Genomic DNA, 142,714 nt, shown 5'->3' with positions numbered 1-142,714 from the left:
TTGCAAATTCCAAATAGAACATTTATTGTGCATTTGCTATCAACTATGCATTATTCCACTAATTTTCATTGAAAAAAATTATCCTGTGAAGGAGCTGCTATTATCTTCACTTTGCAGATGAGATGACTAAGGGACACAAGGCAAATATAATTTGTTCAAGGTCAATCAGTTAAATAGTTGCTAAAATGGAATTCAACTGATATTTATCTGACTGTCGTTTTTGTTCTCAATCACTTTAACAAAGAATTTACTTAAAAATGAACTAAAATAATTTTAAATGAAGAATTCTCTGCTGACATTGTAAAGGCCTTGCCTGAATATGTATTCTACTTGAAGGGAAGAGAAATCAATATTAAGAACTCAAGAGTAAGGAAAATACGATAAGAAAAATATAATAAAATAGAGATGTCTAAATTATTATTGCAAATCTGGGAAATATTGAATTTAAATGTCATAAATTTTCTATTAAAAATGATAACCTAATAAATATAATTTGATGACAAAATGCCAATTATTTTTAATAAAATTGAAGAGAAAGAAAGAAGGGAAAGTAATAAAAACTTTTGAGAATTTATGTAAAAAAGGGGATAAAACCATTTTCACTTGATTGAACATTTTAAAAGAATAATTATAGAGGACTTCTGGAAAGATGGCAATGAAGTTGGTGTGCAGGGCTTAACTCGCAAAAACAATGGAGGAAGAGCAAAAGGCTATGGAGGGAGCTACTTTGGGGATCTGCAGATCAGGAGAGGGCTATGCATTATGTAGGAGGGAGAGGGACAGAGGGCCAAAGAGGCTGTAGTAGTTTGATATTACTGATGAATTTAAAAAAATATATATATATATATATATAGGATTATGTTTGTAAACTGATATTTTCCTCTGGGCATATTAGATTATATTGGATTCATAGGTTCACTTGCTTAAGTAATTATGTAAACCTCTAGTGCCAGTAGGACGCTGAGTCCCCACCCACCAAAGGGATAAAAGGCATGGCAAAGGACAGAGTTAAGGGTTTTTGATGTTGGGGTTTGATGCTGAAGCTTCTTAAGCTGGAGTCCTGGGAAGTAAGCTCACAGAGGAAAGAGAAGCAAGACCCTGGAAGGGAGGAACCTAGGAAGCCTGTACCCTACCAGACATTAGCAGACATCTTGCTCCAACACATGAAAATAGACTTTGGTGAGGGAAGTAACTTACGCTCTATGACCTGGTAACTGTAAGCTCCTACCCCAAATAAATACTCTTTATATAAACCAACCAGTTTCTGGTATTTTACATCAGCACCCCTTTGGCCTGCTAATACAGAGGCCAAACAAAAGCCATGAGTTACACTCCTGTGGCTGCAAATGGCATATATACCCCACCCTCAAAGTGAATAGCCTCAGTAAAACCCCAGCTCTCCGCAACCAACTGAGTGAATAACCTCAGTAAAACCCCAGCTCTCTGCAACCAACTGAGTGGGGAAAGACGATCCTACTTCCTTGGAGGAAGAAGGGTCTGGTGGAAGGCAGAGAGTGGTTTCTCCTTAGTGAGTTTGGCTGGCTGAGACCCTTTTGAGTATTAAAAAAAGATCCCAGTCAGAACTGAAGTGAAGCAAGGAGAGGGTAGAGAGGATCCAATCAGCAGGCTGCCATACCAAATGGCCCTGGGAGAGAGAGGAACTAGGTCAATGAGAATGAGGGGGTAGGCAGAGACAGGTGCCTAACCAGTGTGGGAGAGAAGCCCAACTCGCCTGAGGAAAAAGAGGGAAGCAAGAGCCAGATAAGTTTTAAGAAGTCTTCCTAACCTGTGGAGTGGGTGTAACTCAGTGGAGGAATGTCTGCCATATTCTAGGTCCTGACCCTCCTAAGAGAAGGGATCTAGAGAGTGATCCACTGGGTTGTCAAGCACCCAGCTGGCACCTTATGGCAGAAAAATTATAGAATTTTTTTGTTTTAGAATTTTTAATCTATTTTTTATTATTATTATTTATTTTATTTTATTAATGCTGGGTACTTTACCTGGAGGGCAGGCTGCTGGGTGATTGATGAGCACTGGCAACCTGAGACCATGCCTAGAGTCCTAAGAGGGAGCCTGTTTTTCCTGGGTGGTTTTTTGGTTTTTTTGGCTGTTATTTTTCTCTTTCTTTGTTTCAGTTTTTCTTTTCCCTATTTTTTCCCCTTGGTTTCTTTATTTCTTTTCTCTCTTTCATTTTCCATCCTCCATTGCTTTTCTTTCATTCCACCTTTTCTTGTTTAGTCTTCATTTTTTTATTTCCTTTTTCTTCTTCTCATCTTTCCAATCTTTTATTTGATTGTATTTTTTGCTCATTTCATTTTTTGTTCTTATTCCTTTGTATTTTTTATGGTTTTTCACTATTATTACTTCTTTATCTTTCTGGCCCTTTCTACTCTTTCTACTCTTTCTACTCTTTCTACTCTTTTTCTACCTACTTTATTGTTACTGTTATTCTTTTTCTCTTCTTCCCTATTTCCTTTTCTGTGGTCTTAATATTTTTTCAAGGGAACACAGACAGCTACAAGAATATAGAATAAGTGGAACAAAATGTCAAAAAGGAACGTTAACATGCAAAAAACAAAATGAAACCTTGGAGTAGAAAGAAAAGATAACCATCTGAATAAGTCCATCAAGATAAACAGATGCCCAGACACCAGCAAAAAAATTACAAGCCATGCTAAGAAGCAGGAAGACATGGCCCAATTTAATGAACAAACTGAAAAGCAAGAGGAGATGCAAAACATCAAACAACTATTTAAGGATCTCCAAACAAATGTCATGAATCAACTTAGTGAAGGGAAGGAAGAGATAAAGGATATTAAGAAGCACTGGGGGAACATACTGAAGAAATCACAAACATACATAGAAAGATAATGGATATAATGATGAATGGCACAATGCAAGAAATAAAAAAATACACTGGAAGAACATAACAGCAGATTTGTATAGGCAGAGGAAATAATTAGTGATGTAAAAGATAGTTCATCTAATATCAGACAGATCGTAGAACAGATAGATAAAAAGATAGAAAAAATTCAGCAGGGACTCAACGAATTGAATGACAACATGAAACACACAGATTATAGGCATCCCAAAGGGAAAAGAAAAGGGAAAGGGGGCAGAAGGAGTGTTTGAGGAAATAATGGCTGAAAATTTTTCAACTCTTTTGAGGGACATGGACATACATGTCCAGGAAGCACAGCACACTCCAAACACTATAAATCATAACATGCATACCATGAGACTTACACTTATCAAATTACCAAACAGTGAAGACAAAGAGAGAACACAGAAAGCAGCAGGAGAAAAGAGATCCATCATATCAGGGGAAGCTCAATAAGATTAAGTGTTGTTTTCTCATCTGAAACCATGGAGGTGAGAAGGCAGTGGTATGGACATAGTTAAGGTGCTAAAAGAAAAAACAAAGCAAAACAACAGTCAGTCAAGAATTCTGTATCCAGCAAAGCTGGCATTCAAAAATGAAGGAGAATTCAAAATATTCACAGATAAACCAAAATTAAGAGAGTTTGTCAACAAGAAAAGTGCCCTTCAAGAAATAATAAAGGGAGTTCTGCAGGTTTAAAGGAAAAAACAAGAGAAAGAGGGTTTGAGGAGATGTAGAAAGTAAGATTATTAGTAAGAATAACTAAAAAGAAAAAAGAGAAACAAAATATGACATTGTAAACCTAAAGAAAAAATGGTTAATGTAAGTAATGCCTTGACATTAATAACATTGAATATTAATAAATTAAACTGTCCAACCAAAAATCAGAGAATCGAAGAATGGATAAGGAAATATGACCCATCTGCATGCTGTCTACAAGAAACTCACCTTAGACTCAGGAACACAAGAAGGTTGCAAATGAATTGTTGGAACTTGATTTTACATGCAAACAATTACCCTAAAAGGGCAGGAGAAGCTATACAAATATCAGCCAAAATAGACTTTAAGTCCAAAACTATTATAAGAGACAAAGAAGAGGACACTATATCTTAATAAAAGAGGTTATCTAGGAAGAAGAAAGAACAATCATAAACATTTATGCACCTAACCAGGGTGTCCCAAAATACACGAAGCAAACTTTGGAAAAACTAAATGGAGAGATAGATGCCTCTACAATTATAATGGGGGACTTTAATACACCATTATCACCATTAGACAGAACATCTCAACTGAGGATCAAGTTCTGCATGAACTTGCAATGATGGATACAGGTTATTTTAAATTTTGTCAAAATCTATAAAAGTGAATGGTGCAAAATGTACACCATAATGTAAACCATTGCCCTTGGTTAATAGCACTGCTTCAGTATTTGTATATCAATGATAACAAATGTACTATGCTCACATAAATTGTTTTTAATAGGGAAGAATTCCAGGAGAGGGGAAGGGGGTGGGATATATGGGAATCCCCTATATTTTCTATATGACTTTTCTGTACCTAAAGCTTCTTTGAAGATAAAGTGAAAAAATAAGACACTGGGGAAACATATGGAAGAAATTTTCACTGTACATAAAAGATAAAAAATCCTACAGTGATGAAAGACACAACGAAAAATTTTTTTTATTTTTTCATTTTATTTGATGTTTTTATTATTATTTAATTTTCTTATTATTTTTCTTTCTTTTTTTTTTGGCTTTGTTTTGGCTGAGGTTTTGAATTACAGAAGGATCACAACTGTGGCAGGGGTGGATCACGTGTGTGAGGTGTCAGTGATGGAGAGATACGTGGGAAGGGGTTCACCTGGGGCAAGTCCCTATGGAATATGAATGTGTTCAAGTGGTCATGAGGCATTGTCTTGATGGGTGGAGACCCACACAGTAACTGAATTAACATTGAATTCCCATCCTTGGAAGTCCTGCTACATTCTCTAATAGAGTGGCAAGAGTCCCCGAGTACATGAGCAGTATCTAGTGAAGACAGACCATTAGGCCAGGGCCTGATATTGATGGTTGTACTTATGAACCTTGTTGTGAAATTGTAACTTAGCCTAGTATTATACATTGCCTAAGAATTGCCTCCTGAAAGCCTCCTTGTTGCTCAAATGTGGCCTCTATCTAAGCCAAACTGAGCATATACCCACATACCTTCCCCCAGGCATGGGATATGACTCCTGGTGATGAGCTTCCCTCGCACCAAGAAATTACTACCAAGCACCAAGTAGCAATGCAACTGGACAAAGACCTTCACCAAAAGAGGAAAAAGGTAAAGACAAGTGAGTTTATATGGCTAAGAGACTTCAAAGTGAGTTGGGAGGTCATTCCAGAGGTTATATTTATGCATGTCTCAGCAGGATCTCATTGACTGCCAAATAAATATTGCCCCAAGTAGCAGGCTTTCTGAGGGCTCTGGAGATATCCAGACACTATAGGTAGGGCAGACAGCTCAGGTGTTTGGCGCCCTGCCAAAGGGCACTACATGGGAATTTATGCTTCCCAGTGAGACATAGTTGGATTCATTTGTGGGTTCCCACACCTGGTTCTTCTATCCCTTGTATTTGAGCCTTTAGTTAGTACTAGAATTCATAGGAGCATATCCAAGAGATTTAAAACTTTGGGCTGTACATGTGCCAGCTGGGCCCTGAATCTCAACAGAGTTGCAACACCTACTCTCCAGTTCATTGGATTCACCCAGGACAACTAAAAAGGAGATGATGATGGAAAATGACCATACCAAAGAACAGAGAGTCTGCAACTGCAAGCAAGATAATTCCATCCATGTGTCCCATGGGCTCTAAGCCCCCTCTCAATTAGAGGTGGAGTGGGCATCACCATCCCAGGATCCTCAGGAATGGGGAATGAACGATGGACTAAAATGGATTTACTGGTATTCTACTATAACTTATTGTGATTCCTGCAATGGAAGAACGTTTATCATTGATGAGGAGATAGTGGCCACTGGAGGTTCTGAGGGCAAAGAGGGAAAAACAGGTAATAGGGAGGCATTTTCAGGACTTGGGAATAGTCTTGAATGACACTGAAATGACAGATACAGGCCATTATATATCTTGTCATAACTTAGAAAATTTTGCAGGAGAGAGTGTAAACTACAATGTAAACTGTAATCCACGCTTAGTGGCAATGCTCCAAAATGTGTTCATCAATTGTAACAAATGTGCCACACTAATGAAGGATGTTGTTAACGTGGGAGGGTTAGGGACAGGGGCATATGGGAATCCCCTTTATTTTAATGTAACATTTATGCAATCTATCTTATTTTTTAAAAAATTAAAAAGTTTATTTTTAAAATGGGGTAATATTAAAGACAAATGAGTTTTTATGGCTAAGAGATTTCAAAGTGAGTTAGGAGGTCATTCCAGAGGTTATGCTTATGCACATCTCAGCAGGATCTCATTGACTGCCACAGTAAACAGTGTCCCAAACAACGGGGTTCTTGAGGACTCTAGAGACATCTAGACATTATAAGCAGGGCAGACAATCTCAGGAATTCAGCACCCGGTCAGTGGGCCTTACTTTGGAATATATGCTCCCCAGTGCAACAGCATTAGACTCATTTATAATTTCCCTACCCATAGCTCTCCTGCCTCTCTTATTTGAGCCTATAATTAGCAATATACTCATTAAATATATGCCTCAGAGACATCAATCTTCAGTCTGTACATCTGCTAGTGGAGCCCTGAATCTCAGCAGAGTTGCAAAACCTACTCTCCAGGTCATTGGACTTGCTCAGGACAACTACCAAAAAATGACAATGGACAATGCCTAATCCAAAATTGGAGAGTATCTACAATACCAAGCAACACAGTTCCATCCATCTTTTCCATGGAATCTAAGCCCCCTCTCAATCAGAAACTGAGTAGCATCACCAACCCAAAATCCTCAACATCGAGGAATGAACAAACATAAGGGGGTAATGCAACTATGGACTAACATAGACATTATAATTCTAGCAATGGAAGAACTTACATTTATATAAAGGTAGTAACCACTGCAGGTTCTGAGTAGAGGGAGAGGAAAGAATAAGTATAATATGGGGGCATTTTTGGGACGTTGGAATGTCCTGCATGGCATTGCAATGACAGTTACAGGACATTATACATTTTGTCAAAACCTATAATTGTGAAGTGCGAAGTATAAACTATAATGTAAACTACTGACCATGGTTAGTAGCAAAGCTTCAATATGTGTTCATCAATTGTAGCACATGTATACCACACTAATGAAAGATGTTGTTAATGGGGGAAAGTGTGGGAGGAGGAAGTGGTGTGGTATATGGGAATCCCCTATATTTTTGATGTTAACGTATATGTAACCTAAAGCTTCTTTAAAAATTAAAATTAAAAAGAATACATTGTAAATTCATATTGAAAATCTTGAACTTTGCCATTTTATTTAAAAATAAAACAAATACCTTGTGAACTGCCTTAAAATGTAATTGCAGAATTATTATTCATAAGTTAAGAGAAAGCAAAGGAAAGAAAATGAATAAATGATAAAACAGAAAGCAATATTACAAAAAGAATATATATCAATTATTGCAAGAAGGTAGATGATATAAAATCATTGAATAAAAGATTTGATATTTGGTTCAAAAAATAACTATATGCTGATTAGCTCAAACTGTTCACCTATAGGATTTTACTAAAGAAGTAATATAAAAAGGTATGAATAAATTGTCAAAGGTAAACAAAAGAATCCTGGAGTTGCAATATTCCCTCCAGAATTAAAGGAAAAGGGAAAGGGATGTGTCTCAAGCAATTGGGTGCCTGCCTACCACACAGGAGGTCCCGGGTTCAGTTCCCAGTGCTTCTTAAAGAGGATGAGCAAGACAGCAAGCTGGCATGATGCGCTGATGAAAGAAGATGATGCAATAAGATGATACGAGTAGATACAACAAGGAACACGATGAAAGACACAAGAAGCAAGGAGTGGAGGTGGCTCAAACGATTGTGCACATCCCTCCCACATGGGAGGTCCCAAGCTCCATTCCTGGTTCCTTCAAAAAGAAGATGAATAGATACAGAGAGCACACAACAATCACACAGAGAGCAGACAGCGAACACAAACAATGGGGGGGGGGGAATAAATAAATAGATAGATAGATAGATAAAATGCATTAATGGAGACAAAGTCATTTTCTAATGACAAAGAAAGTGGTTTAAAATAAAAATATGAATGTTACAATTTTAAGAACAAAGGGTACTATTTAAAATATGTTCAAGCCGCTAGATATACAGAAGTAAATTTACAGCAAAACAATAATAGAAGACATATTATTTTTAGGCTCTAATTTTTCCATTAAGCATAAAAATACATATGGACAAATCTGAGAATCAGATAAGCTCTATGGATCCTTTACCTAGGTATGTGTACACATATAAATATAAATCTTGATTTAATTCCAACAGATTCATAGACCTCCTCAATTGCATACATGCATCCTGTGTTAAAGTGAATTCCCAATGTGCAATGCATTTGAATAATCTAACTCAATATTTCTAAAACTAATATTCAATGGAACACATTTCTCCCTATGGGCTATGATCAAAATATCCAAGATCAAATAAGTTTGGGAGATGCTTGGTTAAACAATATTGAACAGATTCCATTACTGCATTGCTTCTCAGAGGCATTTTAATACAATGTGTTATTAACTAGCTATTGGGGAAAAAATGCTTTCTTTCTGCCAGGCAGTTTTCTAAGAGTTGAAAACATAGGGAAGCGGACTTGGCCCAGTGGTTAGGGCATCCGCCTACCACATGGGAGGTCCGCGGTTCAAACCCAGGGCCTCCTTGACCCGTGTGGAGCTGGCCCATGCACAGTGCTGATGCGCGCAAGGAGTGCCCTGCCACGCAGGGGTGTCCCCCGTGTAGGGGAGCCCCACGTGCAAGGAGTGCACCCCATAAGGAGAGCCGCCTAGCGCGAAAGAAAGTTCAGTCTGCCCAGGAGCAGAGAGCTGACGCAGCAAGATGACACAACAAGAATAGACATAGATTCCTGGTGCCGCTGACAACAATACAACAATAGAAGCGGACATAGAAGAACACACAGCGATTGGACACAGAAAACAGACAACTGGGGCAGGGTGGGGGGAAAAGGGAGAGAAAGAAATTTTTAAAAAATTTTAAAAATCTATATATTTTTTCACTCTTATCAATCTCATAAAATTCTTTTGAGGTAGGTACTATTATTTCTTCTATTTTTCTGACATGCAAACTAAGGAAAAGCAAATTTAAATAATTTGCCCAAGTTCACACAGCTTATGAATGAGGGAACCATTTAGTTTATCAGAGTCTGTTATTAAACACTACAATAAAAACAGGGAACAGAGCATACAAGGATCATTAAAATTTTTATTTTGAGGTGAGCCTATTAATATTCCATGGAAGTGGTGTTTTATATAGCATAATTTGGAAATCGTCAATATGGTTAATTAGGTCGATAGAATAATATATAAATATATACAAAACTTATACATGCACACATCCACAATTATATAGCTTTGAATACTAACAAAGAATATAGCAAATCTTTACATAAATTGATTATTTACTAGACAACTAAAATATTTCAACATATTTTAGGCAGAAATTTTAATTTTATATTCTTTGATAGTGATGCAGTAAAACTAAGAGTTATTAATTGCATTAATTATGATATAATTACAGCTGCTGATACGGAGATTCAAGCTGACAATCATTCAACAAGATAGAAGTTTATTTCTCTCCCACAAACATTCTTTCATAAAACATCAGGGTAGAGATCGAGCTTCTTGATGGCAAAAACCCAGCATCCTTCTTTTTGCTTATTCCACACACCTTAATCTGTTGCTTCCACCCTGTTGTGCAAGATAGCTGCTCCAGCTCCTCTCTCCATGTCTGCATTTCACGCTTTGAGAAGGGAAAGGCACACTCTTTGCCTTTAAGAGTAAGAACTCGCAGCAATTCATTATTCCTTCAGCTTCATTCACATCTCTTCAGGAAACTTAGTTGGCAACATTGATCTACAAAGGAGGCTGGGAAGTATATGTCTTTTGGTTGGTGATTTTGTGCTCAGCAGAAAAATGTTTACCATATAGGAGGTGCCGGGGCAATCAATAGTTTCTACCATTCTAAGAAGGAAAATTCCCTCAATTCAGATAAAAGATGAACTCAAAACTATAATTACAGAAGGTTTAAAACTGGTGGAATGCTGCCAAATTTATACCCAAAAGAAAATGTAATGCTCAAATTATTTTATATTAAACAAGAAAGAATGATAATTTATCATTCAAGACAGGAAACGGGAAAATAATTCTTTAAAATGAGTATAAGAAAGCAGGGAAAAATTAATAAAGATAAAATTGTAGATTAATAATTTATAAATGAGAAAGGAACAATTGAATGATAAATAAATTTGAGTTCTGGTTCTTTGAAAAGACCATTAAAAGAGATAAACTGCATATAATATAAGTTAATAAAAAAAGATGATAAAAGTGTTTGACAGTATGTATGAATTACACAGTATAGCCACAGATAAAAAGGAAGAATAAACAATTATAAGTATATATCAGCACTCAGTACTGTGCCTGGAACACAATCTGGCATAAGTACAAGATATTTAATTATTAGTAATTAATTAGTTAGTAGGCCCTGGCACTCTGAAGACCATAAATATATAAATCTGTTGTAATAATTAATATATAAATCTGTTAAAATCATCTTAAGAAGATAAAAAATGTGAATCACTAAAACCAGATCCTTCACATACTTTATCAAATTTATTTATGCTTCCTGACACTATAAGGAATGATTGTGACATTTCAAAATGGAAGAAACTGAAATTCAAAGAAGTTCGTAGTTTGCTCAGACTCACACAGTAAATCCTTCAACTGGTGTCTGGACCATTTTTCTAAACTGAAATCTTTCTTTCCACTGCTTTGTACCTTTTTGTTCTATGATTGCTCTTTGCCAAGAAAAACCATACCAGTTTCTTATATCCCAGGAGATCCACTTAATCTAATTTGCTACTAAAAATAGGTAAGATTTCTTTTGAAAAAGGAATTTGCTGCTTTAAAAAAATTGTTGAAAACTATAGCATCTAACTGGGAGGGAATTTACCTATTACAGAAATTTCTCTAAGGTCTCTGGAAAAGTTATATTGCTCCTTATCAAGTCACTTGTTTTTTTATCTTAGAGACATTTGAGAGTGTTATAATCAACCATACTTCTTTTTCCTTTTTGATTGGTAGGAAGCTCAAAAGCAGAGGCAAGTTTATCTTCTAAATTCTAGGGCAATATTTCGTGTATTTTTTTGCATATGTATTAACCTTATTTATTTTCCCTACTCTTTTTTCTTTGGTTTTATTTATGTATCTTATCCCTTGGTGTTATAAATATTTTGTTAGTTATTTAAAATATTTTGTGTACTAAGGTGGTATGTGAATAAAAATGAGTAAACTGATAATATCCTTAACCTCTTAATTTTGAAGATTTAGCTCCTTTTAGTGTATTTCTCTGCTTTCGTAACATAGATTCTAGATTGCTATGATACTAAAAAAATTTGAAATTTCCATCTTTACCACTACCATATTAACAATGGAATTATCATAACTCGTGTGTTTTCAAGTGTTAGGAATGACAGGACTTCCGCATAGGGAGGAAAGACAGTCAAGAATGGGGACAGGAAGCATAAGGGGAATTAATTTAAGTATAAAGTGGAAAACAACAAGGTTGATAAGCTAACCAAATCACAGTTAAAGGAGATATGGCAGATATGATTTGGTCTGACAATAGCAAAATATGAGCTGGTGGATTGGAGCAGAGCAGCATGAATCTCAAGATGAAGGCACAAATTATGGTAAGGCAGTTGGTAGCACCAGCATATACAGGCAAAGCTTTCAGTTTAAAGGAAAAATCCAGCTATTAGCTGACATTAGGGATCAAGGCCCAGTCTCTAGGAAATAATATCTGACAGTTGTCAGATTTGATTTAATGGGCAAAAATACTTAGTTGTTTTCATTTGCATTTTTGATAAATTGGTTCATTTAGCAAATTATTAAGTCATTATTAAATATACCTTATTATTAAACTTTTTATAAACTTTATGCACCTAGTTTTTGAGGTATTAATGTTTTAATTATTAAATTCTATACACTCTTTGTATAACATAGATATCAATACATTTAGTATTTGCTGAACATATTTCCCCACTTTTTTTCAAAAATGTTTGAGTATATTATTTTACAACTTGGTACTTACAACTTGAAGTTCCTATATGTGGTACTTACACATATAATTACTAATATGTAAGGGCACATATAAGTACTTACAACTTAGAGTACTCGTATGTGGATATTAAGTTTTTAAAGTAAGTCTGTTTCTTTTTAATGTACTGATCACTTAATTAGTATATTTTAATGTTCTGATCTAAAAAATATGTAGAGGTACTTCCAATTCTTGGTATGGAGTAACTTACAGTAGACCAACATTCCTATTGAGGACAGTAAAAGAGTATGCTTTTAAAGGCATTGGAGAATTGCAAAAGCAAGCAGAACTACAGGGACACAAGACTTGGGGGGAAGGGAAAATTTAAAGTAATGATCTCATAGACTAATGATGGTTTCTTCATGGGCACATGATAAGAGTCTGAGGAGTCAGACTTTCCTTGTACAAAAGGCCACTACTTAGGTTAGAGAAAAAACAGTAGAGATTTTGGTGGAATCTGCAGATCAGAGCTGAATTTTAAGACCTGTAGAGCTAATAGCCTAGTGAAAAGAGAGGGGTAGAAAACTGACCCTGACACATGAAAAGTTTTCCTTACAAGAATTCCTGAATTCTGAAGTTGTATGAAGGAGAGCTACAAGGCTAAGCAAAAAGATGGAAAAACAGTGGAGTATTTGGCACTCTTGTCAAGTTGAGTAGATAAATATTACATTTCAGAAGAGGGACCCAAGTGAACAAAGCTCTATTTAGGATGTAGTAGAAAGTATACACTGGAACTGAAGCAAACCAGAAATAGACAAAATCATCCCCAAACTGCAATTGATCTTGACTTAGCTCAGCCCCAATTAAATAAAGCTTCCATGCTGTATGACTGGCAGAAGAAAAATGAACTTTCTCTGAAGGAAGATCATATGATGCTTCTACCATATCAAAAATTCATGAATGGCATTTAACTATAAATTACTACCTTGCAAAAAGATAAGATTTCATGAACGTGGGAAAAAAACTGAAAATGGAAACAGAAAAACTAAAAACAGTAAAGGAACCACAGATGATGACTATATTGCTAATTAGTAAATGTGATTTACTGAAAATAAATAGAGGAAAAGATAGACAGAAGGGATGAAAATATTGAGACATTTCCCAGTATATCAGAATAGGTAAAAAGAAATAAATGGAAATTTGAGAACTGAAAAACAAAATAACTGAAATTAGGAACTTAAATAGGAGTCTAATCGCAGGTAGGACACAGAATAGAAGATTAATAAAATACATATGAATTACTAAAAATATGCAAATTGAAGTACACAGAAAAAAGTAAAAGTGCATAAAAGAGCATAAGAGAAATTGAGGGCATAGTAATAAGACCTAATGTGTATGTAATTGGGCTCCAGAGAAAGAACACAGAGAGGAGTGGGAAGCAGCAGTATTTGAATATATAACAGCCAAATTTTCAAAAAATGATGGAAGATATCAACCACAGAGTCCAGAAGTTCTAATAACCCTGGGAAGGACATACAAAATCAAAATCATACCTTGGCACACCATAGTAAATCTGCTTAAATCCAAAGAAAATATAAATTAAAATACATCAAGATATTAGACATATTGTCTTTAAAAAAGCAATAATAAAGTTGACAGCAAATTCTTAAAAGAAACAATGAAACCAGCATATAATATTGCCGAAAGAGAATAATATTCCCAGAGAAAATGTCTTCTAAAAATTAAAATGAAATAAACTTTTTCAGGAAATAAACAGCCTGAGGATTTGCTGCTAGCAGAATTACATTAAAAACAAAAACGTACTACAGAGATGACTCCAGGCAGAAGTAAATGATCTCCAAGTTAAAAAATGAAAAAATTAACACTGCTGGAAAGAATACATTGGGGGGTAAATATAAATTTATCGATGTAAATAGCAATAATACCAATGTTTTCTGGGCTTCACTAACAAAATTTGAAATTTCCATCTTTACCACTACCATATTAACAATGGAATTATCATGACTCATGTGTTTTCAAGTGTTAGGAATGACAGGACTTCCGCATAGGGAGGGAAAAAAGTCAAGACCAGGGATGAGAAGCACAAGGGGAATTAATTTAAGTATGAAGTGGAAAACAACAAGGTTGATAAGCTAACCAAATCACAGTTGAAGGGGCTATGGAAGATTTGAGTTGGTCTGACAATATCAAAATATGAGCTGGTGGATTGGAGCAGAGCAGCACGAATCTCAATGAAGGCACAAATTATGGTAAGGCAGTTGGTAACACCAGCATATAAAGGCAAAGCTTTCCGTTTAAAGGAAAAATCCAGCTATTAACTGACATTAAGGATCAAGGCCCAGTCTCTAGGAAATAATATCTAACAGTTGTCAGAACTGAATTTAATATGCAAAAGTGCCATTTAGATTAAGTGCCGATTTCACCTCAGAAACCATGGAAGCAAGAAAGCAGTCAGTTGAAATACTTAAAATGCTGAAAGAAAACAATTGCCAAACAAGAATTTTATTTCCAGGAAGACTTTGCCTCAAAAATGAGGGAGAGATTAAGAAATTTATGAGATAAACAGAAACTGAGGGAATTCATCGCCACTAGATCTACCCTACAAACAATGCTAAAGGGAGTTCTTCATGCTATAAGTATAGGACACTAGAGAGTGCTTTAGAGTGGCATAAAGAAATAAAGATCTCTGGTTAAGGTTACCATACGGATAATTATAAAAACTGGCAGTATTTTTTTTTCTCGTATGTAACTCCACTTCTTACAGGTGTTAAATGTAAAATGCTTAAAAAGTAATGATAAATAGGAAAGCAGATGTGGTTCAAGCAGTTGGGCAACTGCCTACCACAAAGGAGGTCTCAGGTTTGGTTCTTGATGCCTCCTAAAGAAGAGAAGTAAGACACTGAGCTGATGCAACAAGATGACACAACAAGGAGACACAACAAGGAAATACAATGAGAGATACAACAAGCAGGGAGCAGATGTGGCTCAAATGATTGGATGCCTCCCTCCCACATAGGAGGTCCTGGGTTCATTTCCTGGTGCCCCCTAAAAAGAAGAGAAGCAGACACAGAGAGGCAGACAGCAAGCACAAACAATGAGGGAAAGGGGAGAAACAAAGTCTTTTTTAAGAAGTAATGATAAATATATGGTTTTAGACATGCAATGTGCTTGATATAAATTGTAACAAATACAAATAAGTACAGAGGTATAAGAATAGTCTGTGTGTATGCTACTGAAGCCAAGCTGGTATCAAACAAATAGGATTGTTATATATGTAGGATATTAAATTTTAACCCCATGGTTAACAGCAAAGAAAGTATATGAAAAATATACCCAGAGAGAAAAGAGAAGGGGTTCAATGTGCCACAATTAAAAGCTTCAAATAAATATTAAAGTAAGCACTAATAGAAGAATTGAGTAACAAAAAATGCATCAGATTTACAAAGACTAATACAAAATGATAGAAAAAAGTCAGCATTATCAATAGTGACTTTAAATGTAAGTGGATTAATTTCCCCAGTCAAAAGGCAGAGAATGGCAGAAGGAATTTAAAAAGCATGACCTAATTATATGCTGTATGCAAGAGATTCACCTTATATTATCAGATAAAAAAGACTTTTACTTACTTTTCGGTAAAAATTAGTTTTAAGGGGAAACGATGGTCAGTATATATTGACAAAGAGGTCAATTCAACAAGAAGAGCTAACAGCTCTAAATATATATTCACCCAACAGCAGAGCACCAAAATATAGGAACAAATACTGAGATATGTGAAGAGAGAAATAGATAGTTCTATGTTAATAGTAGGAGACTTTAATATACAACACTCAATATGGACAGAGTATTTAACAGATAAAAATATTAACAGATCCATAAGAAAATATAAGACTTCAATGAAACTCTAAACCAACTAGACCTAACTAACAGATATATAAAACACTTTACCCAATAACAACAGATTACCCACTGTTCCCAAGTCCTCAAATGTGATGGTTTGAAACTGTATATACCCCAAAAAGTATGTTTTTTAAGTTCATCTATTAAATGTGGACTTAATGTAAGGAGGATCTTTTGGTGAGTAGGATCTTAATTTAAGATGTGATCCACCTCATTCAGGGTGGGTCTTAATCCATGCCAAATCATATGGGATATAGCAAAGGCAGTGCTGAGAGGGAAATTTATAGCTCTGAATGCTTACATTAAAAAGAAGAAAAATTTTGAACCAGAAACCTAACTTCAAAACTGGAAGAACTAGAAAAAGAAGAGCAAAACAATCCAAAGGGAGCAGAGGGAAGGAAATAACAAAGATTAGAAAGAATAACAATAAAAATAATCATCAAAACCAAAAGTTGGTTCTTTGAAAAATCAAGAAAATTGACAAGCCTGTAGCTAGAATGACAGAGAGAGAGAGAGATGACTGAGAGAGAGAGAGAGAGAGGAGAGGGAGAGAGAGAGATGACCAAAATAACTAAATCAGAAATGAAAAGCAGGACATGATTACTAAATCCATAGTACTGTAAGAGGACTAAGAAGAACTATATACTGACAATTTAGATAACCTAGATGAAATGGACAAATTCCTAGAAACACATAACAAGGCACACTGACACAAGAAGAAATGGAATATCTCAACAAACCAATGACCAGTAAAGAGATTGAATCAAAATAATAAAATCTTTCAACAAAGAAAAGAACAGGACCAAATAGTACACAAAGGAATTTTACTAAATAGTGTAGAAAGAATTGACACCAATCCTACTCGAACTCTTCTCAAATCTGAAAAGGGAATACTCCCAAATTTGTTCTACAATGCCAACAGCACCCTCATACAAAAGCTATAAAGATAACATAAGAAAAGAAAATCACAGACCAATATCTCTTGTGAATAAAGATACACAATTCTCAATAAATACTAGCAAACCAAATCCAACAGCCCATTAAAAGAATTATATTCCATAATTTAGTAGAATTTATCCAGGGATGAAAGTGTGCTTCTGCTCCTTTTATTTGAACCTATAATCAGCACTATACTCATTAAATATATGTCTCAGAGACTTCAGTCTTCAGTCTGTTCATATGCCAGTTGAGACCTGAATCTCAGCAGAGTTGCAACACCTACTCTCCAGTTCACTGGACTCATCCAGGACAACTAACAAAAGGATGATGATGGATAATGCCCATCCTAAAATACAGATTTTGTACAACTGCAAGTGAAACAGTTCCATCCTCTGCCCCAAGGAATTTAAGCCCCTTTTAGTCAGAAACAGAATGGGCATCATCAACCCAAAAATCTCAAGACTGAGGAATAAACAAACATAAGGAAGGAATGCATCTATGGACTAAAGTAGACTTATTATTATTCTAGCAATGGAAGAACTTGTAACATTAATATAAAGTCAGTGGCTACCAGAGGGAAGAATAGGCGTAAATGGGGAATTTTGGGGACATTGGAATTGTCCTGCATGACATTTACAATGATGGATACAGGCCATTATACGTTTTGTCAAAACCTATAATTGTGCATTGCAAAGTATAAATCATAATGTAAACCATAGACCACGGTTAGTAGCAAAGATTCATTATGTGTTCATCAATTGTAACAAATGTACCACACTAATGAAAGATGTTGATAATGGAATAAAACGTGGGAGGTGAAGAGGGTGAGGTATATGGGAATCCATATATTTTTGATGTATCATTTATGTAATATGTGATCCAAAACTTCTTTCAAAAAAGAAATTAAACACTTAGGAAACAAGGAATTGAAGAAAATCCTCTTAACGTGGTTAAGGGCATATATGAAAAACCCACAGCTAACATCATACTAACTGGCAAAACTCTGAAAGCTTTCCCTCTAAGATCAGAAACAAGACAAGGATGCCCACTGCTACCACTGTTATTCAGTATTGTACTAAAAGCTCCAGCCAGAACAATTAGCAAAGAAAAAGAAAAAAAAAATGCATCTGAATTGGAAAGGAAGAAGTAAAACTTTCCTGAACTTGAAATGACATGTTCCTATATATGGAAAATCCTGGAAAAACCTATAGCAAAGCTCTGAGAGCTAATAAATCATTTCAGCAAAGTGTCAAAAGATGAAGAACACCCAAAATTCAGTGGTATTTCTATATACTAGTAAGTAACAATTGGAAACAAATTTTTTGAAAAAATTCATTTATGGTAACAATTAAGAGAATAAAACATCTAAGAATAAATCTGACCAAAGATGTACAGAATTTGTTGATAGAAAACTAAAAAAAAACATTGCTAATATAAATCATAGAATACTTAAATAAATGGAGTGGAATTCTGTGTTCATGGTTTGGAAGACTAAATATTAAGAAGTCAATTCTAATCAAAGTGATTTACAGATTCAATGCAATCCCAATCGATATTCCAACAACTTTCTTTGCAGAAATGGAAAATCAAACATCAAATTTATATGGGAGGTTAAATTTCCCCAAATAGCTAAAGCCATTATTGAAAAAATAATGAAGTTGGAGGATCACTTCTGGGTCTTAAAATTTATTACAAAAATACTGTAATCAAAACAGCATGGTACTGGCATAAGAACAGACATGTAGACCAATGGAATTGAACTTAGAGTTCAGAAATCAACCCTTACATTTATGGCTAACAGCTTTTTGTCAATGGGACAAAGACCACTCAATGGGAAAGAATTGTATTTTCAATAAATGGTGCTGGGAAAACTGGATCTCCATTAGCAAAAGAAAGAAGATGGGTTCCTACTTCACAACAAATACAGAAATCAACTCAAAATGTATCAAAGACATAAATATAAGACCCAGAACTATCAGACTCCTAGAAGAAAATGTAAGGAAACATCTTCAGAACTCGTGTGGTAGGCAGTGGTTTCTTAGACTTTTTGCCCAAAGCACAATCAACAAAAGAAAAAAATTGATAAATGGGATGTAATGAAAATTTAAAACTTTTGTGCATGAAAGGACTTTATAATAAAGTTAAATGGAAAGCTATACAACGGGAGAAAATATTTGGAAACCACAAATCCATTAAAGTTTAATATCCAGAATATATAAAGAAATCCTTTAACTCCACAACAAAAAGACAATACAATGAAAACATAGGTAAAAGATTTGAATAGACATTTCTCTAAAGAAGATTTCCAATGGTCAATAAGCACATGAAAAACACTCAACATTATTAGGCATAGAGAAATGCAAATCAAAGTCACAATGAGATACCATTCCATACCCTCTAGAATGGCTACTATTAAAAAAGTGGAAAATTACAAGTGTTAGATAGGGAATGGAAAAATAAGAACACTCATTCATTGTTGATGAGAATATAAAATAGTGCAGCTGCTGTGGAATACAGTTTGGTAGTTACTCTAAAAGTTAACTATCATATTACTGTATGACCCATCACTCTCACTTCTCTGTCTATACCCCCCAAAAACTGAAAGCAGGTTTTTGACCAGATATTTGCACACTGGTATTCATAGCAACATTATTCACAATTGTCAAAAGATGAAGGCAACTCAAGTGTCCATCAATTGATGAATGGATAAACAAAACATATTATATAGGCATACATTATTACATTGTGCTTTGCTTTATTGCACTTCTCAGATAGCGCATTTTTTACAGATTTAAAGTTTGTAGCATCCCTGTGTCAAGCAAATCTCTCAGCATCATTTTTCCAACAACATGTGCTCACTTAATGTCTCTATGTCACATTTTAATTTAAGGTACATACTTTTTAAAAAAAGACATAATACTATGGCACACTTAACAGACTACAGTATAGTGTACACACAACTTTTTTGTGCACTGGGAAACCAAAAACTTCATGTGATTTGCTTTATTGCAACCGTTGCTTAATTGTGATGGTCTAGAACTGAACCGAACTATCTCTGAGGTATGCCTGTATACACACAATGGAATATTATTCAGCCTTAAAATGGAAGCAAGTTCTCATATATGTGACAACATGGATGAACCTTCAAGATATCATTTTAAATGAAATAAGCCAGTCATAAAAGGTCAAATATTGTATTGTATCACTGTTATGAAATAACTAAAATAAAGAAACTTCTAGAATCAGAATCTAGATGATAGCTTAAGAGAGGACAAAATGGGAGCAGGGAATATGGCATTAAGACTTAAAATGTACCAAATTTCTATTTGGGAAGATGGAAAAGTTTTGTTCATGAATTATGGTGATGGCATCATAACATTGTGAACATTATTAACAGCACTGAATTATATATTTGAATCTGGTTAAAGGAGAAATTTTTGCTGGTATGTATGTTACTAGAAAAAAATTTTAAAAACCATCCATGGAACTGCACTGAACCTTAAGTTAAGACATGGCCTGAAGTCAATAGTACAATTAAGAAAATATGCTTTCATCAGTTGTAACAATTGGGCCACACCAATCCAAGGTATTAATAATAGAGTGGATGTGGAAACCCTGAATTTTATGCATGTTTTTCTGTAAACCCACAACTTATCTAATAAAAAAGTAATTAATTTATCCTAAAGAAGGTAAGAAAGCAAGTAAAAATATAAAACAGGTAGGCGATATAGTGAGATCATGTCTATTACCCCTACACAATTATTAATTACGTTAAGTTAATATAGTCAGTATTTATATTAAATATAAAGGAACTAAATATTCCAGTAATAGATTAAAAGATACAACTTAACTATGCTGCTTATTAGAGGCACACTTGAACTACAAGAACACAGAAAGAGTGACTGTAAAATATAGGAAAAGACATACCAGGCAAACACTATTCAAAAGGAAGCTGGATATTATGTTAAGATAAGAAAAACTAGATTTTAAGGCTAGAAGAATTTCTAGAGAAAAAGAGAAATATTTCATGCCAATTAAAAGACCAATCAAGAGCATATACAATTATAAATTTGTATACAACTAGTAGCATAAACATGGTATGTGTATATATTTAAAATATATAATATACAATATACACATGTTAATATATATAAACACACACACACAGAGAAAGAGGTGCAAAAGTTGACAGCAATAAAAAGAGAAATAAATAAATCCAAACCATATGAGAGTTTATGTCAAGACCATTCATAGTTGATAGAACAGGCAGACAAAAAAAAAAATTGTAAGATTATAGGAGATCTGAATAACAGAATTAACAGACTTGACTTATTAGCATAATTCCAACAATGAATTCTAATATGACAGAATATATATTCACTTTAAATCATACTAAATATTTAACACAAGCCAATCTTAACAAAATCTCTTGAGCATAGCTTAATTAAACTATAAAATAATTGCAGGGATTGCTAGACAATCTCCAACTTTTGGAAATTAAGCAATAACTTTTCAATAATTCATGAGTAAAAAAAGAAATCATCAAGGAAATTAGAAATTGTTGTGAAACAAATTATTTAAAAAATACAATATATCAAAACTTTAGAAAGCAGTTAAAATAGTGTTTCTTAAAGATATATGTATAGCCTTAAATTCTTATATCAGAAAAAAAAGACTGATAATTAATATCTAAGATTCTACCTCAAGAAACTAAAAAAAGGAACAGCATATTAAACATGCAGAAAAATAAAATAATGAAATACAAATAAGGGCAGAAATCAATAAAACAGAAAGGAAGCACACAATAGAGAAATTCAAAGTGCAAAGTGCTATTTTTTTATAATAAAATTACAAAACATCAATGGGCACATCAAGTGAGAAGAGAAAACCAACTTACCAACATCAGAAATGAAAAGGGAAAGATCATTATAGGTCCTGCTGGTATTTAAAGAAAAAATACTAATAGTTTATTTTGAGTGACTTTACACAAATATGTTTGACCATTTAGTTGAAATGGAGAAATCCCTTAAAAATCACAATTTACCAAAATTTTAGGAGAATAATTGGAAAATTGAATAATTCTATAGTTAATACTTGAACCCATGATTCGAGTTTTTTTTCCACGAAAAGACAGCATGGCCAAGTCGACTTCACCAATACATTCCTCCAACTGTTTAGGAAGAAATAGCACAAATCATCCATAAAATCTTCCAGAGGGTTAAAAAAAATAAAGAAGAGAAGAAACACATCTCATTCATTTTATGATGCCAACATTACCTTGAAAGCAAATCCTGACAATAATATCACAAGAAATTAAAATTACAGACAATATATTTCACAAACATAAGTGAAAACAGTCCTAAACAAAATATAAGCAAATCAAATATAGCAATACATTAAAATGACTGGGTTTTATGTTATAAATTGTAATGTAACAGTGTCTTAATTAAAAGTAGCAATATAATCAATATTTACAGAAAAAAACAATGTATTATATTCCTATTAATAGATAAGGAAAAGGCATTGAAAAAAATCTTATTTCATTAAAGAAACTTTTAGTCAGCTATGAACATATTGTGTCTTCATTAATTTTTAAAAATTAATTTGATAAAGAATATCTACAACCACATAGTTAATGTTAAATTATTGAAATCTTTCCTCAGAGACTGGGAATGAAACAAAGCTTTCTGCTATTACCACTCTATTCAATATTGTATCTAAGGTCCCAGCCAGTTCAAAATTTCAGATAAAAGAAATAAAAGGTTTAAGACTATTACAGGAAGACATATAACTCTCATTATTTATGATCTCTACTGGTATATATGCAAAAAGTCCAAAAGAAAATATAGAAAAGTAATAATATTCATAAAGGAATTTAGTAAGATAACTGAATACAAGGTCAATATGCAAAAATCATTTGTGCATCTATATGCCAGAAACATAAGGTATAAATATAAATTTAAAAGATAACTCACAGTTATATAAAACATAAAATATCTCAAAATAAATTTGACAAATGATCTACTTATCAAAAACTAAAAATTGCTGTTGATTAAGGGCGATCTAAATAAATGGAAGAATATAACATGTTCACGAATTGGAAGAAATAATAATGTATAAAATGTCTATCCTACCCAAATTTCTGTGGAGAGTCAGTGCATTCCCAACCAACTCAGGAAGTTTTCTTTTTAATCTGACAAGCTGATTTTAAAATTTATATACAAATGCTGAGGGAGGTCTAGGTAAAACAAAGGCAATCTAGTAAAAGAATAACACCAAAGGCTTACATTACTATGCCCTGTTGTCATGATGCAGTAATTTAAAAAGTATGATTTTGGCACAAGAATAGGCAAATAGTCCAAAGGAACAGACATGAATCTGGAAACAGGCCCACCCTCGTGTGGTCCCTCTGTGTGGCAAAGATGACAGAACAGGGCAGTGGAGGGTAAATAGTACTGGTTCCATTGACTATCCATATGGAAAATTAATAATTTTGACAACTATATCATACCATGCCCCAAAATAAGTTTCAGAAGAATTATAGATTAAAAAATGAAAGTTAAAATAATAAAGATTAATAAGAAAATATAATGGACTTTGTCATTGGAAGAGACAAAGGTTTATTAATCAGGACACAGAAACATAAACTTTGTATCAGGGGAAAGATGATAAATAGGGCAGCATTACTACATTTAAATTAAGGATGTCTGCTGAGCAAAAACACCATTAATAGAGTCAAAACCAAGACATAATGGTATATATACAAAATACTTTTATCTATATAAGATATTTATAATATCTTCAAATCAGTAAGGAAACGCAAGCAGCCTAAGTAGAAAAGTAAGCAAAGAACTTGAATAAACAATTTACAAAAGAGAATATCTATTTGACCAATGATCATGATAAAAGTGCTCAATGTCATTGATCACCAGCATAATGCAAACTGGAACCAGATAGAGTTACCATTCTTCACTCACTAAAATGGATAAAATAGAGATAACGCTAGTGTTGGCGAGAACATGATGCAACTGAGACCTCATATAGCGCTGGTGAGAAGGTAAACTGGACAGCCATTGCACAGTAACTATAAAACTGAATATGTTCATGGCTCAAACCCAGGAATAACACTCCTAAGCATACACCCAATGGAACTGACTACATATATTCACCAAAAAACCAACAAGCAAGCAAACAAATCCTCTGATGATCACAGCTTTTTGCCAAAGCTGGAAACCACCCAAATATTCATGCCCTGTGGTGTCAGTAAACCAGTTGTGGTATGTATATTCATACAATTTAATATTATAAAGTGATAAGAATAAACCAACTATTGATACATGCCACAACATGGATAATACCGCATAATGTTGAGTAAAAGAAGCCAGACATAAAGTAGCACATACTACATGATTATATTATATAAAGTTCAGACACAGACAAAACTTATCTATGTTTTCAGAAGCTGGGATAGTACTCTTGTGGGTTTTAATTACTTGGAGAGAACAAGAACAGAATTTCTACTCATTCTTGAACTGAATTTTGGTTATATGGGCATATTTATTTCATGAAAATTCATCAAGCTGTGTATTTTTTATTTTGTGCTCTTTTGAAAGTTTTATATCAATCAATGATTACTTAAAAATTAAAACAAGTGTTCCTCAGAAAGTTATTCCAACAAAGATTTGATAACATTGTTTTTCATAAATGTTAAGTATTTAACTATATAAATCATACAGAATTTACTTTGTGTATCATGTAAATTTAAACTGGTATATAATTGCCAAGTAGCTATCTTTATTGCACTTACCCATAAATCTTTTTCTTTGTTGTTTGAGCATACACTTTTATATATGAGAGGGTCTGTGGTGGTTTAGAATGGTATGTGTCCAAGAAAAGCATGTTCTTAAAGTTAGTCCAGCCCTGTGGGTGTGGACCTATTGTAAGTGGGATCTTTTGATGAGGATACTTCAGTGAAGGTGTAACCCACCTCATTCAGCATGGGTCTTAATCCTCTTACTCAAGTCCTTTATAAACAGATAAATATAGAGAAAGAGAGAAAGCCAGGAAAGCAAAAAGCTGAAAGCAAGAAAACCTGAAAGAGAAGGGAGAGAACAGCAGATGCTGCCATGTGCCTTGCTATGTGGCAGAGAACCCAAGGATCTCCAGCAGCAGGTCTTCCAGAAGAAAGCATCGACTTGATGATGCCTTGATTTGGACATTTTTCTCAGCCTTGACACTCTAAGTTAATAAATTCACATTGTTAGAAGCCAACCCATTTTATGGTATCTTCTTTCAGCAGCCTAGGAAACTAAAATAGAGTATTTCTATTATTTTCTATAGTTGCATATTTTCAACGTGTCAATATGCCATTGTTTATTTGCTATTTGATTTAAAATATATTTAACATTTTCAGGCTACACCTCCATTGTTCTTCTTTTCAAAAGATTCAATTATATTTTAGCATGTTTAGTTTTTCTGTGAATTTTACCCCACCATTTAAATGATTCTTGACCCTCAGTTATCCAATCTAAAGAAAATGGTATATCATCAAAATTTTTCATGCAGGATTTGATCCAATAATATTTGTATCTTAGAAATAGAGTGTTGATATGGATAGTGAACTGGAGGGTAGAAAGGCAAAGTATGGGGATAAGTCTTAATATTAGAGGCAAGAAAATGTCTAAGACGTGAAGAAAAGCCCAAGAACAGCAGGAATGTAGAAATGGTGAAAGACCTGACAGGTGTGCACAATGCAGTTGGTGAGCAACTAAATGTGGGAAGCAGAAAACAGAGGGAGGAGTCAAGAAAGTTTCTATCTCGAAATACATGGTAGGTGATGATATCAAAAACTCTAGAGTACAACTAGAAGAAAAGACAGAGGTTTGGGCTATAAGATAATGACCCATGCTTTGGAGAATTTGACTCTAAACTACTTGTGAGATACCTAACTGGAAATATGACCTAGAGTTCAGATCAAGCTGTGGATAAAGATTAAGAATCATCAGCATGCATGAATAGGAAAGGTCATTGGAATGGGTTTATTGCAATAAGAGAGAGGACAAGAATAAAATCCTAAAAATAACAACAGAAATCCCAAATCCAATTTAAGAGTTGGTAGTGTCTGAATCAGCGGGTACCTTTAGTATGAAGATAAGCCCCGCATGGCAATGACCAGGTTCCCCAAATTTAGCACTTCAGCCCATTTTCCTAAGATGGGTGATTTTATAGATTGTTTGGCTTGATTCCAGCCTTGTCCTTAGATCCTGACTTTCTTATATTTCTCTATTCTATATTCTACAGTCTGTGAACAAGTTTCACCCTACTGTAACTGGAGCATCTCCCAGCACTTCAGTCGAGGAATTTCCTTCACAGCTTCTCCTTAGGTCCTTAGTAGGGGACCGACTCTCTAAAGAATGGGTAAGGCAGGCAGAAAAGAAGCAAATGGAGATGAGAAGATCTCAGCTATTGATTTTACGAACACGGTTTTTCATATCACCAATAATTTGTCCCATATTGATGAAAATTGATTCTAGGTATAGTAATTCTTATTGCTTGTGTGGTATCCTTCTAGGCATTTATCTATTATCAATATAATTGCCATGTTTCCGGATGCTCTATTTTGGGAGAAAGCTCAGGGAGTTGAAGTCTTCAATTCTATGTCTTGCCTTCGTGTTATTTTTGTAATGTTTATCTAAATTTTTAAAAAGTCTTGTAATGGCTTTACTTCTTTTGTCTCCTTCCTTGGTTTCCCTATTACAACTCTTTCTTCCTGAAATGTGAGAATTTCTGCATATGTGTATGTGTATTCTTGATAAACAATGGAATTTCCATCCCCTCTCTACTAAGCCGGTTTTAAAATATATTTATGCTTTTTTCTTTCTTCCAATATTGTGTTACATTCCATGAAGTTGTATACAGGAAGCTTTTTTGGTTAACATTTCTAAGTAGTTTTTATATTAACTATATACATTGGATCTAAAATTATCAGCTTTCTTTTTCTTTTTCCTTTTCTTTTTTTCACATATTTTACACTCTTAATCCTCAGTCCTCTCATAACTTCAAGTAGAATCATGATAAGTGTCATTAACTATTTGGCATTTTCATGCATGATGTACCACCCATAAATAGAAACAACTTTAGAAATCACACAACAAATACATTTTTGCTGCATTTAGAGAGGTTAAGAATAGATTTGGAACACTAAAATTATTCGTGAAGGGGTAAATGTTAAAAAGATCAATTCCATAATAAGTGAAAAATGTTTGACATCTGGTTAGTGGGAAAAGGAATGAAAAGAAGTAAAAGCTAGAGATATAATTTCTGAATCCTTACACGTTTTAAATATTTTAAACCTAGCATAACACCATCTTCTCGTCTCTCTGAATTTATAATACTCTCTCTCTTCTCTCTATGCCCAGTTTATTCCTTAATCCTTTAATTATAGCCCTAGGCCAGATGCAGCAGTGAGGACTATAAACATGATTTTATAACACTCTCTACGTTTTTTAATTTCCTGCAACTGGCTACCTCCTAAAAAGACTGGACTTGAATCACAGCTCCCACAGAATAAGTAAAAGACTTATATGAGATTGAATGCAAGTATATCTAAATGATGCCAGGAATGGGCTATACTGGATTCAGTTATCACATCACCTGAGTCCTGCTTGAAACCACCTACATGTCCAGGTCTTGACTACTTGCTTCGCTGCCCAACAGGGTAAAGAAAGATTGCCTCTAGAAAAGACACATCTTCCACAATCGTGTAGCCCTAGCCACTGCCACTGCTACTGCTGCCTCCATCACCACAAACCTAGGAGCCACCACACACTGCCTTGACTGACGTGACGAGAATACCGCATCTGTCCATTCACTGCACTGGACACCTGGAGGCTCTGGCTTCTCCAGCTAACACAACCCCAGAGGCCAGCTAACACAGGTCAGAATTTCAGAGTTAATACTCCATGGGGCTTTAACCAATAAAAGATAGGAAATGGGGAAGAACCACCAAATAAATCATTTGCCTTTCCTTCCCCCAATGGACTGTTCCGAGTTGCAGTCGTTTCATATAGCCTCTCTAGAGACTTCCTGCAAGAATCAGTAATCAACTGCCATGCAAAACTGTGGCCAGCTCAGTATCATACCCCTCTGAGACATACTTTTTCCTTTACCCCTGCTTTTCTGGGATTGCACCCATCCCAGTAAAAGTTTTAGCACCTCAACTTTTGCCTTAAGCTCTTTTTTTGGGAACCTTGTGTGAGACTTGGACTTGATGCCAGCTAAGACATTTCTTCACTGGCTGTTCCGAATGGCCACAACTAAAATCTAAGGACATGCAAAAGTTGAAAGAAGTATGGAAAATATATAGCAGGCAAATAGTGCTTTTAAAAAGATTGTGTAGTTCTGTAAACTATAGATAAATAGATTTTAATGCATAAAAAAGCATTATGAGGAATAAAGTGCGAAATACATAATTATTTTAAAAATAAATTCACAAGGAAAATGTAATAATTCCTTAGGTTTGTGCACCTAATAACATATCTTCATAAAAAAGAGCAAAAACAGCTGGAATAAAAAAGACGAAGTGACAAATCCATAATCATAGTGAGACTTCTATATACTGTTTTCATATATTGATAGATTAAACAACAATTTGAAAAGATATAGGTAATTTGAACACCTAATTAACATATTTGTAATGACAGTTAAAAACAAAACAAGGAAAGAACCAAAATATCCTTCAACAGTTTAATGAATTTGAAAAATTGCTATATAGTCACCCAGTGGAATACCATGCTGCAGTGAAAATGAACAAATTATAGCTACATGCCACAACATGGATGAATCTAAGAAACACAGCATTGAGTAAGAAAACAGGTTGCAGAAGACCACATCTACTATGATACTATTTTTATGAAGCTCATAATTTGGAGAGAAAAGTGCTCTTGGAATAAAGTATTTTAAAAAGCAAAAGGAACAGTAAATCTAACATTCGTGGTAATAGTTACCCTTGGGGGTTTGGCAGGGCAATAGGGTTTAGAGGAAGGCATAGATATATCCTCAGTGATATTTGTATAGTCTTCTTGAGCTGGCTAGTGGGTTCATGACTTTTATTTTCATGCTTTTTGACTTTTACGTAAGTTGTATATTTTATTTTGTATGTAATATTATCCAGTAAAATAATATGTAAAATAAATCAAATTGCTTTATATGTCAATTTAACAGAACACAGGTATTAAGTAAAACAAGTTATACCATCAGTTGCTGATAACATTATTTAGGAAAATGAGCTTTAAAAACTTCGTCACCAAGTTTTACTCATTGTAAAACCTGAATTTGGTCTAGAGATTGAACTTTACTATTTGGAGTCTCTTAGATTCTCAAAGTCAAGGAAACAATGATTTTAAAAATGATAAGGTCTGGTTGTACTTGATGGCCTGCTTTCCAATTCACTTTACTATTTTTTCAATATGGAAATGTTGTATAATATATCCAGCAAAATTCAGCATACGTTATCTTTTGTGCTCAGGAATGTAATTATGACTTTGGAACTACCAGTGAACCTATGGGAACAATTTTTCAGTGTAGGGTAAAACCAGTATGACTAGATGCCATTAAATAATTTTTCCTTAAATTACTGTATGTATGAAGGTGTATGTATATATATTTATATACGTATATATACACACACATGCCCCCGCTCCTATACCTGCAAACCTTTAGTGTAGTCCGTGCACAGAGATAGCATATAAATGACAAGATTAGAGAGCAGCAGAACATGCTAGGCTGTTCATTTTATGTTACATGCAGCCAAAGGTCCATATAGAGCCTGTATCTCAAACACATTCACACTTTAAGAGATAGCCTAATGATTAATAATTACTTAAAACAGATCTTGATTTTATTCACTTACTAACTGTGAGACCTCGCAGGTTATGTATTATCTTGCTGCCACGTTTTTCCTTTCCCATTCAAATAGAAAATATTACTCCCAAATTTAGAGCTTTACTGCGAAGATTATATAAAATAATACATGTAAAGTGCTTAGCATTATGTCCTCTTCATTGTAAGCACTCAATAATTGTAAACTGTTATCATTATCATTATGTGGTTGGAATAGTGCTGAGATCTAGTGATTCTATCTCAAAGGAAATGTGTTAGTGTATTAAATGACTCTTATCCAAAACTTTGGACTAGGCAGACTCTGTAAGAAGATTGTGTTTATATCTGTGGAGACTGGAAATAGAAGAATGATGAGTGCATCAGTTTTAGCTGTAAGTAACAGAATATCCAAGTAAAAGTAGCTTCAACAATAAGGAAAAATTATGCCACATATCAAGATTTCCTTTCCAGAGTTAGGGTGATACAAGGTTGGATAATTCAGAAGTTCATGAATTTCAACAAAAACCCAGTTTCTTTCAATCTCTCTTTTCTGCCATTCTCAACATGTCTGCTACTCTCCCCATCCTTGCAAGATGGCTATAGCAGTTTCAAGTAGCTTCACACAAGACTGTTCAAAAGTTGGGAAGAAAAGGCATCTCTTATGTTCCCTCTTGAAAAGTATGGAAAATTCTTCCTGGAAGATATTCTCCCATGCCTCATTAGCACTGTATCACATGCCCATTCCCAGAAGAAGTCGGGGTGAAAAGGTTGTTCTCCTAGGTAACTGACGGAATCTGCCACTTTGAGAATGGGAAGAAGGTGCTGGAAGCAGCATTGAAAAGGTTAATCAATCAATGAATATTTGCTGTACAATGAGTGCTATTCTATGAATATTTGGGGAAATTACAAAAGAAAAAAGATGGTGAAATGTCATTAAGAAGAAAATTAATGATCCTTTTTTTATTAAAAAAGCAAAAATACTAGCAGGGACATAGAATTAAATAAAAAAAGAAAAATGCGCAGGATTATAAAACAGTATTATTACATTATTTATGTATAAACAAATGTCATCGTTCTATATATATCTCCTCCTTATCTTTAATTACATTTCCCTCTAGGGAAATAACACTCATTTTATTTTCAGTGTTAGCACACCACATGATTTGGAGAAGTTTCTTTTTTTGGTTGTTACCTGGACACTAACATTTTAAAAATAAACAGTGGAACCTTAAAAAAGTTAAATTATCTACATTACACAATTTGCAATTCAAGAGGAAAATTATAATGATAAATTAAGCACTTAGCATGCACATAATATTGTACTGAGATTCTTAGGCGTACGGACAAATGATAAGCATTAAAACACACAAACAAGAAGTTATCACACTTTAATTCAAAGCCATCACAGAAGCTATAAAATTCCTTCCTTTGCATTTTTGAATTTTGAAAATAGTGATGATTTATATATACTATGCATTGAATCAAAATGGTCATCAGGAGAGTAACCAATAAATATTTAATGGGTTTCTGAACATTAGACCTATTATTTTTAACTTGTTTCCATTATAGGTAAAAGGAATATTGAAAAAATATTCACAGTGGAGTTTTCTGCTGAAGACAACATGTTTTTAAAAGCTCTGAACTCATAAAAATTCTGTAGCTAATAGCAACCTTATAAATTATTTCATCCTGCTTTCTAATTTCACTAATGAGATCCAGGAGAGAGAGAGGTTAAGTGACTTTTTTCAGTTCAAGAGGCTTCTCTATCTGCTTGCTAGGACTGACTCTCGATGATGTGAATTGCATTTGTACCTGTTTCATAAGTTTGTTCTGTTTTCGCCTCTAATGTATTATTGTCTTTTATTCTTTTTCTTTCACTCTTAGAATGCATGGAACTCCCCAACCCCCATTTTAAAGCAAGTAGATATTATATTTTACCAAAATTTGGAATGACTTCTGTCAGACATGTAATCCTAGAGAGCTGGATTATATTTGAGGTCAGTTGCACTTTTATTTGTTCAAGTTTTGAACCTAATATCGAGGATGATCACTTCTCTGATGGTCAGGGAATCTGAATGCCACCTCTGCCTGTAACAAGCACACAGTTCTCAATGTTACCCAAAAGAATACTTAATAACACAGAAGAGCAACAACAGTCATTTTCTGTTACAGAACAGTCATTATACTACAGAACAGAAAATTCAAAATGGTTCAAAGTCCCATAGAATTCCCACCCCAAAGCTATGCATAGTCCTTGTAGGGAGATTGATCTAAATAAGGGTTTTATCTTTAATTCTTGGACCCACACTAAAATCTACCATTCCCCCTTCCTTCCTCCAAATTAGAAAACTCTCCAGGGCTATGATTCAACAATATTTTCTGAATACACCTCTGTGGAGTCTACATTGCTTAAGTCATTATCTGCTTAATATAAGCACATCCTTTAGGCAGTTTCTACCTTGTATTATTACTGTTCAAGGCCATTTCCTATGTTGGTAAAATCAACCAACTATTTTCCATTCAGGGATTCATTCCTAGAACACGTGTTTCTTTAGCACCTGCTATGTTCTTGTTATCCTAATATGCTCTGGGGATATTTTGAGGGGAAAGAAAGATGAAATTTTTCTCCTTATGCTGTATAAAGTCCAGCAGGGAAGACATATAATTGGCTAACTAAAATTTATGTGCTACATGCTCTGAGCCACAAATTACAGCATATGATGAAAGCACATGACAGGGGCATCTAATCTAGTCTTCCAAAGGAAGTTACTTTTAAATTGGACATTGAAGACTGAATAGGAAATTCCCAAGTAAAATGGCCCAATTTCATTTTTACATTAGTGTTTACGATTTTCTCTTTATTAGGTTTTCAACAAAGTCTTTCTTAAGGAATATTTTGAAATCTAGGAACTTTAGATTTGAAAACTTTGTTTTGGTCCTTTTGTCTCAATATTTATTGACCACACTTAGATTTCTGTGCTACTTGGAATTTAGTCTTAATTTCTGAACATTATTCTGGAATTTAATTTCTGCTGTGGGTATTTCTCAAAGAAGGGCCACTGACCCCCTATCTCAGAATTACTTAAGGTAGTATTTAAATATGAGATTATAGATATCCAACCTAATCCTGGTTAAACATAATCTCTGAGAGATGGGGCAGAAGTCATTTAAGTATGCTTCGCAAATTCCCTTATGCACACTAAAGTCCAATTCTTATTAGCTGCCATCAGAAAGTGTATATTCCAAACATAACTGAAATATTTTCCCAAATATTTTGCTAATTGCTTCAAAATGAAGTATGCGTGCCTTTTCAAGAAGGCTGTTACCTAGCTGTTCAAGTATCAAAAACTCACCTTGATTATTTTTCCATGACATTACCTAAGATTCTACCTATGTTGGTATGTAAGCATTTCTCAGGACGAAAATGAACATGCCTAGGGCAAGCACAAGTTATTGTGTCCAACTTACTTTGTAGAAGTAGGAATTAGAGAGATCATTGCTCAAAACTTCTGCTTCAGGATCTCACTAATGGCTAAAGTGATACTACTCCAAATAGCGGGGCTCCTGAGGGCTTTGGAGACATCCAGACACTATAGTAAAGGCAGATAGCTCAGGAGTTTGGTGCTTTTACAGTGGGCCCTACTTTATAATTTACACTCCCCGGGATGACAGAGTTGGACTCCATTGTCGCTTCCCTACAAATGGCTCTTCTGTTTCTATATTTGAACCTATAATCAGTACTAGAGTTGGTAGGTGTATGTCCAAAAGACTTAAATCTTTGGGTTGTCCATGTGTCAGCTGAGCCCCAAATCTCAACAGAGCTGCAACACCTACTCTCCTGTTCATTGGTGTCACCCAGGACACCTAACAAGGAGGTGATGATGGACAACCACCATACCAAGGAACCAAGAGAGGCAACAACTTCCTAAGTGTCCCATCCATTGACCCTAATGGATCACAGCCCCCTCCCAATTAGAGGTGGGGTGGACATCACCATCCCAGAATCCTCAGGATTGAGGAATGAACTGTGGACTAAAGTAGACTTATTGGTATTCTACTATGGACTTACTGTGATTCTAGCAATGAAAGAAATTATATCATTGATGTGGGAGCAATGGCCACTGGAGGTTCTGAGGGAAGGAAGAGGGAAAAGCAGTGTAATATGGGGGCATTTTTGAAATTTCGGAATTGTTCTGAATGACATTGTAATGACAGATACAGGCCATTATATATCTTGTGGGATATATAATGTGTGGGAGAGAGTGTAAACTATAATGTAAACTATAATCCACACTTAGTGGCAATGCTCCAAAATGTGTTCATCAATTGTAACAGATGTACCACACTAATGAAGGATGTTGTTAATGTGGGAAAGTGTGGGAGAGGTAGGGAGTGGGACATATGGGAATCCTCTATATTTTTTATGTAACATTTATGTAATCTAAGTATCTTTTAAAAATAAATTAAAAAATAAAAACAGCAACAATAACAACAACAAAAACCCTGCTGCTTCCCCTGCCTGGAATTGTATATTTTTATCAAGGAAACAAAATCACACTTACAATAAGTCACTAGCCTCTGGCCTACTCAGAAAATTGGAGTAAAATTTTTCAAAGAACTCCAGAGTTTTTGACCCAAGATCCAATATTTTGCCAACAATATCATTTTGGTGCCTAAGTATATTGTGTAAAACCATTACACCAATTACAGTAAGTCTAGCCTGCTGAAAAAAATTTACCCAAAAATTTACCCAGTGGCTCACAGAAGATACAAATTTTGTTTATTTCTCTATCATGTTAATGTTACCAGTCTAAAGTGAATGTTCAAACCTGGGGGGCAGCTCTGCCCCACATGATTTTTCAGTGGTCAAGTTTCCTTTCATTGTGTACTCTTCTACTCTCTAGAGCATTCTTGTTGACTTCATAGTAAGTCAGATTGTCGTAAGTTCCAGTTAGTGGGAAGGGGAACAAGAGCATGGTAAAGTCCAAGAGATCCATGCACCATTTTCATTCACATTCAATAGTAGAAACTTAGGCTCATGGCAAAATATAACTGAGATTGGGGCTCAAAAATGTAATCCCTGATTGGAAAACCATATACTTAGCTCGAGTTTTACTACTATGGGAAAAGGGGAGAACAAATATTGGTGTACAATTAGCAATTTCCACAACAACTACAATTTAAAAATATAAACTAATTGTTTTGGCCATAGAAAAGATTTCTGACCCTGAAAAAAAGTGCAAATATATATATATTTTTTTTCATGAGCAGAGGAATTTAGTAGTTTCATAAGAAATGAGATATGTCCCCTGTTTGATAATGTCTGTAAAATTTATCTATTGCTGTGTAACAAACCACCCTATAACAGACTTTAAAACAGGGGTCTGCAAACTTTTTCTGTAAATGAGCAGGTAGGGAATATTTTAGGCTTTGTGAGCCATATGATCTCTGTTGCAACTATTCAACTCCATTGAGTTGAGTACTGGAAAAGCAACCATAGATGATAATTAATTAAACAAAGGACTGTAGCTGTGTTTCAACTTGACTTTCCAAAACACAGGGTGGTCTGGATTTGGTCCATGGCCTATAGATTGCCACTCTCTGGCTTAAAACAGAAGTTATGTGATATTTGCTGGTGAGTCTGTGGGTCAACAAGTTGGCTAGTTGGCTCTGCAGGTTGCTAACGAGCCAACTGAGGCTGAATGGTCTATAGTCGCCTCATTCATGTGTCAGGTATATGGCAGGCTAGTTGGGATGGCTTAACTCTTCCCCATCATCGAGCAGGCTAGTCTGAGCTTCTTCCCATGGTGGTCTCAGGGCATCAAAGAAAGCAAACACTTAGGTGCAAGTGCTGTCAAACCTCTGCCTTCATCTTGTTTACTAATGTCCTACAGACCAAAGCAAAGTCCTTGGTGAAGGGGTGGAGAAATGAACTGTCTTGATGAGAGGAACAGCAAAATATCAATGCAAAAGGGCATGCAAACATAAGTAGGAGACATCTTATTCATCTTTGCAAACAATCAATCACAAAGACTTGAAAGTGATAAAGGACACTAAAGATGAATTTCAGTAGTTTATTTTGCTATTACAAAATTACTTAAATGGATTTTAAGAATATTTTTGGCAATAAAATGATTTCATGCTTTGCAGACTACAGCAGAAAGTGTATATGTAGAGCTTATTTTAAAATATTATAAACAATTATATTCCAATGCCAGAGACATAAAACAAGGATCTTGAAAATAAATAATCCATATTAAGAAGTACCTGGATGAGAGAATTATTATATAGGCAACTAAGCAGGGTTATCTATAGACTGTTTAATCTTTTAATAACCCATAGTCCCTGCAGTTCCTATCTTTAAAGTTTCCAGATATATACTGCCTTTCTTCTTGAGAGACATAACGGCCTCTGGCTCACAATTTTCTATTCAAGCTTTTTGAACAGTTGTGTGTATGCCCAGGGTTGGTCCTCATATTAACTTACCAAGAATTTTTAAAGAAACGAAGACACGAATTTAATCTAATTTGGCGGGGGTGGGGGGGGTAGGATAAAAACCCAAGAGATACCCTTGAGCTTCTATTTATGTGAGTCACTGTAGGAAACAGAGAAGTTATTCTAAGCTTATCATGAAGGAAAGTTTACTGTACAAGTATGAGTAATTGCTTTTCTTCTTCACAAAAGTCTGATCATGTATAGGAGAAACCATTATATCTGTAAAGTTAGTAAAATAATTTTTTAAAATTCTCCTCTCCTGGAATTTTCATAAACTAATGGAAATGATATCTAGGGTGTTAGAAGAGCAAAATTGGTTGATGTTCTATATAATAGACTGCAGTAAATTGCTAGAGTGCTACTGCTATTGATGTTTACTAGGTACCAGGCATCAAGTGAAATATATTGTTCATTGAAAGCTCTGCAGAATCCTATGGGAGCTATCATGTCTATTTTCTCTTTTCAGATGAGAAACCTAAAACTCAGAAAGGCTAGGGATTGTCCAAGGTCCAGTAGTGTATTGGTAAGTTGGATTTTGGGGAGTAAGCCCTAATATATAGTGTTTGCCAGTTTCTGGAATGTAAATTTCATTTTGGCTGATTTCAAACTACCAGTGTGATGGCATTGAACATGGAGTTGGGAAGACTCGCACATAATTAGCAACATGAGCTACTTGATAACCACTGCCATGGTGTAAAGCAGGAGAGCTAAGGATTTGAGTTCCGTGTTGTCTATAAAGTCCATCCTCTCAACAATCATCCAATAACGTCCTCTTAACATAATTTGTCACCTGAAAAATTATTAAAATTATGAATCTCAGCAACATCTTTTAATCCCAGATTCATAGTCTTTTTATTCTATTTTGGAAATCAATACAGGAAATGTTCTCTCAGAGTGATGTATAAAGACATTAGAGGCAGAGAAAAACTTTCATGCTTCTTCATTCACATTTCTTTTCTTCTTCCCTTTCCATTTTTATCTTAGGCTAAGACAGTTTTTGTTAGTTTTGCTTTTTATTAATCTTCCTTTGCCTTTTCATTTTCCAATCCTTCTTGCCCCCCAACAAATCCTTTTGCTGTTTCAGACTATTTGCTGCATTTTTTTGGACATTTTCTTTTTTTCCCCCAACCTTTTGGCACAGCTTTCACACCTTAATTTTAGTTCTTTATCATTCCTGATTTGAACAAGTAGATAGATAGAAGTCCAATTATTAAAATAAGTTGGGTTCAATTTTTAAGAATTAACTTAACTGCTCTGTACTAAAGCTTCCCCATAAAGTAAATGGGGAAAATAATAATACTTACCTCATGGTGTATGAATGTTTGATCAATTAAAAAAAAAAAGGCCCAGAAAAGAAACAAATATTAAGAGTCTGAAGTAAGAGTAGAGATAATGCCTTTAGAATGTATGAGACTCAAAATCATTTGATGCTGATGAAAGCCATCATCTGATGTGTGATGGGAGCACATTTTAAGGATTTGTAAATAACAGAACTTTTGAAAGTGATAGCATTTTTTTTCAAAACATGAAATAAAATTGTTTGGGTATTTTCTTCACTTAGATGTTATACAGTCAATTTTCAACCTTTGTTAAAACAATTAAGGTACTCGTGAACATCATTTATGTATTTTCATTGATTGAAAAAAAGACAAATGAGAAAACCTTTTTTTCTCCAGTATATATCCCAAATAATATGTGTTCTGTTTAAGAAAATAAAGAAAATGATTTTGCAATTTGTTCGAAATTAGACCAGATTGATTTAGGGGAAATTTGTGAAAGCATACCTGTGATGAACGATCAATGCATGTTTGCACAATGCCAGAGCAAATGAGAATTTTGAAACTCATCAGAATTTTCATAATTTCTTCAAATGGCTGAATTGAGTTGAGTGGACACTCAGCAAAATTTTTCTCATGTATTTCTGTAGAAAAATAAAAGTAGAAATTAAGTTGCCTCTTCTTTTTATTGTATATTTTCTGCCCATATAAAGATAGAATACATGCTATGAAATAGTGACTTTATAATGCATGATTCTCATTGCCAAGTAAGAAAAAATATTCTTACCTTTCATTTGGTGTATAATGTTGGTGGATTCCATGGCAACATTTAGTGACATCTTGACTTCCTGTTGAAATTATTATTTTTGTTATGTAGCAAAACAACAGTTTTGAAGAGCTACACAGAATGGCAAATAAGGAATAATTTTTTTTGCCTGATATATTTTCAAGTACAACCAGGCAAAAGAAAATAAATAGATAGGAAACAGAGCTAATTTAGAAGATTGAGGTTCAAATGAAATAAAACTGACAACAGGAACAACATAGAACTCTAAATCAGGAAATGAAGCCATGGGTGAATACAATTTTAAGCAGTGGTTAATTATAATTAAACTTCAAACGTAATTTGTAAATCATGCAACAGACCACTAAATGGAACATACAGCAAAGCTTGTGTTTTCTGTGTGTGGTGTATGTGCGTGTTTATTTTCCTTCTCAGCTCCCACCCTGACTTTGCTCTTGTACTATAGAAAGCCAGGACCAATAAAAAATAGCTTATGACTATAATAAAGTTAGGGACTAAAAAGGGAAAATTCATTAACTCAAAGTTTAACCAGTATCTTTTTAATAGATGGAAAATGGAGATACCATGAATGCTGTCTCAACATAAAGAAAATAAATCTTTTGAACATAATACCTGTGTTCTTTCCAAAGTCAAATGATTCTTTTTACCATTTAAGGGTTTTGCTCGTTAAATTTCATCAGTTAGCAGGCAGAAAGTGTAACTTGACAATAATATGGTCATAGTGGCTTTTGTAAAGCTACAATTAAAGAACTTGAATTTTCCCTCAGATAGCATAATATGCCAAAGACTTAACAACGTATTTCTCTTCATATTGTTTAATACCATAAGGTATGAATTTTGCTTATTAAAACATGATAATTGAGAGCTTTTACCTTCATTTTAATTAGGGGGGAATATTTGGGAGGATCTGTTGTTGCATAAAACTTTAGACTGTAATAAATTAATTTCTCTCATAATTTGGGAATAGATTTGTACTGACTGCTAAAATAACACGACATTTTAAAAGTTTATGGTAATTGATTTTATCTGTAAAAATGTATCTATGATGGATATTAAAGCTATTTTAAGCAGATTGTAAAGCAGAAGTAGTGAGAAAGCTAAATAAATAATAAATTAATTAAAGATGAGTCAAAATTAGTCACAGAGTGAAAATGAAAGCTCTAATAATGACAAGGTTGTGAACAAAACATTTAAAGAAAATGCAAAACACATAGCTTGGTTTTCGGAATTTCTATTATTTCACAATTTGGGGGGCTTCATTTTATAGTTATTAAGTTAACATAATGAATATAAAGCATGCTGTAGAACAATATTATCTTGCAATATAAATATCAATTTTGTGGGTCCTAAATATTATCTCTATATTGTCAAGATATTGTATTTGATACTTTAAATCCTCCAAAGTAGACTCCTAGGACTCCCCAAACCTAATTTTATAAATTTATATAAACACCCATTTCATTATCAGACCTTACTCTTTTATCTTGAATATTTTATTTTTATATTAACTCTAATTTCTAGAGAACAGTTGAAAATGTTTAAATTGGCAATTTTTATGGACTACACGGTTTGTCATAAGCAATATCAATAAATACATTAATTGCCTTATCATACTTTTATTTGACAGATGGATCCCCAGGCACGGAGCCTAACCTTTTATTTTGACACCTGCTACATTTTGCCAGTCCTAACCCTTTTTCTTTGCCAGAAGTGTTGCTGTGCTATTCACCGTGGTCGCACTAATCTCCAGCTTTTAAAAAGCATAATATGGGAACCCTTCTGAGAATCACTGCCATCAATCAGCTGATACCAAAACATAAAATATTTCAGATTCTACTTCCAACATCCTTTCTCTCCTGTGATCCAAACCCATTTTCTCTTATTTCTATGACCTATCCACTCAGTAAGATTATATGGAGCTTTTTAAAGCTGACCCAATATTGATAACTTCTGCATAAACCATTTAACTTAACAGTGATTTTTAAAATGTGGGATTTACAGAAGAGGAAAAAGGAAGTTATGTTTCTATTTTTATACTAAAGGGTATTTCTTTAATAGAAAGTGATTATTTTATTTTAGTATTCCTAAGGAGTTAAAAAAAATCCAAGCATTTTTCATTTTAAAACCTCACGAAGGCAGTAAAACATGTTTTTCCTAAAAACATGTTTTGAGAATCATTTGTAATCAGTCTCATACCTGGCACCCTTGATTTCTAAACCTCTAATACATATGTGTTTGAAGAAATACAAACCGAAAAAGCCCTGCAAACTGGGGAACATAGAAAGTGCAGGTTAGTTGTGGAAGTACATCCATTTTAGAGATATTGGAATAAATTTTAGGGATTTCCCTCCTTCATCAAAATCAGACCATACTTACTAGGGAAACAGTTGTAATCAATTTTGGGAGAAGTAAGTTGGAAGCAGAGAAATAGAATACATGTAAGTAGATAGGACTTTGGTAACAAACAGTTCCACCAGTCCAGTCCAGCTTTATTTACAAACTCATTGTAGACTGAGAGTCGATAAGAGCTGTGGAGGCCAACAACTTGTCATTCAAATGTGGTATCTACTATTTCTGAAATAAACTTATTTGTTTTGATGGGAAAAGCCTGGAACTATGCCTTGGTTAAAGTAAATTTCCTGAATAATTCAGAGACTCATTTGTGCTAACTGGATATAGGTGTACAATGTAAGAAGAATGGGATTTATACCTCAAGAAGTCAAGGAGAATGCTGTTTCATGCCTGGAGCTAAGGGACATTGGATTTGGAAGGTAATTCTAGAGTTATGGTTTCTCTATTTATCACAGCATCAGCAGTTCTTGAATCCTTAGTGTCCCACTGTTAACCTGGCTCAGCTATATAGCACATCTTCCTCTTTCTGCCCTGCCCCCATCAATTTTCACAGATTACTCAGACTTTCTCCTACCATATAATTTAAGCATGCACAAAACCTTGGATGTCACAAAGAAATCTTTCTGCATTTATTAGTTCTAAATCTAGGGACAAAGAACTGATAGGTTCAGCTCACCTTTTCAGTACTGGTCATACAGTTCATAGATTTAATGGCCAACTATCCTTTGGCCCTAGTCCTATTAGCTGTTGGGTAGAGGGTACAGGTCATATGTGAGTAAGCATGATCACAGACAGTAGACGTTCTGGATGAGGCTGATTATCCTAAAAGGACTATGCCATGATTGACAAAAAAATACTATCAGAACTGGTCCATGTTCTACTTGTTACTCTTATGAAATGATAAGCACATTGAGGATAAGCATTTAGGAACTCATGTTGGTATTTGAGTTCAAACTATTTGGTAAAGTAATTTGAGACTGTTGAATCTAATAACAAATTTGGGTTTGTGTTTTGTATACCAAATATTTTTGGTTCATTTATCTAAGAATTTACTTATATTGTTTTATTTTTTAAGTGATGGTTGCTAGCAGATTTCAGGGGATAAAACTGTCCCTTCACTACAGATAAATTGGAAGAATCCTAGATTCTAATTGTGGGAACCACCCCAACCAAGTAATAATGATCAAATCTTTATGGTCAAATTATAATTTTTGAACACCAGTTCCCTACTAAACAGTCAAGAATTATAATGGTAGCTGCTCACCTTCCCAGGTTACTATCATTCATGAGAAGATATAGAGGAATGAACTTTGAAAAGTTGTAGCCGGTCAGTTGGAAATAAGTTATAGTGTTATTAAGGTCTCATACACACAGAGATATGTATATGTATGCATATATATGTCACATGGGAAAATTAGGGATATATCCCCAACATTTTCATTAAAATATATATTTAAGTCTTAATGCTTTCCAACATAAATTGTGGGATACAGTAAAGTCGATATTACTATCTCGTTTTTGCTAGTTTTTGCAAAAGGCATTTAGAGCTCAAATTGATAAAAATTGACTCAACACTTTGTAAGTAACAGTCCAGGTTTTATATCTAGCTATAGGCAAATAAAGGAGAAGAAGGCAAGCACCCTGTTCACAATAGGTTTACACTTCAATTGACCATATATACAATATATTGTATATATTTAAATACTGTAGCATTCTGAGAACTATCAGAATGGAGTACATATTCAAAACACTACTGACAGAAATAATAAAGGTCAAAGATATTCAAAGAAGGACAATATCAGGTTATGGTGGTAAAAGAAGATTTATTGAACAGGCAAGATTTTTACAGTATCTTAAAGAATGGATGAAATTTGGTGGGAAGGATGAACTAGCTTATTCCAGGCAGAATGACACTTTTAGGCAAAAGAGTCGTGTCAGCACATTTAGGTATATGTATGTGTGAATGTGTGTGTTTATGTATAGGTGGCTGTGTGTGTATGAGAGATCAGAAAATAAATAAAATTAGAAATGAAAAATAATTTAAAACTGGAAATTAAATTGCAATATACAATCTTAATATCTTATGTCGTTTTCCCCACCTAAATCATGATATGCAATTATAAAACTGGAACTCTTGAAATAGAAATGATAAACATATATTATGGCATATTGTCATATATATCAAATGCAAACATTAAAATAAAAAATAATTTAACAAATAATTTTCTTCAAATAAAACAAATACAATATATTAAATGATAAGTTTGAATCTCAGAATCAATTCAAAGAATAAAGTAGAATTTTAAAATATTTCTGTACTTTCCAACAATCATCTGGCTTCTCAGTTAATGCAAAAAAACAAAAACTAAATGTCAGGTGAACCGTTTCTCTTAAAAAGTAATTTTATAACCCTAACCATTCTTTTTTATTTCACAAGGGGATCATAATAATTAAATTATAGAATACTACAGAGCACTATGTAATTTGGACCACTGTACAGATGGTGCCTTACATAGACAAGTGCACATATTAAGAATAGCATTTTAAGACATAAGTACTATGATATTGCTAATATTACAAGATAGTCATTTCAACACTGGTTTTTGATATTTCAGTTTTCATCTCTATCGTACCAATGTTAAGTTCTATATTACTAGAGATTCGTTTGTATAATATTGTTATTTCAGTATTTTTTTCAGAAATTTACATCACAAGATCAAAATCAATGTAATTTTTCAATTTACACAATAAGATAAACTAACAGATGGTCTACAATTCTAAAATAGGTCATTTGCCTGACATAATAAGTAAGTTGGTGCTTCAGACTTCTATTTCAAGAATAATTTTTACTCTACCAGATTATGAATATGACAGTATTTATATTGAGAGGGAGAATTCTGCATGGGTATCTCCAAGTATGCAAAATCTAATTAAAGAAGATAAAGACAAACTGGGAATGTTTAAACAAAGTAGAAATAGAAGCTTAAAGAAAAAAAGACTGCAGTTCCTCAAAATAAAAAGGTAATATAATAAAAATATCTCAAAATTATCAAACAAGAAGTAGAATTACTTGACGATGAAGAAATCAGGAAAATATTTAGAAGTAGCTTACAGCTTCCTTTGCATCATTTTCCTGACCAATGTCAAGGTAGAAAAAGCTTGTTGCTCGTTAGAAAAATTGTAACAAAATAAGGAAACATTGCTTATTAAGGTTACAAATTTTATAAAACCAACAAACATTATTTCACTTTCAATTTGTCTTAACAAATTAAATTTTCTGCATTTTAATAACATTTTGCTTGTTAATTTATTAATACTTCTTTTTATTTATTAAATCTATGAATATATATATTAGTCTGATAATGATAATTATTGTATTCTTATAAATTTATATTTTGCTTTCTGCTTTGTTTGTATTTGCACTGTAAGGAATATTTAATTTTGCTTTTACTCATTACTTCTTCATATTCAAATAAAATACCAGAATAAATTCCTCTAACAAGTCCTATTTCATTTTCCTGTGGATTTCCTGTCCAGCTGGAGTTCGGTATTAACCAATCAATACAAGTTGGTGACGCCTGAAGACTTTTAGGGAAAAAGGGTGGTGAAAAGACCACAGTCCTCAAATGATGTCTCAGTCAGCTAGCTGGCTTCTCCTCCTACCTGGTTTTCCTCTCCTCTTAGACCTACCTTTCCTCAAGCTCCTCTTCCAGGAAGCAATTCAAGTTTTTCCTACCATAAACACACACACTTTAGTCCTACTGCTCTATCACTTTTAAGTCATCATTTTCTAAGGATTATGTTTCTTCATAGAATAATCAATATTCACGCCTCAAACACTTTCAGTTTGACTCACTGTATCCAAACTTTTCTGTTAAAAGTGAACAAGACTTTTTATGAAACCCATGGCCTTTTCTCCATTGATCACCTTCACCTTAAAATTCATTGCCCTTCTCCTAACTCACAATATGTATGATTTCTTCTCTCCTTTTTGTCCCTAAGTGCCAGCATTTCCTAAAGATCAATTTTCTTTCTTTCCTTTCCTTTTCTAACTCTCCACTGCAGCTACTGTCTGTCCCTATTTTAATCCCTGTATTTCCCCCAAATCTGTATCTTTCACTCGAAGCTGCCAGCTGAGCCTCAATCTGATACCCTACCAGTACCTCAAGCCCAACAAGCCATAAGCCTACCTCTCCTCTCTCCACACACTTTCCTCTTCCTTGGAGAGCAGGACCATGATCCTTGAACACCAGGCAGGACCTCTCAGAATCCTGTTGGGACCTCCACCCCTTCACATGTCTTGAGGATTCAGTGGTTCTGTTCAACCAATATTCTGAACAGCTGTTTCCTCCTGTGATTTTCTCTGTCTCTGACTCTCTCTCTCTCTTTGCCCAGTTTCTCATTTAATTTAATCTAAAATATCAAAATAATTATATAATTAGCATGTAAAGTTCTTGAGAAAAAGGGCTCTGGGTTATTTGTCTTTGTGTTCCTTAGTCTTTCACACAATTCAAATGTTTTGGAGCTCAATATACATGTATTTATATGTATGTGAATAAATAAATAAATGGTGAAATGACCTTTACCCCACATCTCTTCATCCTGAAATTCTGAAACTCCTGGTTAGGAAAAGAATTTTCCTAAGAATAAAACTAATAAAAGACTAGATTTGTGATTCCCAGACAGGGTGTGCATTGGAATTACTGGGAAGATTCTGAAGACACTAATGCTCCACCTACAGAGATTCTGTTTAATTTTCCTAGGTGGGGTACAGTACATGGTATTTTTAAATGTTCCCAAGAACATCCAAGGTTAAACAACTTTTGCACTAGAAGGAAAATATGGTCTGGGGAAATGTGAATTTTGTATTTAGTGTACCATCAATTTTCACATACTATATTTACCCCAACAATCAAATCCATCGAAATGTATCCTTCCACTATCTCTTTGCATCAGAATTTGATACTTAATAGATCCACAACTAAAGGGAAATGTATACAGAAAAAGTAATTTCAATAGAAAATTAGACTTTTAAAATCTGTCATTCTCTAAAATTAGATTATTAAAAAAGAGAAAGTAATAAGACTAGAAAATAAACCATCCTAATTAATGCCTGGATATTTTATTCTATTAATATCCATTAGGTTTTGGTTCTTTATAATTACAAATTTAATCCATACAGACATCATTCTAAATTAGACTATTTTAAATTCTAGAGTTTATGGATGTTTTATTCATTTTACTTGATCATTAACAATATTGATTATCTCTGGAATCACCAGGACTGGTTAAGACCTTCAAGCTCATGATGGACTTGAAATCCTCTAGCTGAGCTTGAAAGAGCATTACGATGCACTTATTGAGAGAGAGCGCCTGAATGACTTAATCACTTTTGAGTGTTTGATGTTTCCATTATTTTGCCTTGCTCTCACATGAAATACAGATGTAACCTATTTTGAAATGCTTTTCACAATTTGTAACTGACCAAACAGCCGATTAGGATAGCTTTAACTAACCTCCTGTTTTAGATGGCAATTGAATAGTTTTAGTACCACCATTACTGACTCAGTGAGCCATTAAGAAGTTTTGAAATATTAACCTCGTATTTTCTGTATAAGTTGCTCCTTTACTACCTTTCTATTTCCTTTACCCTAACTCTATTCCCAAACTGTCAATATTTCAGGATAACATAGAGGTGAAAGCAGAATATATTTAGGACTTTTTTTTTTTTTTTGCATCTTTTTCTGAAACTTCTTACAAAACAACCTGAAGATCTGAGAGAAATGATGAGGACTCCAAGGATTGATAAATATTTGAGAGGGAATCTCCTTAAAAATTAAAAATTGTGCTATACCCTCCCCATCTCTGCACCAGCGTTGATGGGTGTGAAGGAGACAGGAGGAAATTGATAAAAGGATGTTATCCCTCTTCAGAAACACAGAAGGGCAGTGGTAGAGTGAGCCACCAGACCAGAAAGAGCAAAGCAGATAGGAACAGGACTGCGTAAAAACTACTTACCAGCATGGATGCTGAGCCAGACTGCCTGGGTTCACATTCCAGCTCTAAGGTCATTAGCTACATAACCCTTGGCAAGTTCCTCTTGTTGCCTAATTTTCCCAAACTATAAAGCATGAGAATAAACAGAACGCCTACTTCCTAGGACCGTTGCCGGGATTAACTGAGTGGGGATATTGGAGAGAATAGGATCTCAGCCAGTCCTCCCAGGCTTTTTGCTTTGGCTTCTTCCCTCCCATTTCACCCTCTCAGCACCAAGTAGGGCTTTCTGTTGCAGAACTCACTCCCTGAACTGGAACAGGCCCCCCAGATTCAGCATCACGCAGGTCTCAGCCTCGCTTTTCTCCTTGGGATGACCACACTGTGTCTATTGTCATCTCCTCTCTATCGAACTGTCCCCAAAGGGATTCTTTTGTTGTCTTATTCACCCTGCAAATCATAGGGATGATTTCAACATTCATTAATTGGCTAAGAAAAAACAACAACATATGACTATATGCCAAGCTGGATTTTTTTGTTTTGCTTTGTTTTGTTTTCCAGGAGGTAATGGAGGTTGAACCCGGACCTCGTACATGCGGAGCAGGCACTCAGCCACTGAGCTACACCTGCTCTGCCCAAGGGCTATTTTGAAGTAGTAGTATTATCATACACTTATTTTGCGGATGAAAGGTATGTAACGTAACCAAAGTCACAGTCTGGGTCCTTATACTGGGTTTACATTGAATGAGTATTTTAGAAGCAGACTGCCTGAGTTTGACAGGCTTGGCTTTGCCACTTTGTAGTTGTGTGAGCTGAGGTAAACTATTGCATAGATCTGTGCTGCAGTCTCTAGTTTATAAAATGGGAGTAATTATACCTGCCTCCCAGGGTTTTATGTGAATTACGTGGGTTTAAAAATGTAACATACTAGAAAATGCTTTAACAATTAGTTATTATGGTTATTGTTAATTTATTGTTATTGCTGTATATTGCCCCTCGCAATGGCCAAATCTCTATTTATTTCCTGATTTATCAAGTTCCAGACCTATATATCCAGCGCTACTAAAACACCTGGATATTCCACAGATGTCTCAACTCATTATCATTGCTCCCACTTATTATAGTGGTATAACATACTTTAGTGATTGTTATCATCACATCAAAATTGGAAGTCATATTGGGCTCCTTTCTAATCAATTAACCCAAACAATCAACTTCCCCCTATCTTCCCAGGCTTATAACTTTTCTCTACCCTCTTTTTTCACTCTTACCCAGAGTAGACTCATGTCTGTTAGTTCATTAGAAAAGAAGAAAAGAAAAAAGGAGAAGGGAGCGGAGGGGAGGGGAGGGCAGGGGAGGGGAGGGGAGGGGAGGAGAGGAGAGGAGAGAATCCTACTTGGCTGAAGGCAAGATACAAAGATACTGACAATCCAAAAATGAATAGGACCTAATCCTTGACCTCAAAATCCTCACAGTCTAATTAGGAAGACAAACACATTAACAGATGATTCAGTACAATGTGGTGAATACTTTACTAGAAAATAAACCAGGATGTTATGAGAATGGAGTAGGGAATTCTGAGTGGCACGTTAAAGGACCAATATCTGAGCTCAGTCTAGTTGAACAAATATTAACGGTCCCCCGGCTCTGGGCTAGGTACTGGGGGCATTGCTTCTGAACCTGAAGAAGTAATAGTCTGTGCGGAAAGCAAACATAAAAATATATTTCCATGTAAAATAGTGAATGCTAAAATAGAGTTAGTCACAGTGTGTTCTGAGAGTACAATCAAAGTGTTCATAGTTTAAGAATAAGACATTTTAGGAATAAAGCAGAATGTTCAATGATTATTCATCTCACTTCCTCGACTTGATCTGACTTCTCTCATCTTGTCTGATTGGGAAAAAAAACAGTTTTAAAGACTCCTTTCAGATGTCATGTCTGTCAGCTAGAAACTGATCCTCCTTCCAGGTGGCCTTGAACCACAGTTTCCCCTCCCCCTCCACTGGGCTGCCATATAACTTGGAACACTCCTCTGTGAGAACAAATGGGGTTTCTTTTTCAGCTTGATTATTTACATTTTCATCTCTCTCTATCAATCTATTATTAACTGAGAGGCCTGCCTATGTTGGGAGTTTGCCACCATAAAAGCGTCCATTTCCTTAGAGTAAACCAAAGGATTAACAAATATTCTACACCGTTAACAGCAAACTCGGTGACTTCAGAAATTTACTGAGTGAAAAATTAGAGTTAAAGATGAAATTTACATTTAACCAAGATGTTAATTAATGCAAACAGGACAGATGGGTTTAAAATATCTTCAGACTATTAAATTTGCTTTACTATTAAAGCCGTCAGGGTACAGTAGCTAGGGCTCTTGTTTCCATTCAGTAGACTTATTTAGTTATATAAATATTAAAGAGTCACAAAGAATTAGCCACATACTACCTATAACACTCTACTTAAGAGTTCAGTAAAGTCTAGTTATTATTGTTAAAGCATGTGCTGCTCAAATGACCTTTGAACACATGAACAGATCTGTGGTGTTTCCTTTGTGCCAGGCAATGCGCAGTCAGACCTACCAGGACCTCCAGTCACTAGCTGCTATGACATCTTTGTGCAATTTGAAAAAGGTGCCCTTCCTCAAGGCACTTTATGTCCGTCTGCAGGCAGTTTGTCATAGTAAACTAATTTTATTAGAACAAGGCTCTTTACTGCCATCTGCCAGAAAATTGTTGTAATAAATACTTAAATCTGCAAAGTTTACCACATGAATAAATCCTCCATAGTTGTACAGTGAGCAACATGCACAACCACTCACTACAGTGCAGCCTGATTGAATATTCTGAGACAATAGTATCTGAAATACATTAAATCAGAAACTGAAGTTTTATACTAATAAACAACTTACCATGAAGCTATCACACAAAAAGGCCACTTTAATGTATGGTTTCAATTGAACAAAATGTTATTTTGTGGCATTATGAAATAGGGCTCTAAGCAGTGATGAATTGTTGCTGAGTTTGACTAAAGACTATTTAGAAAACCTGTTTTTTTAATAAAAGCCACTGAAAACTTGTGGATACAGAATTATAAGGTTGAAATTGACCTAAATATGTCCACATGTTCAAAATCCTGTTTCCAGAAGTGATCATCCTTAAATCACTAAAAATAAATGTCTATTGTTTCTTAAATTAGGTTTAATGACTCATATTACAAGAAATTCTTTCTTATAGTAATTTAAGTCCATAGTGCTTAAATTTTAAACTTTCTCTTGTTCTTCCCATGCAAGAATAAACATTTCAACAAATTAAAGTGCCTAAGATGTGATAGACATTCTATAAGTGGTCAAAATTTTTAGTTCGTGCAGAATCCGTCTTATGAATGCATTTAGAATATTCCCCAGTCTTTCTGTAATTTGGCTAATTACCCTAAAAATTTCCTGTAAGCAAATATGGTTGCATAACCAAATAATTTTAATAGTATATTAAATTTTCTTTTTAAATTATAAATATGGCATACCATGATCTTAGGTTCATAATTACAGCATTTACTGCATAAGTGCAAGATTTAATGATGAAGTAACATTGTAACTGACATTTTCAAATCTGAAGAAATGATCCTTTTATGGTTTATAAAAATAATTAATTTTTAAAAATTGTTATTGCTCAGGTTAAATGAATTGGGACAATGCAAAAAATAAAACAAAGACACATAACTGGACAGTGCCTTTTTAAAATCACCATCAACTCCCTTTACCTGTTCTTTTTTCTTAACTATTTCATGTCCTCTAACTTCCCCCACATTTCGCAATAATTGTTTTCTGTTTAGCTTCTTACTTCCTCATAACCTTTACCATAGATTATCTTAGAAATAAGAGTATGTGTAATGTGTTTAGGTTGCTGCTAGAAAGATGTAATATAGCCCAAATATTTATAACATATATATATATGTTTCCTTCAGTTTTATCTAAGTCTATTAAAAACTGATATTTATTTTTTTGTTTTGGACATTTTGTGTGTGGTATGTTTTAGCCTTTTTATTATGGTCTTTCTTTTTCATTTTGTTGGCTCTTTTAGTATATTTCTAGTTTATTTCTAATTGTACAGAAAACATGCCTCAAACACTGCAATATGAGATGTAAAAGGATACTCTTATTTTTCTGCTTCATAATTACAACTTGCAGTCGGGAATAGAAATCATGGTGAAATAACCAGAGAGTAGCTTATTAGGCAAGATTAGATAATCGGAGAGAACTCACCTATGAGTTGTGGAGAAAGAAATAGGGAGTTCATTTTCTTTGTTTCATGGAAATAGAGTAGGAAAAATTTAGAAAAAATACTAAAAATTGTATTTCTGTAGCAATTAGCAGAAAAAGGAGACCACTTTAATCAGTAGTTTGTTTGCACACACACACCCAGAAGATTAAAACAGCATTATCTACACCAGAATGGTTTGATGAATTATTTTTTCAGTGAATTGAAGAACGCTTTTTTTTAAATTTAGCGAGCAGACCAGTTGTTTGATAACTTTCAACTGGACATTGGCAATGTATTGACATCCTAACACCAAAACAATTTTTGATTAAACGCTGAACTGAGATTATTATAGATTCAGCCTTTGGATTTCTCATTAAATATGAAAGGTCATATTTATGCCATTGTTGCATACTTCTGAAGATACTCTTTGCAAACAAGGCCAAACTTCTCTTGAAGGATTTAAAACCTTATTACCAGCCGGCGGACTTGGCCCAGTGGTTAGGGAGTCTGTCTACCACATGGGAGGTCCGAGGTTCAAACCCCGGGCCTCCTTGACCCGTGTGCAGCTGGCCCACATGCAGTGCTGATGCGCACAAGGAGTGCCCTGCCACACAGGGGTGTCCCCGCGTAGGGGAGCCCCACGCGCAAGGAGTGCGCAGCGTAAGGAGAGCTGCCCAGCGCAAAAGAAAGTGCAGCCTGCCCAGGAATGGTGCCACCTACACGGAGAGCTGACACAACAAGATGACACAACAAAAAGAAACACAGATTCCTGTGCCACTGACAACAACAGAAGCGGACAAAGAAGACGCAGAAATAGACACAGAGAACAGACAACCGGGGGGGAGGGGAGAGAAATAAATAAATAAATAAATCTTTAAAAACAAAAAAAACCTTATTACCTCCTTACTTTCCCAAGCACTCTATTTACTCAATCTTTTTCTTCAGTGGAAAGCTCAATACTACTAAACAGTAAAAAAAAAAGTGGAAAGAATGTATGACATTTTAAAATATAGCTATAAGCAAAATGGGACATATTGACCTGCAGCACACCTATCCTACTTCACAGAATAATTCCTAAATATACAATAAATGAGTTGAGTTTTTCCGTCACATTTGGTTGCTTCTTATCAATTCTACCATAATAGCTGCTGATTTCTAGACCTTGAAAAATCAGGCTTTCTCTGATAACTAAAATATATTTTAATACAGTGATCTTCATTCTTTGTGAAGAGCTAATCTTTCAACAATTACAAATTTCCCGTGATTTACATGTTCTAAACCAGATAGCAAAATGGAATGTTGCTTAAAACAAAACAAAACAATCCTTTCATGGGAAGTTGTTAAAAAGAAAACACATTTTCATAGCAATAAAGTTGAAGTTGTTATTAAATAGATGACATAGAAGGGGAATAAACTGTTTGGATTACACAATGTTAATTCAAATATCTCTTGTTATCCACCCAAATGAATTAAGTCTATAAAATTGCCTGCTGACTATATTTCTATAAATTTCTTGATAAGAAATAATTTATTGTTATTGTTATTTACACAACAAAATATAGCATTTATAACATTATCATTTATATCCAAAGCTTATTTAGATTTAACAATGTAGTTTACTGATGTTTCTCACTTGCTGTTTCTTCCTGCATCTCAGTTCTTCTTTCTGGATTTATTTATTCATTTTTTTTCTTAGTGAAATATATTATTTAGTGTTACTTTCAAGTGAGGGTAGTATTTCTTTAAACCTCTTTATTTTACTCTCTCTCTCTGAATGTTTTAACTTAACTGCTTTGAAATTTATTTTCCTCTGCACTTGGACACTTGGAAATTATTACTCCACACTGTTCTGGTCTCTCCTGATATTGAGGATTCTGCCATCAGTCTGACTGTTCCTTTTTAAATAACCTGTCATTTACCTCTGTTTGATTGCGAGATTTTCTCTTTGTCCTAATGTTCTATAATTCCATTACAAAGTGACAAAGTATGGCTTTTATTTTATCTAACTTTCTAATATGAGGACTGATCACTTCATTAAATGAAGTTTTTCAGTCATCATTTCAAGTAATTCAAGTATTTCATTTTCCCTACAAACATTATTATTGTTTCCTGGAATTCTTATTAGATGTATCACAGGGCATCTCATTTTTTCTCTCCATTAATCTTTACCTCCTTTTGTATTTTCCTTTTTGTTCTCTCTCTGTGCTGCACTTTGCATGCCTTAATCTTCCTAGTCACTAATTTTCTTTTCATCTATGTCTAGTCTACTTTGTAAGCATTCTATTAGTTTCTTATTCAGTTACTGTATTATTTTATTTGACAGAAATTATCTGGTTTACACTCATGGAAGCAGGGAATTCAGGATTTGACACTAAGTTTTGCAGAGATATTGCTATAATATTGAGATATTGATTGCAGAGAAGAGACTTCTATGTTTAGACTGTAGAAACATGAGAAAAAGGGCAGCCTATTGCCTTAGTAGCCCTAGTGAGTACCAAAGAGCCTGGAAAATCATAAATTCTCCCTAAATATTTTCAGTAATGGGTTATACATAAATTAACCAAGGGTTAAACTTAACAATGATATATCTTACTGTTAATAGGTTGTCTTCACCAATTTGTCAGTAAAGTCCAATGATTTTCAAATCAGATTAAGAAATGCCTTGAAAGAATATTAAAACGTAGATTCCTAGACCCCATTCCAGAAGTTCTGATTTAAGGGGTCTGGGAAGATCTAAATTCTGCATTTTCACAACACCATGTATGGTTTTGATGTTGGGATCCCAAGAAACACCTTTGAGAGAAACACTGTGCAAATGTAATGAAACTAAGAAATGACAGGGGACAGGTAAATCAAAGATTTCTCTACATGATTTAGTCAGCACAGGGGACAGTGGAGCAAGTGGGAAAGATCTTTGAAATGAAAAAACAAACACCTATTAAGTTAAAAAAGACTTTTCCTGGCCTGTCCAAGTAGCATATCAAAGCTACACGGTTTTAAAAAAATACGTAAGTAGTAAATATTTGGTTATTTGCTTTAGGAAAAAGTGGCATTTTGAAGCATATTTTTTTTACTCTTCCTATATGTTCCCTTCTAAATAGGTAGGAAAAGCTAACATTGGATCTATTTTTTTGTGGATTTATTTTTGTAAAAGCTTCACATTGAATTTTCTGGCATTATAGAATGATAATATAATATAACATAATTTAGCTTAATATCTGTTTTGTGTTAGATGACAGTTTTATTAAGCAGAACCAATAATCATCATTATTTAGATTCATAATGACCCATTATAAGTGGTCTCATTTTCTCTAATTTTAATTTTACCTCTTTGAGTATGGCTTTGTAGCATTGCTAAAATGGCTACACTCGGTTTCCTTTATAAATATAATTTTAACAATCACTATGGAAACATAACTTCATCTTGTAAGGAAGTGCCACTAGTCTATGTATTTGATACTAAACTATTTTAGTGTCTTGGTTTCTCTTAATTAAACTTTCAGACTAGAAAATTTCAGGAAATTAAATTACCATCTTTCATGTGTTAGCACTTTAAATTGAGACAAATTGCCTTTTTTTTTTTTTCCTGGGATGCCACATTTCTGACCCCTGTGTTCCTTAGGTTAAGGATTAGCAAGCAAGATTAGACAAAAGGAAAATTTGTCCCCATAAAGCCTCCAAAATAACTGGATTCACAATTGTCTTTTTAAAAGTATCAACAAGCTAATTCACTTTAAGTTTATCTGGAATTTTACCATAAAGTGGATAAATTTAAGCAATAATCAGATTGCTCTCTCTCTCAAATTTGCAAGGAGAAATGGGAAGGAATAGGGAAGAGAATGATGTTATTTGGGGTAGATGCTTCAGGGCTGAAGAAGCCTCAGATGTTCAATTTTAAGATTCTTTTAAATAACACCAAATATCTGGTTGAACAGTTGATGGGTGATAGAGCATTTTCACTTGCATCTTTTCACACCATTCCTCTCAATGAACATCGTTATTATTCCCAATTTAGAGAGAGGGCACTCAGTGTCAGAGAATTTAACTCACATACAAGTCCCTTGCCTAGTTTGAGTGGAAGCAAAGCTTAAGTTCTTTCCACATCAGAGTTTTTGACAGAGCACATCATAAAGAGTCTGGATGCCTGGGAACAGAGACAAAAGGTTGAAAAAAGTAAAAAACAAAAAACCAGAGGTTGAAGGTCATCTCAAACACTAACATTACCAGCTGTGTATTATTGCCCAGGGACCAGCATGCAACAATTGCTTAGAATTCAAGGAAAGTCAACTTCTCTCAGCTTCTGTCATGGATGCTATAGGCGGTTTCTGTTGCTTTTGAGTAATAATTCTGTTTCATCTACACATGATTAAATTAAACTTTCTTCTATCAAATGTCTTTCTCAATGAACAAAAGATATATTTTCAAGCATTTAAGTGAATATAGGAATATATCAGGTCCATTCATGGATGCAAATATGGATTATACCTAAAATGCCATGATGTAATTTTACATTTTACCTGACACTCTTCATTTATCTATTCAATTAGTAATCAGTGAATGCCAGAAGTGTGTTATGGATGGGAATCATAGACAGAAAAATACAACCTCTACCCTTACAAAGCTTATTCTCTCATTTGGGAGAAAGGCAAATACAGTGCAACTGTAGTAGAATGCATTGGAGGTTAGGGGAGCGCCGAGGAAGAGCCTTTAAACCACCTGCCAATCTTCTTCTGAAATTATTGTTTTGCTGTGATTCATCTACATACACAAATATCAATGACTGCAAATGTTATGAGATATGCATGTATGTGGAATTACGCTTTCTGGGTTGCCCCCTAACTTATAAATGAAATACTGTTCCCAAGTTTGCTCAAACAGGAAAATCTGATAGAGCATGGTGAATTAGAATTGCCTTGATTAGAGCTTTAAACATGTGGTCTAATACAATGGATATTGGGCTATCCATTTCTGTAGGGAATTTTGTTTTGTTTTGTTTTGTTTTGGTACTTGGGCCCATGGACTGAACCCAGGACCTTGTATGTGGGAAGCTGGTGCTCAACCACTGAGCCACATCTGCTCCTTATAAGGATCTTGATAAGCCATGGTAGTGGCATTCTTTAAAAGTCTTGGATAAATTAATGAAAAAAATGTCTCCACTTTCAGTCTAACAGATATTTAGTTTCAGGGTTATAACCATCTCTTAAAACATTAGAAACACTGGACAGCTATAAGTACCCAGGAATTCTACCAGTGTAGCAAAATCTGTAAGATAAAGTTACAGTAACTGGAAATAATGCATTTTTATTAATACATCTTATGACTCTAAAGCTTTTGGCCACAATTTGTGATCATCTGAAAATCCATGTTCTTCCATCTGAGGTTTTAGGTCAAGTAGTTATACCCACTGGTTAATATAAACAATACAAATTTTCTAAATTCTAACCAAGTGGTTTGGTTATATTTATAAAAAGCTTTATTTTAAATTTAAAAGATCAGGGACTATGGAGTCAGTCTTTGCAGCTAAATTCTGAAGCTTGCACTATCTTTGATTATGGGAAATTTTTTTACCCCAAGATTCATTTTCTTATCCAGAAAGAGAAGATAATAACTACCACATAGCTCTAGTATTAGGCCCAAGTCCAGCATGCTATATAAAGAATTGGAATAGAACCTGGCACAGGGTAATGTCTAAGTCAATGATACTGCCTCTTCATGCTTAGCTAGAAAATCTGCACTGAATCATGCTTTTATCATGTAAACTCACTTTATCACAATATTCCACCAGCGACATTCAGTAAGAATATTTAATGACCTTCTTCAACTTATTTATTTGGTGGGGACATTAAATCTTCTTCCAATGCTTCAGCTCGCCTACGTGAACCCACCACTCAAAACATCAAGCAGCTTGTGCATGCGACCAACAAAGGCTGAGACTTGACAAGGAATGTCCTCTTATTTTGCCATAGGTACAATGTTTAGTGATTATTACTAGCACATGCTGAGGTGGAACAGTAAGGAAGGATTGGGGAAACTTTCTGAAATTCATCAAGCATAGCAACAGCACTTTATTTTAAAAACTGGATTAAAGAAAGATGCGTTATATGGCAGCATAAACATAATTTAACTTAGTTGGTCAGAATTTGGTGCTAAGTCAGATCTGGGCATTCAAATCTCCCCCATGCACCAATTACAATTTGATCGACTTTTTGCATACAGGATTTTTGTTTTGCTTTGTTTTAGGCTCACTGGCTGCAGCTGTAACTTCAACTTGCCAGTGTATACTATTGGTCACAAGAGAACCAGATGAGACAGTGTGAATGAATTTATTGCCAACTCTTTCCTTTTCCTAAAACAAAACAATTCTTTTAGATATTACTGGTGAGTAACAGCACCATCTTTATATATACCTATGATAGCATTTCATATGACATTATTTTCAGTGCAAACGGTAAGAGTGATCATGAGGAGATGGAACAAATTATCTTGGCCTTTTGTGTTATTTATAGATTAAAGTACAATTATGTTTTTCATTAATTTACATTCTGACATCTTAGTTAATTATGTTATTTTCTTCTTTTATGCTCATTCTCTCCTTATATCTGGCGTGACTTATTATTTTCCTTAGTATTTTTCTTCTGCTTGTTAGATTGTTTATTTTCTCTGAGGGGTAGAATACCTTTTTTTAAAAAAATTATTATTATGAGAATGCTAAGTATTTTCCTAATTATCCTTCAGAGAACATTGGAAGACAATGCAGTAGAGCAAATAGATGAGTACTGGGAAAGGATTACTGAATAATTATATTATTTCTGGAAGCCTCAGTGACTGTTTGTTATCTTTGTACTCTCACATAAATATGTTTCCTCTAGGTTATTATTTTTTTAGGACAGTTTTTCAAGCTTATACCTGGTAATTTTTTTCTTCTTGTTTCAGAAAATATCCTAGGACTGCACAAGTGCTCAGATAAATGTTATCTATTTAAAAACTCATGAATTTAAGAAACTATTAATGCATTTGTTTATTTATTTAGGATAAAACAAAATAGCTAACATTGTGTTTTTTACCATATTCATGGCTTTTAAGTCATACATAATTCTAAAGAAGAATTTCAGGATGAATACATAAAATCATATGCCAATGCAAAAATTAAATACTTAATAAAAGTAAAAAAGCATACACTCAACACAAAAACTGAGAAGAATCTCATTCACTCATTTAGGCAGCTAATCAGTTATCTTCGTGTATCATATAATTATTGAGAGTCTACAGTGCCCACGGGATTTCTCTAGATACAAAGGTGAATAGGGAATACTATGTCCCCTCCGAAAACATACTGGAGCAAGAAAGACAGACGATGTGGATGTGAAAAAAAATAACACCAATACGATGTCATCAGATCTGTCCTAGGGATATGTAGAGTTACAGAAAGACTTTCTTGCCCATGGATAATCCAAACTGGCAGACAATATATGTTATTCCTTTTTCACTTTGGAATGCATTATGATTGCTTCCAGGCAAATTTGTTTTATTAACTTTTGTGTTGAATTGGCTAATCTATAATATGCATATTATCTAGGGAAAGAATGAATGGTAGAATATGATGAATGATAGACTAAAGGATCACGTTTGATTAAAATTTTGTGAAAAATAAATTGAAAAGTGAAATTCAATCTTAAAACAGAGAAGTGACTGCAGAATTAGGAACATGTTCATGGAAACTCAGTAGCATGAGCCTGGCACTGACAATCTGTTTCATGGCTCTCTTACTATCTATTCACATTGTTCCTTAAGGCAAAATTTGACAATGCTGTCTCACAAATGTGTTGCCACTTTCAAAGCTTCTTGCTGGCATTTTAGCAAAGTGTAAGCAGTTCTGGCATTTTGGATAAATGCTCCCCAAGTTTTCCCTGCCAGACAGCTCATTAAGCTGGAAGCCTCAATAGAGTAATATGGAAAAGCAATTTTAAATAGAAGTTTGATTTGCAACACAGTGATTTTTTGTAAATTATATTCTGGGAAGTCTTCTGTGCTTTTTATGGATTTACTTTTACTGTTGGAGTTGTAAGCCTCTTCCTGTTTATTGTGACCAGTAATGTCTTCCTTCTACCTACCTCTCCTTTTCAAAGTATGAAACCATTCATAATTTACAGGAGACTATGGTGCAAGAAATGACTGCCATTTCTGAAGGAATTATTTATTTATTATGTTCTTACATAAATATTCTCTAAAATGTTCTATGCACCCCTCTCTCTATTGTGATGGTACTTTTAAAAAAAATTTAAGCAAATACCAAAAGTTTTATTTAAGCAAAACCACATTCAACTACAGAACATTCAGAGAGCTAAAAAGATCGTTTCTATATTCATTTTAAAAACCAGTATAGTAAGAAATGCAATGTTTCAGTTTGCTGAGATGTTCTTCTTAGCCATTATTCATCATGTATTGCCTTTATTTATGGTATATTCCATAACATTTTGACGTCAAGATATCACAGACTTACAAGTTAATATGGCATAATTTACAGTCTTGTTAGCTCTGATCTTTATTTTAATCCTGGATATTATAGTATGAATCTGATGTTTTCAGTCTTGTTGGCTGTGATTGTCACAGATCTGAAGATAAATTCATCTTGTTAAGGAAATAATGAAATACTGACAATCTTAAAATACAGTGGGAAAAAAACTGATTTACAAGTGATAACTTCTAAACTAGAAGCTCTAACACTAAAAACAAAGTAAAGTTATTTAAAATCTGTTTCCATGGTTAAAACGCTGGTATTCACGTACACAAATTCTACTAAATATGTGGTTATCATAAGACTAAAATATCTTGCTCTACCATTTCCTTTAATTTTATGTCCTTCACAAATTCCATGTGGATTGTGAAATCTTTATTAAGAAATACTTTTCAATGATATTGTGTCTTTTAGAAAGTTGTAGTAGACAATAGTTAACATAAGTCATTCTCTTTTACTGCTATAATATATCCTCATTTTACAAAGATCAAGAAAACACTGACACCAAATGGCTTTTTAGGATGTTTGTTAAAACAAACATTTCAGTTGGTTTTCCTCCTTTGAAGAGAAGGAGAAAGTGACATTAGACAAATCTTAATAAGGAGCCTGGAAAAGACCTATTTTCAAAAGAATAAGGTAGTATCATCTCAGAAGCATCTTTCTGAGGAGGAAACCTAAGAAAGAAAACATGTATTAGCTCTTTTAACCAATAGTCCCATCTGCATCTGTGATGGTACTTTGTAATAGCAAAATTAAAGCCCTCCTAGTAAACACTATATTATTATAATCATCTATGCATAATTCTGATTCTCCTAATGAAGTGAACCCTGAGGGCAGGGCTTGTGTCTGATTCATTGTTTACATCTTTGCATCTCTAGCCCAGGCCCAAACTTAATATTGTGAGTGTTTGATTAATGTTTTTGAAGGAGTGAATAGGATGCCTTATTGATTATTTGAAACTTGCTGATATAAATGTGGTTTTCAACTTAATTGTCTTAGTGACTACATGTCACACAATTCAGGTGATATCATTCCACTCTATACCTGGTATTAATACTAGGGTGTTCTATCCAATCCTCAAATTTGATTGTATGACACTCACGCTCAAATTTCTTGCCCTTCACTCTACAGTGAATCTACATTCCAGTGTTATTTTAGTCTTTGTTCCTGAATGTACCACAGACAAATCCTGTCTTTTAATTTCTGTCCTTCAGGTGTCTCACATATGATGTCATTATATATTGTTGAATAAATGCTGCACAATTGAATGCATGAAGACAGCTGTTTTAGTCCACTGGTGCCAAAGTGTGGGCAGGTAAATTAGTTCATAGACATTTCTAATGGTGCTGTATGAAAATGAAGAGTGAAGCTTCGGGAAAACACTTCTCATCCCTGACTGTTCTTAAAAGTTACCTGCACCATGTCTTTAAAAGTAAATATTTTTGGAGTCAGAATTTCCAAAGAAAGAACTTGAGATTCTTTAATTTTTAAAAAATAAATGCCCTAGTTGATTCTTATACTCAGGCAAGCTTGAGTATAAGCTTGGAAACTAGATGGATATCTGTGAAAACCTTGTAGAGGAAATGAGGTCATCCAGTTGAAGTTTGGATTACCTGACCCTAAATTCCTTTCCCTGAAATTCTGGGTGCTTTGATTCTCATGGAGGTCACACTCTCTACATGTGTAGAGGCCAGTGAATGACTTGAGATTTACCTGAGTAGAGACAGGAGGGGGTTTGGGGAAAAATGAATGGGCTCAAGTGTCATCAACACACTGACTCAGAGAGTAATGACCAATTTTCAAGGATTCTGAGGAAAATCCTGTTCTAATCCCGAAGTCCATTTATTCATTCCATAACTATTTATTGAACACCAGCTATGTGTCAGGTACATTTCTAGATGCTGGGAATAGAGTGACAGCATAGCACAAAAATCTAAGTTTTCACTTAGCCAATTCACCTCAACTCACCATGTTTGTCTCTAGGACACTCCAGTTGTTAAAAATAATTCTTTTCACAGCCACTTATTTTGTATGCACACTGAAAAATGATAATTCCCAGAGAGCCACAATTTTCCTTGTTAAAAATAAATGACTAGCTTTTGCATAGTTTGCAACAAATGTTTCACAACAATGCAAAGCGTTGGTGGAAGGGTGATGTACGAGACCCCTGTGAGATATTATGTATTTCTATTTTGTGAGTTCACAATCTTTACTATACAATTATTGTTTATGCATATTCATGTATGAATGATATGCTTCAATAAAAAAAGGTAAAAAATAAATGAATGACTAGGGATTTTGTTATGTTTGAAAAGTCCTAAGTATGTCCATGTTCTCTGAAGGTACAACACATGGGTTCAGACTCTCAGCCACTTCTCACTTTAGGGGATTCATCATATCCCTGACTGAGGAGGTCAATCTAAGGTTAAACATGAGTTTCTGACCACTAAATGCTCAATCATTTTAAGTGGAAATGCATTATATTTCTTATTTTTATATTTTGGGCTGGACATTTTTCTTCTTGCCTTGATACACCTATACGTATTTCAAACTGTAAAGTCAAGACAGTGAAAAAGAAAGATCACAGGCCTTGGAAATCAGATAGCCTGAGTTTGAAATCCACTTACAAACTGTAAAGTCACAGACAAATTACCTAACCTACCTGAGACTCTGGTTCCTCAACTGTAAAATAAAGATAATAGCTCTTACCTCACATGTTGTGAAATTAAATGAGATGGAAAATAGAATACTACAGTACTTGGCACTTAATACTTTTAAATTTAAATTAGTGTGAAATTTACTTCTATGTTATAGGATGTTAAGAAACAGAGTTTTGTCATGACTAAGACAATTTATGAATATATACTTGTAATAATAGAGATGACGTTTTCAACATTGGCAACTTTCAGCGCACCAAAATTTCTCTGCAATATAGTGAATTAAATGATGGCCCTGAGATTGATTTTCACTTTTTCCCCCAGATCCTAGGTTAGACAAGGCTTAGATCTCTAAGTATTTCATTCTATATAGTACTATTAGCATTTTAAAGAAACAGATTATGGCACATACATACAATCATGTTGTTATATTTTCACAAAGGAATTCTTTAGAAGACAATGTCTGCTAAATTAAATTGAAAGACGATAAAAGAACACACTGAAATAAGTTCCATTTAAAAATAGAACTCTGCATATACAAAACTGAAAACAAAATAAGCATAAAGGGTTTTTGTTTTTAAAAAAACAATTTTACAAATGTAAACCGTAGCTTGTTTGCAAACACCATGGTGCATTGTCATACCAATAAGAAAGTTCTGTGAATGATTTGAAAGAAAGGGAAACAATAAAATATATTAGGTATTGCTTTTGTGTTTGTTTCCTTTTGACTAAAATTCAGCAAGAGGTATTTCTGTATTTTTGTGCCTCAATGTCCTATTGAAGTAGACTGGTTTCTAATATCCTAGATGATGAGAGGTAAGTATTTGAGCGTTATGTCTCAAGTAAAGGCAATTAGCAAATATGAACCTATTCATTCTAGTTTAGAGTTTTTCCTTTTGCCTGAAAATCACAATCAAAAGGTTTTAAGTAAAACATAGCATATTGAATTCCCAAGCAATTCTGCCTAAGGACAGTAATTATCAATGGTTTGAGGGGAAAAAGTAAGGTGGTAAACCTATGCAACTTGACTTATTTTACTTTAAAAGTCTTTTATTTTTAGTTTAAAATATGTTTCTCATCTAACTTGAGCATAATTGGACAATATCAATCTCAAAACTGAATGACACATGCCAACAAGTTTAAGTGTAGAAAGAATTGCCTTTAAAGATCCTAGAGAAGCTAAAAGAAGAGAGGGAGAGAAAGAGACAGGGAGAAAGAGAAGGGGCCAGGAAAGAGAGATATTGATTTATCACTTTCCCTTCATGTGTTCAAAATTTAACAATTTTTCCTGTCTAGAAATTGTTATATGTAGCTTTAATCTCTTCTACCACAATACAACTTCATTTTATTTTTTTATGTCTTGGAGGGCAAAGGGCCCCAAGAGTGTAAGGGAACTTAAAGTATAACCAGTGCTACAACCACGATTGGGTCGTGTTGACACAACTATAAAATGAAAGCTATTCCACTTCTATAGCCCTTAAACTTTGGAAATAGAGTCCAAAGTGGAAAATTAAAAAAAAAAAAAAAAAAAAAAAAAAAAAGCCTGGCTTGTTTTCCAGAGGAAAAGGATCATGAGTCTGTCTCTCCATGATAGATTAGGTCAATTGCGTTTCTTTCAAAAGCCTTTAAAAACAAAAGTGAAGTTTAAAAGTTGTATGTCATCATTATGTCAGTAACAGTAACCTGTGACACTTAAAACAATTGACTCCTATATTCATTTTGCTTTATTAATAACCCACTGTATATTTCCTGACACATTATCATGCTCATGTCTCTAAAATAATCACTTCAATTTTGAAGATAGTCTCATTGCAACACGTGCTCGTGAGTGCTGGTCTCATCTGTTGGAGATTGAGATCATGTATCAGGAATTTCCTTTGAGCTTTTGTGACCTTAAACCTAGTGTAAAATTGGATCACAATTACAGAAAAATACCCAGTCTGTAACTATTTTTCTCAGACTGCTTAATGGCAGCTCTTGTACTTGAAATGACTTAGAGAAGACTGTCCAACACCAGATCTTTTCTAAGAAACTTAACTGATGTTAATTTGAAGTTTATCATTGTCTTAAAAGGCCTAGGATGTTTTGGAGGAACTGTTGGTTTCAATATATATGTAGCTTGATTCCAAATTTTATATTTCTAATGGATAAACACTGAGATTTTTGTCTCATAGGACAAAATAGATCTATTCATCATTTTAAAATGCAGAGGACATGAAACCAAATATCAGTTGTCTCTAACATACTTACAAAATTTCCAGTGATCCTCACTAATTGTACAAGGCATGGATTAAAGTTACCCAATATATTCACTATTTATTAAAGTTTTATTGCAAACGTTGAATTGGCATAAACATACTATAAATGTCTACAAATTATTAAAGAAATAAGAAATACACACTGCCGTTATTTCATTGCATTTAGAGGGGAAAAATATAAGCTGATGCTATCTCCCTTTATACTTGGAAATCTTTCTACTTTTCCTATTTATCTAAATTGATAATTAAACAAACCCTAGCCCTTAGCAGGTTTGGGGAAAGGCCTTTCTGTTTATGGGTGACTCTGAAGCTCTGTCTAGAGAAAAGATTTCCATATGTCACACACAAAAATATGCGTTCAAGAATAAATTTATATAACAGTTAAATTTAGTTCCAGACATTGTCAACTAATATTTCCTCTTAAGCGATTTTATAATTCTTGAGTTGATATAAATTACATAATTTGTCAATTATGATACTTCTTGTAAGAGTCTCTTCTTACCAAGGGCTAATTGAATGCATTTTCTAACTGTCAAATAGACTTTGCTAATTTTTTTAGATTCTTGATTAGAACTATCAGTTAATTATAGTACTACCTTTTCTGTGAACTTGGTAGGTCCAAGGTATTCTCTATAATTCAATAACCAATCTGGTTTCATTTATTTTGGCATCATATAGAATTAGTCTAAATGATCTTTCATTAAGGTGATATCAGATTAATTTTAAAAAATTAATTTCAGAAAGGTGGCTCCATTCACCATTTAGTTCACTAATGCCAATACCGCAATATATGGACTAAAAAGTGAAACTTTTTTCATTAGATAGCAGAAAGATCAAAATAATTTCTTGATATAATTATTGATGATAATGTAACCGCATCTAATCATTTTTCATACATTAATTTGGAAAAGCTACATTAAATGAAATAACGTACAAATGAAAAACATTTTTTTAAAACAGTCAAGAATTTCCCTCCAAATCATTCAACAGCTATGCAAAAAACTGCTACTTTGATTGAATATTATTTTGCAAAGATAATTATCACCATTATACTTGAAATTATTTTTTCAGTATGACTGGAATAGATTAATTTATGTCTCTGGCTGCCTACTGGGGAATCATTCTCATCTATACATTCATGAGTATATTTTAACATGAAATCCATATTTTAAAGGAACAGAAATGAGTGCTATCCTGGTCTAAGGGTTTAGGAATTTCTTTTTATTTATTGGAGGTAAAAAAATATATAAGTCCAAAGCATGTGCTGTGAAAATTCCCAGAGTTGTCTGGCCTTGAGCTCCACTTTGGAAGTCTAGTCATCCACTTATTATTGAGAAATTCTAGCCAGGTCAGGTCATCTGTGGGATCTGACCATCTGCTGTGAACCCATATTTTCAATGGAGTTCTGGGGATACACATTTAGCCAACATGTGATGCCACTTCCCAGCTATCAAATAAGCAGCATTTTACTGTAACTAGAACATGCAATTGGTATAAGTAACAATTTCAATCACAGATAGTTGGAATGACTTGATAAACCCCCTAAAAATCATTTTGACAAAATGCATCAAGAACTTAAAAATATCTGTATGTTTGAGGAGTAAATCCTACTTTTGGGTAATTATCATAAGGAAGAAGTAGAATATGGACTAAAAGTTGTATTGAAAGGTATTTATGCCAGTGGCATTCCTAATACTGAAATATGGGAAAAACAAATGTCCAACATTATGAAACTGGGTAAATAATTTATAGAATATCTATATGATGAAAATGTTTTACAACTAATAAAAATTATTTTTAGTATTGTTCATGATATGGAAAAATGTTTTTAATGAAATGAAAACTAACTGCAAAACAATTTTTTTAAAAGCATTACATAATTTACAGAGGATCATATCTGAAGGTATGCAAATATCCATATTTGTGCCAATTTCTGCTTCTTTCTTCTACAAATATATTTAAAATGTAATATAACCTTCAAGTAGATAATGAGGTGGACAGTAGGCTCTTTTAAATTTTTTAATATATTTTATATATTTTTTATATTTTATATATATTTTATATATTTTAAATATTTTATAATTTTAAATGTTTTCAAAATTATATTAAAATTAGGATGTTACTTTTATAATCACAAAAGATTTATTTAAAAAAATGACTTGGCCTCAACTAGTGTGGAAAAAAGAGTGCCCCTCATGAGCCTATGTGTTCTTGTCTGATACATACAACAAACACTATTACTTTATGCCATTATACTGGAATATTCCATCACTTATTCTCAGGTGCCAAATTTGGACATACACAATAATTTGGTTCATGTAATTATTATCCATAATTTTGGCACTTGGCTTAATGTAGAATACAGTTTTCATTACTTCTTTTCTGTCAAGCGTAAACAATAAGGGTAAGTTGAGACTTGAAAAAAAATCCCAAAGAAGGTGTGGACATATTGAATAAGAAATAATTATAAAATCTTACAGAACAAAGATCTTATAACACATGAAAATACTAAAACTTAACCTTTTTTCTTGTGAAAATGTTTTCAATGTATACTTTAAATGCCTTTTCACAAACAGTATTGACACTGGAAGACTTGAATCTGTCATGCTTGGAAATTAATAGGTGTTTATCAGCTTGATTTAGTGTATTCCAATGTCTTAGATTTCTTAAAGGATCTTTGCCTAGTAGTGTTATGTTTTGTTATATTGCCACCCAACTGGAAACTACAGAAATGGAAGAATGGTTTTAAGACAGAAATAATTTGGAAGTTGGAATAGCTCTCAGTTTCATCCATGAAAAATGGTGTATGAGATGATTTCTATCATAGCAAACACCACAGCTGAGACATTTATTAATAAATTTTTATGTAATAAACATAGGTATGGAAAATGTTTATGAACGTTAATGTGTACAAAGTAATAAGTACTTTGCTTAACACTAGGTACCTGATAGTATAGTATTCAGCAGATAATTGGAACAACTTAAAAAGAATGTTGAATAAATGAATAATGGATAGTTTAATAAATCCCAATTTTCTCCTCCTTCATCCCTGTTTCTTCCTTAAATGAAAAAGTTTACTTACCAGTGGTACAATCCAGTACTATTAAATTTATTTTGTTTAACCTGATTTAAAATTTTCCAGAGATAATATAAACTCCATTAGTAGGCAAAATGCTATGGAGTTTAGTTAAAGTCTCACCAAAGTAGAAATTCTTATATGTGCCTAAATAATAACCTAATAAAATGTTTACATGATATCAATAAACTTACATACAGTCTGCTATAGTTGTACTACTGAGAGCTGCAATCATGATAAATTTCCATGAAAAATGCATATTTCATTTTTGCCATAGTGATCTGACTTTCAGCACATGTGGCTATTACATTTTTAATGGATGCTTAGCAACTTGAATCTATAGCTTTCATTTCGTAATGTCTATTTCAGGAAAATAAACACATTCGACAGGAGCTATTACAAAACTAGGTTTTGATATTGACTGATGCACATTAATCGTTTACCAAAATATTTAAACATTTCCCAAGCCTATCTTCTGAATAAATCTTTTACAAGATCTTAGGAAAGTAAAGCATGATTCATGGGACTGCATTCAACGAATTACTTTTGATTCAAATTTCATCCACATTTCATATCTGTGGTTTTATAGGTAGCAGAGACTAAATAATATATTTATCTTGGGTTACAATTTTCTCCAGTAAGTTAATCAAAAAATTGGAACTTTGTCCTCTTGGGCTAATTTAGGATGGTTTTGTGTTTGTTTGAAAATAAATTTTAAAATATTGAACTATCCAATAATACTAAATATGAGATTTTTTTTAAAACTACAAATGCAAAACAATTGAGATACTTATAATTAAAGAAAAGGAAAAGAAGGAAGAAATGAGAAAGGATTTTATTACTCAATATGCTATTGCTGATTACAAAAAAATATAAGATTTCATTGTATACTACAAAGAAGAATGACATCAAAGTGCCCTCTCTGAAGCAAGCTAGCTATAAAACCACAGAAAGAGAGCTGCATTAAAAATACAATACATTGAAACAGTAAGTTTTCAAAGCTATGTAAATACTATGGACATTTTAAATTCAAAGATAAGCAGAATCAGCAGATAGTGACAGTTTTAAATTTTTGAAAAATCAATAGAAGAGCAGTAAAATGCAATTTTCCTAAACTAGGCTATAATTTCAGGTGAGCTGAACCTTTCTTGATTCAACTGGGAGATATTTTAATAGGACTTAAGAAAGGGGATTTAACATTTTTATATTTTCTTAGTGGTTGAGCAATGTAAATGTGAAATGCTTTGTAGTAATCTGAATTATATTTTTATTAGCTTCAGTGCTTCTATATACATAGTTCATGTTCTTTTTGAAAGCTTAAATAGTATTATGTTCTAATTATTATTTGCAGGTGATATTTGTTTTTCTTATAATGACCAGTCAGAAATCAGTAGTCTGAGTTCCATGAAAAGGAATCATTTCATATCAAGTAACGGTTACTCAGTATGCATTCTAGCTCTCGCTTTCTCAGAGGGAAAGATTTAAATAATGTATGGTGGGTTCCTTTGTAATGAAATGCTCTTTCTTATGTTTTGTTGTGATTTTGTTACTTTAGAGGAAATGTTGTTAAAGGGCCACAAATCATATTAAGGATTTCAGATTTCATCAATGCTATATAATTGATCTATGCATCTTTTAATGGATGGGTGTTTAAGGCTCTTGGGCATTTAATACAAATACTAAATTTAAGAAGTAGGAGTATGTTGATGAGTTATGAAAAGATGTAGAAATGTGTGCATAAAATAAGACTTGGGTGAGCATAATTTTTTCCCTCCTTTCTCATTAAAGATTGATCTAAAGATTTTTTTGAGAGAGACTAATTTGATAGCCACAGTCATTTTTTTGGTTCCACAGAGTAGGAATAAAAAAAAAATCGCTCAAAAACCCCCACAATTCCTCTTTTCTCCTCTTGTGTCCCGTACACCCTTCCTCTTCAAATGCAATTGTTTTAAGGCTTTTTATTTCAAAAGTGGTCACGAAAAAAAAAAAGACAGTTTCTGAAGAGTTGGATAGATTTTAAGCACTGAATTGAAGTCTTGCTTCTAAGCATGGTTTCTAAGAACAGGCTATCTTGGGCTATCTTTAAATAATAAAAATAAATCCCAGCAAAATTTATATTAACAAAAGAGTAGACCCCCTGAAGGTATACTTCATTATTCTGTCATGTCTCTTCCTAAATGTTCCCTGCTTTGAAATCTCTTGTATCTTCTAGCACATAGGACTTGCTCAGATACTGATATTTATTTTGTGCATTTCTTTTTATTGCCTACACATTTTGCTATTATGCCATGTCAGGCCCTTTGTCAACTGACAGTATGTGTAGTCCTTTATTTGGATACATGTCGAGGAAGCATAATAAAAAGTAGCAATACGTAGAACACAAATCAGCAAACTCTTGTGCTGGAGAAAATGATTTCTTTCACCAAGGATCTGTAATATTCTCTTAAGTTAAAACATTGGCATGTTAATTTTACCTGTTTTTCAAAGAGAATGCCATTGTTATTGACATGCTGCTGGCTTTATGGTCCCAGGATGTATGAATTATTAGTGTTGCTTGACATTTTTAAATCCCTAACTCTCTAGCCTATAGCTATACTTCCTGTTAGCTATTACAGGCTTTAAGAGGCCATGCTAGTTGTTGATCAATGATTGCTCAGTAATTCAGAAGTGTCAAATTCCTTTGTGTGTTAAAAAAAAATCCTGGTTATTATTTCCGGACTTTATAAGACATTATCTAAAAATTATGAAGTACCATTATGTATCCAGTGCCTATAGTGAAGAAAGTATACTTGCTTTTCAACCCTTTCTTAAAAAGCTATAATTATTTATTAGGAGCAAAGAAAAGAGTTACGATTAATCTTTGTTTTTTGTTTTTTTTTTAAAGTCACATTTCAAGGTCTGAGGTATTGACTCTCTGACTGGGTAAGGCCTGAGGGAAGCTTCGGCTGCTGCTTTCTTTAGACCTGACCACACAGAGTGCTTCTTTCCCTGCCCGACCTTGACATCTTCTCAGTCCAGTTTTATATCTGGAATTTCATCTTCTGGATCTGAATCCTGACTCAAGGCCCTCTGGGGGCTGGGGCAGAGGTGAACACTATGGACAGAGGACCACATTCCACTTAGAATTCCACAACTTGGAGAGGCTTCTGGTCAGCCACCTGTTGGGAGTTTCCTTGCTGGAGAGCCCACGGAAGAGGTCCAGAGGGAGCCTGGGCATGCCGATGGACCCAGAGACTTTTGCACACATGTCTTTGATGCAAATGAGCCAGAAGATGGTAATGATGGCCCTGTGGCAGCGAGGCTGTAACCTCTGGGCAGTTTCTTCATCTTTAAACTTTAAATGTTAACAAAAACATCATGGGGAAGCGGATGTGGCTCAACCCTTTGGGGGCTCGCCTACCACATGGGAGGTCATGGGTTCCACCTGGTGCCTCCTGGAAGAGCAGACGGCAGCCTCCCACCTCACCCGCTAGAGGGCGCCCCCAACACCAGACGCAGAAGCCACAAGCCAGCGGATGCCCGTGGGGAAAGGATGTGGCTCAGGCCATGTGGGAGGTCCCAGTTCCCTTCCTGCCACCTGGAGAAGGTGAGCTAACAATAAGCAGACAGATGAGTGAACCATTTGGGGCAAGAGGGGTATAAAGAAAGAAAAATAAAGTAAATTAGATAGATCTTTAGAATATACATATAGCAAATTGCTTTGTTCTTTGCTTTTCTGAAAGTCTTCATCCTTTCAGGGGCTTTCCCAATGGCAGCTTTTCTTCTCCGTTCCCCACAGCTACCAGAACATGGACTAAGGTCTTTCTTCCATGATTTACTGCCATATTGAAAACAGTTCTTCTAGGTACTGGAATCGGCATCGTAATGTTTATTCACTGGGGCCGAGATGGGGGGTGGGTGGGGGGACACAAGACTAATGCCTCCCGAAGTGTTCCCACTCCATCCTCTCTCCCATTGACCCGTCATCTGCCTCTGCTGGCCCCCTCTTCTCTCCATGGGACCATGTCATCCTCCCCCGTCTCCTGTTCTTTCTTGCTTCTTGGGGCAACCGTCTGTACAGCTCCAGGCCAGAGGAAACCGCAAAGCCCTTCACCAACATCCCACACCTGTTCGAATACTTTCTTCTCTTTTTCTTAGTCCTTCTGTGCCTCCTTTGTCTCACTAAGGCACCTTTCGTAGCTCCTCTGCTGTCACAAGTTCCTGAGAGAAGAGCAGCATTGTCTCCGAGGTGCACGGGCCAGGGGAGGGCAGGGCCATTGCTGACGGCCGCCTTCAGAGCCCCAGTGCAAGCTGTGGTGAAGGTGTTGAGGGAAAGCTGCCTGGACTGTAAGTGACCTGTAGGTCCCGGCCGTTCGGGAATGCTGTGGTTGCCAATGCCCCGCACCTCTTCGCTGAGCACGCCAGTGGTTTCCTGAACTGGAGGCAGCTTTGGATGGCACTCAGTAGGCTCTTACTCTACAGATGTGGCCCTGCATCCTAGAGAGGGTGCTGGCCTGTGCAAGGTCATACAGGGAAAACTGTATTGACACTGGCGCATTGGTGAAAACAATACTGATCAAATTATTTATTCAACTTCAGTGCCTTTCTTTCAAAACAGTCCAATGAAATGTTATAACAGCACTATATCATAACTTGGTATGACTGAATATTATCCCCCAAATACACCTGCTTAGGAAGAGTAATAAAAAATATTTGAGTTATAGAAATAAATAGATTGTTCTTGAGTCTTTAATTTTCTGGGAGCAACATGCTGATTCCTATTACAGTGTGTTTTTAAATGACAATTTTCTTGTCATGGAAAGATATAAGTAGTGAAAGCAAGGAAATATAAAAGCAAAAATATGTAAGACTTCTGCTTTTTTCCCCCCAAAGCACAGTGATCCTTTTATTTATACTTATTTTGTCAGTGTATTCTTCCGAAGGTGAGATGTTAACCTACCCCAAAATTCTGCAGTCTTTAAGCAAATCAATGCATTCTCAGATAATATTTATGTTTGGGCTTTTTCATTGGTAAAATATCTCAATGGAAACATCTTACGTTTCATTTTTTCCCTTTAGCATACACTAATCCTGTCCTGTCGGCAGGAAACCCTTTCATTTAGGAAAACTGTAATGAAGCCAAGCACAATTAGTTTCCCGTAAGCCTCTTATACTAGATCAATACTACCAGTTTTATTGCTAAATTGTGCATTTGGAAACCTGTCTTATACCTGTTGACTTCCAACTCATCAAAAGTTGTATTCCAAAATTCCTGTGACTACTTGGTCATTTAGAATTTGAAACATGTTTTCCATTGTCCCCTATTGTCCAATCATGGTCTATTTTTAGCCCTTGCCTCAACTGATCTTTTGAAGCATTTGAATCTGCAGAACTAGTCTTCTTCCTTGGCTATAAGCTTACTGCTCTGGTTCTCTTCTCTTCCTGTTCCTCAGTAATGTTTCTCAACTTTCTGGAGACCTTCCCCTTTTCCCATTCCTTAGATTCTATTTTTGACGCTTTTCTCATTCATCCACCCAAAGAACATGTATGAAGTATTTACTATGCACACTCTAGTGTGAACATCTCCGGGGGTACAAAGGTGTTTACATGAAAGTACCATCCTGAAGGACCTCTCCTATGTCAAAAAAAGATATGAACATATAAATTTCAGTTGGATTTCAGAGTTTCTCTTCCTCTCTACACATTCTATCTGGGGAATCTCACTGATCCTCAACTTCCACCACAGTTATATGCTGACTATCTCTGACACTTTCTACCTGTAATTGTATTTCCATATTCCTACTGAATCTCTCTGTTTGGTAGTCCTCTAGGCATTTAAAACCCAGTATGTCATCTATCAAATTCTCTCTGTACCAGAGCTCCTTATCCGCAAATCCCAAATGCCAGTTCAGCTACTGGATTCTCAGTCTTGAATGTTGCCACTTATTTTAACACTTTCCCAACCTCATAATCTCTGTCCTTGACTAGTGTGTTCTACTTCTTTTATATTGAATGTTTCAAAAGCCCACTGATTTTCCTGGAAGTAGCTTTTGAATATCAATCTCACTGAATAATAATTTCATTATTTCAGACCAATATCACCTCTCATTTGGATGAGCAGCAATAGTATTATATCTGAATCTCCCTACTGCATATTGTAGTGGAGACGCAAGGAGCCTTGGAAACTTTCAAAAATGATTAAAAGCACAGCTCCACGACTGATTAGCCAATATTTGTGGACAGCAAAAGGCTCCAAACTTCAGTTTTCTCATCTATGAATTGAAGGTAAAATCATTTGTATGTTTCAAATTTGTTGACAAGTTTAGGTAGCCTAACACTATAAAGTGATTAGCACAAATCTTGGCATATATTAAATACACAGCACATGCTATTTTTCTTTCTGCTTCAATTTATACTGGACAACACCATCTGTATTAGTCAGCCAAAGGGGTGCTGATGCAAAATGCCAGACATTGGTTGGTTTTTATAAAGGGTATTTATTTGGGGTAGGAGCTTACAGATACCAGGCCATAAAGCATAATTTTCTTCCCTCACCAAAGTCTATTTTCACGTGTTGGAGAAAGATGGCGAGGGTTCAGGCTTCCTGGGTTCCTCTGGGCTTAGCATCTCTGTTTTCTGCACAGGTCAGCTGCAGACTATGAGGCCTTCTAGGCTTTGCCTCTCTCCAGAAGGTCAGCTGTAGTCTATCAGGTGAACGGCTCTAACTCTCTCCCTGGGGCTCCAGCTTAAGACTTCAGCATCAAACTCATTAAGAACCCTCAACTCTGTCCTTTGTCACACCTTTTATTTGTGAGTCCCCACCCCTAATGACATGGCCCAATCAAAGCCCTCATCATAACTTAATCATTCTCAGGTTCAGACTAGTTTACAAACATAAGCCAATGTCTATTTTTGGAATTCATAACTATATCAAACTGCTACACTCCATCCTCTGAATTCCAAAAGGACATTACAATATTCACCGAAACCTTAAATCAGTACCAATGCAAGTACTAAATCATATCACAATCAATTTAAAGAAATACGGTTTGTCTTGGGCAAAATCTCATCTGCTACAGACCTCTGAAACTTACAAAACAATTTACGTATTTCCAAAATACAAATGGACAGACAAAGGATAAACATTTTCATCACAATAAGGAGAAATTGGGAGGGAAACATGAGTCATAGGTCCTGCAGTAAACCTGCAGGGCATCCTCCATTCGATTTCAGTCTGAGAGTCATTCTTAAGATGATGGTTTCTTCTCCTTGGGGCCTTATAGGAACCCACTCTTTCCACAGGCTTGCTTAATGGCCATTTTCTTGGTGACACCCTCATCAAGCATCTGGGTGTCCACCAAGCTCCAGACCTCTCCCTCCAAGAGTGTTGGGGTGATTGCCACATCTTACCCAATCTTTGACTTAGAGTCCTAAACCCCTAGTACAGTAGTGATGTGAAGACAACATTCCCCCTAACCTTTGGCATACAGGTTCAACCCTCTCAGAGCAACGAGTTGGCCACCTGGCCTTCCCTAATCCACGGAGGACATGTCCACCCCTATCACACCTGTGAGGTGCTGACCTTAACTGCTCTAATCCTTGGTGAATGTGCTCCTCCCTTTCTGTACTCTGGGGCAGCAAAACTCTCCCAGAACATTGGATAGGAACATCCACCATCTTCAACTGCTGGTGCAAACTCACCCTCTCTACGCATGGGTGGGGTTCCTCTCTTGGCCCAAGGTGATGTTCTAATTTCAGATCTCAGCTCCCATGGTTTTTCCTCTTAAAGCTATTTCTCCTTCAATCTCTCCTTTCCATGCCCTTTTTATTCCAGGCTGACAGTGGTTTTGTTCACACAACTCTCTCAAGAACCTTGTTGGTTTAGCATGCAGGAAGCAGGGGTCCAATCCACCAGATAGTAAGACTTTCTACAAGTCTTTCCTAGATAACTGCATCTTCAATCTTAATTTCCAGTTCCAAGTTTAGTTAAGGCATTTTCATCTGGGAGCGTGATTTCCGGAGGGTTGGAATTTCCAGAATCAGTTTCTGTTTTCTTTGTGCCCAACAGTTCAGTCCTCAGCATCTCTCTCTCTTCTAGCATTTTGCTATAAGCTACAAGCAGAAGTCAAGCCACATTCTCTGGGTTTACTTTGGAAATTTCTTCAGCCAAATGCCCAGGCTCGCCATGTTCAAATTCTGCCTTCCATAAAACACCAGGAGTTAAGCTTGTTAAGTTCTCTGCAACTTTAAAACATGGATTGCCTTTTCCTCCAGTTTCCAATAATAGTTTCATCATTTACGTCTAGGACATCATAAAAAGTCTCTTTAGCATCCATATTGCTATCAACAGTCTCTTCAAAGTGATCTAGACCTTTTCCATCATGCATCTCACAATTCCTCCAAAAAATACCTCTTACTTATTTATAAAACCATTCCAGCATTTCGGTAATTGCAAAAGCACTCCCCCACTCCTTGGTACCAAATTCTGTATTAGTCAGCCAAAGGGGCGCTGAAGCAAAATGCCAGAATTTTGTTGGTTGCTTTTTATAAAGGATATTTATTTGGGGTAGGAGCTTACAGATACTGGGCCATAAAGCGTAAATTATTTCTCTTACCAAAGTCTATTTTCACGTGTTGGAAAAAGATGACTCCCAATGTCTGCAGGGTTCAAGCTTCCTGGATTTCTCTGGGCTCAGCACCTCTGTTTTCTCCACAAGTCAGCTGTAGTCTATGAGGCTCTCTAGGCTTTGCTTCTCTCCACAAGGCCAGCTGTAGACTCTAAGGCACACAGCTCTGTCTCTCTTTCTGGGGCTCCAGCTTTAGACCAGCATCAAACTCCAACATCAAAACTCCAACATTAATAACCCTCAACTCTGTCCTTTGCCACGCTTTTTATCTTAACACCCTAATGATGTGGCCCAATCATAGTCCTAATTATAACTTAATCCTGCCCAGATTCAGACCAGTTTACAAGTATAATCCAATATCTATTTTTGAAATTCATAACTATATCAAACTGCTACACCATCAAAGAATTAACTTCCCATAAAATCCTTATCGTATTATTATCCTCCTTAAAATCTTCATTGACTTCACATTGCCTACAAATCACAACTCATCTGGACATGTTAACTCCAGTTTATTTCTCCAACCTATTCTCCTCCCTCTATACTTCAGGCACCTTTTGATTCTGTTGCACCAACATTCTCATACTCACTGAGATGTCCAGCCCCAGGGAACATTTTCTGCTTTTACCCATATCGTTCCCTCTTACTCCTTGAAAAGGTTTTCTCCCACCTCTTCCTTTGGTAAAATTCCAACTCAACTTCAAGATCAAGTCAAATGGCACCTATTTTGGCAGTCTTGCCTAACTCATCAGAGAAGAAATGATTATTCCACCGTCTGAGTTACTGCATCACTTTGTTTACAAACATAATACTACACCAATTTCTTCTATCTTTTCTTAAATGAGCCTCAGTTTTCTAAACAACAATAACAATAATTAACATTTATGGTGTGCTTACTACATGCCCAGGCATTACGTTATGCCCTTTATGTTGTTTATCTCATTTGTCCTCACTTACAACACAATGGGATAGATGCTATTTTAGGAATAATTTTTTAGGTAGGAAACGGAAGCTAAACAAATTTATAATTAGTACCAGCTTAATCATTTATTTATATCTGACTTCAGAATCCATGCTTTTTTGTTTTGTTTCATTTTTGTTTTTTAAAATAAAATCTTATTGAAATATATCATTCATAAACGAGCATACATAAACAATAAATGTATAGTAAAAGTTGTGAAGTTACAAACCAAACATGGGTATCACAAAAGGTTCACATATATCACCCCACCACCAATACCTTGCATTGTTGTGAAACTTTTATTACAAATTATGAAATAGCATCATCAAAATATTTCTACTAACTATAGCCCATGTCTTACATTTGGTGCATTTTCCCCCAACTCACCCTGTATAACTATAATATATTTGTTATACTTCATGAGAGAACATTCTCATGTTTGTCCTGTTAACCACAGTCCATCTTACACCATTGGACTCCTTGTATTATACATCCCCATGTTTTATACAATCCATTCAAAGTATACAATCCATGGCTCTTATTTTCATCACAGAGTTGTGCTGTCATCCACCCAGTCAATTTTAGTGTGTTTCCATTACTCTAAGAGGAAAAGTCCCATACCCCTTTGTACCCTCATGTGGTTGTCTCTCAGAATTGACAACTATCTTCTTTGCCATTGCTGCAAAAATATTACAATATCAAGGTTAACTACAGTCCATAAGTTACATTAGTTGTAATTTCCCCATGTATCACCATATTCTTAACACATTGTAAAAGAACATCCTTATGTTATACTATTAATCACAGTCATCATCCAACACCCAAACCACTGTGTTTTACATACCCTAAATTATTCTCTAGTATCCTTTCAATGGACATTTACATCCACAGACTACACCTTTCAGCCACAATCTCATTTATAAACCAGCAGGTATACTCACTATAATGTGTTACTTTCAACTCTGTTCATTTCCACACTTTTACAATAAACCTTATTAAAATTCTTATACATTGAGCATCAGTGCATGTGTGTAGAATTTCTCAACCCACATTCTATATCTTAGTAACCTATAGTTTACCTTCATGAGTCTACTCATCATATTTAGTTCATATTAGTGAGACTATACAATACTTGTCCTTTTGTGTTTGGCTTATTTCACTCAACATAATATCCTCTAGGTTCATCCACGTGTCACATGCATTCTGATTTTCTTTCTTCTTACAGTAAATAGTATTCCATTATATGTATATGCCACATTTTGTTTAGCCATTCCTCAGTTGCTGGACAGTTGGGCTGGTTCCATATTTAAGCAATTGTGAATAATGCTGCCTTGAACATTGGTGTGCAAATATCTGTTTGAGTTTTGCTTGCTTTCAATTCTTCTAAATATATCCCTAGTAATGGGATTGCTGGATTATAAGGCAGCTTGTTGAGGTTCTGCCAAAATTCATCTGCAGAGGCTACACTATTCTACATTCCCACCAACAGTGAAGGAGTGCTCCTATTTCTCCACATCCCCTCCAGTACTTGTAGTTTTCTATTTTGTTATTTGTGTGTTTTTTTTTATGATGGCCATTTTATAGGGTAGTTTTGATCTGTCTTTCCCTAATAGCTAGTGATATTGAACATTTTTTCATGTCATTTTTTGGCCATTTGTATTTCTTATTTGGAGAAATTGTTATTCAAGTCGTTGGCCCATTTTTAACTGGTTGTTTGTCTTTTTACTATTGAGTTGTATGATCTCTTTATATAGCATGGGTATAAACCCTTGTCAGATATGTGGTTTCCAAATATTTTCTCCCATTGAGTAGGGTGCCTTTTTGCTTTCTTGACAAAGTCTTTTGAAGAACAAAATTGTTTAATTTGAGGACATCCCGTTTATCTACTTTTTCTTTCATTGCTTATGCTTTGGGTGTAAAATTTAACTACCTCCTACCACGAGATCTTGAAGATGTTCTCCTACATTTTCTTGTAGAAGTTATATGGTTGTAGCTTTTATATTTAGGTCCTAGATCTATTTGAGTTAATTTTTGTGAAAGGTGTGAGATAGGGGTCCTCTCTTTCTTTTGGATATGGGTATAAAGTTCTCCCAGTACCATTTGTTGAATAGACTGTTCTGGCCCAACTTGGTGGGCTTGATGCCTTGTCAAAAGTCATTTGATTTGATGTGGGGGTCTATTTCTGAGTCCTCAATCTGGCTCCATTGGTTAATCTGTCTATCTTTATACCAGTACCATGCTGTTTTTACCACTGTAGCTAAGTAATACATTTTAAAGTCAGGAAGTGAAAGTCCTCCAACTTTGTTTATCATTTAAAAGATATTTCGGGCTATTTGGGGCCCCTTACCCTTCCAAATAAATTTTATAATTGGCTTTTCCATTTCTACATAAAAGTTTGTTGGGATTTTTATTGGGATTGCATTGAATCTGTAAATCAGTTTCAGAATCCATGCTTTTAAACACATATAATCATTGATTCTAAATATCATATTTTGGTTCACAAACCCCTTTAAGAATATGATGAAAGTAACAGAAAAATGCCATTGCAGATCCATACAGACTTTCACATAGGTCAGGAGCTTTACAGATACTCTGAAGCCCTTTTATGGACACCGAGGAATCCATTGATCTGAAGATAAGAAACTCTTTTTAGCAGATCAAAATTTTGATTTTGTAATCTGATGAACAGAAATTCTCAAACATTTTGTTTTTAAATAAACCCCATATTTCAAATGACAACCTTCACTTATCCGCAGGATGTGGGGCCTCTACGGAACTTCAGACCCTTTAGTTTCCAAGGCACAAAGTTTGAGTTAACACTGAGTTAATGGAGGGATATGTTTAACCTGTCAGAAATACGTTTGCGTCTCTCCATCTTGGAGAGCAAGCATCTTAACAACTTTGCCCATGACTTCTTTATCATTGCATCTCATCATCTGTTTTTTAAAGTTTATTTGCACAAGCTTTTATCTGAATAGTTAAATGAGGTTGAAATTTAAAAGAGCACTAGGCATGTCTCAACAGCTGAGGTAGGGAAAATCGTTTTTCACCATGAAAACTGAGAGCAGCATTGGCAAATAGCTGACACAAATGGAAATGTGTTGATCCAGATTATTGAGACCACCCTGAACATATTTGGACCAAAGCTCAAACATAAAAATTATGAACTAGTAAGTGGCTAAAATTAACAGATTTGTGGTTAGAGCTGAGTAGCAGAACTTGGAAATTGGCTACCAGTGATTTGAATTTATCCTATAGATGTATTATTTGCCTGGGTAAAACTTTTAAAAATGCTTCTCTTAAAAATTTGGAAGCTCTGACAACACTGGATCCATATTCTCATGTAGCAACAACTGCTAGAGCTGAACAGCAGCTGTTCCCTCTACATATGACATGTACTTTCTAGTTTGACACAGCCCCCTGCAGATCCACTTTATACATTTACCTTACTTGCTTGACCCCTGTTGGTAATTGCAACACACCTTGACTAAAATCTAGGCTGTAGCAGTTTAATAATATTTATGAATTCCAAAAAGAAATATAGATTATGTTTGTAAACTGGTCAGTTCCTCTGGCATGATAATCCTTTGCTTCTGTTAGATTCAGCTGAGATGTCTAATTAAATTATGTTAAGATGAGGGCTCTGATCCAACCACGTCATTAGAGTGTGACTCAGCATCAAGTCCCAACCCCCTTGGGTTGATAAAACAGACTATCAGGTGGAAGTAGATACACAGAGAGGAAGATAACCAAGAAGAGAAAGTACCCCATCGACATGGCCCCAGGAAAAGAGATGAGCCTTATAGTCTACAGCTGACCTTGTGGAGAAAACAGAGCAGCTGAACCTGAAAAGAAACGAGACTCTGGGAACGTGACAAGTCTTATGCCAGGCTACAGCTCAGATCTGAAGACGCTGGGACCATGGAGCCTTAAGAGGAAAGAGGAAGGCTGAATCCTCGCACACATTGCCCGCTGTCTTGCACCAACATGTGGCAGCAGACCTTGGGTGAGAAAGTACCTTTTATGGTAGCTTGAATCAGACTCTTTAGGGCCTGATAACTGACTGTAAGCTTCTACCCCAAATAAATACCCTTTATAAAAGCCAACAGAGTTCTGGTACTGTGCATCAGCACCCCTTTGGCTGACTAATACATAGGCCTAGCAATTTCAAGAGTTTATAGGAAACTGCTATTTTTAATAATACATCACGTTCTGGATACAGGAGGAAGTCACTACTTCTGAAGTGTAGGCTGTAGATAAGTAGTCACTGAGGCTGCTATGATTCCTAAGAAATGGTATAAATAGAGAAATCCCATTTCTATTTATTTGAATTTTAGCCTACTGATCTTATGCAAATCAGTTCTGCAGGTAATGGTGTGGTAACATTGAACCCAGGTAATACATGATGTGAGGGAAGCCAAAACTGAAACCCAGTATTGTTTCTGTGAATTAGGCATTCCAAATTAAATGCAATTCATTGCCTATGAGAAAACCAGGGACATAGGATTAAGTGTGGAGAGTAGTTTTCTTTTTAATCTCTTTATATTGATATTATTTAAATGTGTGTATCACTTTGTAATTAGCAAAAATAACACACACAAAAAAAACATAAATGGGTCACATTTTACAATTCTTTGTTTTCTGGATTTTTCTATTAGTGGTAATGATGTTATAAAATAGTCTTATGGTTATTTCTAGTTATTCTAAATCTTCAAGGCCTTGAAGGAAGTTTCCTCTTGGGAGAAAAAATAGCTATATCATAGTTTAATTAATTGGGTTAGTTAAAAAATATAACATTAAATTTCTATGGTTAATACTTTGTAACATCTTAGACCATAGTATATGTTATAGAACCAATTTAATTTTGGAGGACTTTGAGCCCCTTAAATTTCTAAGAAAACCATCTCAAATTTTTCTGATATATCATTCATCTTTCAGCAGCTCTGCTAATATTAGAGCACTTCGTTGTTTTAAAAAAAGCACTTCACTTTCACATATTGTAAACTTGTCTATAGGCATTTCAGCCAAGTCAATTTTAGGATATTTAAACTAATGGAAATATGAGCTAGGTTAGCTCAAAAAAGAGGTGATTCAAGACTTTTCTTGCTGATTCAGGGCCTCTCATGACTGAGGGAGTTCATAACTCTGGTAAGTAGGAACATGCGAAACAAAATCTTAGAAGACTCTGGAAATGTGAGAGTTGCCATTTATAAAAGATCCTTGCGTTTATGGATTTACCATTTGAAATTTGCCTATTCATATGCTGCCTAAAAAGTTAATGACTTCTGGTAAGAGGATTTCACAATTGTAATAGGCCGGCAGCTGCAAAAGCATATCTATCTTTATCATGGCTGTAAACGTGGAACTTCAATATTTTGAAAATGTTACTTGAAAATTTCAAGAGTCTACTATCTTTTGGGAATATTCTTTAATACCAATTCTCTTATCTTTCAACAATAGAGTACAATGAGTTTGCTAAAAAGGCAAATTTAATCTCATTTAGCTGAACAAAAAGTATTCATTGAGTACTTACTTTTGCAGATCACGAGACTATGAGAGCTTACACAAAGCAATGGTTACAAATGAGGTTGCTTCCAGAGATACTCTTCTCTCTCCAGATTTAAAAACCTTTATATATGGTCATAAGATTCTCTGACCCTCCATACTCATTTGCACTTGTTGCATTTTTGCACATGGCCTTTTTACCCTAAAATAATCTTCTTTGCCTAAAAGAATCGGTCCAGATTCAGTTCAGGTGGTGGTACTTTTTCCAGGAAACCCTGCCAAGGATGGCTTAGTGTCTTTTCTCAAGGCTGTCGCAGCACTCAATACAGACTTCTCACCATGACATTTTCCATATGTATTGTGGTTATCTGTTCATATGCTTGTCTCAATTACTGGAAATTCAGCTTACTAAGGGCTCAGGCCATGTTTTTTCTCATCTGTGTGTATCCCCAGTACATATCGAAGGGCCTGGCAGAGAAGGCATTCCCTTAACTTCTGATAAAGACAACCCCATGGAGACTGGGATAATGGGGTAAGAGGGATACTGTTCTGGACAAAAGGAAAATCCAAGAGGCAAAAGCACTTAGTATATACAGAACATCAACGTGCAGTTGATTGAGGGCTGACAGTGCACTGGCAAATGAGAAAAGAACAAATACACTGGAGAATAAATGTATGAAATCCAAGAAATACAGTGGCCTTTTGTTCAGTGACCACATGATTGGGTTTGATTCCGGATCTACCAGGTAGTACCTTGTCAGAATGTTCCAACCAGATGTGTTTTATGTCCAAAGGAAATAAAGCACTTAGTATAACCCAATAATGTTTCAAATTGAAAACAAAAGCCCATGCAAATAAAATATCTTATTGAGAGATGCATATATTATAAATTTCAACCATGTATATAATTTTAGTGGTACTTATGTAGTCAAAAAGATAACTTGTCACTGTAGGTCACTGATTTATTGTTCTATAATAATAATCATAATGTTCTTATATGCTTTCTTACTATGATATTAAATAATATCACAACCAGGCAAATTATTCCTTAGTTTGGTAATTGCTTTAATTATGAAAATATGATGAAGCAAGAATGGAATCTAGAATAGCTCTATTCTTTTGATTCTCATAAAAAATTAGAATTTTGCCATATAGTGTCATTTGCAGTCTTCTGGTACAAAACACATAGTTTCTTGTGAATTACGTCTTTCACATATTGCTTTATTTTAATAAGTTTACTTATTTTTGCTTTAAGCTCTTTTCAGAAATTTTACACAGAATAGTCCCAGACAAATGCCAATTTTTAAAATTAGGAATCTTCCACAATAACAGAACCTCCAAAAATGGGCTTGTTATTTAGCTTTGCCTGAGGATGTGACTTAGGTCACGATTTACCAATTACAATCTGAGGAATAGAATATAGATGGTATAAAGTTATTTTATAACCAAATACTGTTACTTCTTTCATTGAGAGTTATAACATACTGAGCACAGTATTAGGTCCTTGGAAAACAAAATTAATCAGAAATTTTGAGAAAGTAATAGTGAAGTGGGGAAGATAAACACAGGAGCAGAAAGTGTCATATTTGAAAAACATGCGTAAACTTCGTTTGTTAGTATCTGGATTCCAAGTGCTTAGAACAGCAAGTGGCTCTCAATAAGTATTTAAATGAATGAAATAATGGACCTATAAGTGTTAATACAAAGTGAGCATACCTGAGATGCAACTTTGCCTCTGAGCTATTTTAACACATGGCAGAAAATATGTTAAATGATCATGACCTTGGGGATAGAAGCAAGAAATAAGAAGTTGGAAAAGCTTTCCACACTCTGTTCCTGTTCCTATCAAATTCTGAAAGCTTTTCTGAATAAATCAGAAGACTCATATTTTCTTAAGATTACAAATTAATCTTGCATGTTAAAATTTAGCTTTCAACCCCAAACTAAAAAATAATATTGCAGCATCTAGATCAAAAATTTTTTGACAGACTTTACGTGAGAAATTATTCTTATAATATATTTGTGGCTATGATCTGCATAGTCATATTGTCTGGACTGGAAGCCTTACCCCCATAAAAATGTACATTTTTGTTTGAATTTCTCACAGCTGTGATAAATGTAATAAAAACCTCATCATCACAAATCAATACATTCAGAATTTTTTATAATTTGGTGAAATTTTTAATGCCACATAGTATACAATTTACATTTGAAGTTAATCATTCCAAATTAACAAAAATTACTCCAAACCAAAAAGTTAGCTATTTCATTGGATGATAGAATAAGGGAAAAAGATCTACTTTTCCATTCTTAGCAATATAGATCACACTACTTTTAAAATCTTTAAAAATATGATTTGGCTATATATATATATATATATATATATATATATTTGCCTGCTTGTTAAACTTCAAGTCCATTGATTCCAAAAGTACAAATATACAGGCAATAGTACTTTGCAATCCTAGATTAAGTCATGTTTTTGAGGAGTATATACATAGAAAGAGAAAGGAGGGAGTGAATATATTATATTAAGAATATATGTACATATATATGAATTTATACATATATATAATTTAAAAATCTTCAGTTGTTTAAAAAAATACCCCAGTGCTACTTTCTGTTTTGAAAAAAATAAGTTCCATTATTAGAAGGAAGTAGTTATTTATTTTACAAGAGAATTATAGCAGAAGAGGAGAAAGAGGCACATCCGGATAACAGAGGCAAGGTACAGAGCCTCATGAAATCAACACCCTTTTGGCGGGCCCTGTTTGGGAATATTCTATAATTTATTTCCCCAATATAGCATAGTTATGCTCATTTATAATCCCCCTACTCATGATTCATCTACTACTTTTATTTGAACCTATAATTTTCAATATACCCATTAAATACATCTCTTGGAGAGACTTAAATCTTTGGACTCTTTATATGTTGATTGAGCCCCAAATCCCAGCAAAGTTCTGGCCAACACCTACTCTCTAGTTTTGGGGCTTGCCCTGGACAACTGACAAAATGATAATGATTGACAAAAAACAAGGAGTATCTACAGCTGTAAGCAAAACAGTTCCTTCCATTTGTTCCATAATATCCAAGTCCCTTCTCTCAGCCTGAAGCAATCAGAGCAGACATCATCCCAAATTCTTCAAGACTGGAATGAACAAACATAAGCGGGGAGTGTAACCATGGACCAAAGTGATTTATTGATATTCTAGTTATTATCTTGTGTTAACTGGAGAACTTGTAACATTGATATAAAGATAGAGCCGGGAATTCAGAAGGGAAGGGAGAGATGACTAAGTGGAACACGGGCATTTTTAGGGCAGTGAGATTGCTTAGTATGATACTGCGATGATGGACTCATGTCCATTCGCCAAACCCTATAAAACTCTATAGCACAAAGTATAAACCATAATATAAACCATAGGTTTTAATTAGTAGCAATGTTTCAATATGGTTCATTCATTGTTACAAATGTACTACATTAATATACGATGTTAATAATAGGGGCAACTATATGTGTGTGGATGTGTGTATGTGGCCTTATATGAGAATTCCCTCTAATTTTGGTGTAATTCTCTTGCAAATCTAAAAGTTCTCTAAAGTAAGGCTTATTACTACCAAAAAAACACAACAAACAACAACAACAACAAAACTAGAAACCTGAAATAGTTATTGACCTTGCATTACTCTAGGTAGACAAACAGGTAATTATGGAAATTTGGGAAATGCCTAAAAATTTGAATATATATTTCAGAGTTTTTCAATATATACATTGACATGAAGTCAGCAGATATATTCATAGTTTTTACTAGTAGTGTAAACAGCAAATACCTAGCATTGATATACCACCTTACAGAATGATCAAGCATCATAAAGACATTAATTAGTTAATCATCAAAGGAAAGAGGTGTCAACAATATATTTGAGCATATTATTTATGTCACTAATAACCTAATTCTATAAATCTTACAATGGAGGAGTTTAAGAAGAAAAATTGTTCAGGGAAGTAGCTTTGGGCTTTCGTAGGTTAGAAAAATCGAACTGTTAACTCACAAAAAAACATAGGACATATAAGAATTTTCTCCCCCCTCTGGTCTTGGTCTTAGAGAATATTTTTCCATAAATAATAGAAGCTTAAAAAAAAAAGGGCCCAAACACAATCCAATATGTAACTGAGAATGAATGGGCTGTATCAAGCAGAACCCAACCCAATAGGTAACTGAGAATGAATGGCTATACCAAGCAGAAATCACATATAACCCTTCTACCCTAATTGTGCTCATTAATGACAACAACCTATATATACACAGTCACAAGTCGGGAACTGGAGTGCACCGGACTTCCGACACCTCCATGCAAAAGATGTAGATATGACACAAACATGGTTTCCTCTTTTTCAGTTTTTTCAACTTGTTATGGTAGATTTCATAAATGAAATAGCATATTCCTTCCTGGTTACAAGTTGTACATTGATTTTTCAGTTCATCAGTGTAATAATACCTCAGTAGCATAAAAATATTGATTTTACTAAATCCAATCCATATCTGCCTTTCTTCTTCACAGCTTTCCAGGTGAAAAGGTAAGACAATATTTGATTAAGTGATTTCACCCACTTACACTTAAAGCATCCAAGTATAATTTTTGCATGATCATGATTGCCAATCTTTGGATACATTTTTATAACTTTAACTGACTCCGTTGTTTGAATAGTTTCTCTAGAACTTGCATATGGGTTATTCATATCAACATAGACATTACCAATATTTTTCCTACTAAGAAAAATACGTATAAAAGACAAAATACCTTAGGAATTTATGGATTGGTTTATAAGTAAAATAAAAATAACATTAATTTTCATTGAATTAGCAAAATTATTTACATACATCAAGAATTCTTGGCATATTCATTTTTACCATGTCCTTAAGGAATAAAATCAGCTGTATCAAATTTCATCAGAAGCAACTAAACCTTAATGTTAGTGACCAAAAAGAGATATTTCTTTTAAATGTTTTAAGTTTTCTTCATTTCTAAAATTGAGTATCTGGATTGTTTTATGGAGATTTTTCTGAGAGAAGTAGAATAATATGGTATAAAGTTCAAAAAGGGCTTTTCAGTCAGATTGCTTTTTTCCTTTAAAGCCCTTCTCCGACACTTGCTAATATTTTCTCTTGCCAAATTACTTAACCTCTCTGTGTGAGTTTCCTATCCATTGAATGGAAAAAATAATAATGCCTATTTAACAGGGTGGTTGTAAGAATTAAATAAAACAATCCATGTCAGCAAAGCACCATGCCTCGTGCATAGAAAATGCCCCATATATATATTTTTTAAAACTTTTATTTCTTTTCTGTATATTTTTAACGTTATATTGTAATAATGTTGTTAAAATTGTGGTGATGTCAGGTTAAAAATAAACTAGCCAGGAGATTTATTTGAAAAATTATTCTTGAAATTGGGTTGGGGGTTGGTTTTAAGAATGATTGACAGTGTCTATAGGAGAGCAGATTTCTTTTTCCCTGCAAACTTAAACGTGGAATTTCAGTTGTGTGTGTAGCATTTGAACTACGATTTATCCATGTTTCTAAGATGCTATCTCTGAGAATTACCTTAAAAAGCATGCTGTTTCCTTGTAGCTTGTATTCTACACCAATGTAGATGAGATAAGTTTAGCATTGCATGCTAAAATATTCTGCAAAAGTCAGCATGGGCTCAGTTTCATTGACGCAATTATCTTCGGCACGATCTCTTTTTATGCATCATTTACAGTAAACATTCCAAGCAGCATCCTATAAACTTCTTAATAGGAAAAGGTAACTAACATAGATAAGGAAATATCAAAACATGCTCCTATACCTTCTATTTAATCATATATTTATTCAAGATCCTCTCAGAAAACTCTTGTTTTGGCTCAGCTTTCCAATATATGCAGTGGGTGAACAATTAGTGAACTTGGTGTTGTTTCAGAGGTTAAAGGCATATGAGAATACCTTGCTTTATCTAAGGTTGTCTAAGATTTTTTTATAATGAGTATCAAATAAATCATCTGCTATATTTTACATAGGCAAAAAAACAAAACAAAGCAAAAAAGACTCCCGTAGGCCACTAATAAATTAGGTTTTTTCTCCATGATAGGAGTGTGTATAACCTAATGTTATAACCCAAATAGGATTATAATAGGATAATAATAATAATAATATAGGATTGTAAACCTCTTCATAAGGTTTTTTTTTTTAAAGCTGTTTTATTCAATTGAAATTTTAAAAAGCAACAATGGCCCCAAATAGCATAAAGCTGTGGGGTTTATACCATAAGAAATAATGGACAATACCTAAAGCTTAAGAGTATTTTAATTCTAAGTTTGACCTGAAAATTTTAATTCAATTGAAATTAACTCACTTTATTTCAACATATTTTCTAAACTATTTCTATTCTATTTTTTAATGAATAATAATTTTTGAAGTTCTAAAATATTGTCATGATTTTATAATCCCAAAGAAAGTTATTTTAGAGAGTTTAGCAAAATTAAGTCAGCAACTTCCTTTGAGTCAACACAATAGCTTTCAGTACTGTAACCTATCCCTTCTTTTCTTTCTTAAGAAAGAGGCATCTCTCAAATATCAGCATGTATCTTTTTTTGTCCATATGGTTTTGAACAAGTGGGGCAAGTATTCACTATTTGCTGTGTACCCACATTTGTATAGTTCAGCTGGAATGCCATCTGGTGTGGTACTCTTCCCATTTTCCTCACTTTGATTACTTTCTCAATCTGGAAAATGGTAGGTTCATCATCCAATATGTCTCCAGATGGCTACTGGATCATACTATTTAGTACCCACCAACATTTGATGGGTGATTTAAAGCTCACCCAAGGTGTCTGGAAATGAATTATTTGGCCACAAAATATCAGAAATTTTATTTGGGGTAATACCATAATCTCAAATTTTAATAATGAAATATTTTGGGTTAGTTTGAGGAAAGCAATAAGAAAATGCATTCATATCTTCCTGAGAAGCAGATGGCTACACTTAGAGTGTTAGTTATCCAAAATTATTTCTATTTTTACCCTTCTATATTGGCCAAGATGACATTTTAGTGGAAACAGCATCCTCACAGAAAGACCATCTTTGTTCTTTGAAGGACAACTATTGAAATAAGAAAGCTTATATGATTAAATTTCTGCAAAACAATGCAGCAGACCAAAAGGGTTTTAAAAGATCAGTGGAAATGGCATTAGATCATAATGATATGATAAGGAGGTATTATGATTTGATGCAAGACTGTAAAGATATGATGTATATCCTTATGCAAATATAAATGTGCTTAAAGGAGATCGCGGTTTATCAAGCTTCTTTTCTGCCTCCCTACCCAAACAAGCCAAATCTTCAGTGAATTTAGGGGCATTTTATTGTTTCATAATGTTATTGTTTCATAATTTTGTTTCATAATTTATCTTTCATAATTTATATTTGTAACATTCTCCCAATTCTCTATTTCTGTAAATAGAGTGGAACAAAGGTTATTTTCCCCTTCTTACTGACCCCATTTTAGGTGATTTTAATTTCTTCTTGGCTACATTCCTTGTTCTTTCTTCTCATTCATTCATTTATCCTTTCATTTTACAGTTACTGAGTACCAACTGGATATTCAAGAGCGGTAAGAAGATAATTTAAAGAAAACCACTGTGTACTCAGGGACCTCTTAACCCACGAGGAAGAAGGTATATCAACCAATAATTACAATAAAATGTGATGGGTAGCATGAGGTATTCATAATGAATATGAAACTACAGAGAGGCTTCTAACTCTGTCAGGTGGGTTTCAGATTCTCCATATTGTCCTGAATCACTATCTGCACACACAAAAAATCTGCTATATTGTATCCTTTATGCAAGATTTATTTAAACATGCCCAACAATATCATTTTTGTATAAATCAAAGTTATAGCTGACTCAAAACCTTAAAAAGCAAATCCTAGCTGAAATTGGAACACAATTTTTAACTTACCTCATCTGTATAATATATGTATAAAATGTTGCCAAATTAATGATTCCCTCTTTCTTAATAGTTTATAAAAATGGGAACATGACAGAGTGTCCATTCATTCTCTGAATAAAGCTTTATTTTATGATTTTTAGAATATTACCAGAATTTAGTCATGAATTCTAAGTTTTAGCCTCCAGGTCAGATTATTATAATGTCTTATTTTATGAGCTTCTTGAGAATTCTTTATCTCCAACTTTTGCAAAATGCTTGCTCTAGAATTTAACTCCTTCAAGGTTGGATTTGGATTGTGTTACTTTTATCTCAAGGGAGATGTGTTAGCTCCCTATTAAGCTCTAAGTTTGTTTTTATAATTGATTGATAAAATGACATTTAACTGATATTCATATAGTTCTCAAGTTCTATTTAAATGCAAATTACAATTGTCAGAAATGATCTAAAGTCTGAATAATGCCTACTCCAGGAACTAGGCTGAAACTTCACAGAACATTATGATTTTAGTTTATTTATTATCATCTGATAGAGAAGTGTAAAGTTAGTTGATTAATTCAATTCTGCATTTAATCTTGCCTCTTCCTACAGTCAATTAAGACCACTTGGACCAATGAAAATAAAATTTAAAAATAGAATAGTCATTATTCTATTATATACACAAAATCAATTTAACTGATTTTTCACTATTCAGTTATTTGTTATGGAATTATTTTAGATAGTTTATACCATTATTATCATGGGTTTTTATGCAAAACTGAAATTCAGTTCCATACCTATATATCAATAGTAGTTTTAGAAAGTATTATTTAATATCTTTTGGTGGTGGAACTTAAGTATTTCAAGACAAAATAATGCATGTATAAAATATTGATATAAGATAATAAAATATTTTATTAGTAAATAAATTTTTGAGGTAGCATACATGTATTTTTCTAAAATGATGAGTTCATATGAAAGTATTTCTAGATGTTCTTAACAATTTCTAGTTTCTCTGTCTTCTTCAAATATTTTTGGAATCATATGACATTATATTGGGCTTCAAATTTCGGGGAGTTCTGGATCACAGAGTGTTTCAACAATAGCAATGGAGGGATACTGGTATGGGATACCAATGACAGGTGATATATGGATGACAGGGAGCTGTACAGAACATATGTCCAGGGTGCATGGTAATGTTTGGATATACTCATAGTGGCAACAATTAAAAACCACAGCAGGGGGGGTACTGGGTTCCTGGCCAGTGGTGCTCTGTCGTGGTCCCTAGGGGAGCAGCGACAGTCTCCCAGGTACAGCGGCGGGGACCGGGAGGGAGTGAGGGTTCAACAGTGAGCCCCTGATGCTAATGACTATGCTTGTGAGCCGATAAACCTAAAATAAGAACAAGGCCTAGAGCAACATTGTGCCTGGGAATTTCCTCCTGTCAGCCTTCATGTTACTCAAATGTGGCCAGTCTCGAAGCCAAACTCAGCATGTAAATGCAATGCCTTCCCCCCAGTGTGGGATATGACACCCGGGGATGAGCCTCCCTGGCACCGAGGGACCACTACCAACTACCAACTGATGATGCAACTGGAAAAGGACCTTATACGGAAGGTTCAATGCGGATCAGCAGAATATCCCTGTCTACATAAAATAACATGACTTTAAAATGCTGTTTGACCTAAAGTAAGGGGGAAATGGAAAGGAGAAATGAGTTTATATGGCTGCGAGTTTCTAAAAAAGAGTCTGGAGGCTGGCAGAAGGATTGCCCTCATGCACAACTGAGCAGAGTCAGAGAGACAGATAAAGCAGATACAACCCCCAGATATTGGTTCCTTTGAGGGCTAAAGAGACCCATGGGAGTTATGGTCATGGCCGATGGGGTTAACTACCAGGTCAGATGGCCCCTCTTTGGAAATGGTGTTTATGTGTGATGAATCTGGACTCAGATGGGATCTTCCTTCATAAGACTTTCATGCTAATGTGCTGGAGGTGCAGTTAATGTTGGGGTTTAAGATATATTTAGGGGATTTGAATCTCTGGACTGACAATGTGATAGCCAGGTCCTGAGCCTCAACAGACTCCAGCACCTACAATCTGATTTATTGGACTTACCACACTCAGCTAAGATGGAGTTGAAGAAGGACAACCACCACACCATGGAGCCTAGAGTGATTACAACTGAAAGTGGGAGGATTGCATCCAGCATCCATGTGGAATCTGAGCCTCCCTCTTGACATAGAGGTGCAATGGACACAACCAATCCAATGTCCACATAGAAGAGGTGGCATTGGATTGGGAAAAGTGGACATGGTGGCTGATGGGTATGGGGAAAGGCAGGAAGAGATGAGAGGTGGAGGCGTCTTTGGGACATGGAGCTGCGCTGGATGGTGCTTCAGAGGCAATCACCGGACATTGTAAATCCTCACAGGGCCCACTGGATGGAATGGAGGAGAGTATGGGCCATGATATGGACCATTGACTATGAGGTGCAGAGGTGCCCAAAGATGTACTTACCAAATCCAATGGATGTGTCATGATGATGGGAATGAGTGTTGCTCGGGGGGGGGAGAGGTGGGGTGGGGGGGTGGAGTTGAATGGGACCTCACATATATATTTTTAATGTAATATTATTACAAAGTCAATAAAAAAATAAATAAATTAAAAAAAATTAAATTAAATTAAATTTAATTTAAAAAAAATATTTTTGGAATCACATGCATTCATTGTGAACAGGGAGAAATAAATAAGAAGCAGTTACAGCTTTCTTTGCCTATAGGAGCCCACACCAAATCTCAGTGCATATTTCTCTCACTTCTCCCATTTCTCAGTAAGCTCTGTTCTTTCCCCCATTTCCCAATAAATTCTTTTTAATGACCTAACTAAAAAAGAAGAAGCAGCAGCAGTTACTACTTACTCTAAGAACAGAAAATTATCAGGGTAATTTGATATTCTCTAAAAACATATTAGTCTTATGATGGAATATTACAAACAGAAAATGTTTCTGAAAAACATAATATTAATGAAAAATAATATTTTAATATTGAGTACTTCACACATCCTTACTCTTAAATTTGTTTCTTAAGAGTAATGTTTTTATTTTCAAAATTACTACAGCTATTCAAAAATGCTCCCAATACAGCTTCAACAAATCTTTATGCAGAGATTTGGAATTTACAGGAGACACATGCTAATTAATGAAATGCAAGAATAAAACAGAGAATGTATTCTTAAAATATTTTTATATGTCTCAACATCTCTGCACTTGGCTTAAAATGCTCTTCAAATACTGTTTAAATTACTCTCTTTCAGGATCTCAGAAAGACTTTTCTATTCCATGGCTTGCCCCAGTTTACCTCTATCTCTGCAAGGTGAATTCCCTCTATGGAAGTTTTCACAATTTGTAATTGTAAAAATCTTTGTTGTTTTAATTATTGATTGATTCCTCTCATCATAATTTAAGTGTTAAGTAAGTATCAATCTTGTTTGTATTTTTTGCTAATATAGACCCAGTGCCTTGCATAAATGCCTGGTGCATAATAGAAGCTCAATAAATAAAAGTTGAATATATAAATAAATGAAACCAACTCAACCATCCTTTTTTTTCTCCAAAACTCCTACTAGCTCACAATGGCCTTACAGGATGTAGTTTTTTTTTGTGAAAAACTATATTCCAAAAGGAGTTCCAAGTGCTTACAAATTATGAGGAAACAATTATTATTTCTGCTGCAAAAATTGTGGAACTTTTGACAACATTTATGCACTAGGAATGCAAGAGAGCAGAGTAATAATTGCTGAAATAAATGATAATTCTTTTCACATCACTGTCATTTACATTTTTTGTCAACTTTAGAAAGAAGAAAACAGTGAGAAAAATCTGTAACGAGTTTACACACAAAAGAATATTTCAAGGAAGGAAAATATGTCAGCTTACTATACCATATTTTGTTCTCACAAAATATTACAAAATTGACATAGGACATAATGGTGTTTGATGCTCTAAGAAAAATACAATATGTTTTAAAAAACTGTATATGTGATTTGGATGCTTCCCTGTGAGAAGTATATAATAGAACTGCTAACATTTAAAAAGCACAGATTTTAAAAATGGTATGTATATGAAAAAAAGCTGGTGTGCTACAATTAATTTTTATCCTGTTTTAAAGGACCTTTCTTTTATCTTTTATAGACAATTTTAACAGCTTATCAGGAATCCCTAGAGCTGCTATGATTAAGTCAATATGTTTACACAAATAAGATGTAAATATATTTAAGTATTTAAGTGTAGTGTTCTTTAGGTAGCCTGCATTAGTCAGCCAAAGGGGTGTTGATGCAAAATACCAGAAATCTGTTGGCAAAATACCAGAAATTTGGAGTAGAAGCTTATCAGTTACCAGTTCATAAAGCATAAGTTACTTCCCTCACCAAAGTCTGTTGCCACATGTTGGAGCAAGATGGCTGCCAAGTCTGCAAGGGATCAGGCTTCCTGGGTTCCTTTCTTCCCAGCGCATGTTTCTCTCTGGGCTCAGCTGCTCTGCTCTTTCCACAAGGCCAGCTGTAGACTATCGGCAGATGGCTTATCTCTTTTCCCCGGGCCTCTGCTGTGTCTAATGGAACTTTCTCTCCTTGCTCACATATCTGCTTCTCTGTGTGTTTACTTCCTGGGCTCCAGGATCAAAGACTCACCTTCCTTCTCTGTGGTGCAGTTTCTCCCCACCCACCACACTCAACCTCCAACTGATGAAGCTGAATCAAAACCTCAATCATTATTTAATCAAGTAAAAGTGAAACCGCTGAATCAATATAATCTAATATCATCTAATATACAATATAATATAATATAATAGATTATATCTATTTTTGAAATTCATAAACAATATCAAACTGCTCCATAGCCTAAGGTGTTTCATATGGATCCATCCAATATATTGCTTTTTGTGGGAGACAAATGTATTTTCATGCTTTAGCACACAATACTGTAAATATCTTTTATTCTTATGTTATATTTCTACCTTGTTTCACATCACCCATCAATTTTTTAAATGTATGTAGCATAATAAATGCAACTCTGTAAGGCTATGACCAATGATAAGACAATTTCTTATCTTTCTCTGTGTTCCCTGATCTGGACAGAAAATGGACTTCCTTTTCCATCAGTGAAGATTTTGTTACATGATTGAATCCATGAAATCAGGTGAGATTGTAGAAAACACCAGAGAAATATTGCTCAAGATTATTATTACTGTGAAAGATTTTTACCATTTTATTTTCGAAAATGATGGTCTGAGATTACTTAAAATCACAGAAGACTAAAGCTATTTCTGTTCCCTAATTCTGCAGATAAGGGGAAACGAGACTCAAGTGCTGACTCAAGGCACCTCTCAGCTAGCGGTACAGCAGGACTAGAACTCAATTCTACCAATTCCCAACCCGGTAGTCCACCCAGGCACCACTCCTCCTCTCTGGTAAATAGATAAAGAAATAGAAATTTAGTGGAAAAAGCAAACAAGGGATTTAATATCAAACAGCCCTATGTTCTTGCACTTATTAGCTGTGTGTCTTTGGGTTTGGGACAATCCCTATAAACTCAGTTTGCTTATTTATAAATGTCAATAATAAGTTGACACATAAGATCGTTTGGAGGAGTACACAATATAACAGTCAATGTATACAATGCCTGCTACATGGTGGGTATTCAATACATTGTAGCTATTAGTATTATGATGATTATTTGTGATTTCTATAGGCATAAGTAATCAAAGAGCATTCCAGGGTATGAGAAAATCCTTGGGTGAGCAGAGCTCACCTGACATTGGACAAATTCAGCACTGCTTTGGCAGAACCTGGCAGCACTCAGTTTAGAAATAATTAGTCCTACTCGACAAAGGTGATTTGGAAATTGGCTCTCACACCGTATTTGCAATTTTGTGTGGAAAGAAATGATCCAGTATACAGAAGTGCTTAGGTACTTTCAATGTTCAATCCTGATGTCCTTCTGTAAATACGACTTTTGTCAAAATGGAATGGAAGTTGTCTGTGCAAAATGACAACAGGTAACCCCTAAATCAGATTTACATAGAAAAAGAAGGGATTGTGCCATCATGTGAATGTCAATGAGAAGATACGCTGAGTGTGAAAATCAGTTATTTTTAACGTTAATGTAAATATTAGCTGTATTAACTGGACATAGATCTGCCCTTCTGGCCTCTGTGTTCCATAAAGGAGAAAATAATTCAATGTTTGCTGTTAAACATTTATGTTTGAAGAATATTTTTACTTCAAATACAGGCATTAAAAAAGCTTATAGATTAAATAATATGCTTCATAAGGTTATTTATTTATGAGTAAGTGGGGTAAACCGCATGTGAGGAAGAAATATTTCTATAATAATAATCTCTTTTCTAATAATTTAATGATGATAAATCTTTCATAGGTCAAACACATATGAACAGAACTGGATGTTATTCTTGTCTTCAAACATATTACTATTAGTTGGACTTTTAATGGAGAAAATACTGTCATATCATGAGTGGGAACTGCAATAACTCTAAACCTCAGTTTCTCATCTTTAAAATAAGAGAGTACCAAATGACAACTTAAATCTCTTCAAGCACTAAATTCTGAAAATAATTTTATCACTAATTCAAAGACATTCAGGACATCCAGGAAAACGGTCTTTCTTCCTGCACAAGGACCAAGAATTCATCAGGAATGAGGGTGGAAAGGAGACATCCCACCTTTCAAAGTTCCATTACAGGTCAAATCAACACCCAGGAATATCGGAGAGTATGGATTCATCAGGAGTGAGTCCAGAGATCCTGCTTTCCTACTCATGGCCTATTTTATTCCTGTCCATTCAGGACAGCGGGAATCTAGTTTTGACCTCAATAGGAAATCCTGAATTTGAGGCCAGAGGCAGAACTGCACTGCTTTGCAGAAATGGGAAATCATTTACAGTGTGCTAAGCCACGCCCTTGGTGGCTGTGATTTACAAAACCAACTTCTTTTTTAATGCTTACAAACCTTGACACTTACAGTTTATTATTAATACATCACAAATTGTCATCCATCCGTGGACTGTCGGGAACATGGCCCAAGCTATTCATTGGTCCTCAAGCCTCAGATTCCAAGTTTGCAAAATTTTCAAGAGACCTATTCCAAATTTCTTACGTTTAACCTATTCTAGAAATTGAAGGGCCTCTGAGTATATATGACAGGAGCACAGAGTTCCAAGTCTTCTCTGCAGTGAATAATTTACTTTCATTTTGCACATTGGAGCTCAAAATACCTCACATTATGCTAGGTGGGCACTTTTAGAGTTTTCATCCTCCTATAGTTAAACATGTGATAAAGTGGCCACTTGCAAAAAAGAAGTGAGGGGATAAATGAGCATAAGAATTACAGAAATTGAGACCATATTAAATATTATATAGGTGTATTTCCATCTACCTCTATCTGTAGATAAAAATTTATATTTGGTTTACCAAGAAATTTTTTCATTTATCAAAGTAATCTGTTGTCAGATTATTTTGGTTAAAACTAGATACCTGGGGGAAAATATAATTATTATAGTAAAAAAAATGCTGAGTACACAGTAATCATATAAATCATCATAAATCAAATATATAGATTTGTATGTACCATATTTAATGATACATAAGCATTTCTGCAACCAAGGGACACAATATTAAAATGAGGAACTTAAATATTAAAAGTTAATATACTTTTTCCAAAATAATTAATTTTTGTAACCATTTGGGTCTGACCACAAAATACAAATTATTGTGCATAGTATAATAAAATCAAGGAAATACCTTGTATGAACATAAGCTTTATACTGAAATTAAGAGTAATTATGCATATAATAAAATGTAACAAAAATCATAAAATATCCCATCTACCAAAATACAGATGGAAATAAAAATAAAGTTAATTCTCTTAGAACAAATTTCTATAAAAAAATGATTGATTTTTATCATGTGTTCTTTCTGCCGATAAAAATAAGTAGACTTAGTGAAGAATGAAAACAGTCATCACCATGTACAAATACATTTTTGTGAAATCATTTCACATTGAAATCATTTCAAAATCTTTCAGATCAATTTCTTGATTGAAAATAAGTAGTGGCTGTGTTGAGCTAATAGGTCTAGTTTTTCAAATAAAGCAATGCAATATAAAGAGAAAGTATTTAAAAGATTGTTTTAAAATTTTTAATGTATCTAAATACACTGATCTAATGTATATGATATCCCTGTGATACATGTGGGATCCCACTTTATAGATTTTGAAGCTGAGATAAAGGATAAAAATTAATAAGTCAGAACAAGATCTCAAAATCAGACCTAAACTTTGTTTTAAGAAAGATAGAACATAGCACAAAGAGAACATAAATGATAACTCTTCATATTTTATACTTGTTTCTACATGAGGCTAAGATACTGGGTCACCCTAAAGAATGCACATGTTCTAAGTGGTTATGTTTATCTACCAGATGTAAAAGCAGAATTCTAATTATCATTTTTTTTATCATACCCCAGCGTTGCTTTGTAACATGTAATTCCCATTAATTTAGCTATTAAAATATTTTACAATGTATTTATAGATTTTTAAAGCATTACAAATAGCATTAGTAGTAGAAAAGGATTAAAATTATTTGAATGTCTTGCTTTATCATCATCGAGAAGTGCTTTGCAATTAGTTTTCTTGCTTTGTTAGCATTTTATGGAATTATTTCCACTAAAATGTCAGCCCCACAGTTTCCTGAATCATTACGAAAACATCAGGGAGTATCATTTATAATGTACAGCAATCCATTTTGATCCAAGAAAATAGACCTTGTTGTAGTGTGCCATTTTTGGATTCTATTTTAATGTAATTTGAGGTAAATGCTAAAATTGTGATGTTGCCTGCTACTTACTAAGTGAGTCAGTTGTGGCATTAAATTCAATGTAGATAAAAAAGATGGAACAGAAAAAAATAGTAATCAAAATACTTTGACTGAATAAGCAAATTAAATCTAAAATCTTATTTTAATATGGTAATTTTAATACCAGGACTTAATTCCTGACCAAAGTGTGCTTTAATTTTTACTTCCTGAGTTAATCTTTTTTCAATGATCTTTTTCTGTATTGCCAAATATTTCTCAAGTTTTCCTTTTTAAAAGAAGATAATACAAACACACACATGCATTCACATACGCATATGTGCACAAACATATATATGATTTGAGATTTTAGTAGAAAAGAAAATAATTCAGGATTCAGGAAGACTGAAATGATATGCCAAAACCAGTATCTAAAAATTAAAATTGTTTAAAGTTTAGTCTTAAAAATTATTTTATAAATATATAAAGTCACCATATAAAAATAATTGTAACATTTTTCTATTATGAATCAAAATTTTAGTAAAACTTTCTAAGGAAATCCATCACGCATTTTTGAATAGTGAGTTATAACAAATAGATTAAAATTTCATTTTCCATAAATGTGGAACTTCAGTAGTAGAAACTTTTAAACATACATTATTTAAAAATGAGTTAGAGTTCATCAACAATACCACCTTTTAAAAAGTGAATAATTGTTTAAAATTTCCTTTTATCATACATCTGCTTTTATCGGAATATCAAAAAACTTTCTAAGTAACATAACAGTCTGCAAATAAAATGGTTGAGATGTGACAAAATCAATTTTTTTAAAAAACTGAGCTTTCTAGAAGAGGTGTTAAACCATTAAACCATTATTGTTAATCCATTGTTTTCCATAGTAAGTTCACATCTGATAACTTCTTTAGCTATAGCCTACTAGTTTACATGACTTATAAATCCATGAATATAGAATTATCAGCTATATAGGTCCTCAATAGGCCAAAAGGAGATGTAGTTTTAAAATATTCTACATACTGAAGAAAGATCAAAGTGGGTTTCATGATATTAATCAATTTTCAGATTGACTTTTCCTTTATTAGCATGTTTAAAATAACATTTGCTATATAAAAAAGAGTATCTGAAATATATAAAACAAAATAATAATTGACTTCCAACAAAGTCAGCATATAGATTAAGAGCTAGAACCAATAATAAACTGAAACATTTAATAAAAATGTAAGAGAAGAATAAAGCAATTTTAGCATTTCTGCCTATATCTAAGCTACTTGGTACTTAATTTGAGTCCTTTTTACACTTCAAACTCCTTTGTTTAAGGTTAGAAGTACTAACCTTTACGTTAGTGTCTATTTAATTTAATGCCTAAATCCATCAAACCAGAGGCCTACTAAAACGATTTTATTTTCCTATCTGGTTAATCTGAAATGCTTAATCTTAAAATGTTAACTGTCAAAATAATGGACTTTTTTCCCCCTCCATAAGAATAACTTGGATTTCTTACATATCTCTTGTCAATCATTCTATCTAAACTGGGTGTGCATAAATTGTTCCACCACCGTGATTCTCACTTAGCATCAGTGTTTAAGTTTGGACAGACTTATTCAATTTACCATGAAAAGGAAGTAAGGACACATTCTATAATGATTTATAGTCCTATGCTTAGAGTCTGAAAATTAAAATACTTCTTAAAATAGAGGGGGAAGTATCTATCATACAGTAAAGTAATGAACAACTATATGCAGATAATGTTTGAAAAAAGATTATTGTAGGGCACATTAATACGTTATAAAGTAAAATAACATAGCATTTATTGATGTTGCATATTTTTTCCTTTAGATAATTATTGATAGGTCATTTTCTTCTCCTTTATATATTAATAAAAGTTAGATTTTTCATTTTAAAAATTATCACTCATTCCTCCTTAAATATTCTGGCATCTTGCAGTGTACGTGACCAGATTTACACCTTGACATAAGCAAGCACAGTGTCTTTAATAAAAAAGAAGACTTTAGACTGAGAAAACCCCAATTACATTGTCAACCAGTTACTTCCATGTTGAGTTCAAGGTGGTTTGAGATTATTATTTTTTTGTGTTGAACACAAAACCCAGCATTTATGGAACAGAGGATTATTCTGGGTCATAGGAGCCAGAATGATATGGTCTAATAGTCACCCTTTAAAATTTGAATTTAAAGCATTAAAGAAGAAATAATTCACTGCATTTTAGAATTACATTTCAAACATTCTAGCATCTGGAGTTCTCATATTTCCAAGACAGCTTGAAAAAAGCTGTGGTCTGACAAACTAAGTACATATTATAGGGCTATGAAACAATCCCCAATTGGTATAATGATAACTCATATAATCTAATTTCTTAACCAATAACATTCATTTTTAACTTTAATCATCTGTATTTTACATAAATTTTAATTAAATATAGTTGTGATAAACATATTTAGGGAATTTGTTTTAAATCACCAAAAAACTGAAACATTTTGTAAATTCTTGAAGCCTTTTGTCTGTCCAATTCCCTTATACTTTGAAAGAGAATTTTAAATTTCTTTGTATCTTAGTTGAATGAGAAAATTTTAAGAACAATCCTTGAGGAAATACACATACACATACAACAACTAATTATCTTATTCAGCACCTTATACCCTTTATAAAATGAAGCTGATTTTTCCAGTTTCTAAACTGGGACATAATATCAGAGTAAAATTTGGGTTGCTACTGGAATTACAAAAAATAATAATAACTTAAATCCAAAGTATGGCTTATGCGCTGGAAAATTCAACTCTCTAAATATTGCCATAATTATAAACATTGGCAATAAGAATAGTATTAAGATCTGCATCTAAAATCAGAGAGAAATCTTAACGTTTTCCAAATACGCAGAACTCAAAGTAAACTGGAAAATTGGGGAGTTTAAAATATTTCCCAAATGTAGAATTTGCCAGTCAGGTAAAGTCATGATTTTTAATCTAAAATATTTGTTAGAATTAATAATTATTAGTAAAGTAGAACTATAAGTCTACAATGTAGCCTAAATTCTCTAGGTTAGTGTTACATAAGCACCTGACTTTAATTGTGGATTTTTAAAAAAAAATAAATAGAAAACAATGGTTCTCAAACTCTAGCATACCTCAGCAATGGCTTATTAAAACACAGAATAGGGGGCTCCTACCTCAAGAGTTTTTTGGTGCAATAGACCTGTTACCGGGTTCTGGGAATTTGCATTTCTAGCCAATTCCCAGGTGATGCTGATGCCAGTAGTGATTAGGAACCCACATTTTGGGAACCACTGATCTGAAGTAAAACAAAGTCTTTTTGTACCTGCTTTGGTAAAGCCTATCATCAGGTTCTCAAAAGACATTTATTGACTCTGGGACCTAATATTAATGAATTTTGGACATACGTGTATGCACTAGCACGTGGTACCTTAGTTAAATGATATTTTCTAGTATTATAGGTACACCCATAATTTTCCTAGTATAATATAATTGTGTGTGATTATAAATAATGTTATAATAACTTACAAATGATAATGGAGTAACTATTGCTTTGAGGTAAAAAAAAAATGTAAATTTTTTCCTTTTCCTATCACATGCTTCCTTGGTCTATTCATATCTGAAAGACAGCCTTTATTACAAGAGGAGAAAAAGGGTAAATCCATTTCTAGAAAGTACTTTTATTGTTATTATATCAGTGATGTATGTTTTCTGGTGAATACAGACAGCAGTAATGGTTTGTGCGACACTTTCATATAATTTAAGATTTGACAATAACTACTAGCCAGTAAGCTCTTTGAAATGGGTAGGGGAAGCTGTTGCTTTACATTCTTTTGTATCCCTTACAATGCTGCGAGCAGGCTAGATTCTGAAATGTCCTGTAGGGCATGAATTTTTCAAGGGCAAAGTCTGTTAATTATTCCTTGGTAACCCCGGAGTTTAGCAAAATGCCAGATATTCAGTGGGTGCTTAATAAATGTTTGTTGACTAGATCTGAATATATCTTGTGAATATCACAGGCATAATAGATATTTGTTGATTTATTCTGCAAGACATCCTAGCTCTTTTGAATACACAAGAGCTGCTTATACTTAGCACATTTGTCAGTTGCTCTAAAATGAAAGGTGGGAGAGTCTAAATGTCCTTGCATTAAAGCAGATAACTTGGTAAGTGTCATATTGGCCTTAGGCTGCTAATTTTGCCCATGCCTATGCTACAGGCATCTCAATAAAAGCATGTTTTCACATTTAAAAAAAAATGTTTTCTTTTGGTACTTTTTAATAATGTAGATATGAATTTGTTCACATAAAAAATATATTTAAAACACCCAAATTATCACTGCTACCTGTAGTATAAGCTACAAGTTTAATGAGACTAAAATGGTAGAAGACAAGTTTTGTTCTGTTTATGGCTGTGAGAAATAGCTTTTATAACCCAGAACTAGGACTTCTGAGGCTTAAATAGACCTGTCTATTGCTACTAAAATGTTATTTGAGTTTCTGCTTTTAAAGTGTATTAGCTTAGATATTTGTTTTCTCATCAGCTCTGAGAATTATACCCCAAAATATACAGGAGGATCTAATTGCACGCATTCTGTGACAGCTACATCTTTTCAAAGAAAATATGAGCATTAAACCCAATAACCCAAAAGTTAGGAAGGGGCTCCCTTCTTCTCTCACTATCTGTAACCCAAAAGCCCAGGGGGGGAAAAAATTTATGGCATATGGGATGTGTGACAGGGGTGAGGTTGCAATAACACTGCAATAACACTGGAAACCCACATGTCTTGATAAACTGAACTAATTTTTTTCTAATACAATATGGAAAGTCACTAATAAGAAAACACTTTAATAACAGAAGTCATTTAAAGGTCCTTTGTGAAAAAGAAAAAAAATTCCTTTTCCTTTGCATTTTTTTGTTTGTTTGTTTGTTTGTTTTAGGTACCGGGGGCTGGAGTTTGAACCTGAGAAGTCCTATGTGGGAGGCCAGCACTCAACCCACTGAGCCACATAGGTTTCCCTGACTTGGTTTGACTGTTTTGCTTGCTGTTTGATTTTGTTTAAGGAGGCACTGGGCACCAAACCCAATAATTAACATTGACGCTCACTATGTCAGTCTCTGAGATGCACTACTGGGTCCTGGTGGTTGTGATCTCCTGTCTGGCTCTAAAAGGGAGGGCCTCCCACACTAACACACCAGTAGCTCTCCTGCCAAGTATCTTTTACCAACTTCGAAGAAAGAGAAGGCGAAGAACCGTAATGACGCTTACCACGAAAGCCTGCCTCTCTGCTTCCTTCTCCCTTCCTCATAAACTGAATGAACTGCTGTTATAAGACAACATACTGCTGAGTTAATGCAACTTAAAAATTTACAGCAGGTTTTATGCCTGGAGGCACATTATGGGGCCACCTGTAGGCATCTAATTCCACTGAAAAGAATAAATAATTGTGGAGAATTCCTCAGAGTCTAGAAGAGAGGGGATAAGAATCACGTTGCTTGTTCATTCCAACATGGATTCTGTTGTGGAGGATTAAAGAACTGTACTCTCTCCAACAAATAGGAGTAATCCTTCTCCCCACAAAAGAGTCCACTAAACGCAATGCCTGGCACCTGGTGCCAGAGCTGCACAGCCATTTTTGTGCACTTTTGATAATCCACCTGCAGAAATTGCCACAAGGCAGTTGCTTAACATAGCCCATTGATCCATTGGAGAACTTTTATTTTTTACAGGAAAGAAAGCTATTTTGTTTTTCTCCTTGCATCCTGTGTATCCCTTTGGAGCCTCCTCTTCATATTTTGGCAAAGATGCAGTGACAGTAAGAATATTCTTGATATAATTCCAAACATACTTGGGAGAAATTAATATGTGTAGTTTAGACATGCTCAGCAACCTTGACCTTTGTGGACTAGGAGGTCAAATTAATAGACTATAGAGTTGCGTTAAGAAAAAAAAAAGTAAAAGTGTTTGTTACTGTGTTTTTGCCACAAGGTGGGTGGGTCAATACTTGTCCTGTGAATATGCAGAGTACTGTACAGGTGTTATTTCAGGTTATACTGTCCTATCAAAGGAGTGAAAATTTGCACACAAGCATACAATTTTATCAGGTAGGTTTCAAAACCTGGCCTAATTTTTGTTTAGTTGTGTAATAAATCACCCATAAATTTTGTTAATGTACTCTTAGCATTAGAAACACTGGAAAATACTGTGGGGGTTTTAAATCTATGACAACCTTTCTCCTCAACGAACACAGGGCTTTGAATTAAGAAAACTATGTTTAAATTATCATTTAAATACTGAAGATTGGATTCCTCGTGGTATTAAGGTTGACATTTCCTTTCTATTTGTACTACACGAAGGGTTAATAAGGTTTGCATAACCTTATTCTTTGACAGCTTTTCAGCAGAGTATTTCAGGATTGCTGCCAAAATAGATTTTAACCCTTTTAATCATACTGTTAATAACCACATTGTGCACAGCACAGCACATGCTGCACATAAGGCGATGTCGCTCTGAACACAGTTTGACCTGATATCCAATCAAGGAAAGGCTCCTAGAGATGCTTGCCATTTTGGTTGCTATGGTGAGGTTCATATTTTGTGGAAACCACTGCTCGATGTCTTAAAATAGACCTTTGCCAAGAAAAACATTGGTCCAGTGGCATATGCTGGCAGAGCATCGCAAGGTTGCTCAAATTCCCTTCCTTTGTTTTCCCTCTCCCCCCGGGACAACTGCTCCAAGCACCAGCCTACTAGTCAGGCAGCCTGAGAATCCAGAAACTTGCTGCTAATTACAATGTTGACAATTCCCAACCTGTTTACCGGCGCCAGCAATCAACCACATCCTCTTGAGTGAACCAAAAAGCACTCTGCTGGCTTTAGCTTCCTGAGGTTCCAAGCTGGCTATATTAATTACTGTTAATGTAAAACTGTGTGTTATACAGAAGCAGCTTAATTAGCTGGTCTGAGGATTAGAATCTATCCTTTACAGATTTTAAAGCATTCTGTTCTTCACCAAATTATGTGAATCTATAAAGCATCTTCCCCTGGACAAAATATCGACGGTTTAAGTGTGGCTTCTCAGAGCCAATTTGTGCCACTGGATGAGTGCTAAAATAGAGCAAAAGAAAATAATGTCTATCATTTATCTACTTCTGTCTCTCTACCATCTCTCTATCTACACATTGTTTTTAAAATTGAGGAAAGTAATGGGTCTAATTACTTACAGTTATAATTTATAGTTAATGAAAAAGGACAACCTTTCGATGGGACAAACTGAGCAAAAAGATACTTTCTTGGTGAATTTTAAAACAAAAATAGCTATGAACACCATATTTTCTAGTAACACTCACTGCTGTGATTAGAGAGGTTTGATTTGGGAGGAATCTTTTAAGTATAAAGAGCTTGTTTCTTTGATTGATACGTTGGGTGACCACACAGTGAGAAATCACTGTCAGCCTCTTAAATGCTTAGCATTACTGATAACCCAGATTTGTCAATGGCTGAACCACTAAGCAATTTCCAGAAATAGCACTATAGACATGGACAATAGTTTAGTCAAATTCTGAAGAAAGAAATTGAGAATTTTCTTTTGATTAAACTCTAATCCAATAACCAAACTGCTTTTCTTCATCAGTAAAATAGCTTTGAACATTTAAAAACTGAAACAAGAGAAAAAAATTTAAATTTTAAATGTTATATCACAACGTAGTTTTATTTCTATTTTTTTGGTGTAAGAATATCACTAGGCCAGTGTTATTTACTAATCTTATTTTTTAAGCTTCCATTGAATATACTATATGATAAATATTTCTCATTCCCAGTCTTTTGGCCAACATTTTCATTGGAAGTTTATTAAACTGAATAATGTAAATGTAAATTTGATTGAGATTAAAATTTCCTTTGTTTACGGAAACATTTGCAACTTGGGTAAAAGATCAATTTATTCCATTAATTATGATTTGTATTTGTTTCTATGTTAATATTGATTTGGCCTACCAAATTGTCTGGATTAGAGAATACATACATATAAGTACACGACTAGATCTTTGGAATCCACTGGCATAATCGCATCTGTATATACAAATGTGGGCTTTAAAAAGGTAAAATTAGATGGATTGGGGGGCAATGACTGAATACTAAGAAAGATACGAAGATTATTGTCAGACACTATGAAGTATAAAGTAAGAGAAACTTCAATGTTGAAATTTTACTGTGCTATGTCAGAAGGAAAACATACTATTAGGACTTAGGAAGTGGGTTGCAAATATTATCTGGGTGTCCATGGGGAAGTAACTTAGATTCTCTGTATTTGGAGGTCATCACATGTAAAATACAGGATTTGTACCATATATCAAAAATCTGGGTCTGAGAGAGAAGATAATCATAACTAGACATCATATACATTTAATATGGGTTTATCTAAGACTCACGGAATTTTGTATTCTGTGTGGATCATGAATGTAAAATAATTCCACCAAAGGTAAACAAACACTCAAGTAGAAATGGAATGTCTTTGGACTCAAAAGTCAAGCCAGAGAAGAGCAAGCATAGGCGTCTTTCTAAGTCTTTATCATGGTTAACTCACAAATAGCCGCCCTTCCTAAAATCTAAATCAGTTTCAGTGAATAAGAAAAACTAAACTCTTAGACACAAGCATCTGTATTTTATCTCACAAAATATTGCTAATGCAGTCTTAAATTCCCCTAGACTAGTTTATTTCTAGAGCATGGATACAATATAACATATATTTTGTCAAAGAGAAAAATGGATATGCTTGCAGTCTCTTCTAAGCCATGTTCTGAACCCCCTTCAAGCTTAATTTTCACAAGTCTGTATTTTCAGACTAATCATCTTTACTGTGACTTGAGAAAAGTCTAGATTTCCTTTCTCAACTTCCCATGTACAAGGCCCATTTTACTCAGATATTATTTTGATTTTGATTCCTAGTCATAAACCAGAGTGGGACATTCAATCTAAATAAAAGCAAGAACTTTTCAATGCAGTTTTATGCCAAATTATGGGAAAGTTTCTACCATATAGACACACTATATAAAACCAATATTGGCAATTGTTCATCATAGTTGGGACAAGACACTATATTAAAGAACAAGATCTTTTCTAAAGTTCCCTAAAATTGATATTTTTCAGTGTATATTGGTACCAGGTATAAGGTCTGCTAATAAAATAGACTCCCTAAATTTCATTATTTCTTTAGTACACCACCAAAAATGGCACATTCCTCTCTACAGTCAACATCTTTAATATTGTTATTTGCTATCACTGTCCCTTGTCTCTTGTCAAATTCAGTTAATATCTGCACAAATCATTGGATTATTTGTGAAACTATCTCAAAAGCTTAAATTCAATCCCAAATGTTAATAAATAGAGCATCTACAACTAACATGATTTACATAATGTGGTAAAGAATTCTCTTTCTTTGCCTCTAGCCCAGCCCATAGTGTTAAACAATCTCAAAGCTGTCTTTTGGTCCATTACATCTAGCAACAGAAAGGAACATGAGATATTTTAATAATCACTTCCAATCCTCATAGTCCTATCACCAAATACTATTTTTACTTATTTGCTTTTGAAAGCTTTATAGAACTTTGATTGTACTGATTCTCAAAGTTTTAAAGAGACCTAATTTTCATGCCAAGCATTAAACTGTAAATTAAATATTATGTAAATCATCTGAATAAAGTAATAGTTGATAAACGATATTGAAATTTTAGAGAGTGAGTGTATTCTATTGTAGTTAAAAGGTCAACTTATATTTACTCTATTTGGAACATAGAGGAGAGCCACACCTTTCAAACAAAAGTCTAATTTCCTAGTAAATGGCAAAAAAAAATTATATTTAACCTTAGGTTTGGAAATGTGTCTATGAGAATAATTTTTATATTGGTTAAAGTTGCTCATTACCACTGATTATTTGTTTAGAAATTTATGAATTCTTACAAGTATGTATACATTTAAGATTAAATAAAATACATTAGGTAACATTTTTATATAAAAAACTTCTCATGGAATGAAATGATTCCCTTTCAATATAAGATGGAAAGTTACAAAAATAATACCAGCTTCAAAGTGATGTTCTCATAGATTTTTCAAATTTTTAAGTTACATGTGAGAATCGGGGAAAATATGATTAGCAAAAAATAAATACATGACTAACAAATTTGAGAATTAGAATTTACATTATCATTAAATTAAACTTAACTGAACACAGTTCAACAGCCATTTTACACAACAGCTACTTTAGAAAGGACAGGAATTATGGAAAAATATAAAACCGCATATTCACATACACCCTGAAAGGGTATCATTACTTTCACGAAATCAACAGCTATCTTTTCATACAAATCATGTGCCAGACACTGGACTAAATGTTTAAAAAGACTATACCATTGCTATGTTATTTTAGAATTACATATCCTAGACAGATGTTGACCCTTTTCTCTTAAATAGAAAAAAAGCAACATAGTAATTTTCCTTACTCTTCTAAAAATTGTAATTAAATTTAATAGCATAAACATTTACAAACAGAATAAATATTTTAAAAGGCCAAATTTATTCTTCATCCACTTACAATTACATAGAGTGAGTTTCAAAAGAGTTGTTTGTGATATGGCCTCATTAGACTGCAATGCTTATGAGGATGTATATATGGTTTGGGTCCCCTCACATTTATTATACACATACACATATACACGTGCATGCACTCACAGAGTAGCTCATTAGGATGAGTCTGTACTTCATTCTTTTGGAAATTTTCTACTATTATTTCAAATAAACACTGAAGGAGAAGAAGTGACTAGATATGTTTCCACATGTTTTATGCTTCAAAATTTTAAGGATGTTGAGGACCAATTTTATGTTTGATAGCAAGACAGAATATGTTGGTGAATACCTCTGAAAGATTTATGTCTTTTCTAGAACTTCTTTTTTAGTTGTGGTATTGATTTGCACACCATCTACATATAAAATAAAGGGAATTCAGTCACACACAAAAAAGGCTTTCTTTGAAATGGAATCTGAAAAATGTGGAAGGGTCTGGAGAGACTCTCAAGTCAGCTCCCCTGTGTGGCTCAGATACCTGAGGATCAGGGCCCATTGTTACAGCTCACAACAGAAAGAGCACTCAAAATCAGATTTTTTAAGTTTTATTCCAAAGTTCTTTCCACCACAGGATATACTGTCTCTACTTAAGTAATCTTATAATTGAAAAAAAAAAAAAAGAGATTTGAGGTTTTCTCTATGTAACTGCTTCAATTCTCTATTTTGCTTTATCTTTTTTAGACCCTGTCAAAATCAGTTTAAAGTAGTTAAGCAAACAAATTGTGCATGAAACTGGATTCAGGAAACAACTATTCTATGTCTTTAATCCCCTCGTAGTGCTGTGTAAAACCATCCAGGATATTTGTAAGTCTTATCCTAATATATTTGTATTTCACAAGGAAAACATCTTTTCCTCATGTCTACTTTTGAAAGAATAAATATTAGTTATAACATTCATTCATTCATTCATCTTGGAGTCCAAGAGCAAATGGAATATTTGGAAGGTATATTGAAACTGTCTTAAATAAATTACTTTTAGTTTATTGGGGACTGATTTGAACCAGACCTTGAAGTTGACTACAATTGCTCACAGAGATAAAAATTAAATTCAAACCATTACTTCTCACTTATATTGGATGCCAATTTTAAAAAATAAAAATTATAAGAAATATCAGTTTTCTAACTGAAGTATATTTTTGTAAAAATAATTTTTAAGCAACAGTGTTCTCTAAGACTACATATTTTATTCAAGTTGAAAACTAGACGTGACTTTCAAAGTATGCAACAGGCCACCATGTAACATAATTTGGCAACCTTTTTAAAAGTGTATTATGATATAAAGATGCATTTTAACCAGGAACATAGTATCAGTAAATTGATTACAACGACATAAGCACTTTTTAGCTTGAAATTTAATTAGGCAGGATTCAGTATTGATTTGAACTTAATAAGATAAATATAGTAAGCCTTATTTAAAATCATTTGAACTAGCAGTTTCAGAATTAATAGTTTACCATTAATTTTTTTTAAACCTTTTGTTTCCACCTGACATGTATATAATTTTTTGGGTACTGTGGATTATTAGTGAGTCTTAAAAGGAATTTCCACATGCAAAGCAATCCAAAAGTGTTGTCTTTACACTTGTATAGATATTATAGTACTTTTCATTGGTTTTAAGAATGAGATTCTTACTTAGACCACACTATTATTAAACAGAATATGACAAAACTAAAAAAAAATTTAGATAGTCACAAATTAATTATCTGGACAACAACGCAAACATTTAAGATACTTTGGTTGGATTGTTAGGCTGCACTCAACAAAATCATCAGGAACTAAAGCCATTTCAAGAAACTTAATTTCATAATGTCTCTTTTTTTAGCTTAAATTTTTGGATGAGCTGCAATGTTTTATCAATTAAAAAACTTGTTTTATGCACTCATTCAAAATACTTTGTAGGCTGAAATTCAAGAGTTATCAGTCATGATTTAAGGGATAAGTGCCAAGAGGAAAAAAGAAAGAACAAAGCTCAAACCATGTTAAAAGCAAATTCACTCCAAAACAGTTTGCTTAAAACTAAATTAGTACTTACGTTTATAGGTGTATAACTACCAATAACTATATGTGATAGCTAAATGCAATAGTAAAAAAATCTCTAAGTATTCTGCAGTCATTAATATATTTTCTCTTATTGAAAATATTTCTCTCCAAAGGAAATTTATTTTCAAATAAAATATGCAGAATATGCTCCTCCACTCCTCTCTAACACTGTAAGAATATCATTCTTTCGTGTTTGTGATACAAACCTAACTGGAACTCAACAATAATGAAAAGAATGGTGACTACTTATGATAGTCTTTCACAAACTGTCTTCTCTATGCCCCTAGTCCTTCTCCCTTGTCCTTCACAGAAAAACACTAAATCATTCCCAATGTAACTATTATCGCCAGCTTGTTTGTCTATTTTTATACTTGAAAATTTACCATGATTGACATGGAATATAATAAGAAAAATTGATAACATGATTTATGGAATATTCCATCAATCAAAATGTTACTTCATTGCTTTCCCTTGCCTGGGCATTCACTGGGAGTTCATTTCTAGATTGGTTCTAGATTGGCACTGCTATGACACCATGAAGTACCTCACTCTACCAATGGCCTCAGGGATAGATCCTGGCTCCAGGACATAATTACATATTTTTAAAAATATGTATTTGGTCAGAGTCATCAGTCCAATATTGTTTTATAGTCACATAGGGGTTGTCACAGTTCTTAATGGAGCTTGAATTCTGAATACCACAATTCCTTGCAATTCTATTCAAGAAAAACATCAAAATACAAGTCACAAATACAAAGGAAAAAAAAGGAAATTGTTTTTAAAACACAGTTTCACCGATCTCCACACCAGGGACTTAGTAGCAAATCATCAACTTAAGATGGTTTCTTACACCTATTAAGGAATATCACAGTACAATTCAGTGTTCACAGACATTACACAAATTTCAATGGGCAACTTAAAATCTTCCATCCATAAGTTATAAGCTGTGTTCATAAAAATTTGAGTGTTTACACAGACTTGACTAAGGTAAAAATAGTGGTCAAAAGCAATTAACATAAATTTTCTCTCTCCCCTTCCACTGTGCCCTAAGTGTTACCATCAAATGAATAATCTAAACTATATCCATATGCTTTTCTTAGATAGAACTTGTACTTTGTAAAACAAGCCAAATTTTAGAAAAAGGATATTTGTCTTTCTAGTACTTGGACATCAACAGAAAAACAATCCAACTATTAAGACTACTTAATATCATTGGACTCTAGCATGAAAAGCACAAACAAGCACTTGGCACTTCTTTAATCTTGGCAATGGATACTCACAGGGCAAAGCAGTAACTAGCTGGTGGCAATTTAATTTAAAATTCTATTTTCTGGGGAAAAAAAAAGCTGCCTTATAACAAGAACAATTAACTGCAGTAATTTCAATTTAATAAACTTTTTATTCCCCCCTCCCTCTTATCTACCACTCTGGTAAAACATTTTTTTTCAAACTTATGTAGGAACCAGCTCAGTCAGACTGACACCTAATGGAAACTTTTATAAGGAAGTAATTCTACAAGGGAAAGAAAGCAATGAGATTTAAGTATTTAAACGAAGAAAATCAAAATGCTTTGTGTTGGCCATGAGTAGGGGTTTCCTTTAGGTTTAATCACTAGCATTGACTATTATTCCATTCTTAAAATTATGGTTATTCATTTGTGATGCAATTGCAGTCATAAACTGAAGCACAGGTCTCAAAGAACTTAATGAAATAACTTATTTTTCAAAATTTCTTCCTCATTCCTTCAAAAAAATGTGAAAGTATCATATCTCCCATTTCTCACAAACCTATCTCCAGGTCCTAGGCCCCTTTCTGCTTTTGAAATATTGTACCCTTATTATTTTAGCCAACAAGCAAGAAACCAGCTTTCCAGCAATCACCTAAGAACTAGATTACATAGCTTCTCTGTACTTTCCTAATTCTCCAATAAAACAATGCCACCAGCAGACATATTGCATTTTGTTAAATACATAACAAGCGCAATACTTAAAAGTCCTTAATCACCAACTGGTGGATCCCCAGAGAAAGGGGGCAATTCACAGAACAATGAAGTGGAGACGAGCAGGAGGTACATATTCTGTTGATAGTGATAGACGGTCCAGTGCATAGATAGCATCTGTGTTTTTCCTACTTCAGCTCACTCTTAAAATGGACTGACCACGGGAGCATCAGAGAAGTGGCCCACCCGCTTTCCCTGGAGACGACCTTCCCTGAACCTGAGAGAAACTGTGGGATCAGATGTGGGTGGGGTGGAAATAGGGGTGGGGAGAGGATATGCATAAAGTACTGTCGCTGGGAGACCTAAGTCCTGGAAGAATGGGGAGACCCTAGGTGGGAAAGCATGCGAGGGTGCCTGCCTCCTCCAGGCACCTCGCTCTCCTCGTCTTCAGGGCTCAGCACAGTTCTCGTGCCACAGAACCAAGTAGGACAAACGCACGTTGCGCCTGGGGAAGGCCCGTCCTCCAGGGGGAGAAGGAGTGTTGGGCGCAGCTTGGCTCAGAGCTGGTCTGGGAGCGCCACGCCAGAGAGCCACCTTCCACAATCCTTTTTTTCCCTGCAGCTTCGACTTCTCAGGAATTTAATCTTCTCCGCCTTTGCACAACCAACTGTCCCCGCGCTGGGAGGGAACCTGGTCCTGGTGTTCCAAGAGGTTCCTACCGCGTTTCGTGCAATCTTTGGCGCCGAAGACTTTTTATCCTCCGCACTTTCTCCTCCCACCTTTGAAGCGCCACCACCGGGCAGGCCCCCGACGCCTCGCAAGAGAGAAGGGCGAGTGGCGGAGTCGTGTGGTCCCCAGCCCGCCAGAGCTGAAGGCTGGCGCTTCGGCCCGCGCCCCCCATTGTGGAGCACCTCTTCCAACTCCATCTTGGGCATCTCGGCTCGGGCCACGTCCGGTTGTCCCCGGGCATGCGGGGCGTGCGTAAGGGAGTCTGTGGGCGGCTGCTGGCTCTTCGCTAGGAGAAGGGGACAGATCCGTATTGTTTTATCGTCCATTAATGTTTGACACAAAGACTGGAGGTAGAAAGAGGGAGAGGCTCGCTCTTCCTCCCGTCCCTACGCAGCAGACCTGACAGGGGGGACCTGCCGCGGGTTTGCTGGTGTGTGAGGCTCATCCTAAGGCAGCTGCTGGAAAGAACTGGCGTTGAAGAGGTGTCCCAAGCAATTCGACCGTCTGCACAGCCACTGCTGCCCCAAGCGCTTTCAGGAAGGTGCCAGTTCTGGGCCACACCGCGACTAATCCGGTTCCCATCCTGCTTCTCCAGCCCTTCGCAGAGAATCCGAAGGGAAAATACGGCTTCCTGAGAGACCCGCCACACTTCCCATTTGGAAGTTCTTCGGGGACCCAGCGCCCCGGCCCCCGCCCACTCCCCTGGCCCGGCCGCCACCTCTGGCTGCGGAAAGGCAGGGCCGGGGGTGGGGCTCCGGCGCCGCCTCGGGGCGAGGATTCGGCGAAGTCACGCGCTTCCGCAGCTTGCGCGGGCACCTTCGCCCACGGACACGCCCTTTCTGCGGAGGCAGATCCCAGCGACCCTCCGCTGAGCCCCCGCTCCTCACTCGCGACGCTGGCAAACTGCTCAAGGCCTTTCAATCATTCATAACTTTAGAGACTCGCCCAGTCTGCGGTCTGTCCCGGCCGCACCCCACCCTGCAGAGGAGACCGCCTAGCCGTGGACGCTCAGAAGCCCCCCAGGCTCAGCCGGACCGACCCCTTTCCTCTTCCGGCCCCTCCCCTCCGCCTCGCTCCCTGCCTCTCTGCGCGAACCCATTCTACAGGCCGGGTCACCAGAGGCGCGGTGCACGGAGCCCTTCTGGTGGGATGTGTCTTGCAATCATCGAACACGAGACCCAGAGCGAAAACATCCGAGGAAAGGAAAAGATCAAAAAAGTGCTACCTTGGCAACCACGGGCGTTTAGAGGCCAGCTGGTAGGTTGGGAGAGGCGGTCGCTGCCCGTCTGCCGCTGGTACTCTCCTCGACTACGCGTATTCTTAAGCAATAACAACGTAATCCGTATTATCCACCCAAGAATACCCGTCACCGAAGAGAGTCGGAGGACCAAGCTGCTGCTGTCGCTGCTACTGTTGCCGCTGCTCTTGCCGCCGCCGCCACTGCTACCAGAACTCCTGCTGCTGAGCCCGCCCCTGGCTGGGGCTGGGCTGAGCTTGACCGGGACCATAAATCCATAACTCGATTTCCCTACAGAAGGATCCAAAGCTGTGCTCGGCTGCTTCCTGCCCAAATCCAAATGGCTGCTCCATTTCCAACTCTGAAAGACAAATCACGAAACCAAGCACTTAACACAGAAGAAGTGGTGCTCTCTTCTTAGTGAGGAGGGAGCACGTAGCAAGGCTATTTGGGCACAGGTTGGGAGTAACAAGTAACATTCAGTTTACCTGGTGATCTCGCAATGCCTTCCTCTGTACTTGCTCTGCTTCGTACCCCCTCAGGGGGCTCGGCCAGCCCACGCTAGGCTTTTTGATTGAGTGTCATGGCAGCGAGGAGCCCTGTAAGAGACATGCATAGTTAAGCACTCAGATATTACAAATGTATTTGCTTAGACGGCTTTAAGAAAAAGTGAGACTCAAATAAAGATAGGCTCATGCATGGGTGAAATCTTCAGCAGTATTTTGGAAATGCATTCTCTCCAGCTCAGGATCACAGAAAATAAACACTCATTCAATTTACTACTTGAAATCAAATACTTATAGATCTACAAGAAAAGGAATCTCTCCTTTGAAGGCCCTAGAGCTACGCAACATAATGATTTTAAAAGGGGGGGGGGGGACTTCAAAGCACAAAATAATTAAACCCATTTTCCATACTATCAGAACTCACTGAGTTGTCAAGCTGGTGGACTTTCTATGATTTAGACATCATTTTATAGTAACATAATTTACGATGCCATAGCCCACCTTTTAATATACACTGTAAATGTATTGCTGTGCAGCTGTTATGAACACCTCTCCCAAAAAATCTTTGAAACTGTCTTCATAAAAATTATTTTTTAAGAAGAAAAAAAAAAACTCACTTGCAAAGTGAATGCAATTTTGGCTTTCAGGAAGAGAATTGCTGTGATTCTTTGATGATCAATATGGCTCTTACTGGAAAGCTTTGTCTTAAGACCCTGCAGTGGATATTCTGATAATAGGGGTTTATTGTTCACTAAATGGAATGGACAAGTACAACGTCACTAGCCAAGATATGCTGTAGCCCCATTAGAGAAAGTTCTCAATTTGCTTTACTCTTTACTCTCAAATACATGGAAGTACATCCATGTGAGTGGAATAGGGAGGGGATATGGAAACATGGCAATACACACTATGATTCTTCAAATTATGTAAGTGCAAATAGCTCTTATCAGGGAGTAATTATATAACAGAATCTCTCCCCCTACCACAGTCATCTCTAACTGACCTGGTTGCAATTTAAGGCACCTAGGTTGTGCTGTTCTTATTATTTTTTAATATAACACTCCTCCAGGCACACCAACTCAACATTTCCCTGACATGTTACTTACAAATAGCATAATCAACGTGAATTCTAGGTTTTTTGACCAGATGTTTAATACATAATGCCTAATGCCCCAAATAACCCAAAAGTAAAACAGCATTGCCCAATTGCTAGCCTATTTCATATTATTTTTCAGATGACTCTTAAGTACACCTTTCACAAAAAGACCGATGCCAATGAAACAAATTGATAAGCACTATTTTCTACCATTACCTAACATAGCTATAAAGTGGAGCTTTTCTCTGGTGCTCCAACCAAAAAAAAAAAAAACAAAACAAAACAAAAAAAAACAACAAAAAACAAACAACAACAACAACAACAACAACAAAAACCCCAGAAAGCTGACAGGTTCCCTTCAGCTTGAACTCCTAGAAACAAAAGCCCTTAGGGAAAGTAATGCAATAGTCTATGAGCAAAGTATGCATTTGTTCCTGAACACTTCCATTTAAATATCAGCTAACATTAAAAGGGAAACAAGAAACATATTATATTGATTGGTTTTGATGTAGTAAATGAAATATTCCCTTTGAATTAAAAAGGATGGTCGAAGCATATATATATACACACACATATATACACATCCATACACATATATTCACGCATACATACATACAGATGTACATATACATACATAAGCAGCGATACATGGGGCATCAGAATCAGCATAAATACCCACACAGCTTTTCAATGCTTTCTGAGTAATCTCCCTTAGTTTTGCTTCCTCACAATTGAAATAAACACACACACACACACACTCTGACCCACAGACTCACACGCTTTAAGAAACTAGACCAACACAGCTTATTTGCTTTCTTTCTACCCAAGTAGCAGTGTTAGTTCTTCCCCTACCTACCCAAATGTTTCCACCAGCTTCAGCACCTGGACGAGTGGACAGCTCAGCCCGGGCAGACTCCCGGCAGCACTCGCAGCTGAACTGACGCTCTGAGCTCTAACCAAAGCTCTCTCGTGCTTCAGCGGGGCAGCCTGACTTACGAGAACACCATTTCCTACGAGACCACTGCCGCTGGGTGCATTTTCAATTCAAACCTCCTTAAGCTGTCGGATTTCCCCCTCCCATCCACCTCCCCCTCTTCTCCACCCTCCACACAAAAACAGAAAAGGGAAAAAGCCCATTACCATCAGGGCGTTTGTTGATCAACTTACACTTTGCTTTTGAATATTTAGATACTGCTAGCTGAGCACTATCAATGGAGGCTTAGGTCCGCATTAAGTACCTTTGTTCATCGACTCCTGCAAGGCATGTTTATTAGAATCTACATTTCTCTCGCGCCCCCAATAACTAGAGGTGTGTTTGCGGGCAGGGGGCTTTCAGCACCTTTTGATCTCTCAAGGCCATCGCGACTGCCTGCCAGTCCCCACTACTTTCCCACCCTGTCCCCCAAACTCCAACACCCATCCCAGTCAAATGCTTGGCAATTTGCAGCCAAATATACATAAAGAAACGCGACAAAGCAATCGGCTTAACGAAATAAACCAATTAAGCTAAAGCAGAAATGCATCTCTCTCTCTCTCCCTCCCTCTATCTCTCTCTCTCTGTCCCCCTTGCCTCCCTCCCTTTCCTTCTCTCCCTTCCTCTCAAGTAGAAAGGGGGAAACACCAAGGAGAGGGAAAAAAATCGGGAGGAGGGTGGCAGTCGACTCTTACAATCAATGGAAAAACACTATACACATCTTTACTGAATAATACTCTCGTTCTCAGACAAAAAGAAACACATTTATCGATGTAAACAGTCTCCTTCTCCCACATAGCCTACATCCTTTACATCTGCTGAGATTTGTCTTGCGGTATAGCAAAGTAACTGTCACAAATCCATCTCGATTGAAGTGCTTACCCTCTAAATCCAGGTTTCAAGCGGAACTCCAACTGTGTGTAGAAGCCAGGGAGTCATCTGATGTGCGGTGAGGTAGGCTCTGGGCAGTGAGAGCTGCTTTCCTCCGAGTGCCGGGTTACAGTGTTAACAAGCCCTGGGAAGGGACCTCGGCGCCTCGCGCTGGCTGTGCCCCAGTGCCTTCGCGTGGTGGCGGCTTGCTCATGCTTGCGAGGAGTCCCAGGCGATAGCCTTCAGCTGATGCGAGCTTCCAGAAAGGAGTGGGGAAGGGAAAAAAAAAAATATCACCTAATGCAATCAAATCGATCTGATCTACACCATCTGTCGCCTGCCACTATACACAAACGTTAAAATAGGAAAACGGAAAACACTGACAGCCCGAGAGGGTTGGTCTGCAAAGAGTTCATTTTTAGCAGAGCATAATTGGGTATGGTCGGCGTACAGTTACAAAAGCTGCTGTTAACCATCCAGTAGTGCATCCCAAACATGCTAATGGTGGATTAATTGAGGAAGATCTGACGTGCAAGCTTCATAGTCTCTTATTCATGACTTCCCAATGGGAAAGGACCAATGCCTTGTGGGACTATGGTAACATACAGTCAAAAAGCTGCTAAGAAAATGGCTGTGTGTTCACAGCACCTCTCTCTGATAACAAACATATGTCAACTAAAATGCTTTAGTAGAATGGGAAGGGGGTGTTGGAGAAGAAAATTTTCTTTCCTGGGTGTAAGCAATTCTCATCTTCTTTCCTTAAAGAAAAGCAAAAAAGATACCATATCTTTACCCATACTGTGGGAAAATAATCTTTTAAAAGGTTTTTATCAAGATCAGACTCTGCCATATGAAAGAAACGGGAACACTCCTGTGCATCAATTCTCAAAAAAAAAAAAAAAAATCTGTTTTTTTTCCTAACTGTGATCAAAGTGCATCCATAGCATGTGAGATGTATAGAAACTCTGTCCAGTTAATCCCACCAGGATTGACTCAAGGTTGTTTAATGCCAGGTACCCTTCTGACTTCTTGAAATCAGGATGCCTTTTGGGCAAGGCATTTTGTGTCATTGGAAATTGACATCATTAATGTTAAATGTAATTGCAGTGAGATGGGGAGAGTTTTCTTTTTTTAATTCTACAATTATTCCCTTCAGCCCAAACCGCTTTTGGTCTGTTTCCAGTCTTTCCTGATTAGTTGATGGAGAGATATAGGGGTGGAGGGAGGGAGTGGAGATACAGAGGGGGAGGGGAAAAGAGTGTAGATTACCAATAGCTAATAAACTCTATTTATTTGTAATAAAATATATGGAATAAAAGGCAGATCCCTTAATAATTGTCAATTGTGATATTAAATAAAAATGATTTTTAAAATTAATGTTTTATATGTGGAAAGAAAATATATTGCAAACAATAGGTTGACCATCCCCCTGTCCCTTTGTAATGATAAAAAATTTTTTAAAGTGCCATGTAAAGAGAGTTTATCATCTCTATATATTACATTATTTTACCTATATCTAAGTATTTCATGTTTCTTCTGATTTTGTCATCCATATGAACACCGGAAAATTTTTTGATGCTGCTGCCTTTTTTTTTTTAGAAAATTACATAAATTCTATAGTAAGCAATTAGTGTTTAGGATCATTCTTGCGATAACTGAATGTGTCTCCTGAAACTTTGATAATCACTTTAAGAAAAAAAGAATACCCTTAACAGTTATGAATTAGATTAGTCTAAAAATATAGCCTGAAGACAAATCAAACAATTTACCTGATCTTTTGTTTCAACATACATTAATTAAGCACTCTTTCCAACCTACACAACATTCTAGGGTCATAGTGAGAAATCCAAGTCTAATAGCTCAGCAGTCTTTGTTGTCATTTGTGTCAAGCTATTGCCCCCTGCAGGTTAGGCTGAAAGAGCAGACAAGATTTGGCCAAGTCCTCAGGAAATTTATGGCAGTCACGTTATTTAGTCTCTCCCAATATTTAAATAGAGTCAACTTTTTAGCATTAAATTTATTTTCATTAGAGCTTAAGCTATTTATTTAGAGATTGCTAGTAAATTCAGGAAAAAATGAGCTTTAATGTTTGGTGGTTTTGGTCTTCTTTCTGAGAACTTTGATGGGTGGAGTAGACTATCTACTTTGTTATGACATATGAAGCACCTTGATTCACTGAGTACAATTTTCTCCATCTCCCCTTATCTTTTTCCCTATACAAGATCCAGCAGAACTCAAAGCGAACGCAACAGAAATGAAATTATGATTTCTCAATAATAATAGAATAATCCCAGGCAATTTACTACTTGATGTCAGTGTGCTCTTGGTAGACTCAATGAAGTGCATTCAAATCAAATCCTTTCAGATTCTTTCTACTGCTGATATGATGGGGACAATTACACTGTTTTTCTTGATTATAAAATGAAACATTATTTCAACCTTCATGCTCCTGCCATCCCATCATCCTTTCCCACAATCAACTTTTCCAAGCAGGGCACCTTGCCAAGATGAAATAAATTTATTGTTGACAGAATAGAAATTAAATTATGCCCATTTCCCCAGAATATTAGAACATGGAGCAGGTTTATGGGAATGATTTCAGAAAGTTTATGGAAAGATTCTATAATATTTTGGAAGTCAGTGATACGGCTATTCATATTGAGGTATAAAGAAATCTGAAATGGTATTTCCTTATTATTTAAATACACTTCTCCCTGAGCAATGAGACATCACTATGCAAAATATCAACTCCATTGCCAAATTAGCAATCAATAAGAATACCACCCAGTCAAATGTTAGAAGCATTATTTTAACATTGTATGGAAGTACCTAGAAAGAGGAACTGCATCTTACTTTCCTAAACCTATTCTGAAATGCTCACAAAAGGCACTTTAAGTAAAGGACAGTGGCAAGGCTCAGGGCTTTCTTGGAGGTTTGTTGTTGTTGTCTGTGTGTGTGTGTGTGCTTGCTCACCACTGATGTTTTCCCCAGAGTATCCAGAATGGACTCATGGAATATGAGTTGGGGATGACTGTGTTTTAAACAATGACTAAAAACAAAAGAAACCTACACAAATAAAATAATAAAAACTTGAAAGCCTATCCCTGTTATATTATATTTTAAAAACTTGTTGTTAAATTTAAGGAGTACACTATGTGTATAAATTAAGATCCTTGCCGCTGCAGTTCATTAGCACTCCTGCTCCAAGCAAAGAGAGCTTTGGTTTGGCTGCTGAACTATTAATTGCACAACCATATCATAGCTAGAATAGTGACTGCTTGCCTGCAGCTGATACTTCTAGTTTTGTTTGGGTTGGCGCTTTTAAAGAGATGAAAATACACCATCCCTCAAAATCATATATCATATATATGGCATGATTACACACGACTGCATATACAGAGGCAAAATGCTATTAAGCCAGAAATTTCCAACTATCTTGATTCAAATGCCTATCAAACTCTGATCTACAGAATTGCTTTTAATTAGCGTCCAAAAGAGAGAGATGGTGTCATTTGACCTGTGCGTCTGAACCAAGGGGAGCGTTTTCGCGTTCACAATGCGGCAGATTGCACGCAAGTGTCTTGGGAAAAAAAATACACACTCCATCTCCTTTTCCTATCACCATTATTGTTAAAATTGTTTCTAAAGGATCCAAACAGGGTTCTAGAAATCTTATAACACTGTTATTGCCAGAATCCCAGGTTACTAGACGTTCTTATCCTGAGAAGCAAAAGATCATCCCATCCTCCTCATATGCATCCTATGACACAACTCAGTTTCTACTTGGCCTGTGTACGTGTGTGTGTTTTTGTGTGTAAATTCATTCTGACAGCGCTTAAGATTCCAGCGGTTTTCAAATGCAAATAGAGGTGGGAGTGGTGGTGTTGGTGATGGAGTGCGGCTTGGGGGTGTGAGGGGATTTGGTGAAGGTGTCCTGGGCAGTAACTTTGTACTAATTCAAGGCCATCACTACCGGCTGCCGCTGCAGATCAGAACTCAGGTCTGACAGACCCCTTAGAAAGATAGAATGTCTTCCTCATCTGGACCGAGGCGAGCTAAAAACAGGTCCCAGCGCTTGCACCGTTTGGAGGAGAGAGAGTCTGGAATACCGCCTGAGACCAGCTCTGGTGGGCAGGCCTGTGGGCTAAACTCTAGTTTGGCGAAGTGGGTATCACAGGGCGCCAGGCCCCGTGCGCCCTCGAGGTGGAAGGCCCGCCGCTTGAGCCCCTGGGCTCTGCTCACTCCCCGCGGGAAGCCTCGCCGAGCGCCGCCAGCCTCAGCCGGGAGCGCCCGGAACTGGGCGAGGCACGGTTGTGGCCACCTAGACCGAGTTTCAGCAGCCGCAGCCCGGCCAGGCTGGCGCAGACCCGGGCCTCCTTGGGAGAGTAGGGGAGCGGAAACTCAGCCTCCAACCTGGATCTCAGACCGAGGACAGGAAGCGACAGCAAAAGTGTGGTTACACAGGACAGCAAGAGAAACACCCTTGCCACTCCTGGCTAAGTCTGCCTGCGCTTTGAAGCACCAGACGCGCAACGTGTGGTGGGAGCGGGGGCGAGGCCGTGGGGAGGCGCGGTTCTGCCCGCGTCCTCAGCCAGGCCGTGCGCTCTTTGGCGTTCTCCAGGGTAGGCGTCAGCGACCTCGGCTCGCCTCTCAGCGCCCCGCGAGCACGGCTGCCCCTCGGAGCCCGCTTCGGGCCACAGGCGACCAAAGGGCGGGAGGCCGGAGCGAGACCGCGCCGCGGGACTCGGGGAGCCGGGGTAAGGCAGGGGCTTGAACCCTGTTCTTGAAAATGCCCGCCTGGTCCAGGATTCGTCAAGTCTAAAGCAGCTCCAGGGAGGCTCCGCGGGCTGTCGGTGAAACTCAGTGTGGCTCCCCCGCTCGGTGCCTCTCCAGCCCTCGCGCTCCTCCCCTGGCTCCCCCCGCCCCGCTCCAGATCCCTCGGCCCTCGGCGAGTCCCGGGCCGCGTCGGCTGCGCCCGCCCGGCCAGAAGCGCGGCAATCGGCAGAGCGAAGGAGCCCCCTGCTGGCCAGACGCGGCAGGCGCTGGGACCCGCTCTGGCTTCCCTCCGCCCCGCGGCCGCCGCCCCGCCCAGACCCGCCTCGACCCTGCCGCGCCCCCGGCGCTTGGGGCTAATTGAAAGAAATAGGAAACAAAACAAACAAGAAATAAACAGCCCCAACCCACTCTCACCTCGTCTACTGCTCAGAGGTAAGTGTGACTCCAGCCTCTCCCACAGCCCCAGTCTGACTCGTCTCTGGTCCTGGAGGCTGAGATCTGGGGGCGACAAAAGGGCCCCACTAAAAAAGAAATCACTGCGGCTTTTGAGAGAACGTTTTGTAAGCACATCTGTCTGACACACACACACACATACCACTCACAACCAAACCCACACTTACCAGCCCGGAAGCGGGTTACTGATGTGCGTGTTCTGCAAGCATTTCATTCGCTGTTGAAGGAAATGTTACTACTGTTTTGGAGTGTAGGTACAGCAGTAATCATTCTGTGGACTGGGGAGGAAAAGGAAGCGAAGATTCCCGGTAGTTTCGCCCTCTCCTCTGTACCTGGACACAAGCCTTACCTCCAGTCTCAGGTGCTGGCCTGGGCAGAAGAGTTTGCCTTCTCATAATCTGAGGAAGAGAGAGATTCAGCTATTTCTGGGGGGTTTCCTGTGTCCCCCTTCCCCAGCCGGGAAGGATCTGTTTTGTTTATCTAGACAATTCATGACTTCGTTCTGTATGGCATTTTGGAAGTAGTTTAACCTTGAAATAGGCTATATGCGTTGAGTGACAGGTTTTCTGTTCTTAGGTAAAGGTTATTAGAAATCACAGTGTTTCTTTCTATTCAGGCAACCTTGAGTTGGGCGTAGTTATCTTATTATTGTGACTTCCGTGGAAGTCTGTTGCCTCTGGTTGTTTACTGCTTTGGAGAAGGAGAATAGTTTAAAATTAGTTTTTCATTAGTTCGGGCAAACAATAAATGTAGGTGCGGTACGGGTTTAGTATTATTTGTTTTCTGCTTTCTACACTCTTCTGGGGAAAGAAAGGAAAGGATTTTGACCATCCCTGAAACTAGTTTAGAGTATGTAAAGATCTAGCAGAGTACCCTTTAAAATGGTGTCTGTTTTCTTGTTTAGTATTATCAGGTGGGTGGCAGGATCCTTGACCTGCTAATAAGGAAGGAATTGGAGCCTACAGGGTGAGGGATCTGATTATCTCTCATTTGTGTCTACCAGTCCAGGAGATCTGGGCGGATCATGGAGAGTTATAGCTCCTTCCTCCTGAGGATAACAATGATAATAAAAGCAAACATGTGTTGAGTGTTTACTCACTGCCAGACACTATGCTGTAGGCTTTACCTTCATTATCTCATTTAATTCCTACTGCAGTCCAATGGATTAGGTACCATTATAGTTTCTCATTTTACAGAATAGGAAATTAAGGTGTAGGGAGGTTAATTTACTTGCCCAAAGTGACAACAGCTGCTAAGCAGATGAGCAAGGCTCTGAAAGCGGGCCTATATTGAATTCAGGCCAATTTAATAAACTAAACTGACATTTCAGTTCTGAATCTTAGCTCAGTAGAAAAAAGAAAAGCTTTTTCTCCCTCTGGAAAGAAAACATTTGATAACGGAAACTATTTTTTTGTGATTAACTAAACTATCAATTCCTTATTCCCATTTATTAGATGAGAAGACTGAGAGAATGAATGGGCTTAGTTACAAAGTAAGGAAGTAGTATATAGCCAGGCCTTAAAACCAGATATTTTGATTCTATCTCCCCTATCCATTGCACTTAACCACACTGCCCAAACACAAAGATCTGATGTTTTTTTTTTCTTTCACAAAATGCTATACAGTAAATCATTAACATCTCAGAGCCCATATGTCTCAGCGAAGAAGATTTATTTCACCTTAATGGTGAATACCTTTTTATACCGAAAGGATGCAAATGTAGAAATAATGTTGTTCTCAGTGGTGACTTAAATGACATGAAAATGGCAAAAGAATAAAATGACATCAGCTTCTTTACCTAAAAAGGTAAAGAAGTTAAAAAGATATCCGAGAAGCCTATCTCCGTACAATTTTAGTCTTCTCTATCCCATACCCCAAGGCCCATCCTATCCTATACCAGGAACGTCATTCCACATATTTCTGCAAACTTTTGTTCACAAAGAAGTTTAACACCTAACAAAGTGTAGATGCTTTTCATCCCCATTCATATATTTCTTCTTCACAGCCCTGAATGGTTACAATACAAATGTCAAAATGAACCTCTAGATCAACCACTTTAATTGGGAAAAAAATGCAATATTAATTGGCAAAAGATTTTTGACTGACATCTACATTTTAATTCACACCTACAATGCACCTAAGTATATCATGTAGAACTGACTTATCCTGTGTTGTAAACTTAGCTCAGGTAGAGGATCTACTTCTTAAAATGGTCTGGGGTTCCTCCATTTTCAGTAAGGCATAAAGTATCAGAAAAAACCAGATGAATGCCTTGAAGTTGCTGATTGGACTGCAGCCCATGTGTCTCAGCTTTCTCAATCATTTGTGTATAGATTATCTGGCCACATGGCCTCCTGTCATACTGGGATCTGCGATATTTCCAACGGGTTAATTTTTTGGGGTATGATTGTTAATGTTAAGTTGGGATTTCTCTCCCTTCCTCTCTCATAAAAACCCTTAGTATCAATAGCAGTTTGGAATTAATATGTTACATAATGAAGTTTGTTTGTCTATGTGAATTTATGCCGTAAAACCTTTCACAGCTTTTTTAACTTGAAGGGCTTTTTGAAATTATCCAGTCTAACCCTTTTATTTTACTGATGAGTAAACTTGATGAATTGTGACAAAGGTACTATGTTAATGAAAGTTGTTGTTAATGGGGGAAACTGTGGGTGGGGGAGGGTGTAAGATATATGGGAATCCCCTATATTTTTGATGTAACATTCATGTAATCTAAATCTTCTTTAAAAATTAATAAAAAAAATTAAAAAGAGGTAATGCAGAATTTCTCAAGGTCACCCATCAATTTAGGGGAAAAATGAGAACTGGAACCCAGATTTTCTGTATTCAAGGTCCAAGGCCAGTGCATTCTGCACAGCATTATGTTTCTTCGTATTTTTTTTTGTCAGAGATTTGGTTACTCACCATTCAACTACTAGTTACTGCATGGCTACCCATGTATTTGGCAACTGTTCTAAGCATTGGGAATTCAACAGAGGGGGAAAATAAAACAATTCAGGAGGAGGTCCTAATTTGTTGAAACATGTTCTAGTGGTAGAACAGGACCAAATCAAAAGCTAATGTTAACAATGTTTATGAAGACAATTTATAAACATGTTTTCCTTTAAAAATACCTTTAATATACTAGGCCAGGCAGACAAAAATATGCTGATGTTCTTCCACATTACCCATTAAAGAAATCTGGCAAACTCATTTACAAATGAAATTACTGATAGGTAATTAGTAAATGGGCATAGCAATCCTTAACCATGTAAGGTGGGTCCTCTCAGGTGATCTTTACATGGACCGTGGACCACTTCTTCCCAAAGTCTTTCTGTGAATTTGGGATTAATTACTTGTGAGAAAACAGACTTGCAGGAGCTGGGATTAAAAAATAATTTAAAATAATGAAAGAGGAAATGATTCAACAAAATGTTTTTAAGAAATGACAGTTTTTCACATGTATATTAGACTGTCCTAGCAGAGGAATCAAAGGGTCAAGGCAGCACTAGATAAAGAGTTTAAGGCAGAAGCATAAGGGTCTATTGTAATTGTTTTTTGTGATTAACTAAACTTTCCTCTTTTAGAATACAATATACAGTAACACCTTCTTCCCATAAAATAATTGGGAAGGGAAAGGTGTCAAAAATTCAGTCCTGTAAAATCCTGCATTCATTATTGGGAAAGTCAACAAAAACAATATTTTTTTTTTCAGAAAATGAAGCTTGTCATTCAAATAAAACCTACACTGTACATTGAACTAAAAATCTAAATAACTGGGATACAGTCACTTCTTAAAATCCCTGCCCTGCCACTCCCCCGTTAGAATTTTAGCCTGCCAGAGTACGAACAATTAAGACCAATGGCCAATTGTTTTCTATTCACATTTGACATGTGAGGGGATACCTTTTTGCAAGGTTTTTGTGTATTTAACTTGATAATGAAATGAAGGTCCCTCTTAGCAATTATTCAAAATGGAACTTTTAGCTGAGAGTGGTGGTGGTGTGGGGGACAGTTTTGTTTGCTATTGCAAGGGGGAACAATTTCATTTACCTATCAAAGTTTCACTTGTTCTCTTTTCTGATTATTTAACCTGTGTTTTGCTGTGTTCCAATAAAGGAGTAATAGTTTGGCTATTTCACATTTCCATCTTCTAGTTGTTAGCCACGTGATAGGCAGAACCAGCTGAAACTACTAGATGATTTTTCCAGAGTCAGGGGCCCCTCCAAATCCGATTCACTGTATTGTGGACTGTTGACGAACTCTTGTGGAATCTCTTTCCTGTTGTCAGGTGTCATGTGGAGCTATCAATGAAGCAAATACTTAGAATAGATTCTCAGGAGAATCATTGATCTATTTCCTGCCCTCAAGCATAACCGAAACCAAACTGCACCTACCCCAAGTGTTGACGTGCAGAAAAATGGTTAAATCACTCTCTCTACTAGTGTTATTACTGAGATTAGAAGTTATAAGTAAAGAAGTCTGGTTCTCCTTCAACTTTTCCTGCCCGCAGGCCAGCTGAAGAAGCAATAGCATGTTTCCCCTCCATGATCACTGAGAAAAAGTAGCAAATCTTAAATAAAGGAAAACATGAGATCTCAGATCTTTTTCATCTGCTTTAAGATCGGAGTGAGCTTATGTAACAATTATGTTGGAGCTCCCAAGTGATGTGACTGAGGTTATCTTTCTGGAGGGGTGAAAATGTCTTTGTGAACCACACTGCTTTTGGAGCAAACCCTCTGTAGGAAGAAAGAGAGAAAGAAAGAAAAAAAAATTCTCATTTGAGGTTGGGGGGTTGAGTGACAAGAAAAGCTTTTAGCCTTCAGGTTTATTTGCTCTGTACTAGGTATATAATAATATAGCTTTTATGTCTTTAAATCCATACTTGCTAGGCATTAAACTCTAGGAATAATCTGTTTATGGAAAATAAAGCCATTTCTATTTGAAAACAAATGGAAAAATAATTATTTTTCCCCAAATGTGTACTCTTTTAATTGATCAAATGCATCCAAGAAATTCTGCCGGCAATTTGAACACTCTGTAGGTGTTGTTGCTGCTCTAAATTTGTCTGCAAGAGGAATTGTAAATGGTATTTACCTTTTAATTAAACAAAGCATCTTGCAAATTAAACACATGTTCTTGCACATCAAAATTTAGTTAACATCCTTTTCATTGTTCATCCTGCTGACACTCTGACAGCATCGTGAGTCCACACACAATATAGAATCACGCTGCTTCCCCCACCCCTGCACTTTGCATTCCTCAGAGTAGATGATATCACATGCTAGAGTACACTCCGTAACTGCCTTCTAATAACCAAGCAGCTTTTCCTATTTAATATACTTAATATTGTGTAAAATACGGGATTGCATTGGTGTGTCCAGAACCTGGAAAGCTTTGGACACTGATCTGACATATGTCTTATAATCTTACACTGGAAATTTGACAGTGACTGACAGAACACCTTAGAGGAATATAAGAAGCTGATAAAGGCAGAAGCACTGCACATGAATGCAGAGTATGGTTTCTAATAGCTACATACTTTTTTACATGCATACCAGTAATTTGACATTTATAATTCACTGTGGAGCTGAATTTCTGTCATTTTCTTACTGTCAAGTCCTCTACATTTTGAAATAAATGTCCCTTCTAATTATTATATGAATTTGAACTCCAACATTCAATTTTTTCCCCTGTCCCTTATAATGGAGTACTACATTTGGCTGAAGTCTGATTTGTAACAGCATTTAGGAAATGTGATCATTTCAAATGTATTTCCACAAACTGTACATGAAAACCCCTTTCTTGCTTCTACTCTGCTTTACTTGTGAAAGTGGAGTTTAAAACTTGCCCATCAGTACTATTTCTAAGAAAACAACATTATTAATGGCAGAATGAAACTGAGATAATTAGGATATAGTGTTAATGGAACGAAAGTCAGGGAGAGGTTTTTCAATAAAGCAAAATTGTAGTTAACGCCTGTCGCTCATTATACTGGTGCTCATTAATCTGTTTTATTTCTGTTTATTTATGGGTTTCATAATTGAAATAAAGTCATTTGCTTAGAACATTTCTGTTTTCCTTTGCCTAAGGGCTGCCAGTGCAAAATACCAGAAATGGGTTGGCTTTTATAAAGGGGATTTACTTGGGGTAAAATACATGGCTGTGAAAAGTCCAAACGGAAGCATCGTTAAGAGGTGCCTTCTCACCCAGGTCAGCTGCTGTTGATTCTATTTCTCTGCACTTGGCAAAGCAAGATGGCTGCCTTGTCAGGCCGAAGTCTCAGCCTTCCCGACCAGGCTCGCTGTCTCCTCTTGAGCTGCTCCATGGGCCCACCCTTTTGGAGGCTTTGTGCTTAAGCCATCTCTTATTCTTCTCTCATGTGGCATGATCAAATATAGATCTTTTCTTGGGTCTTTCTAAGTGTCTCTGTGTTTTCCTTTATCTCAGATCTAGCAAGGGGGTGGAGACTCAACCTGAGTCACACCTCACTGACGTAGTCCAATAGAAACCCTAAAGTGATCTTAAGTAATCCAATTAATGTCCCCTCAACTGAATTTAATGCAATCAAAGGGTATCACACCCACAGGAATAGATTAGTTTAAAAACATAATCTTTCTCTTTTTGGGATTCATAAAATAATCTCAAACTGCCACAATTGCCAAAGGAGAAATGATTCCTGCTTTGTAAAAGAAATATCTCAGAAAAATAGTTAAATAAAATCTGGGGCAGGCTGAGGTGTTTTCTTAGTATTATGGCATGCTGAATTTTTTTTTTTAAGTTGAGGGGTTATTCTCATAGTTAGTGTTTAGTTTTAAGGTTCAGGTAAATATCATGTGCAAGAGATGCTATTCATATAAGAAATTGCTTTGAGGCACAGAAGTGATTGGTATGGATACGGGTGGAATAGAGGGAAAGCAGCCCCTTAGTATTATCATAAAAAAGCTTTGGCTTAAAGGAAGGAATAAAATGCCATCTTTCTTTGTCTTAAGAAAGCTTTAAAAAACAGAAACAATAAAAGTACCCTTGCAAACACAGAATTTATGTTTTAAATAGGTGGTTTTAAAAATTATTAGTGGTACAATTCTTATGTGATGATTAGGCTTTTACATAAACAAGTAAAATGTCCTTTCTTGATTTCACAGAATGAATAGAATGTGAATGCCAAATGTACTCAGATAGGTCTTATAATAGTCAAACCCATTTCCCTTGATTTAGATGAGATCAAATATTAGGGACTTTGGTTAGCCACAAAATTTAAATGTTATTGCTTTTTTAATAACAACACAACTTCTGTCTTCTTGTTTAAACAATTCACAATTTCACTGGATACAATTTTCCAACTATAAAGAAAATCTATGCTACCCAACAAGTTTCAGAAATATTGATGAAACTTTTCACTGATGTGTAAAATGTGCCTGAACTATAGATGCAGATTTTTCCGTCTGAAATTTTTTTAAAGTTTGATATTGATCCATGTGCCACTTGGTTTTCACTAGGCTTATGCATAAAAAAGCATTGGCTCTTCATAGAACCATCCAACATGTAATAATTTTTTCAAGTGATGTATAAGTCTTTATCCTTTTAGAGTAAATTATAAAATATATTCTCCTACGATATTTTATATATCAATTTCTCAAAAGAAAAGCGAACATTTTCCAAAATAAAAGCAGTGCCTTCATGAATGCTGACAAAATGGCCAGTATTTCTTTAGTTGTAAGTGCTAGATACTGTGCTGGATACATTGCACTTCTTATCAGATTGCATTTTACAAACAGCCTCACATGCAGGTACTCTGAGAGGACAGAGACTTCAGAAGACTGAATGCCATTTAGTAAAAAGTAGAGCCTGGTTTTAACCCAAGATCTGACCTTTAAAGGAGGCTCTTATTATTATTATTATATATATATATATATTTTATTAAATTGTCTTTTTTTTTGAAGATACATAAATCACAAAAAATGTTAACATTAAAAAATATAAGAGGTTCCCACATACCCCATCCCCCACCCCCCCACTCCTCCCACATCAACAACCTCTTTCATCATTGTGGCACATTCATTGTATGTGGTGAATACATTTAGGAGCACTGCTACACTGTGTGGATTATAGCTTACATTGTGGTTTACACTCTCTCCCAGTACATTCAGTGGGTTATGGCAGGATACTTAATGGTCAGCATCTGTCCCTGCAGTATAATTTAGGACAACTCCAAGTCCCAAAAATGCCCCCACATCTCATCTCTACTTCCCTCTCCCTGCCCTCAGCAACTACCTTGGCCACTTTCTCCAGATCAGTGCTACAGTTTCTTTCATTACTAGTCACAATAGTTCTATAGTAGAATACCAGTGTTCTTATATACAATGCTGCTTGGCTGTTCATCATTCTTGATTACCGAACTAGTAATTAATACAGTGTAAAATGTACCTTCTTAGCACCAAATTAAATCAGAGACTAAGACAAGACCTAAGCAGGACAAAGGTGCAGCTGGGTTTAGGCTCAGTATGGAAATGGACGGGTCTCTAGGTAGGCTCAACCTAAAGCAAAATTGCCAAGTGGATCAAGTGTGTCTTTGGTGCCTTTTACTGTTGTGTACTCTTCCCCAACTCTGCTTCCATTTCTATAGAAGCAACACTCAGGTGAAAGTACTGCCAAACCTTGAATTTTTTTATACTTTAAATACTTTTTGTAGATACTTAGATTACATAAATGTTACATAGAAAAAATAGGGTATTCCCATATGCCCCACTCCCAATCCTTCCCACATTTTCCTACATTAACAACATCCTTCATTAGTGTGGTACATTTGTAACAATTGATGAACACATTTTGGAGCATTGCCACTAAGTGTGGATTATAGTTTACATTGTAGTTTACACTCTGCTGCACAATTTTATAAATTATGACAAGATGTACAATGACCTATATCTGTCTTTGCAGTGCCATTCAGGATGATTCCCAAGTCCTGAAAATGTCCACATATTACACCTATTTTTCCCTCTCCTTCCACCTAGAACCTCCAGTGACCACTGCCTATACATCAATGACAAAAGTTCTTCCGCTGTTTGAATCACAATAGGTCTATAGTAGAATAACAGTAAATCTACTCTAGTCCATCATTCATTCCCCAATCCTGAGGATTCTGGGAGGGTGATGCCCACTCTACCTCCATTGAGAGGAAGCTTAGATCCCATTGGGAAGAGGGATGGGACTATCTTGCTTGCTCTTGCAGACTCCCTCTGTTCTTTGGAATGGTCATTGTCCATCATTATCTCCTTGTTAGTTGTCCTGGGTGAGTCCAATGAGCTGGAGAGTGGGTGTTGCAACTCTCTTGTGACTCAAGGCCCAACAGGCACATGGGCAGCCCAAAGATTTAAGCCTCTTGGACATACACCTATCAAATCTAGAACTAACTATAGGTTCATATAGAAGGGGCAGAAGAGTCATGTGTAAGGAAACGACAACTAAGTTCAACTCTGTCACACTGTGGAGCATTAATTCCCAAGTAGGGCCCACTGGCAGGTGCCAAATTCCTGAGCAGGCTAACCTACCTATAGTGTCTGGATGTGCCCAGAGCCATCAGGAGCCCCACTATTTGAGACAATATTTACTTTGGCAGTCAATGAGACCCTGCTGAGATTTGCATAAGCATAATCTCTGGGATGACCTCCTAACTGACTTTGAAGACTCTTAGCCATATAAACTCATTTGTCTTTACCCTTTCCACCTTTTGGTGACAGTCTTATTCCAGTTGCATTGCTAGTTGGTGCTTGGTAGTAATCCCTCAGTGCCAGGGAGGCTCATCCCCAGGAGCCTTGTCCCATGCTGAGGGCAAGGTAATGCATTTATATGCTGAGTTTGGCTTAGAGAAGGGACATGATTGAGCAACAAGGAGGCACTCAGGAGGTAACTCTTAGGCACCCTATAATACTAGGCTAAGTTTCAATTTCAGAAGTAAATATTCAAAAGTACAGTCTCAGTATCAAGGGTCTGTCAATGGTCCGTCCTCTTTCACTAGTCACTGTCCTGTACTCAGGGGATTCTTGTCCCATTAGAGAATGTGGCAGAGTGCCCCAGGATGGGAATGTGATATTCTTTCAGTTATTATGTTAATCTCCACCCACGGTAACAATGCCCATGAACACTTGAATATATTCATGTGCCTTATAGGTATGCTGCAGGTGAACCTCCTCCCATACATCCCCCATCACTGACACCCTGCAACAATAATCCTACCCTACCACAGTTTTTTTTTTTAATTGACTTTGTAATAATATTACATTAAAAATATATATGTGAGGTCCCATTCAACCCCCCCCCCACCCCCCCTCTCCCCCCCCCCCAACAACACTCGTTCCCATCATCATGACACATCCATTGGATTTGGTAAGTACATCTTTGGGCACCTCTGCACCTCATAGACAATGGCTCACATCATGGCCCATACTCTCCTCCATTCCATCCAGTGGGCCCTGTGAGGATTTACAATGTCCGGTGATTACCTCTGAAGCACCATCCAGGGCAGCTCCATGTCCCAAAGACGCCTCCACCTCTCATCTCTTCCTGCCTTTCCCCATACCCATCAGCCACCATGTCCACTTTTCCCAATCCAATGCCACCTCTTCTATGTGGACATTGGATTGGTTGTGTCCATTGCACCTCTATGTCAAGAGGAGGCTCAGATTCCACATGGATGCTGGATGCAATCCTCCCATTTTCAGTTGTAATCACTCTAGGCTCCATGGTGCCTACCACAGTTTTAACCCTTCTGTGATCCAAAACTTCAAAAATTAAGCCAACAAAATAATCAAATACACTTAATAAGAAAATGAAATAATAATGATAGTTTTAAAAATAGCAAATAAAATACAAAAAATTAAGCAAAATTTGGAATAATAAAAATAATAAAAAATATAAAATTAAAAATATTTTGACATTATGTCTTTCATCACTGTAAGATTTGTTGTCTTGTGTGTACAGTGACTTTTTTTTCCCCATTTATTCCCCCATTGTCTTATTTTTTCTTTTGTCTTCAAAGAAGCTTTAGACTATGAAAACGTCACATACAGAATATAGGGAATTCCCATATAACCACCATCCTCCCCCTTTTCCTTTTTCTTTTTTCCCTATTAATAACATTTTACGTGTGGATGGTACATTTATTACAATTGATGTACAAATATTAAACATTGCTACTAACCATGGTCAATGATTTACATTATGGTTTACATTTTGGACCATACACTTTCATAAATTTTGATGAAAATTAACATGGCCTGTGCCCATCAAGGCAAGATCATGTAGAACAATTCCATTGCCCCAACAATGCCCCATGTTCCATCTCTTCTATTCCTCCCTCCCATGCCCCTCAGGACCCATGGAAATCACCAAGCTTCACTCCTTGAAGAACAAGATTCATAGATAATTGCAATACTACTGAGGGCTTGACATACTGCCCTGTCCTCCTCTATTAGGCACTGCCTATTTTCTCAAGACACTCCTGCCTCTCTGTTTGAGAACATAGCAGAACTTCTCAGGATGGGAGTCCAACACTCGATGGGAGTCTCCACCCACTGATACAACACACTATGACAAGATTAACACTACATACTCCCTAGAAGCTTGCCATGGGTATGCCCTGTCCTGCATGCCTCCCACATCCAACAACTTTAACCAGTAACCCTCCCCTGCCTTATTTGCCAAAAGAACATTCCCAACATTATAGTTTCAACCACATACCTGCAAATCCCCAGAATTCACCTGTTGCCTCCCCCACCCCTCCCCCCAGTTCCATGGATAGTCCAACCCACCCTCCCTACCTTAACCCCTCACAGACCTGCATGGACCAACCCAATAGCATCACTGCACCACTGTCATGCCCATCCTCTGCACAACTACACCTTCACACCTTATCATAGATTTTGTCCATATGTGCATTGACTCACAGCCTTCTCCCTTTCTGTCTCTTGTAAACCTATCTTCCAGATTCTAGCTCTGTGAGTCTGCCCAATTTGCTTATATATATCAGTGAGGTCATGTAATATTTGTCCTTTGGTGCCTGGCTTGCTTCACTCAACATGAGGTCTTCAAGATTCATGCATGTTATCCCTTGTGTTAATACTGCATTCCTTTTTACCACTGAGTAATATTCCATTGTATGTATATACCACATTTTGTTTATCCATTGATCTGTTGATGGACATTTGGGTTGTTTCCAACTTCTGGCAATACTGAATAATGCTGCTATGAACAGTGGTGTGCATATATCTATTCATGTCCCTCCTTTTAGTTCCTCTAGGCATATACCCAGCACTGGGATTGCTGGGATGTATGGCAGTCCTATAGTTAGCTTCCTGAGGAACTTGCAAACTGTCCTACACAATGACTACATCATTTTACATTCCCACAAGCAGTGGATAAGGGTTCCCGTTTCTCCATATCTTCTGCAACACTTGTAGTCCTCTATTTTTGAATAGCCACCATTCTAATGGGTGTAAGATGATAGCTCATTGTAGTTTTGATTTGCATTTCCCTAATAGCTAGTGATGTTAAGCATCTTATGTGCTTTTTAGCCATTTGTATTTCTTCCTTGGAGAAGTGTATTCAAATCACTTGCCATTTTTTAAGTGGATTGTTTGTCTTTTTATTTTTGAGGTATAGGATTTCTTTATATATGCTAGATATTAGGCCCCTATCAAATAGATGGTTAGCAAGTATTTTCTCCCACTGAGTAGGCTGCCTTTTCACTTTCTTGACAGACTTCTCTGAGGTGCAAAAGTTTTGAATTTTGAGGAGGTCCCATTTATCTATTTTTCCTTTCATTGTTCATGCTTTGGGTGTAAAGTTCATGAAAACATTTCCTAATACAATATTTTGTAGATACTTCCTTTTACTGTCTTCCAAGATCTTTGTGGTCTTGGCTCTTAAATATTTATATCTTTGATCTATCTTGAGTTAATTTTTGTATAAGATGTGAGATAGTTTTCCTCTCTCAAACTTTTGGGTATGGGTATCCAGTTCTCCAGGCACCATTTGTTGAAGAGGCCCTTCTCTCCCAATTGAGTGAGCTTGGTGGCCTTGTCTAATATCGGTTGACTGTATATGTGAGGATCTATATCAGAACTCCCAGTTTGTTTCCATTGGTCAGTATGTGTTTCCTTGTGCCAATATCATGCAGTTTGACCACTGTAGCTTTGTAATATGTTTTAAAGTCAGGTAGTGTGATACCTCCAATTTCATTTTTCTTTTTCAATATGTCTTTCGCTATTCAGGTCCCCTTGCCCTTCCAAATGAATTTCATAATTAACTTTTCCAATTCATTAAAAAATGCTATAGTAATTTTTATTGGGATTGCATTAAATTTGTAAATCAGTTTGGGTAGGATAGACATCTTAATGATTAGCCTTCCTATCCATGAACAGAGAATATTCTTCCATTTACTTAGGTCTTCTTTGATTTCCTTTAACAGTTAACAGTGTTGTGTAGTTTTCTGTATACAAGTTATTTACATCTTTAGTTAAATTTATTCCTAGATATCTGATTCATGTAGTTGCTATTGTAAATGGGAATTTTTTCTGCTCTCCTCAGATTGCACATCACTGATGCACAGAAATGCTACTGATTTTTGCATGTTAACCTTATAATTTCCCACTTTACTGAACTCATTTTTAAGCTTTAGAAGCTTTGTTGTAGATTTCTCAGGGCTTTCTATGTATAGGATCATGTCATCTGCAAGTAGTGAAATTTTTACTTCTTCCTTTCCAATTTGGATGCCTTTTTATATCTTTTTCTCACCTTAGTGTGTGAGCAAGTACTTTTAACACAGTGTTAATTAAGAGCAATGACAGTGGGCATCCTTATCTTGTTCCAGATCCTAGAGGGAAAGCTTTTAGGATTTTACCATTGAATATGGTGTTAGTTGTGGGTTCTTCATATACACCCTTTATAATGTTGAGGAAGTTCCCATCTATTCTTGTCTCTTGAAGTGTTTTTATCAGAAAAGTGTGCTGTATTTTGATGTGGTGTATTACATTGATTGATTTTCTAATGTTGAACCATCCTTGTCTACCAGGGATGAAACTCACTTGGTCATGGTGTATAATTCTTTTGATGTGTTGTTGAGTATGATTAACAAGCATATTGTTGAGTATTTTATCATCTAGTCTCATTAGAAAGATTGGTCTATAGTTTTCCCTTCTTGTGATTATCTTTGTTTGGCTTTGGTATTAGGGTGATGTTGGTGTCATAGAATGAATTAGGCAATGCTCCCTCCACTTCTGTTTTCCAGAAGAGTTTATGCATGACTGGTATTAGTTTTTTCTAAAATTTTTGGTAGAATTCACCTGTGAAGCCATCTAGTCCTGGACTCTTCTTAGTTGGAAGGTTTTTGATGACTAATTCAACCTTATTGTTTGTGATTGGCCCGCTGAGTTTATCAGTTTCTTCTTTTGTCAGTGTAAACTGCTTGTATGTTTCTAGGAATTTGTCCATTTCCTCTAAATTATCGATCTTGTTGGCATACAATTGAATTTGTTTAGGGCCTCTATAAAATGGAGCAAAAGTCATGATATAGAGAAATAGAGTCACTTTTTGATTAAATCTTGTTTAAGTATGAAGGAAATTTGAGAACTGAAGTACCCTACAGAAATAATATAGTTCAAATGTAGGAAACTGGAATCCCTCTAGATAGGTTTTTTATTTCCTCTGGAAAATTTTATTTGAATGCCTTTAGGTGGGACATAGAATACCTATTATACCACAGTCACTCACTGCCTTCATTATATTCTCATACTTGTTTCATACATTCACTTCTTTTTCTCTCAGATCATTTGAGTTTATGACAACTGATAGTCTGACATAAAAATTTGTTTTAAGTAAAGTGAATCCAATTAAGTTAGATTATCTCCCAAGATTGATATAACCCTTTTCTTTCTGACACTTAGGATAGTGATTGACTTTAGGAAACTAAATAAATACTTTTTTGAATGAATGAATTACTGTGGCAGATTGACACTAGAACACTAGGGTCTCGGATCCCAATCCACTGTTTGTTGCACCTCATCACTTAATCTTCAAAAGGCATGGAGCAACATTTCTACTTTTGTGTGCAGGAAATTTGGCTCTTTCAGTACATGATTTTTTTTTTTCTCTGTCTAAATCAAATGAAGTCTAAAGTAAAAGCAATTCAGCCAAAGGAGATTCATTCAAATGTTGGTTTCAAATTAAAATAATGTAAATACAACAACTAAATGTGCAGTACTTTCCAGAAGACCCTGAAAATCACATTTACTTCCAATAAAGTCATGATTATTGATGTAGTACACTGTCTTTATTCATGTGAGCAAAAGGGACAAAGAAGCATTAGACAAACTGTATGTCTTTGCCAGGCATATTACAAATGCTTCAGGAACCTAGGGAAACCTTTGGACTAAGCTGATTTTATATCCAGACGTTCAGAAGGAAAAAGTAATTGAGCCATTTACCTATTTCTATGATCAATCTATGCTATATCAACAACTAGGTATTTGGAAAACAATTGATTGCTTTATTTAGCATTCATTTATAGATTTAGTGTGATTTAGGTTTGGGCTGGTTCTTCTATCATTGTTATAGCATGCCAACCATGTGACTGACCTAGAGAGCCTTGGGGTGCCTGTTAGAGATAATTGTGTAAGGTAAGAGAGTGTCATGACTTTTATCATGAAAGAAAGTGTTTTAAGGCAGCAATCATGTTGCTTCAGTTGTGAGAGAGACCGCCTACTTGGGCATATCTTATGTGCAAAGAGAGCAGTGTATGGGGTCCAGGTCCTCAGAGCCACCTTACCATCCATGTCATCCTCACATTACCTTCACTGCTTAAAAGTCTTCAATAGCTCCTGTTTCCTAAGGTCAAATTTCAAAATCCTAAGCCTGACAGTCAAGGCTCCTCATAGAAAGTGCTCAATAAATATTTTTTGAGTCCGTGCATGAATACTTCCTGCCATATACTGTATCCTGCATTCACTCAAGACTTTTCAAATGTGATGCATTCATCTGCCACTGTGTATTGTTTTATGTTCTTTTTGACTTTGTGCCTTTCCCCATAATACTCTGGGAAAATCCTTTTCCTACTTCAAATTTCACTTCGTCTATGCAACTATTTCTGTCATGCTCTTGAGGAACCCTTCAAAAATTTGAAGTAAGCACCCTTTCCTCTCTATTACATTGCACTTTCTCTGATGCTGTTATTGCATGTGTCACACTGTTCTGACTTTGTAGAATACTATGTGCCTGCCTATTTTACCTGTATTAGAGATGTTAGATACATGCCTATCCCACTTAAATTATAGTGTTAGACACACACCTGTCCCTTTAAAAAATGTGAGCTGTATGAGGAAGGGGTCACATTTTTTTATCATGGTAGATGTTCAGTAAATGTTGGGCAAATCAGCTGGCCATCCAACCAGCTAATCAATCAATTAATCAATTAATCACTCTGTACTGCTTATTTAGCAAAAAAAAAAAAAAGAAAAAAAAGAAAGCTGAAAGGAAGCGTGTATATCTCTTGAAATACACCCATAGCCCTATCATTGTTTATTTTGAGTGTGACTCTGAAGTAATGTTTTCTTTCTTTTTGTTTTGTTTCTTTTCCTTTCTGTTCTTTTAAACACCAAATTATTAAATTTATATAGCAAATATTTCACCATTCAAGATGACCACATTTGTTCAGTTGATGTTGAGATTGTTAAAAAAAGCTATTGGTTAAAAAAAAATGGAATAATAATCTTTAAAAAGATTATTATGCCACCATTAAAATGATGATATTCTAATAGGAAATAATTTATATAAAACTGTTCATTATCTGTTTTCTGATCATGGTTACTAGTGATTATGTTTATCTTTTTTATTTTCTAAAAAAGTTGAGAAAATCATTCAATGATTACCCATATTCACTTCACCAGGTTCACCAATTGTTAACAGTTTGTAAACATTATATCTGCTTGTTTGTCACTATTTCTATTTTGATGATAGAACAAAATAGGTAGGCGTGTGTACATGTGTGTGTGTGTTTGGTCTAGGCCTAGGGAATTTTTCTTTATCTTTAGAGTATACTAGTTTTATTAGAATTTTGGTCAGTTTTACCAAGTATGTAATAGGTACTTTGTAAGAGATAGGTCTAATTTATTTCCAGAATTTTTTTTAGGTTATGATTTTTATATTAATTTCATTGTTTTGTTTTTATTTTTCAGGGATCAAATTGTTTTTATGTTAGATTTTTATGCCTATTTTCTATATCAATCACATTTCTTCAAAGCTCTTAATCATAAATTTCCATTGTTGAATTTATTCTTCCTTGAGCATCTTATAATTTAGTCTATTTCTAAGGTGATTTTATTTTTTATAATGAAATATCTTTTCCAAATTGGGCAGTTTTCATTTTATAGCTTTGTACTTTTTGTCCATTTCTGTTTGAAATTTTAAATTTATGATTTAAGCTTTTAAAACTTTTATACATACTAGTTTAAAGATATTTAAATCAGTTTCTTCTGCTTTATTGTAGCTTTATTAAGAAGGATATAAGCTGAAATAACTTGATTGCCATTTTATACTTTCCTAGTATAGCGGCTACATATGGTTATTGTTCGACATTATCTTTTTAAGGCTTTAAGCATATTTAATTTTTTGTAGACCAGAAATAGCTTTATGCAGACAAAGGGATGGATTTGAGTGACTTATTAGGTTGCTTAATTCAACAGTTCCTTCATTTGGTATAGTAATATTTATTTTCTTCAATTGATTGTTTTGTTTGTTTCTTATAGAAGAAGGGGAAGATTGTGTCTTTTGATTTTGTGATTCTCTTTTGTTTGTGTAGGACCATCGATTTCCATCTCTTGCTACTTTCTGTGCCTTCATCCCAAGCCTCCTAAGAGCACCCTTTAGAGCTGACTGTTTTCCTTTTATAAGTGGTGCTTTCCCCTGGATGCTATTTCAGGACTTA

General features: G+C 35.5%; 1 protein-coding gene across 13 annotated transcripts; it reads right to left on the bottom strand.

Annotated features, from left to right (window-relative positions):
* Positions 1-28,731: 28,731 nt before the first annotated feature.
* Positions 28,732-120,539, bottom strand: LOC139439653 (uncharacterized). Of its 13 annotated transcripts, none has more exons than XM_071217231.1 (7): positions 119,521-120,094; positions 116,552-116,662; positions 116,052-116,424; positions 38,439-38,499; positions 38,159-38,295; positions 31,818-31,967; positions 28,732-30,701 (listed from the first exon to the last, which is right to left on the bottom strand). In XM_071217231.1, the coding sequence occupies exons 3-5, from the start codon at positions 116,332-116,334 to the stop codon at positions 38,286-38,288; spliced, it is 354 nt and encodes a 117-aa protein (XP_071073332.1). In that variant the 5' UTR covers positions 116,335-116,424; positions 116,552-116,662; positions 119,521-120,094; the 3' UTR covers positions 28,732-30,701; positions 31,818-31,967; positions 38,159-38,285. The 13 variants fall into 13 exon arrangements, with proteins under 13 accessions (XP_071073332.1, XP_071073333.1, XP_071073329.1 ...); XM_071217232.1 differs by lacking the exon at positions 119,521-120,094 and adding an exon at positions 118,522-118,612; XM_071217228.1 differs by lacking the exon at positions 38,439-38,499 and having other exon boundaries at positions 116,049-116,424.
* Between the last annotated feature and the right edge of the window lie 22,175 nt (positions 120,540-142,714).

This window comes from Dasypus novemcinctus, chromosome 9, assembly GCF_030445035.2.
Source record: "Dasypus novemcinctus isolate mDasNov1 chromosome 9, mDasNov1.1.hap2, whole genome shotgun sequence".
Lineage (NCBI taxonomy): Eukaryota > Metazoa > Chordata > Mammalia > Cingulata > Dasypodidae > Dasypus > Dasypus novemcinctus.
The sequence above is the reverse complement of the archived record's forward strand: the minus strand, read 5'-3'. Positions and strand labels throughout refer to the sequence as shown.

What these genes read in the sequence shown, in the direction of transcription:
- LOC139439653 (XM_071217223.1), bottom strand. Translation starts at nt 116,334, where the DNA reads ATGGTCCCGGTCAAGCTCAGCCCAGCCCCAGCCAGGGGCGGGCTCAGC. An exon ending in CGCCCGTGGTTGCCAAGGTA is followed by an intron (nt 38,296 to 116,048) that starts GCACTTTTTTGA and finishes ATTTTTCTACAG; the next exon opens with AAATACATGAGAAAAATTTT. An exon ending in GCATTGATCGTTCATCACAG is followed by an intron (nt 30,702 to 38,158) that starts GTATGCTTTCAC and finishes TGCTGCTTCCAG; the next exon opens with CACCTTCTTCCCATTCTCAA.